The 144,179-nt window shown below is 37.1% G+C and overlaps 1 protein-coding gene across 1 annotated transcript; it reads right to left on the minus strand.

The window, feature by feature from the left end:
* Positions 1-103,676: 103,676 nt before the first annotated feature.
* LOC129881570 (uncharacterized protein At5g01610-like) lies at positions 103,677-105,596 on the minus strand. The gene is made up of 3 exons (XM_055955742.1): positions 105,338-105,596; positions 104,555-104,609; positions 103,677-104,236 (listed from the first exon to the last, which is right to left on the minus strand). The coding sequence occupies exons 1-3, from the start codon at positions 105,422-105,424 to the stop codon at positions 103,863-103,865; spliced, it is 516 nt and encodes a 171-aa protein (XP_055811717.1). The 5' UTR covers positions 105,425-105,596; the 3' UTR covers positions 103,677-103,862.
* Between the last annotated feature and the right edge of the window lie 38,583 nt (positions 105,597-144,179).

A 144,179-nucleotide genomic window follows, 5' to 3' on the forward strand; every position in this document is an offset into this window, starting at 1 on the left:
TACTAGGATTTCAATTCCGCCTTCGCAGTTAGCTCTAGGAAAGTTTGGTCAAGAATGACCTTTGATTTGGTTCCCGAGATTAGTTTGTGGCCTTTTGGCATTTTGTTAGCTTTTCTTTGAAATTGTTGACTTGGGTCAATATTTTGACAAGACGACCTCCATTGGTCGTTTTGTCAAATTTGTTGAGTTCGGAATTCCTTTTTTCTAGTAGAGTAGGATGGGTTATTTGTGTAGATGGGGTTCCAAATGAGTTTTGAGTCACTAATGGGGAATATTTCATCTTTGGGAAGTTGCTAATGTTCAGTTGCTAGTGTAGCTGACATTTTATGTCTATGCTCATGGGCCCTGGGCTTCATTTGCAGAGGTCAAATTCATTTCTCTCCACATTTGCATGTCTTTTGCCGTGTTACTAGAGAGTTGCCTAGTCCTTTTCCGCATTTGCGAGTAGAGCATTGAGTTCGCAGAGGTCACTGAACCAGTGATCCCTATTCGCAGACAAGCCTCCGCGTTCGCGAAGGCTAATTGGCCTAGCACCAATGAGATTTTATGCTCGATTTCAGCGTGCAATCCCTTTATTACAACTTATAAAATAATGATTTTGAGAGCATTTCAAGTTCAAATTCGGTGATTCTTATTCGAGATATAGGAAACTCTGGTGGGCATACTATGGGGTCGATAACTCTTCTATTTCTCTTGGTAATTCCCATTAATTTCCCTTAAAAATTAGCTTTTGATCACTTTTAGGCTCTTATGATGGTGGGGCAATTGTGGGTTGATCCTTTCTCGGATTGTGTCCATTTTCGGAGCACAAGTTCCTTGAGCTATTTTGGACCATCTTACAGAGTTGGTTTTTCAATTTCTTGCATGAGTCCTAATGTCAAATTTTTTGTCCATTTCTAATCTGAATTTGCAATTTTCATAATGGGTATCAATTGTCTTATTTTGATGTTTTCTCTGCTAATTCGATAGAGTGGCACCGTTTGGAGGCTTTACGGAAAGAAAAAGCTCCATAATAGATGTTCAGGTGTGGTTTCGGCTTTGAGGTAGGTTACGATTTCTCCTTAGAGTTGGCTTGGTTAGTTTATGTATATTTATAAGAGTAGTTGGATCGTTAGGAAGGACTATGGGTTATGATTTTAGGATTTTCATGTTCCTTAGTATTGGAATTATCATGTTTGGGTATTTTAGCTAGTTTTAACCATTTAGCTTTAGTTTAGGATGGTTTTTGCCTTACTTCTCAATTTGTCTCCCTAGTATGCTATTAGGGGATATGAAACTTAGGCCTTGTGTGTTTGAATTATTTGGTCGTCTTGACTTGGTTATTGTTGATTCTACCTTTGTACTTTATACTTGTTGGTCCCAAAGCGTTAAGCTTGGACTCAGGGGAGTCCCAGGTTAGTACTCTACCTTGTGACTGGCATTTCTCTTCTTGGTGTGATGTTTATCTATTGTGGAATGTGGAGTGGCTTATGGATTGCATTCATGTGATTTACCCATGTTAGTGACACTGACTTGACTTTTTGGTAATGGAAAGAGGGATAAGGAAGGTATTGTACTTTATTAAAGGAACTTGTTTTTGAAGGGAACCCATATATTAATGTGATATTTTCATGGTTTATGCCTAATATGGTACTTATATGGTGATTTTTCTTAAGATGAGATTAATTCGGTTAATTGGTTAAAATAGAGTTATTAGGTTAAAAAGGGGAAAACTATTAAAATGAACATCACTTGTGTAGTACTAAGAATATTTTTATACATGGTTTATATTGTTCTTGGCTAACCTTGATAAGTCCATGGTACCATTCCAGGTTGTTCGTTGACTTAGGTTCGAGCTACATCCTATCATCCTATTATTTTTAAGTCGGAGGTACTATTTTGGATGGTCGTGGACACATATTCGGGTTTTACAGCTACTATTGATGAGTCTGAGGTTTCATTTCAAATGGATCAGGGAATCCCTTCAAGTTTTACTTTCTGCATCTAGCCACTGCATTGCATGTTCTTGCTTGTCTATGTGATTTTCCTCAACTGTGTACTTGGGTTTCGTATTCGTATTATTTGCGTGAGTTGTATCTGTTTCATCTTACAATTGGTCATTACTGAACTGCTAGTTAGTAGTATATCTCAATCTCACTCCTTTATATTTATATATGATGAAACTGAGCTCAGCTGGCCTAGGATGCCTACTGGGTACCCAATATTTTGGTACTCATGCTGCACTTCTGTATCTTTTTTTAATGCAGCTCCCAGAATGAGCCACCCAGCGTGAGAATTGGATATTCCCTATCTAACCTAGACTTGGATCGTGGTGACATCCCGGCGTTAGAGACTTGCTTCATTTCCTTCTTTTTCTTGACTTGTATATTTTGTATTTTGATGAGTCAGGACTCTTGTATATGTATATAACTTTTAGTACTTAGTAGCTTCTGTACAGGTGACACCAAGTCCCGGGTTTGGTCAGTATCTGCTTGTCTTTTTGGTCACTTTTGGGCCTCTTTTAGTATATTTTGTATCGCATTACAGATTTATGGTATGGTCCATTCCTTGTATTTAATTTATTCTATCTTCTACCTCTTATTATTTATATGTTTTTAAAACTGTTGTCATCTGCAAATTTCTATCTATTGGAGTTTTAGGCTTGTCTACAGTTGGGGTATAGTAGACACTATCATGGCCCCGGGTTCAGGTCATGACAGAGTGATATTAGAGCTTTAGATCACAAGTTTCACTAGTACAAGAGCAAGTGTCTAGTAGAGTCTCACAATCTGTACAAAGACATTTGTATCGTACTTGGGAGAGGCTATAGGGTATTCTTTGGAAAACTACGACTATTTTGCTCTTAATTGTGCGGGCTTGAATTTAGAAAATTATGAGTGTTTGCTTTTTCATTCCTTTATAGATGCCTAGGACACAGTAATCTCGGGAGGTCAAGAGCCTCCTACACTAATATATGGGGCCCAGCTAAGGGTCGAGGCCGAGGTCGATAAGCCGCAGCACCAGCTAGAGATCAAGAGCAGGCACCACCACTTGATCTTGATATAGAGATTAATCAAGATCACCATCAGTCGAATGGTGTGTGGGCAGCCTAGTCTCCGCCACGTTTCATTGACATGCTAGTTCTGCAGAATACACTAGCCCATATCCTTAGCTTCATGCAGGGTATGTCCTAGGCAGGAACTTTTCTTAGCACTTTAGCTGGACCTTAGGTAAAGGACGAGGCTCAAACTCCAGCCTAGGCAGGGGCATAGGGTGTACAAATTCTAATGTTACAGCCCGCTGCTGAGGCTCCTCGCTTGGTACTTCAGTCGGTTCCTACTTTTGCTCCACTTCTGGCACCCAAGCCAGCCATATCTTCTATGAGCAGAAGATGCTAGGGTGGTTTATCTTATTAGGTCCTCCTAAATTTTCAAGCACAGCGAGTGAGGATGCCCATGAGTTTCTAATCAGTTTCCAGGAAAGGTTACAAAACCTTGGTTTAGTGGAGTCTTACAAAGTTGATTATAACCGCTTCTATCTTAATGGGTCAGTGAAGCAATGTTGGAGGTCTTATCTCCGGTGTAGGATGGCTAGTCACCTCTAATGAATAGGGCTCAATTATTTGAGGGTATCTTGGACATGTGCCTAGCAGCTTCTAGGAGAACTTCAGAGATGAGTTCACAGACCTGACCCAAGGGTTTTTATCAGTTGTTGACTATGAGACACGATTCCGTGAGTTGTCTCAATGGAGCATATGGTGGCATTAGGTTGTTCTTTTCTGTAGATAGTAGATCATGTTCGCACTATTAAAGGGATCCGTCGTGACACCTATGGAGGTAGAGACAAGAGCTCGTGCCATCAGAATGGTTTCAGCGGGTCTTAGTCTCCTGATAGGGTAACTTAGGGTAGAGGTTACCCATAATAATTATAGCCTACTAAGCTGGTTCAGGTAGCACTTTAGCATACAAAGGGTGCCACTTCTACAGGCATTAGTGGACAGTTGGTTCCAACTCCAGTTCAGTCTTCTCAGGGTGCATATTTTAGGTCCTCAAGCAGTGGTGGCTAGTTAGGTTAGAAGTGTGGTGTGATAGACCACTATGCTATGGAGTGCCCTACAACTAGTCGCAACAAGCGATAAAGCTAGAAGGTCAGTAGGTTTTGGCCCCCAGGTCTTCGGTTCAGTCTGCCAAAGGCTGGCTCTCAAGGCAGTAGAGGTAGTCCCTAGGATGCTCGAGGTGGACCTTAGTCGGGAAAGTCGAGTGGCCAAGGTAGATGCCATATGTATTCTTTCCCAAGAATACTAGAGACAGAGGTTTCATATGTCATTATCACAGGTATGATCTCTATCTCTCATCAGCTTAACTATGCTTTATTTGATCCGAGGTCTACCTACTCGTATGTGCCTTCCTATTATGCTATGTGAGACTTTGCCTGAGCCTATGTGTGTAGCTATCCCTATAGGTGATTCTTTAGTAGTGGATCGAATGTATCGATCCTTTGTGGTGACAATCTTGGGGTATGTTACTAAGGAAGGCTTCATTTTTCTCGATATGGTAGATTTCGACTTGATTCTAAGCATGGATTGGATATCCCCTCATCATGCGGTCTTGGATTATTTTTCCAAGACTATTACATTGTGTATACCTAGCACTCCTCTAATTCTGTGGATAGGTACTGCTAGCCATATGCCCTGGGGTGTGATATCTTTTCTAAGGGCTTGACGGCTAGTAGGAAAGGGGTGTCTTGCTTATATTACCTATGTTCATGATATTAGTTCCAACACTCCTTCCCTTGATTTAGTTCCACTTGTTAGCAAGTATCTTAATGTATTTCGTACTAATTTACCAGACGTTCCTTCCAATCATGATATTGATTCTGGCATTGACCTAGAGCTGGGAATGCAACTAATGTCTATTACACTCTATCAAATGGATACAATAGAGTTTAGATAGCTTAAGGAGCAGCTCCAAGACCTCCAGAGTAAAGGGTTCATTAGACCTAGTATGGCTCCTTGGGGTGCTCCTGTTTTGTTGGTGATCAAAAAGGATGGTACCTTGCATATGTGTATGACTATTGGCAGTTGAACAAGGTGACCACTAAGAACAGGTATCCTATACCATAGATTGATGGTTTGTTTGACCAGCTCAAGGGTGTAGCGGTATTCTCTAAGACAGACTTGAGATCAAGGCACAACCAATTGAGGATTAGGGTTGCGAATATCCCTAACACTGCCTTTAAGACTCGATACGACCATTACGAGTTCTTAGTCATGTCTTTTGGGTTGACTAATTCACTAGAAGCATTCATGGAATTAATGAAGCATGTATTTAGGCCTTTCCTAGACTCTTTTGTGATAGTCTTCATCGAATACATTCTAGTATATTCTCGTAGTAGGGATCAGCAAGAGCAGCACTTGAGGATCGTACTTCAGACTTTGTGGGATCAACAATTGTATGCAAAATTCACCATGTGTGATTTTTTGATTGCGTCAGTGGCAATCTTGGGGCATATGGTGTCCAAAGAGGGGATTAGGGTAGATCCAGGAAAGGTCGCCGTAGTTCATTATTGGTAAATGATGAAAATCAATCATGCTTGGCACACTCAAGAGGAACATGTGTCTTCGCTTCATGTTGGGTTGACTAAGGAGCAACTTAAAAAGAACCATGAATGGGATGAGAACACTGCGAAAATGATTGCTCAACTTGATTTTCTCTCCAAAAATGTTATGGGAGAAGGCTACAAAATTGTGAATGTAGTAGAGGAAAATGTTGGGTTGAAAACGGAAAATGCTAAGTTCGATTCCATGTACAATGTAGAAGTGCAATTTCTAGCAAATCAACTATAGGTTGCCGACTGACCTATCCAAGGCCGGATGGGAACTAAGGTTGGAAAAAGGATCAAGGAAGTATTTGGAGAGATAGGGATTTGTGAGATAGAGGTAATACATGAAGGGAAGGTCTTGGTGATCATGATAGATATGATCCTTCTCATCTAAAGACTAAGAAGGTGAATATCGATCTTGAAATATTTTGAATGGAAGATATGCTTGCTAGAATTCTAAACAAGGTTGAGGGGTCGAACAAGGTGTTGAAAGAGATAAAAACTTACTTTTCCTTCTTAAACCAAACAAATACTTTCAATTCGGTATGAATCAAGAAACGAGAATCTCAAATGGGTCAGATGTAAGATCATCTAAATTAGATGCCAAAACACGGTCTTCCATGTGATACCATCACAAATCCTAAGAATGATAAAAAATAATGTATGGCTATTTTGACAAGGAATGGAAAAGTTGTTGGTAACAAAGTACCAAATAATGATACTCCAAGTTCAAGTAAAGGGTAGACCATGGTATTTGAAAGTGATGAGCTACTCGAAGAGCTAAATAATGACCAATCCAATGAAGTGAATGATGCATCGAAGGAGATTTATTCTGGTATGTCTCAAAAGTCAAATGTGGTTTTTGTCCCACCGGTGGTTTCTACCAAGACACTTCCTAAAGTGTATCCTCCTTTCCCTCAATGTTTGAAAAAGAAAGATGATAATATCAAGTTCCAAAAGTTCCTCTCGGTTTACAAGACTCTTTCCATCAACTTACCATTGGTTGAAGCATTATTGGAGAATCCAGGGTATGCCAAGTTTATGAAGGAGCAAGTGACAAAAAATGTAGTATGGATTTTGAAACAATTGGAGTATCTCACAGTTGTAGCAAAATAATATCACGTAATGTTGTGGTGATGAAATATGACCCCAGAGCATTTACCATTCCATATATTATAGGGTTGTACCAATTCGCCAAAGCACTTTGTGATCTAGGTGCTAGTATAAATTTTATTCCATGTGCCATCTGCATCTAACTCAGTTTGGGTGAACCCAAGACAAATACTATGCGGTAGCTCATGGCCGATCGCTCTATAAAATGCCCCATTGACATTCTCTGTGACATCTTTGTAAAGGTTGAAAAATTCTTATTTCCAACGTATTTCGATATTCTTGATTGTGAAATTGATGCAGAGGTGCCCATTATTCTTGGGAGCCCTTTCCTAGCTACATGAAGAGCATTGGTTGATGCAGAGAGTGGCGAATTAAAATTTTGGTAAATAGTGAGGAAGTATCTAGTGTTGGAGAATCGTTAGCGGTGGTGTTATTGAACTATGATGCGAAGAAATTACAGAATATGATAAAGTGGTGGCTGCACTTATGGGTATTGGAACCTAGCCCAACAACCCCATGAGGTTGGATATTAATTTGAAAAATAGGTACACACCATCCGCTAAGCCGTCTATAGATGAACCGCCTAAGCTTGAACTCAAGGTACTTCCAACTCATCTTAAATATGTTTTCTTGGGGGCCAATGATACACTGCCCATCATTATAGCTACTGATTTAGTTGATGAGCAAGTAGAGTCTCTTGTGAGCATGTTAAGGAAATTTATCAAGGCCATCGGGTGGACAATTATCGATATTATAGGCATTCCCCCCGGTGTGTTCACACATAAAATATATCTAGCTATTAATAGTAAACCAAGCATTGAGCACCGACAAAGGTTATATCCTTATATGCAAGAGGTACTGAAGAATGAAATCATCAAGTGGCTTGATGTGAGTGTTGTTTACCCCATTACTGATAGGAAATGGGTGAGCCTAGTACTATGTATTCCAAAAACGGTGGCATGACAGTCGTACCAAATGAAAATAATAAACTTGTATTGATGGGCCTGGTGACCGGTTAGAGGGTATTCATGGATTATCGAAAATTGAATGCTTGCACAGAAAAAGAGCACTTCTCTATGCCTTTAATAAACCATATGTTAGATAATCCTTCGGGTTGTGTTTGGTACTACTTTTTGGATGGGTATTTCAGATATAATCAGATTTCTATTGCTTTAGAGGACCAAGAGAAAACAATATTTATGTGCCCATATGGAACTTTCTCTTTAGGAGGATGCCTTTCGGGGTATGTAATGCTCCTACGACTTTTTAACATGTATGCTTTCCATTTTTCCTTACATGGTAGAGGATACTATGGAGGTCTTTATGGATGATTTTGCGGTCATGGGGGATACACTTTGTTCATTTCTGGAGCATTTTAGTTAGGTTTTGAAAAGATGTGTAGAAACTAACCTTGTTCTTAATTGGGAGAAGTGAAACTTTATGGTGAAAGAGTGCATCATGTTGGGTAACAAAATTTCTGGATATGGTATTCAAGGGGATTAAGCAGAAGTTGAAGTGATTGCTTGGTTACCTCCTCCTATTTTGTTAAAGGGTGTTCGAAGTATTTTGGGACATGTCAAGTTTTATTGAAGGCTCATTAAATACTTCTCTAAGGTGGCCTATCCGTTATGCAAGTTAATCGAGAAAGAAAGTGTGTTTCAGTTTGATGAAGCTTGTGTTAATACATTCTTGTATCTTAAAGAGAAACCCATATCAACACCAATCATTATTGCTCTGGATTAAAGCATTCCTTTTGAACTTCTATGTGATGCAAGTGGTGTAGCTTTGGTGGCTGTTCTTGGCTAGAGAAAGGGAAACTTATTCCACCCCATCTACTATGCTAGTAAGACGTGGAACATAGCCAATAAGAACTACATAGTAATGGAACAAGATGTTGGCATTTCTTTATGCATTTGAAAAGTATCATGCCTATCTCAGGGGGTATAAAGGTAATAGTTCATACCGATCATGCCAAGATTGGTTATTTGATGGCAAAAAAAGATGTTAAACCTCAGTTGATCTGTTGGGTACTTTTATTGCAAGAATTTTTATTTGATGTCAAAGATCTTAAGGGATGCAAAATTAGGTAGTCGATCATTTATCAGGCCTTAAATCCTATGTGGTGGTATCCGAAGAAAACGAGATCGACGAAGCCTTTACAAATAAACTGGTGATGGAGATATCTCATTCTTCACTCCCATGATATGCCATTTCGCCAACTTTGTAGCATACGGGATTCTTCTGGATGTTTTGAATTTTCACCAATGCAAAAGGTTCCTTTTTTGATACAAATAAATACTTTTGGGATGAGCTCTATTTATTTAAATAATGTGCCGACCAGATGATCTGGAGACGTCTCTCGGAAGTGGAAGTGGAAGTAATCCTTACTACTTGTCATTTGTCGCTAGTAGGTGGTCACCATAGTGGATCCGAACTGCAGGTAAAGTTATTCCAAGTGGCTACTATTGGCCCTATTTTTATTAAGATGCCAACGTGTTTGTAATAAAGTGTGATCGGTTCCAAAAGCAAGGAGGTGTGTCTAGACAACATGAGTTGCTTCTCACTCTAATTTTGGAGGTTGAGTAGTTTGATACGTGGGGGATCGATTTTATGGGTACTTTTATGAGTTCTTCCACTAACAAGTATATTCTGGTTGTGGTTGATTATGTGTCAAAATAGGTAGAGGTGGTGTCCTTACCTAACAATGAGGGACGAAGCGTGGTTCAATTTCTCAAGAGGTATATTTTCACAAGATTTGAACCCAATGAGTTATCATAAGTGATGGTGGGTCTCACTTTTGTAATCATATGTTTGACTAACTATTGAGCAAGTACGGTGTCTCGCACAAAGTTTCCACTCCGTATCACCGGCAAAGTAGTTTGCAAGTTGAAGTGTCTAATTGAGAGATCAAAGAAATCTTGGCCAAAAAGGTGAATAGCAATAGGTATGATTAGTCTTGCAAGTTGGAAGATGCCTTATGGGCCTACCGAACTTCCTATAAGACACCAATTGGCATGTTTCCATATCAATAGGTGTTTGGTAAGGCTTTTCACTTGCCGGCTGAGATGGAACATAAAGCCTTGTGGGAATTAAAAGGCATGAACTTGACTTGGAAAGCGATATCAAAGGACCAAGTTGATCAACTTCACACCTTGTAGAAGTTCCAAATTCGAGCCTATGAAAGTTCAACTATCTACAAAGGCAAGAATAACGAAATGGCATAATGCTCATATTCTAAAATGGGATTTTAGAGTTGGTGATTTTCTGTTGCTTTACATTTCTCCCCTCTGACTTTTTCCCAAAAAATTAAGATCCAAGTGGTCGGGTCCTTTTAGACTGAATCATGCATTTGAGAATGGGGCTATAGAGGTGGAGCCTGAAGAGGGTCCAAAATTCAAAGTTAACGAGCAACACTTACAATTATTCTTTGGTGAAGACCCAAGTCTAGGGAAGATTGATGTGGTGTATTTGGATGATGCTTAAATGTGTGTCCACATAGTTCCATGACGTAAAGTAAGGCGCTTCTTGGGAGGCAACTCATGTTTTTAGTGGTTTTTGAATAATGTGTATTCATAGTGTAGGTTGGAGTTGGAATTCATTGAAGTAAAGGAATGGGCGAGCCAGAATCCAATTCGGCAACCCACCAAAAGCTAAGGGAGAGCCCATTCAGCCCTGCCTTCTAGTATTTACATGACCCAAAATTTCCTGGATGTTCTTGAAGTTTGGATGAGATGAAAGGCATATCGGTGATTCAATGATCTATTTTGTGGGGCCCTCACATCTTGCCATCTGGACTATCCATGAGGGTAAAAGATGCTTAAGGAGAAAGGCGAGCTGAGTCCACCTTAATGACTCACCGAAGTTGGTCGGCGGGCTCACCGATCCACCATTCCCTAACCTGGGTTTATCCATCCATGTTGCAATCTCTAGTATATTCGACAACACGCCAAATTGCCGGCGACGTTAATGCTTGCTCATGACCCAAATAGCAGTATGGAACTTAAAAGGTCTCACCTCATTTAAATTTCTAACTCTTCAAATTTTGCCCCTTTATCATCCTATACTATTTATCTCCCCTATTTCCCTTATTTTAGATAGATTTCTTTTCTTTTGATTTCATTCAATACGCATTTGTGTGGATTCTCCTTTGGTCTCACCTCGTTACCTTTTTTATCTAACCTCATTTCCACAAATTTGAATTCCATGTTTATCTTTCTTTGTCCATAATGCTTGGTGGATGTTTTGTATGATCAATATGTGTTTGTATCCATTTTTGAATATGGATGATTCCAATACTTTCTAGTGGTCTGATTACTGAGAGTTTATTTTGTTCTTGAATTCATTAGTTAAGTCATGTTCATTACTTGAGTTTATCCCTCTTTTTAGAACTAGGTGGATTGAAAATGTGTTTATTCGATTGCAAGTGAGTGTGTTGATGTGGGTTATTGTTAAAATTCATTTGGGACTGATAATATGTTTTGGTTGAATCCTCATTAACCCCGTACCCATAAATTCCTGATTTTGCCTGATGATAGATGGGTGACGTCATTATTAAGGGTAATTTTGCCAAATTATGGTGGTTTGGTTAGTCCTGTAGGGAAATCTGAGTAGCTATGTCATTGGATAGTATGTGGGTTTCATTCATTTTTGTGTAAATTGCATGTGTGAAGCTAAAATCATTGTGGGGATTAAATGTTTGACATATGATGTGTGCTTTTGATATTGAGCCTTTAGGCGAGCTTGAATGTGCTCGCCTACAGCTCCTATAAGTCGCCCTTGTCGATTTCTGTTGCCAGTCCTCTAAGGAAAAAATTGGCAAACTCCTGATAGTCGACTGAATCAACTCGGCGGCTCGCCATTCTTTATTTTTCCTCGCCTTTTAGCCCCTTGCCTTGCTATGATAATTCATCTCTGTTCTATGCCTTTCGATGAGCTCTTGTTAGTCACCAAAGGTTTTTGGTGTATCACCTACATGCTTGGAACCTCATCTAACTGCTTCACTATGGGACCTTCTACGATTGGCGAGCCCGCCTTTACCACTTTGACAAGCCACCGATCCTTTAGGCGAGCTTCAACCTTCTTTTGTTCCCTTGCAACCTCTACTTTAGTTTTTACATGATTTTTCCCTAACCTATCACTAAATTCTTTCTTGTGGTGTCTATTTAGTATGCAGGTATGGCTAAGGACCAACCTTTGGTGTTTCATCTTATAGATGAGGTTGTCTTTCGTACTGACAAAAAGGTGTGACTCATTTCTATCAACCAATGTTTTAAACCTCGTCAAGCCACTCAATGCCCACCACTACGTATGAGTACAAAAGAAACTAGAAAGGATAAAAACAAGCATCAACTGGTGATGTGCCCAGTTCTAGTAACTCATCCTTGGATGATGAAATGCACATACGAAGAGTCCACTCTAGGGCATGCACCCATTGTGGATTCTAATCCAACTCCTATTTCTGAAGAACATGTGTATGAGTGCACCCAAATTGAAATGTGTTCCAAAGATATACATGATATGGCTGCTAACAGGGTGCCCCAGATAGTCCCCATCATCGCACCCCGCTCTGTGAATCGCTTAAAGGCTATAACTCTTCGAACTATTTTGGAGGAGAAATGGATCTCTATTGATGAAGTAATTGATAGATACCCTGATAGTTGGCAAACCATTTAGTTTTATTAGTTTGAGCATTTTACCAAAGCTCAGATCCCATATATCACAGCTTGGTTCCGTGAGTTTTATAAGGCTTATGCGAATGCACTTCCAAAGGGAAAGAAGAAGTCCAGTATTAATGAGCCATTTGGGTGCACATATCGATACCATCATCCCTTGGCGGATAAGATCAAAATCAACACATTAGATGATTTGAAAGGTTTTTTGGCACCCTTGATTACTGATATTACCCCTCTGTGGATTGAGGAGGGTTCTTTGATTTAGAAGAAATATATCAATGTGGCTGCCCATTATTGGTTTGGCTTCATTAGTATCACTTTCATACCCAGACAGAATGAGTCAATTCTTCGTCACCCTAAGGCAGCTTTGTTGGGGAGTATCATTGCTAGGGAGGGATTGAAATTAGGTTCAATCATAATCCATGAGATCTTCTTGAGGGATTCGCAATAGAAGACTTTATTTTCATTTTTTGTTTTAATTACTGATATATGCTAGTGGGTCGAGGTCCTATTTATTGAGGCTTCTAATGTGTATGGGACTCCTGTGTCGTCTAGTAAAATCCACAAGATTGAAGTGAATTATTTGAGAGATGTTGAGTCTAGGAGAAGACCACCACCAGTTGATACAGCCCCGGTTGTTGACACGGAGTCTTTAGAGGAAGGTACTACACCTCCCACTCCCACTCTGTTGGGTTTATATTCTACCTCATCCACTTCCATAGTCCCTCTGGCTAGTACTATATCCCGACCTCCATTGACACAGGCCATGTTATATAAGATAGGAAATCTTACCCAGTCGGTGGATGTGTGAGCTTCGAGACTTGAGTGTTTTGTCCCCTCTATGATTTCTATTGTGATTGAGATACTCTAGCACCCTTACAGGTTAAGGTAGCAGGATAGCATACCAGATTAATAGAGATTACTAAGAAGCTAGATATTCTCACCGCTTGAGTTGAGAAGTGGGAAAAGGTTTGGAGCCCATCCGGACAGACATTACAGTTTTGAGGAATGTTTTGGATGAGTTTAGGTCCATAAATATCACTATGTTGTGGGGTAGTATTAATGCCCCCGAATGTCTGACTTCTGAGGTCCTTCTAATTTAGGAAGTTGTTGGTATTACGGTCCCCCTGACTTCTATGACCAGAATTGATTCGGTTGTTGGTGATGATGATGAGGAGCCTCCTGAGTTGGATGAGGAGGATTGGGTGTGTCTGAGCAGCAGGCCGAGGACACGTATAAAGACCTTGCTGATTTTGAGGATGTGCAGCTTTAGGTAGCTGTGGAGCATTTATTTGCCGATCCATACCCTGTGCCACGACCTCCTTTACCTGCTAGTGAGATACCACTTGATGATCCATCACCCGTAGCACCACCTCCTGCACCTTCTAATGAGACATCGGGCATTGATGCCCAGTTGAGACGCACATGTGGTCCAGATATCTCCTCAGCTTTAGCCTGACAGGGAGATCCTTATCTCTATCTCCTTTACTTTATGTTTTTATTTTCGTATTGAGGACACTACTTTCTTTTTTTGGTAGTGTGAGGGGATCTTAAGTACTTAAATCATTTACTTTTGGTTTTGGAAGCTTATCCATTTTGGGTTGTAAATAGTTTTTTGTTACTTTGATTGTTTGTGTATATTTAGTTTTGAAAATTTGTCATTTTCCACTCTACTTAAATTTTTATGGTTGTCTCCAACGTTTACTTTTACATTTGAGAATCTGCATTGCTCAATACTGATGAATTAAATAGTATTATTGATGAACGACATATTTTGTGCGATTCCAATGAGGCAAAAGTGGTTGCATAAGTCTTGTGTGAACTCTTGGCATCTCGTTATGACTAATCAAATGTTAAGTATGAGTCTTACAATGATTGTTACATGTGATTCTAATTTGTAAAGTTATGTTTGATATTCGTATTGGAATGCAATATTTGTTGAGGCCCACTTGAAATATATGCATGAGTACACCTACAACTTTCCATGTTGGTTCAATTGGATAGAGTTAGTGATTCAAACAAATAATCTTAGGCATGATTTTTATGAGTGAACCTAAAATTGCCTTAACCTCTTGTGATTCCCTTGTGAGAAAATGAACCTAATTTGGCTCCATTTTAGCCTAAACATTTCCTTGGATGAAACATGAACCCAAATTGTTGAACCAGCTCTTGAAATTCCATTATTTTACCTACCTATAAATCCCTTAGAGCACTGGACATTTGTATTTCCATCTTAGGCCAAAAGCCTAAGTTGGGGTATGGTAAAGTTGAAAGAGAATCTAGAGAAATGTTTTATGGGAAATCACCTTTCGATGTTTGATAGAACAAACTGGAAGAAAATTAGGCAATTTGCTATGATATTTTAGTTAGAAATAAAAGGGAGATCCAAATGAACAAGTTGAAAGTTGTAGAGTGCAATGAATGAAAAAGGGTGATCCATGAACTTGATAATTGAAACGGAAGGAAGATAATTGTAATTGACCCATTCTCCAAGGGAGAACAGTCACTTAGCCTAAATGATCATACCTTGCACGCATCCCTATTATAAGCCCCTAAAGACCATTTTGATCTTGCATGACCCGATTGATCTATTGGTTCGAAATTAAGGGCAAGTCTATAGGTGAAGTTATGCATGTTTTTGTCTTTGTGAGTGTGAGCGTTGTGCGAGATTCCTTTGTTACAATCCTAGAATGGCTTCTTGAGAGGGTACAGTCACTTCCTTAATGTGAGGTCATTCTAGTATGTGTGTTGGGCATAAATTTGTAGTTTGGAGCAAGCATATGTGAGCATGAACTTCCATTGAGATTGGCTAATCATTCTTTGAAGAATTGAGTGAATAATTGAACATTGCATGCTAATTTGAACCTTGTTCCCACGTATGTGTTGAGTCTAAATGAGAATTACTTGTAGCCATGGGTTTTAAACTTGTTAGTTTCCTCATTTACTTGAAAACAGGAAAAAAATTAAGGTGGGAGTGTTGATGAGTTAGAAATTTAGACTCATTTATAGCTCAAAACTCAATGAATTAGTGTGGTCATTCTCTATATTATGTCCAATATAGACTTTAAAGTGATTATTTGCAGATGTGAGGAGTCAAGGACAAGGCATGAGCATAATGTTAAAGAAAAGTGCTAAAATGGAAAAACAAATGGGAAAAATACACTCTGAAGCTCGCAAAAAGTCTTTGGCTAATCGCCAATAGGACTCTAGATCTCCCCTAAGAGGTTTGAAATCAAGACAAAATAACCAAAGTGACTCAGCGAGATAAAAGACACTCGGCAATTCATCGAGTGGAAAAGGATGAGACACGTGATGCCCACCTAAAAGTGGTTGAATGAGTGGTTCAACTGAAGACAAAAAATGCGAGCAAGAAATGTTAAAGCCGAGCTCGACTGAGCTCTTCCAAATGATCAGAACTCTAAGGAAAGAGAGAGACGGAAGATTGAATTAAAGGGCTAAAGCAGTGACTCGCCAAATTAGTAGGCGAGCCCGATCGTTATCGTTGAATTAAAATTACATGAAATGAAGAAGAAAGGTACTGGAAGGCAAAAAATGAGCACAACGGTGACTCATCGACCACTTCGACGAGCGCGACTAAAATCACTGAAGTGGATTGTGGATCGTGCAAAGACTTTTGGCCTTCGTTTTGCACACGTATAAATTGATTTTCAATGGCAAAATAGAGGACATTTTTCTACTGCTAAGAATCAGAGAAAAAAATCTTTTAGTTAGCTTGGAGTTTTAACTTTGTTTTGGGGGAATTTGGATTTTGGCATTGGAATTTAAAGTTGATATTTTTTTGAATTGAATGGAGGTTAATTAGTTTGGTGAAACACTCTTTAATTTTTCAATGTGTGGCTAAACCCTATACTTCTACAGTGCTTATGTAGTTAATTTGTTGTTTTAGGATTTAGGTTTTTTTATTAAGCTCAAGAATCATTAATTTGATATAGGTTTTGTTAATTTTACATGTATTCAGTTATGATTTATTGTCGTAATCATATTTCTATGTTAGATCTTTATATCAACTCAAGAGACTGATTTGAAGTGGTTAAATTAATAAATAGCCATTAATTTGAATTTATCAATTGTAATCTTGCTTGAGAGAGGAGGTTTTACTAAGGATCGGATTAGTTAAATTAGTATCCTTGTCTAGGCTAGAGAGAGCTAGCATGGATAGATGAATAGTTATCGAGATATACTTTTCATATGATTGATTAATCTCTACCTATCCATTTATCAGTAATGAAAATGAGTTGTGTATTTATCCTTATACATACAACTTGATTAACTATGCACCTTTCCAGTTTACCATTCTAAATTGATATCTTAAAACAGTACATTTAACTCATGTTACAATTCACTTGCTTTTATGTTACAAGTCTAGAACACAGTCTTATTTCTTGATCGAATTCTATTCTTAACCGTTCCTTGTAGGTTTCGACCATGACCTTATACGTTGCATTTATATTTCTAATGAACGCTTATACTTTGAATCGTAAGAAGTGTAGTTTGAGCATTTTCAACTGATTATCTCCCTATCATTCTATATTTGATTGTTATGCCAAGACTGAGACCTTAGCCTCACCCGGTTCACCTTGCTTAGTGTTGAAGGGTAATCTAATTTATATCCTACGGGAGTGATATCTTATATTTATGCTCGTCGTATACTGGATAAAGGTTGGATGTCTTATTTAGCTCATGTACGTGATCTTACCAAGGAGTCATCTCCTTTAGAGACCATGAGGGTGGTGAGAGAGTTTATAGATGTGTTTCCTACAGACTTGCCGGGTATTCCTCCTAACTTTGATATCAATTTTGTGATTGAGTTGGAGCCGGGAACCAAGCCAATCTCTATTTTTCCTTATCATATGGCTCCAACAAAATTGAAGGATTTGAAAGAACAATAGGAAGTTTTATTGAAGAAGGGGTTTATTCTACCTAGTGTATCATCGTGGGGTGCACCGATCTTATTTTTAAAGAAGAAGGATGGTACTATGAGGATGTGTATCGACTATTGACAGTTGAACAAATTCACCATCAAGAAAAAGTATCATGTTCCTCATATTGATGATTTATTTGATCGGCTTCTAGATGCATTGGTGTTCACTAAGATTGATTTGCAATCGAGCTACCATTAGTTGAGAGTTTGGGAATCTGATATCCCAAAACTGCTTTCAATACTTAATATGGGCATTATGCATTTGTGGTCATATGCTTTGGATTGACTAATTCCTTGGCTGCTTTTATGGAGTTGATGAATTGGGTATTTTGGCTTTATTTTGACTCCTTTGTGATTCTGTTTATCAATGATATTTTGGTTTATTCCAAAAAAGAGGCCAACTATGTTAGTCACTTAAGGATCGTACTTCCAAGATTGAGAGATAAGAAGTTGTATCAAAAAATCTCCAAATGTGAGTTTTGGCTCAAGTCTGTGGAATTCTTGGGTCATATGATATCCAAAGATGGTATTATGGTCAATCCGATGAAGGTTAAAGTAGGTTGTGATTGGGTTAGGCCTACCTCGATTATCGACATTTGGAGCTTTATTGGGTTGGTAGGCTATAATTAGTAGTTTATTTAGAGTTTCTCTTCTATTGCAACCTCTTTGACAAGGTTGACTCAAAAGACCATAGCATTTCAGTGGATTGATGAGTGTGAGGTGGGCTTTCAAAATCTCAAGGATTTATTGACTTCAATACCTATTCTAGCTTTACCAAGAAGGATGTGGCCTTTATTGTATTTTATGATGTTTCAGGTGTCGATTTGGGTGGTGTGTTGATGCAGAAAGGAAGAGTTATAGCCTATTCTTCTCAATAGCTAAATATACATGAAGGAAACTACCCTACTCATAACTTGGAGTTAGTAGAGGTGGTATTTTTTTGGAGTTTTGGAGACACTATCTCTATGGTGTGCATTGTGAGGTCTTTACCGATTATTATAGCCTTAAGTATATTTTTTGCTGCCAAATCTAAACATGAGGCATCGTAGGTAGTTGAAGTTATTGAAAGACTATGACATTACCATTATTTGTCATCCAGGCAAGGCTAATGTGGTAGTGGATGCCTTGAGTCAAAAAACACCTAGAATGGGTAGTTTGGCCTTTTATAAGGCGAATGAGAGGCCTTTGTCTTAGGAGGTTCAGTTATTGACAAGATAGTTTGTCTGACTTGATATTTCTATACCTCATAGTATTTTTGATTTGTGAAGGTTAGATGTACTTTGATGTATCATATTCATGCACACTAGCTTGAAATGACAAGTTAAGGACTATTCGAGACAAAGTGTTGAGAGGTGAAGCTAAATCAACCTCTCTTGATCTCGAGGGAGTTTTGAGGAATTTTGGTCATATTTGTTTGCCCAAGGTTGGTGACTGGATATATATGATATTAGAGAAAGATAATTTTTCCAAGTATTCTATTTACCTCATGAATTAAAACAACACTAGTGGTGGTATGGCATGAAGAGGGACATTGTTGATTTTATGTCTATGTGTCTAAATTGCCAACAAGTGAGGTATGAGCATCAGAAACTAGGTGGTCCTATACAAAGGATACCCATTCCCGAGTGGAAGTGGGAGAACATTGTCGTGGACTTCATGACGGAGTTACCCTTGACATTGGGTATGCATGATTCAATTTAGGTGATTGTAGATCGGTTGACCAAATTAGCTCATTTCATTCTAATGAAGACTAGCTACAATGCGGAGAAGTTGTCTAGGATCTACATCTGTGAGATAGTTTGGTTTCATGGAATGCCCATTTCTATTGTGTCAAATAAAGGAATGTAGTTTACCTCTCATTTATGGAGTTATACGCAGGAGTAGATAGGGACTAATCTTGGGTTGAGCATAAATTTTCTTCTCAGACTGATGGTTAGTCGAAGTGGACTATTTAGGTACTTGAGGACATGCTCTGAGCTTGCGTCATGGACTTTGGTGGTCATTGGTATCAGTCTATTTCTCTTACGGAGTTTGCATATTTCAACAATTACCATTCCAATATTCAAAAAGCATCATTTGAGGCCTTATATAGGAGGAGGTGTAGATGTCTTGTGAGATGGTTTGATTTCTTTGGGGTACCAATAGGGGTACCAATTTGTTGAGAGATACCATAGATAGGGTGAAGTTTATTCAACAGTGCCTTGTGACTGCCCAGAGTAGGCAAAAGAGTTATGCGAATAGGCATGTTCATAATGTGTCATTTACAATTGGGTAGGGAGTGTTTCTCAAGGTGTCACCCACTAAGAATGTTATGAGATTTCAAAGGAAAGGAAAGTTCAGTCCAAGGTTTATTAGCCCTTTTGAGGTATTAGAAAATTATGGGGAGGTGGCCTATAAATTAGCCTTTCCCTCAAACCTTTCAGTTGTTGATCCCGTATTTCATGTATCGATGCTTAAGCGGTACCGACTATTTTAGATTACTGTCATATGATTTAATGGGACTCAATGACTTTGGATCAGAATTTGTCATTTGAGGGGGAGCCTTTTGCTATCTTAGATAGGCAGACTAGACAGTTGAGGTCAAAGCATATTAATTCGGTGAAAGTGAAGTGGAGGCACCAACTTGTGTAGGAGGCTATATAGGATGTCGAGTCTGACATGTGTCGCAGATATCCACTACTTTTTCCCCTACAGGTACTTTACTTTACTTTTTATTCAAGGACGAATGTGTGTTTTTGTAGTGGATGATATAATTCCCAATTCTTAAGAAATTAATTTTTGGTGAGAAATGACTATTTTTTCCTTCCCCATACTGTTTTCAAACTTTGTTGGTGATATGGCAATGGTTGCCATGATTTCCGATGTGATCAAGTGGGATTTTGGTGATTTGAGGCCTTGAGTGGGAAGTTTCATTGATAGGGTTGACTTTGGTCAATATATTGAGATTCGAGCATCGGATGAGAATTTTGATCCATTGAGTCTGGAACGTCGAGTCTGGTCTAGTGGAGAATTACCTTCTAGAACTGGTACCTTAGTTTTCATTTTGAAAAAATAGGCTAAAAGTTAAGTTTTAGGCCTTAAAGGGCTTCGGGAGGGTAATTTCATCATAACAACCTTTTTAAAAAAATTAAAGATTCCATTCAATCCAGAATATTGAATTCAGTGTAGTAGCATATTCGATTTTTGAACTTGCCAAATCTGAAGTTTAGGGTTTTTTGGTGTAGGTCACTTTGTTTTTCGCGACCGCGAAGATAACCATGTGATTATGACCTGTCACTTTTTTGAGATTCAAGATTGCGACATTTTTCATGCAATCGCGAACGGTTCCTTTATAGTGCTTCACGATCACAACTGATGGGTCCACGATCAGGATGGGCTAGTCTCCAGTGCTTTGCAATTGTGAGAGTAAGTGACTCGCCATCACGATGCACAAATGGTTCCTAAACAATGTTCAATCTTGGGAATTCTTCCATTCTTCCTCATTCCACCATTTTCAAACAATTCGAACTTTGGGAAGATGATTTTTAAAGTTAAATTTTGAGGATTTTCGTGTAGTGGGTAATTATTTTGGAGTTGGTATAAGTGAGTTGAGTTTCGGTTAAAGTGTTCGTGCAAAGTTTCAGCATTTAAGGTAGGTTTGGCTATCCTTCTTTGAGACTGGGATTGGATAATTAGTCATTAATATCTTATAGATTTTGGAATGGGGTTGCAGCATAATTTGGGACTGTTATTTTCATTGTGATGCCATTGTGGGGGCTTATTTATATTCTAATGTCTGTGTGGGGGTGTATTTGTGCTATGTAACCCATTTGGAGGACTTATTGCTATCTTATTTACTTTGAGAGCATGTGATTCATGATTTTCTTGTGGGAGAGGTGTGAGGAGACTATTTGAAATATAATGCATGCCTGGAGGGTTGATTAGGGGTTTTGAGCATACTTGAGCACTAAAACATTTTTGAAAAAGGGTGAATACTTATTTGAATGTACTGTCTTCCTATTACTATCTATTGAGGGTGAATATCATATTTTTGTTAAGTTTTGATAACTTTGAACCTTGTATTACATGTTGAGTTGAATATTGCCTCCATGCCATATGTGTTGTGATGCATTCATCTTCATTCATTATGTCATTGATCTTGGAAAATTAAGAACTATGAAATTATTTTTGAGAAAGAAAGTGTGGCACATTTTTATATCCTTCACCATAAGCTAGGTGGCAAGTTTATGCGATATTGAGATTGTGATTTGGTATATGGACTGTGAGTCCCCCATGGGTCCTTGTCTAGAAGCCTTAGCTCGAAAAGGTGTATATTACAGGTTATGCGACAACCTTGATTCCACATACCACCACATAATTGCATCATCATATTGTAATGCATTGTCTTGCTATCTGTACTACTTGACTTCTCTGATTAATTGTGATGATAAATTGTCCTTATGTGTTTACTTTAATTGCGTCGTTCTATATAAATTGGTGGCATCGATGCCGAAATAGGACTTTTCTATATGCAGGTGGAAGCGGTCCTTCTTTTATTTTATATGTTTGACTAATTCTGTATACTCAGTTGGTCAAACCTACTTAGTACATGTAGATTGTACTCACCCCTACTTTTGTGTCCCTTTTTGATGCAGATACTAGGGTACATAACATGGCAACTGACCGTTCTTGCAGATTTTGCATGCTCAAATTAGTGGTGAGATCTCGAGATCCGTATCGCTATTAGTTTTATCCTTTATTTTTTAGTCTTTTGTAGTATTCGGAGACTTATGATGTATATTCAGATTAATACTTTGTATTAGATGCTCTATATACTTATGACACTAGGTTTTGAGATATCTTCGTTGTTGTCTTTTTTTTTTATGGCCTGACTTCCCCTTTTAGAGTTTCGTATGAGTTTAAGTATTGAAATGTGTGCCATCATGACCTAGGTTTTTGGATCATGGTAGTTGAGCATCCCTCTTGGGAAAGAATTTACCTCAAATTAGAAGTATTCAACATTTCCCAAATACTCCAACGCGTAGCCACGCAAAAACCCAAACCAACGCAACAAGAATTGTTGTTTTTGGACACCTACAACTCAAGAAATTTCCTTTGGAGGCTTTGGAGAAATGGTTGAAATAAGGCTGACTTCAGTGATTTATGTCAATACATTATCTGCTCTAGTGACCGTCATATCGCAGGTACGATGCCATAGGTGCAGAAAAAATTTCAGCACTGCAGAGGTCTATTAGTCAACAACTTTGCAGCAATGGCATGGACCCCGCAGGCTTGAAGCCGCATCGACGTCTAGGCCTCGGCCTCCTCGAGGTGAGCTGGTCAGCTCCATAGCAGCGGCCTTCTCCTTATAGGGGAGGCTCCATAGGAGCAAACCAGGGCTCTACAGGAGTGGCCGCACCAGTAGGTATTGCACACACACTTGGGATGAAATCACAAGTCTCTATCAGATTCTTCAAATTTGATCGGGGTTTCGCAAATGCACACCAAATATGAAACTCAATCTAAAATGACCTTCCAGATTCAATGGAGCTTCCAAAACTTCCAACCGAGGTCGTTCGACAAAAAGTGGATACAACATCCAAGCTTCTTTTTAAGCAAATTTCCGTAAGGGGGCTTTGAATTAGCCCGAAATCCTTGGGAACCACACAAAAGGTTCTTCTAGACCAAACTTGATGTTCCGAAGCTAGAAAAACTGTCAAAATTTCATTTTGAGGCCGTTTATAAAAAGTTTTCATCGAAGTCAACTATTCATGTTTTAAAATCTCCAAAATATAGAAACTTACATAAAAACCAAACAAATGACCAGGCAAGCGAACTATTAGTGACAACGTCATAAATAACTTATGGTCTCTATAGGAATGCTCTAAACGAAGACACAAATGCATTAAAGAGGAAATGACCTGGAGGGTCATTGCATGTACTCTTATAGTATCTTTGTAGTATCGTCCACCAAGTTGTGGGATTGGATAATGTGCGTTGTTTATGTATATATTATGTTGTTCCCATTTACGTTGTATTTTCTTTAAAATTGCTCTTATTTTACTCATTGATTGTTGATTCTACCCAATATGTCTGTTACTTATCATTCCAAGATATGAGTTGACTTACCTACTGGTGGCTTATGATAGGTGCCATCGAGAATCGAGTTGGATTTGAGGAATATTTTCTTGCCTTTTTATAGCTCCAAAGTGCAAAGTTGGATTATCATTTTACCCCTACACTAAATCAAATCATCATAGCATATATTATTAAAAGTGAAAGTTCCAAAGTGCAAAGTTGGATACCATTTTACCCATACACTAAATCAAAAAAATATAAATCACGAGAAAATTAAACTAGACCTTATATGTGAAAATTTGAAGAGTTGTAATGAATGTATATTTAGATCAGATTCATTCAAATAAATCACAGCAAAATCAGAAACGTCTTCTAAAATATTTGACTAGCTGATGTTAAAGACCATCCGTTTTCCATCCATTAATTCTCTTTATTGTCTTTAATAACAAAACCAATTGTGAGTTGTATGAAAATAAGGTTGATTACGTAGCAATGGAGATTTTGGTTGAGAATCTGGTAAAACAGTGTCGAAGGTGAAGGTGTCACGAAAAAACAAATGTTGTAGTTTTAGGCATTGCTGAGGAGAGAGGTCACACATGGCTGAAGTCAGTGGTAGAGTTGGGAGTTGGGGCTGATATGGAGGAAGGATTTTTCGTCTATGTCACACTTTTGAGGTGTGGTCTTTCTTTATTCTTTGCTTATGCACCGAATTGTCCTTTCAATAAAAAATAAAAAGAACATGTTATTTTTCTCATGTTTGTATTCATATTTAATAGGTATGCTTTAAATCACATTGGAAATGTTTCATAGGCATTGATCATAATTATAGCGTTAAAATGAAAACAAGCCAATTATTTAAGGGGTAGTACAATATTTGGTCGACATTGAACATAAGAATTGGAGATCAAATACAATTCCTTCTGCAGACGTGCTGTACAAGCACAAAAGCCAATTTTAATCTTTTCCATTTTTATCTCCTTCATTGACTATTCATCATATCATTCTTTTAAAACTTTACTGAAGAATCATAAATATTTGCTTTCATTTTATATAAAAGTTGAAAAATAAAAATGATTTTGTATCCAATTTTTTTTACAAGCCAACTTCTAATTCTTCTATCTTTTTTTCTTCTTGAAGCTTAAATTATGCAGAAGGCAAAAGAGACGGGATAAACATTAGTCTTATAAAGGAGTATTTTGATGAATATAATAACCAATTTATGGAGTTCTTTAATTTTGGAATAAAACATTGTCATTGGACATGTCATAAGGTATTTCCTCTTCATTTATATTGTACTAACTTAGTCAAGATCACTTTGTTCTATCTGTTACCATAATCTAATTTTACGATACACTTACTTTTGTCTACATCCTTCATATTATACCTTTAATTGTAGTGTTTTCATGTAGAAAGAGATTCCCCTATTATATTTCTATTGTAAGGAAAACAAATATAATTTCAGTGTGTATATGCACACACTTTTGAGGAAGTGGAGTCCAAATGGTGGATATGTGCACCTATTGCTTATAACAAATATGACAAAGCGGACCAATTCTACCCACCCATTAATTCCCAGGAAGAATATATTTAAAGATAGCCTTATTTAGAGTATACACCGTAAACATTAAAATTATATTGAATTTAAATCCGTAAATTAATTTGAAGTATATTAAATTCAAGAAAATAGCCCAAATAATGTGGCAATCCAAGTCAAATAAATGATCCACTAAAAACACACTATGTGTCAAAGTTATGTGGCAATCCAAGTCAAATTAACTGAGCCACTAAAATCACACCAGTGTCAAAGTTATATGACAATCCAAGTCAAATTAAATGAGCCATTAGAATCATGTCATGTGCCAAAATTATGTGGCAATCCAATTCAAATTAAATAAGTCACTAAAATCATGTCACTTGTCGAAGTTAGGTGGCAATCTACGTCAAATTAAATGAGTCACTAGAATAATGTCACGTGTATATGTGACATGTTCTGACCAATCAAATTAAAGCTCTTCACCAAAGAAATCTGATTGGTCAGTTCAAACCAACCAATCAAATCACACCCTCATACCACTCCCTATAACCATAAATAGGGGTCCTCATTATTCTCAGAGGGGGGAGTTTAAAAGAACAAGAATCAAGAAGAGAGCTTGTGGATCAAAGGCCACAAATTTTCTACAAAGCTACAAAGTTCAAGTAATTAAATTCAACCTCAAGTTCAAGATCAAGAACGAAGAAAAATATCAATAAGTTCAAGATCAATTTACTTGTTCATATTTATTATTCTTCATAACCATACAAGTGTTTGTGACGAATAATTCAAATCCAAATTTGAAGATGAAGATTCAAGATCAAGTTATTCAAGCCCTTGACTCTAAATCAAATTCAAGTTTAACATATTCTATATTATTTGAAGAATCAGAGGATTATCATAGAGATTGTAACACTCACTACCTTTTGAAATCAAATATTACTATTTGTTACTCTAATTTTTTGGTCTTGATTATTTATTTTTCTCGGCTCAAAAATTTGTTGTTTACAAATATTGGCATGCCCAGTGGGACAATCTCTACCTCTCATCTCTTTACATTGATCATCAAACCTCAAGAATACTTAAATGGCATCTAAGAAGTTTGACTCCAGGACTATTATTGCTAAGGCTACTGATTCCAAGTTTTCCTCTTAGGTGGAGAACATACTAGATGCTATTATGGGAAGTTTGGGACCCATCACTAGGAACAGAGCAAACTTGCTAGGACAACAAGCACTTCAAGTGCCGTCTGCATCTGTTTTTATTTTTGATCTTCCATCTGTAAAGGGGGCAAGATTCTTTTCGAATAAATTAGAAGAAGGAGAGAATATAGCTGATATTGTTGAAAAGACATTGGCTAGACTTAGTCCTTTTAATACAAGGAATTACACTATTCAAGCTGAAGATGATGTCTTGATCACTAGATCTGCCCCAGTCACTCCACGTAAATTATTTCAAACAAATTTCAATTTGAGGGAAAATCCGTACTTTATTCCATCATCCATAATGGTCATCCAAGCGATGATGACTAACACTTCAACTTTTGAAAAACAACTGGCGAGTTTGACAAAGGCAATAGAAGGTCTAACAAAATATATGTAAGATCAGGATAATCAATTTGTCAAATTGACAGACAGAGTTGTAAAATGTTATGGAGGGGGACTCAAGTCATGCACCTGGAAAATGTTCCATGATACAAAAAAAAGAGATTCAGTTACAAAGCAAAAAAATGTGAGTAATGAGCTGCAAGTATCCGCTTAAGGAGAAATTCCCATTAATCAACTGAAGGACTTCATTATGGGAACTATCAAAGATAAGTATGATATTTCTTCAAATTTATTATTTATGTATGCAAAACCATACACTTCAAGAATCGATGTTTTGAAGATACCTACATGTTATCAACTCCAAAATTTCAACAATTTGATGGAAAGGGATATCCAAAGCTACACATTGCCCATTTTATTGAAACTTGCAATAATGCTAAAACATATGGAGATTATATAGTCAAATAATTTTTGCTCTCCTTACAAGGAAATGTCTTTGACGGGTATATGGATCTCGAGGCTAGCTTTATTGATAGTTGGGAACAACTTGAGCATGAATTTCTCAATCATTTCTATAGAACAAGGCGTACTATGAGCGTGGTTGAACTTGCAAATACACGTCAATGGGAAGATGAACATATCATCGAGTTCATCAACCGATGGAGAAATGCAAGCCTCAATTGTAAGGATAGGCTTAGTAAAACTTTGAAATAGAAATATGTATTCAAGGAATGCGTTGGGGACTTCATTATATCCTACAGGGTATTAAACCAAAATTATTTGAGGAACTAGCCACATGTGCTCATGATATGGAGTTGAGCATGTCTGTAAGAGGGATTGAAGGACCACTTATTTATGAGCCTAGCAAGGGAAAAGACAAAATAGAGGTAAAGAAAGGAGGAAAATCGGCACCTAAGTTTGGAAATAAAGAGTCGATGAATGTTAATACCATGCCTTTGAAAGTGGCTACAAATCTAAGTAAGAATCAAAGGGTGAAGATCATGACTTTTCAGAATAACGTTGGTAGAACACTGACTTTTAAGGAAATGTAGGCAAAAGAGTATCCTTTCTTGGACTCAGATGTCCTAGAAATTTTTGAAGAGCTTCTGACATTAAAACTCTTTGAACTACCTGAAATGAAGCGTCCAGATGAGGCTTGGAAGACTAATCCAAATTACTGCAAATATCACCATTTGATGGGCCATCCTATTAAAAGGTGTTTTATCTTTAAGGAAAAGATCATGGACTTGGCCCGTGAAGGAAAGATATTGCTTAAAAACGAGAAGGAGAGTTCAAATAAGGTCTCTATCACTTTTGGTTCAATCGACCCTGTAGTTCTTTGCAACTTTGTTGAAATACATAATAGTGGTGATGTCCTACACACATCACCACCAAAAATGATTAAATTTGGTGACTTCAAACTGATAGATGTTAACGCATCATCGCTCATTTCTTTGATGAATAAAGTAATAGGAAAAGATAAACCACTAGAGGAAAACCAATCTTGCGATGCTTATACTCATGATGAAGAATGGATTTTAGTGACACGATGAAGACATTGTAAAATGAGCTTGCAAAGAGATCCAAGTAAGCAAGTGACAAGAGAAAAGATGAAGAAACTACCTAAAACTCAAAGGGTAAAGAATAATGTGAAGAAGTCAAGAGTTGGGGGAATTACTATAAAAAACAACGTTCTCTAGTGACATTAGAGGAGTTCTTGCCAAGTTGGTTCCGTGAAAAGATTTCTCATTGTGACACCAAGACCTCGTGTTGTAACATTGATACAGAAGAGACAATGGGAGAAAGCTCATCACCATCATTACTTCCATCACATGAAGGCCCTATAAAGTCTCACTTTGAAGAATTGGACACTTGTGATGCGAAGTTTACATTCACTAATGATGATCTTTTATTGGGTGAAGTTTTGCATAATTGTTCTTTATATATGGTAGGTTTTGTGCGTGGACATAAAGTAAATAGGATCATGGTGGATGATGGATTTGGGGTCAATATTCTCCTTATTCGTACTGTGAAAGAACTTGAAATCCCGATAAATAAACTGTCTGAAAGTCGTCTAATGATTCAAGGATTTAACCAAGGGGAGAAGAGAGCCATTGGTACAGTCAAATTAGATATAACGATGGGTGATGTGTTCGAGTGCATGGATGCATGTTATTGACTCAAAGAACTCGTATAATATCTTGTTACGAAGGCCGTGGATACATAAGAACAGAGTGGTACCGTCTACCTACAATCAATATTTCAAATACTTTAAAGATGAGGTTTAAAATAAGGTAGTTGCTGATGATGAACCTTTCACCGAGATAGAAGTGCACTTTGCTGATGCAAAATTCTACTTAAAGAATCATGTTTCAAAAAAAGTCAAAGTTGATAATGTGATACATGCTGATGTCACAAAAAGGGGTGATGTAGCACCTGTTAATACGAGGGTCATGATTGAAAAAAATAAAACGCTTTCAGATATGAGTAAAGTACCTAAGACAAGTAAGGCATCTTCAAGTAAGAGAATGATTCCTATTTATCACTATGTCCCAAAGACAAAAAAGGTCAAGATCCCATCCTCTGAGTTGCAGAGTAGCAAGTTAACATTTCCTATAAATCAAATTGATGCAATCAAATCACCTTCAAAAATGATACAAGGATTCATCAGACCATCGAATCATGATTCATATGAATCACTTCCTAAAAAGCGTACAAATGAGGGTTTTGACCCAAATGAATATAAGTTATTGGTGAAAGCATGATACAATCCCAATAAAGCTTTTAAAGTAGGGAATCTTCCAAATGAAGTTATTGAAAAGGCAAATCATGGTCTAAATCCAACTCAAAGGATGATGATAGAGAAAGAGTATGTTGTCAAGCAATCGCGCGAAGGCTTGGGTTACAAACAACCGTCGCCAGTTTGAATCTCTATAAAAAGAATGAGCATCAACTACATTACCCCTGTGGAAGAACCTATGATGTTCAACAAGAAGCCTTCTGTGTTTAATCGACTTAGTGGCATGACTCCTAATATTTCTGCATTTGATCGGCTAATCGAATCAACTCCAAAAACTTTACTGTTTGATCGGTTGGGACCAATGAAGAAGAAATACAAGCGCCAAGAAAATTATAAAACAATGGAAGAATGAGTACATGCTCGAGAGTATAATTCACCCAAGAATTGCCCTAGTTTGATTCTTTCTAGAATGAGGCGAGAAACAAAACTTATAGTTTCATGTGGAGATGTCCTGAGAGCAAGAAATCATACCATAGTTCACAATAGGGTGTGAGATGAAGATGAAGAAAGTGTGGGATCATCAAATCACATCACAATTTGTGACGAGGAAAGTACTTTACTATATACAAAAATTGAGGATGGGTTTGTTGATATTCATGCATGCCATCACATATCTTTTAATAATGGTGATCCTCAAGAAGATGAGGATGCTAAAGATGCGCCACCTGAACTCGAGGAAGGGATAAAGAATATTGTTGATGCATTGAAGGAAGTAAATCTTGGGGTTAATGATGATATAAGGCCTACATATGTAAGTACTTCACTGGATGACGATGAAGAGAAGAAATATATTGAGCTGCTTATGGGAGTTAGGGATGTATTTGCTTGGAGTTACAAAGAGATACCAGTATTAGACCCTAAAGTTGTAGTTCATCGTCTTGCTGTGAAATGAGGCACTCATCCTATTAAACAAGCTCAACGTCGCTTTAGACCTGAAATGGTTTCTTTGATCGAAACTGAAGTTAACAAGCTCACTGAAGTAGGTTTCAATCGTGAAGTCAAATATCCTACATGGATTTCAAGCATTGTACCTGTAAGAAAGAAGAATGGCTAAATACGAGTTTGTGTTGACTTTAGAGATATTAAACAAGCTCCCTTAGGATGAATTTCCTCTTCCAATCCCTAAGCTTATGATTGATGCCACAATTTGATACGAGATAATGTATTTCATGGATGGTTCATCTAGATATAATCAAATTCTCATAGCACTAAAGGATGAAGAACTTACTGCATTTTGCACTTCTAAAGGTAAATATTGCTACAAAGTAATGCCTTTTGGTTTAAAAAATACTGGAGCTACTTATCAATGAGCCATGCAGAATATTTTTGATGACATGCTTCATAAAACCATTGAGTTCTATGTTGATGACTTAGTGGTGAAATCAAGGAAGAGTGATGACCACTTGCAAGATTTGAGAATGGTGTTCGAACGACTTCGAAGATACAAACTTAAAATGAACCCTTTAAAATGTGCCTTTGGAGTTACTTTGACAAAGTTTTTCGGTTTTATTGTTCAATATAGAGGAATCGAGATTGACCAAGATAAGATATATGTTATTTTGAAGATGCCTGAGCCAAAAAATATTCATAAGTTAAAAAGCTTACAGGGAAAGTAGCATATCTTAGGAGCTTTATCTAAAATCTGGCTAGGAGATGTCAACCGTTCAGTCGCCTTATGAAGAAAGATTTTTCTTTTGAATGGGAACAACTTGTACCAATGCTTTCGAGAACATAAAGTCTTATTTGATGAAGCCTCCAGTACTTGTAGCTCCTATACTTGGAAAACCATTGATTTTATATATTGCAGCACAAGAAAGGTCAGTAGGAACACTTCTCACACAAGAAAATAATTAAGGGAAAGAAAATGCCCTGTAGTACTTGAGTAGGATGATGACACAAAAAGAGATCAAGTATTCACCTATTGAGAAGTTATACATGACACTCATATTCTCGATTCAGAAGATGAATCATTACTTCCAAGCTCATATTGTACAACTTGTCTCTAAAGCGAATCCTATTAAATTTGTCATGTCTAAGCCTATCTTAAGTGATCGACTAGCAAGGTGGTACCTCCAATTTTAACAATTTGAAATTGTGTATATATCTCAGAAGGCAGTAAAAGGACAAGTGCCAGAAGATTTCTTGGCCAATCATCCAATTCCGAATGATTGGGAGTTAGCTCATGAATTTCTAGATGATGACGCAATGCTAGTGGAAATTCAACCACCTTGGAAGATATATTTTGACGGTGCTGCACATCGTGAAGGATCCGGTGCTGGAGTAGTATTTATCACTTCCTATGGAGAAGTTTTGTTGTACTCCTTCACTCTAACACAACACTACTCCAATAATGTTGCTGAATATCAAGCAATCTTACTTGGGTTTGAAATGGTCGTTGATATGAAACAATTACAACTACAAGTTTTTGGGGATTTCAAGTTGGTGATAAATCAAGTTTTGGGTAATTATGAAGTAAAAAAGCCTGAGTTACTCCCATACTGCAATTATTCTCAAAAGATGATATGATGGCTTGGAGAGGTGACTATTCAACATGTACCTAGAAAGGAAAATAAGAAGGCTGATACGTTGGCAACTTTAGCTTCTACATTAATAGCGCCTGATGAAATGCAATTTGTGGTTTGCCAAAGATGGATAACTTTGCCTCCAGATGAGCATGAAGAAGAATTTTGTCAAGTTATCGCCACTTCGGAGGCTGAAATTGAAGATTGGTGACAACTAATAATAAATTACTTGTGTTATGGAATATTGCCAGAAAATGTTCAAAGAAGGACAGAAATCCAATGATGATCCCCTCATTTTCTTTACTATAAAAATACACTTTAAAGGCGGTTGTTCAATAGAGTTATTTTATAATGTTTGGGGGCAGATAAATCTACTAAAGCTATGCAAGAAGCACATTCTGAAGTATGTGGAGCGCGTCAATCTGGGCCAAAACTTTATTTTCACATAAAAAGGATGGGATATTACTGGCAAACCATGGTGAAAGATTATCTGGAATACGTCCAAAGATGTAAAGCTTTCCAATTCCATACTAATTTTATACATCAACCCCTAGAAGTATTGCACCCAACTATTGCCTCATGGCCATTTGAAGATTGGGGTTTGAATGTTGTTGGACCATTGACTAAGTCGTCTAGTGGAAATTTATACATCCTGGCTGCAACTGACTACTTCTCAAAATGGGCAGAAGCTATTTTTCTTAGAGAAGTGAAGAAAGAAAATGTCGCTAACTTTATTCGAGTCAATATTATATACCATTTTGGTATTACTCGATACATATTGATAGATAATGGCAAGCCATTTGATAACAAGTTAATGATGAAGATATGTAATCTTTTTGGCTTCAAGCAACGCAATTCCTCTATGTATTATGCGTCTGCTAATGGTCTCACTAAAGCATTTAACAAGACACTCTGCAACTGGTTGAAGAAAGTTGTTTCCAAGTCTAAAAGAAATTGGCATGAAAGAATGGAAGAGGCTCTTTGGGCATATAGGACTACGTATCGCACACCAACACAAACGACTTCCTATTCTCTTATTTATGGAGTTGAAGCAGTCCATCCACTTGAACGTCAAATCCCATTATTGCGCCTTTCCATTCAAGAAGGATTCACTAATGATGAAAATGCTTGGTTACTCCTTGAAGAATTGGAGGCTCTTGATAAAAAAGACTAAAGGCCCAACAATGTCTGGAACGTTATTAAGCTCATCTAGCTCGATTTTTTAATAAGAAAGTTCGTCTGAGATGCATCCAAATAGGTGATCAAGTTCTTGTTGTAAGAAGTCCTATTACTACTTTTTGTCGGTCTGGAAGCAAGTTCTCCGCTAAATGGGATGGACCATATGTGGTACAAGAAGTATACTCAAGTGGCTCTTACAAAATGATTGACTTAAAAGGATTACGCATTGGCCCCATTAATGGAAAGATCATAAAGAGATCCTATCCTTGAAGAAAAGAAACATGCTCCTTAAGGTACAGGCATAAACTATATGTTACTTCTGGCCCGCAAGAGTATAAACTGTGCATGACATTAAAAAAAATATCCGCTAGGTTGAAAATCTAGAAAGAGGTGGCCCAGGCAAAAGATAGAACGCAAAACAAAATACTCTTTCATAACTATGTTATGACTTGATCCTCTTCACTCAGGTACTTAGGTGCTTGGAACTATATTCTGAGTTCAGTCGCATGAGTATCCAAAAAACTCATTGTCTCTCTTGACCCTCTTCACCGTGGTCCATGGAGCTTAGAGTTACATCCTAAGTTTAGTCTCATAAGTGCAACAGAAATGGGTCACGCTATTATTTGAGCATCACGATGTTCTTGTAGATTGTCATATATAAAGTGTGAATTAGGAAAGGCCAATCAAGACAGAATTTGAATTGACTTCAAAGAAATATTTGTACAAATCCGTAAAGCAATTAGTTGTGATTATTGTACATATTGTAGTTCTATGAATCTTCTTTTTGGCTTCCCTACGCTGAGCTATGATTATTTTTTTAATAAGATCATGCGAATATAAATCTGTCAGTTTTTCTACATGTGAAATTCATTTTTGAAGTTTATTTAGAACGATCCTGGGGGATTAGAGCTATAAATTTTGGATATGTTTTAGATTAAGAAGTTTGTTTTTTGATAAATTGAGTCTCTTCTGACTTTGGTTCTCTCATACAATTATATATATCTCTCGTACTATCAAACTACACAAGGTAATAAACAACGATGTTTAGGGGAAAGTCTGTGCTTAATGCGATTATATCGATGCATCAGTACGAGTAAATAACTCTTGAAGCTGAAATGTAAAAGAAAGACTTAAAGAAATGCACAATATAATGCAATCGAAAGGATTTATAAAAGAGTAACAACTAATCAATCAAAATGCTAAAAAAAAGAAAAAAAAAGAGCAAAAAAAATAGTTCATAATAAGTTAGTCTAAACGTAACTTATAATTAGTTAAGTCTTGAAGAGAAATCTCTAAAACTCTCTTCCTCTCTTCCATATCATTTGAGGCATTCGCAGTAGCTAGAGAAACATCAGCACATTTGTTGTACTCTTGTTCAATTGCTGCGACTTTAGATTCGACATCTTCAACTTTTTTCTTGGCAGCATCTCGGAAGGATTTTAACTCCTTCACCTTCTTCCTTGCCTCCTTAAGAGATTGACAGATGTCAGATAATTCTTCAAATTTCTCATTCTTTTCATTCAAGACACAATCAAAGTATTTCTTGGCATTTAGATATGGCTCGGATTCTTCAATTTTTAGGGCTTTATCAGCAAGGGATGATTGTGCTTGGTCATAGGAGGTGGTAAGTTCAAAAAGAGACTCCAATAAGTTCTTCAAAGGAGAAATATCCACCACCATTTCATCTACATCCTTAAGAATTACTTGGACCTCATCCTTAATAGAAGAAACATGTTCTACAGTGAGATCAACAAGCTTAGAATGAATCTTATTCCAAGCTCCTTCGACAAAATTCATTCAAAGTTCTGAGATAACTTGCTTTCCATCAACAATGGACACGGACATTGCCTGTTTCTTATGGGGAGGATATTCTACATTTGATGTAGTCCTTTCATATGGGATAAAAGTAGCCTCTCGCTCTAATTTGGGTGACAGAATTGATTTTCTTGAAGTCGGTCCCTCTATAGATTCATTACTATCTTGTGGCTTGCTTTGGTAAGAAGTCTCCAACATGCTAACATTGTTTGCCTGTAAAATAAAATAAAATAAAATAAATAATAATAGTAAAAAATAATATATATATATATATATATATATAAATATAAATAAAAGTAGAAATATCATAGTTAGTAGAATCATGTGGTATCATGGAATGAAAAAAATCATTACCTCTTTAATAGCTATCAAAGTCTTTGAAGAACTAATACTGTTGTCGAAAATCTCTACTGGATGTAAACTAGCATCGTTTGGTGTGTCAGAAGGTAGTTTTAATTTCTTCCAACAACGATCACTATGGGTGCTACGATTTTCATTTTGAGATGGCCGCTTATGAGAGGTTCGTTGAATTTGAGCTGAATACTTTTCTTTTTGAACTTCCTCAAGGAAAGATCCCTTGATCTTGTATGGAACAACAACTTTAGACTTCAAAATAGTAGATTGACTCACAATTAAGACCTCCTCATCTTGATTTTGAAGAACATTACTATCCAGACCAACAACACTCACCAAGGACTGTATATAATTTTCAAGAAAATTTCCATGCCATTTTTCCCACCAAGACTTGTAATTTAGAGGAAAGAATTTCTTCAAGTTAGACCCACTAGGAGAAAATGTTGCTCTTCCTCTAGATTTTGTCATCACACAAATTCGTGCAACCCTTAAGCCCTCGGCTAATGAAGCTTCACGAAAATCTTGATCTAATCGACCAGGAGAATCTTGAAAAAAAACAAATTGACGACTGAATCTATGGGGACTATAAGGCTCCATAATAAAGATATCTTTATCCCTTAAAGTGAGATAGTTTGAGTGAAGGCTCATAAAGAAATTCGATTGAAAATCCTTTTCAATGCCGTCGTCACGTCAATGGTAAGCATTAGGCCTTTTGATCAATGTTGCATCCCAGGCAATGGTTCCCCCTCCATGTAGACGCTTCCTCGCATCCTCTTTTTTAAAAAACATGGCAGCACCTTTGTAAGAAAAATAAGCCATAAGAGGATCAGCCAGTCCACCTGCTAATGGGTAATGAGTTTTGAAGTAATAGGCCAACCAACCATACACGTAATGAATTGGAAAACAAATTTGAATGAGATCAAGTCGTTAGCATCTTGAAATCGTGTTTAGACCTTTGTAAATGCTGGCTAAGACTGGAACTGCAAGGCTAACTCTTCATCCATATGCTGAATAAAAGGCGATTCTGAAGACGCCTAGATAAATAAAGGCATCCTCCTTCATAGGAAGCACAAATATATACAACCAGCAAGATAAAAAGGCTGCCAAGTATGTTTCATTTTTCTTGTGACTCTTAACTTCCAACTTGTGAAATAAAGCTTCTTCAGTAGGAGACCAATTAATAAATTCACCAATTACGCCATTTGGGTTATGCGATGACTTAAGACGGGCAGACTTCTTTTCTCTTTTTGGTAGGGATTGTCTATATTTTGTATCTTTCTTACACCAAAACTCTACCCATCTTTCCACAAAAATATTCGGGTCATGATTATTCTCTACTCGAATCTGATGAAAGGCATCAAATAAATGCTCACAAAAGTGAGGGAGAAACCTTTTTCCCTTATCAAATATGCCTAAAAGTTCTGCAACATTTGACACGACTTCCTTGTAAAGCTTCCTGCTATGGGTAGACCACCAATCACGTATAAATCCCAAAGTGATATAGATAATTCTCTGACTGAAGTAAGCAGTGTATTTGTAATAGGACACCAAGCTTCGCAAAAGTCATGCAAGATGTTAGTGTTACAATCATAAGTCAAAAGTGAACCATACACAGCATCATATATTTTTGCATTCTTTAAAGTCTGGCGATTCCTGCTAAGGATATCTTTAGTCCACTCCCTATAGCCTGGAATATAGTGAAACTCTCCATCAAGTGTGAAAGTGTCATCCCATCGAGTCTCTCTATTAATGATTCATCGCCCCAAATATGGTAAAGAAGTTGCAATATTTTTAGTATGATGATTAGGAGTGCAAAGTACCCATGTCTTGGGAGGACAGCTGTAGTATTCAAGAGTCCAATCATCTAAACAAGAAAGTTTCCCCAAAGATGGCCATGGAGCAACATATTGGCTAGCTAAGGGCGTACTTACAAGCAGTTTGGTCTCCACCTCACTGTCTTTATGATCTGATATCACAAGGTATCGCAACTCTGAAGAAGAAAAATTCAAATCTCTAAAGTAAACCATGATTCAATCTGCAAAAAAATATATGTTTTGTTAGCTCTTAAATTAGTAATTCAATAATCATGGTCATGAGTCTTAATAATGAATAATTATATTCTTTGAGCAAGACCTATGCCTAATCTAGATGATGGAAAGTCTTTACAAATCATGTAAAGCCTTTGTCTTAGATGGTGTAAAGTCTTTGGCTTGGACTATGGGATGTCTTTGACTCAGACGGTGTAAAGTCTTTACCATAAACCATGTAAAGTCTTTGTCTTAGACAGTGTAAAGTCTTTAGCTTAGACTATGGAATGCCTTTGACTAAGGCGGTGTAAAGTCTTTGCCACAAATCACGTTAAGTCTTTGCCTTAGACGGTGTAAAGTCTTTAGATTGGACTATAAAATGTCTTTGACTCAGATGGTATAATGTCTTTTCTATAAATTATGTAAACTCTTTGCCTTAGACGGTGTAAAGTCTTTTTGCCACAAATTATGTAAAGTCTTTGCCTTAGACGGTGAAAGTATTTAGCTCGGACTATGGAATGTCTTTGATTCAGACGGTGTAAAGTCTTTACCATAAATTATGTAAAGTCTTTAACTTAGACGGTGTAAAGTCTTTAGCTCAGACTATGGAATGCCTTTCACTCAGATGGTGTAAAGTCTTTGCCATAAATTATGTAAAGTTTTTGCCTTAGACGGTGTAAAGTCTTTAGCTCGGACTATGAAATGCCTTTGACCCAGATAGTGTAAAGTCTTTGCCACAAATCATGTAAAGTCTTTTCCTCAGACAGTGTAAAGTCTTTAGGTTGGACTATGGGATATCTTTGACTCAGACGATGTAAATTCTTTCCACAAATTATGTATAGTATTTGCCTCTGATGGTGTAAAGTCTTTTCCACAAATCATATAAAGTATTTGCCTTAGACCGTGTAAATTCTTTGGTTTGGACTCTGTGATGCCTTTGATTCAAACGGTTTAAAGTCTTTGCCATAAATCATGTAAAGTTTTTGCCTTAGATGATGTAAATTATTTTGCTTGGACTATTTGATGTCTTTGACTCAAATAGTGTGAAGTCTTCATCATAAATCATGTAAAGTCTTTGCCTCAGATGGTGTAAAGTCTTTGACTTAGACTGTGATGCATTTGATTCAATCGATGTAAAGTCTTCATCAAAAATAATGTAAAATTATTGGCTCAAACAATGCAACACCTTTGACTCCAATAGAATAAAAGTTCATTGTATATGAAGTAATATTTTTACTTGCAAAATTTAAAAAAAAACGTACCTCGTATCTCGATGAACTCAAGAGTGTATGCAAAAAAAAGGAGAATCAAAATTGCCAATGCCAATGGTAAAAAATAAATAAAAGAAGAGAGTCTATTTATAGGTAAATAGTGATGGTGAGGGAATCATTCTCCCAAAGTAACTATAATTACTTTTTGGGTTAGAACTCTAGTGGAATGATACAAATTTATTCTCTCCAAATCCTAATTGGTTGTGAAATTGTGAAAATTTAGGCTATCTGTATTCTAAAAGGAGTGTGTCCTTTCTGAATTTTAATTGGACGATTATTATTATTAAAAAAAATGGCCAAGACAAAAAAAAATATCCTAGACAAAAAAAGGCCTAAACAAAATACCTCGTCTCTTGATAAACTCAAGAGTGTATGCAAAAAGGAGCACCAAAATTGTCAATGTCAATGATAAAAAATAAATAAAAGGAGAGAGTCTATTTATAGATAAATAGTGATGGTGAGGGAGTCCTTTTCTCAAAGTAACTATAATTACTTTTTGGGTTAGGACTCTAGTGGAATGGTACAAATTTATTCTCTCCAAATCCTAATTGGTTGTGAAATTGTGAAAAATTAGGCTATCCGTATTCTAAAAGGAGTGTGTCCCTTCTGAATTCTAATTGGATGGTTATTTTTTTTAAAAAAAAACACCTACGGCCCAAAAAAAATGGCCCAACACACACACAAAAAAAAAAGGAAGAAGAAGAAGAAGAAATTACTTTATATTGTGCTCCCTTGTTGTGGCTTGCAACACTGCAATTGATGTAAAATATGAAGAACATATCTCTATTTATAAAAATCCCTAAGGTTGTTGTGGAAATATTTGTTTCCATGTGAAACACTTAAAACAATTATACTCCAAAAAAGACTTGAATTATTGGACTACTAATTATAGTCATTGACCGACATTAACTATCCCTCTAAGTGGATTTTGATTTCAAGCTTAAAGAATATATTAATAATTATTATTATAACTCTGATCATCATACTTATATAAGGTCCTTCAATTTTTGGTCTTTATCCGATTATGGCGTGCGAGATTTACTTGTATAATTTAATATTGATCTCAATAAAAATACTTCAAGCCAAGTCTTCAAAAAAAAAATATTTTGATAAGACTTAAAGTAGGAGACATTTGTAAATATTAAAATTATATTGGATTTAAATTCATAAATTAATTTGGACTATATTAAATTCAAGAAAATAGTTCAAATAATGTGGCAATCCAAGTCAAATAAATGATCCACTAAAACCACACCATGTGTCAAAGTTATGTGGCAATCCAAGTCAAATTAACTGAGTCACTAAAATCATATCACGTGTCAAAGTTATATGGCAATCCAAATCAAATTAAATGAGTCATTAGAATCATGCCATGTGCCAAAATTATGTGGCAATTTAAGTCAAATTAAATAAGCCACTAAAATCATGCCACGTGTCGAAGTTATGTGGCAATCCAAGTCAAATTAAATGAGCCACTAGAATAATGCTACATGTATGTATATGTGACATGTTCTGACCAATCAAATTAGAGCTCTTCAACAAAGAAATCTGATTGGTCAGTTCAAACTAACAAATCAAATCACACCCTCATACCACTCCCTACAACTATAAATAGGGGTCCTCCTTATTCTCAGAGAGGGGAGTTCAAAAGAACAAGAATCAAGAAGAGAGCTCGTGGATCAAAGGACACAAATTTTCTACGAAGTTACAAAGTTCAAGTAATCAAATTCAACCTCAAGTTCAAGATCAAGAACGAAGGAAAATATCAATAAGTTTAAGATCATTTTACTTGTTCATATTTATTATTCATCATAACCATACAAGTATTCGTGACGAATAATTCAAATCCAAATTTGAAGACGAACATTCAAGATCAAGTTATCCAAGCCCTTGACTCTAAATCAAATTCAAGTTTAACATATTCTATATTATTTGAAGAATCAGAGGATTATCATAGAGATTGTAACACTCACTACATTTTGAAATCAAATATTACTATTTGTTACTCCAATTTTCGGTCTTGATTATTTATTTTTCTCGGCTCGAAAATTTGTTATTTACATAGACCTTTTCCGTATAAGTCTAATTCCTATCTAATGATCGTGTGTAAAAATATATATTATCAATGCACTTATAATTTTACAGGTAGAACGATTAGAGATGTAGAATACCACTATAAAAGCATCTAACAAATACGGTATTGTCAATGCTCCAACAAGCATATTTTTCTTCATTTTTGATTTACTCATTGCAAATGTGCAATATTGCATTTATGTGCTTACAAGTTACAACTATAAGCCGTAACTTTGTTGGATATTGTTTAATTGCCTAAATGGTAAATGATGATGTATGTCATATTTCATCAAATGTTACTGCTTTGCACTTATGGACCCTCTTTTTTTTTGTAGTTCATTTTTCTTTGTGGAATAAGGATTTTAATATGATGTGCTTTAAACTAACTTGAGCAATACACATTACAATATATTTAAACCTTAGTCAGTTTTGAGGACGTGCTTTTTAATTTATTGAGCTACCTAAATAAGATCAATATTCATCATTTTTAGTAACTTAAGCTTTTCTTGATTTCCATTTTTTATGTTATAACTCAAACACCTATTTACTTAAGTAGCTTTTAAAAATTTTATATTCAGGAATACAGAGTACAAATCCTTTGAACAAAAGGATTTTTTCAAAAACAAAGATCACCTAGGGATAGACTAGAGAAGTATACCAAGGCACTGTGTGATAAAAAGAACAGCATTGCAGGTGGATAGCCATGCCCAAAAGTTTTTCAAGCATCTCAAAGCCGTCAACAAAGTGAACAGAAGAGAAAGAGCAAGCATTCTCGATATAACTAGTGTGGATGCCGAAGCCACTGGAACTTCCCCAGTTCCAAATACCGAGGATATGATTGGTCCTGCTTGCAGAGGATCACAAACAGTGCCAAACACAAACAATGAGAGCATGTTAACTCGACAAAGCATAAATGTTAAGCAGGTGATAGGAGTTGGTTGAGGAGAGTCCTCAGTCCATGTGTTTTGTCATTGGAATGAAGAGTATGTATCCAGATGTAAATTGATGAGTTCATATTCGGCATTGACGACCTAATCATGAAGTAGGAGGATGTTGTTAGTGCTAATTATGATGATAATGTGCAAGCACTATTACAAAAGGAAAGAAAAATGAATAAAGCTCAAAAGAGAGAAGGAACAAATCAATCCAAGATTCAAGGAGTCATCAAAGAAGAAAGAAGAACTTGGAAAACAAGCTAATATCAATCCACGATTCAAGGAAGCTGCATAGACGGAAAGGATATCAATCTCACTGATATCATCCCTGAAGCGAGAAATCTACAAAACATATTAAGGAGAAATCAAACCGTTAATTTACGCATGGAAATCAATCAATAGGGAAGGAGATTCTTCAAACGCTAGAGATCACAAAGTCATCAAAGACTTTGTCCTTATTCTTGGGAAAAAGAATTCACCTTCCTTCCCCAAGAATCAAATTCTTTGGGTTGCATTAAGCCTCACCAACTATATAAAGACAGAAGAATGGCTAAAGAAAGACATACGACTGTCTAAACATTCACACAATCTCTATTCTACTTTAGCAAGCATTGTTAGTCTTTGTGAATTACTGTGTAATAAAAAGAGAAGAGAGAATATTCAAGTGGTGAGACATTATATCAAAAAGATTGAGAAAAAGAAGAGAGAACAAGAAAAGAATTAAGTGTAGATCTAGGATCAAATTTTGTACCCTTTTGTAACCCATTCACAAGCTAGAGTAGGACACCCTTGCAATCCAAGGGAACTGGACTAAGATCCACATTCGATCCCCAACCAGTATAAAAATATCCGTGTCACTTCCTTTTTATGCTCTTTATTATTCCTTTCTTATACTTGCGTAGAATAGTTAATTGCTTTATTTTTTAGTCGACTAGAGAAAATAAAAAGAATCAATTCACCCCACTTCTCTTTCACTTTCAGTAAGTATCAGAGCAAGGTCTCACTAGTTGTCTTCCTTACAACATGTGAGAAAAGATCATGGCTCAACAAGCTATTGGTGCACTATTTCAAGAAGGAACTTCTCAAACTAGACTTCTTTACTTTAATGGAAAGCATTTGTCTCACTGGAAGATAAAAATGGAAATCTTCATCAAATCCTATGACATGAATGTATGGAGAGTGATCAAACTTGGAAATATCCCTATTCCCATATCCAAGAGAGTAGATGAAGGACAAACTTCAGCAATCCCAACTCTAGAGAACTAAACTGTTGAACAAATGGAAGTCATTCAGATAAACTCCAAAGAAAAAGAATATTATGAATAATTCTATCAGTGGAGAAGAATATTAAAAGATTTTATGTTGTGAGACTGCAAAAGAAATGTGGATAAATTAGAAATTACTTATGAAGGAACTAACAAAGTCAAGAAAAAAATAGTAACTCCGCTAGTGTACAAGTATGAATTGTTTCACATAAAGAGGGGAGAAACTATTGAGAATATAATTGCACATCTGAGTAAGATTATTGGGGAACTAAAAGCTAATGGAAAGGTGTATCCTCCAATAGAACACATAAGAAGAATTCTCAGAAGCTTGCCACCACAGTGGCACACCAAAGTTGTTGCTCTTGAATGCATGAATCTAAGAAATCTCACTTATGATGAATTGAGGGGAGGTCTCATTGCTTTTAAGAAAACTCATCTAAACAAGAGAGGAAAGGAAGAGGAAAAAAAGAAAAAAGTTGCATTCAATGCCATAGAAGAAAACAATGGAGATGAAGAAGAAATTGGAGAAGATGAAATTCCTCTTATTACTAAGTCAGTAATGAAAACCTTCAGAAGATCTAGAAATCAAAGAGGAGGTAAGCAAAACTTCTTTAGAGGTAAAAATATTACTGACTATAACAGGAACAAAGGAAAGTGCTATAAATGTGGCAAGTACGGACATATTTCTAGGGAATGCCCTGGAGCAAGAAGAAGATATCCACAAGGACAACCCAAAGCTCTCAACAGTTGAACTGACGAAGAAAAATCAGAATTTGATCATTATGATTTTGGAAATGTCTACTTCATGGACATTGGATAAACAATCAAGGTGAGATTTGAAACTTGTCAAAATTGCTTTGAATTAAAAAATCTTTTAGATCAAGCCGTATCTGATCTAAATAGAAAATATTAGATCTATTCTAGATTTAAAAATAAAACTTAAAGTCTGTTATGTTGAAAGAGATACTCTTCAAGAAGAAAATTACGATTTAAAGTTGCAAATAAATGACCTAAAAAAATCTTTAAGTCGCAGTCCTGTTAGATCTAACCAGTCTCTATAAGTCCATTGAATCTCAAACTGAATATTATAGCTTTTATAACTCTGAAAAATAGTTTTCCAACTCATGTCACTATTGTGGTAAATCTGGGCATAAGCATTTCAAATGCATATTTTGTTACTCAAATTCCTCTAAATGGGTTTAGATACCTAAAGCTCCCTCTAACTAAATTTTTAAAGGACCAAGAAAACTTGGGTAAAAAAAGTAGTATACTTGTTTTACAGGAAAACTACTTGAAATAAAAAGGAAAATGATATTTGGGTAGTGCGTGTTCAAATCACATGGTAGGCAACAAAAACTTATTCAAATCAGTCGCAGATTTCAATGGTGGAAAGATCCAATTTGGAGACAATTCAACTGGAATTGTCATTAGTATAAGAACTATTTCTTTTTATGAATCTTGTGATTTTACTAATGTTTATCTTGTGAAAGTCTTGAAATACAACATGGTTGAGCATAAGTCAGCTATGCGACTCAGAACTGGAAGTTAAATTCAAAAAGACAGGATGCATAATTGAAAATAATATTGGAAAGCTATTCCTCCTGGAGAACACATCTATTTGAAATCTATTTTTGAAGATCCATGGATCTAGCACAAAAAACTTGGACATGCTAGAATGCGACAGATTGAAAAACTTGTTGGACATGAACATGTTTGTGGACTTCCAAAACTGGAACTGAAAAGATCACATCTATGATGCCTGTCAAATGAGTAAGCAAACTCAAAATTCTTTTATTTCTAAAGATGTTGTATCCACATCAAAGCGCCCCTAAAACTACTTCACATGAATTTATTTAAGCAAAATAGAATAACAAGTATTGGTGGAAAAAGGTATGCTTTTGTAATTATTGATGATTACTGTCATTTTACATGGGTTAGGTTTCTTTCTAACTAAGATGATACCTTATAAAATTTTGAGATTTTCTGTTAGAAGGTTCAAAGAGACAAAGATTACTATATCACTTCAGTTAGAAGTGATCATGGATGAGAATTTGAAAATAAATCATCCAAAAAATACTGCAATGAACAGGGGTACTCACATAATTTCTCATCTTCAAGATCCCCACAATAAAATAGAGGTGTCGAACAAAAAAATAGAATACTTCGAGATATGACAAGGACTACGATTTGTGAAAAATCTCTCCCTCATCAATTCTGGGCAGAAGTAGTAAGTACAGCTTGTCACATATTAAATATTTATTTGATCAGATCCATCTTGAAAAAGACTCCATATGAGCTCACGAATGGTAAGAGGCCTTATATTGGATACTTTCATCTATTTGGATGTAAATGTTTTATTCACTATAATGGGAAGGACAACTTTGTTAAGTTTAATCCACAAAGAGATGAAGGTATCTTCCCTGGTTACTCTAACTCTAGTAGATCCTATAGAATCTTTAATAAAAGAACCTACGTCATTGAAGAATCTATTCATATTACTTTTGATGACTCTAACTAAATTTCTGAGAAACGTATCAGTACATATGGTGATGATATTCAAAATACACAAAGTGTTTTTATGTCATTCGAAGAAGTCAACTTCTCAGATCAATAGACTGATAATTAGGGAAATTATTTTACAATCGAAGCAATTCCAAATGAATGGAAAAGTGAATCTCACTTTCGAAAAAAATTCATCATCACAGATCCAAATGAAGGTATGAAAATAAGAGCATCCAGCAAGAAAACTAATAATATAGCTCTTATATCTCAACTTGAACTAAAGAAAGTTGATGAATTTATGAAAGACAGTCATTGTAAAAAGCTATGCAACAAGAACTGGATCAGTTCAAGAAAAATAAAGTGTGGACACTATTTTCAAAGCCTGAAAAATCTTTGATTATTGGTACTAAGTGAATTTTCAGAAACAAATTGAATAAAGCAGGTGAGGTTGTGTGAAACAAACCCAAGTTAGTAGCACAAGATTATTCTCACCAAGAAAGAGTCGACTATGAGTAGATATTTGCTCTTGTAGCAATGTTCAAATCTACTCGTATATTTCTTGCATATGCCGCTTTCAAATGAATTTAAATTATTTCAAAGGGATGTTAAACAAGCCTTCTTAAATGGTTTCATTGTAGAAGAAGTGTTTGTCAAATAACCTCCAAGCTTTGAAAATTATGAGTTTTCTTACCATGTTTTAAAATTATCTAAAGCTTTGTATGGCCTAAATCAGTCCTTCATGCTTGGTATGATCGTTTAAGCCCTTTTTTAATTTCTCATGAGTTCTAAAGAGGCAAAATAAATACCATACTTTTTATCAAACGGTATCCTCTTGAAAATCTAATAATTCAAATTTATGTGGATGATATTATTTTTGGAAGTACTGTTTTGTGCATGGAATTTGCAAATTTATTGCAAAGAAAATTCAAAATAAGTATGATGGGTGAGTTAAATTTCTTTCTAGGATTGCAAATTCAACAATATAATAAGGGAATCTTCATTAGTCAAAGTAAATACACAAAAGAGCTCATTCACAAGTTTGAAATGAGTAATGCAAAAGACACTCGTATGAGCCCACCATGTTCTTGGGAAATGGACAATGATGGTGAGCCGGTGGATGAAACCAAATATCAAGGTATAATTGGATCTCTCTTATATTTAATTTCTAATCGACCAGATATTATGTTCAGTGTTTGTAAATGTGCAAGATTTCAGTCAGCTCCTAAAGAATCTCAATTAACTGTTGTAAAGCGAATTATTCGATATCTTGTAGGAACTACTTTTCTTGGACTTTGATATACACACTACTGATTTTAATCTTAAAAGTATATCAAATGCTGATTTTGCAAGTGACAAAAATGATAGAAAAAGTACTACTGGTACATGTCAGTTTCTTGGAAATTCATTAATTTCCTGGAATAGCAAAAAGCAAATTGCGTCTCTATTTCCATAAATGAGGAATAATATATTGTCATTGGTTTGTGTTGTGCTCAACTACTTTGGATGATTCATCAATTAGTAGACTATGATTTATCTAGTAAATCTGCTCAAATTTTATGTGATAATTTTAGTGCTATTTGTCTCTCTTATTATTCTAGAGCAAAGAATATTGATATCAAGCATAATTTTATTAGATATAATATTTTAAAGGGAGATGTTGAAATATCCTTTGTTAACATTTATTGTCAATTAGCTAATATTTTTACAAAACCCCTTCTTGAAGAAAGATTTTGTTTTCTGCAAAAATCTTTGGAAATTAATGAGAATCTTTTCTAAATATTTACCTTGATTTTATTTTCTTGTATATAGTTTGTCCTAATTTAAATTATAGTTGTTGTTTATTTTTTCTAGGTAATTATTACTTTTCCCTCTTCTTCTCTAAATCATGTCTCTTCACCCGTCTCTTTGCTTTTCTAATTTTTTTTCCTTTTCCTACATTCTTTCCCTTTCATCTCCCTTAAACATTTTCTTTTATCCCTCTTCATCTCTTTGTCAATTCAATTTTAAAAAATAAAAACTGAAAAATGCTTCCTAATGTTCTCCTCTTCCATCTCAAAAATATTCTAGAAACAAAGCGAAGGGAGTTGTTTCTTCTCCAGTCCCTATTGATTCTGATGGATCAGAATACCAATCCTTCTCAGACTCCTCTGAATCCTCTCATCCTTCTACACGCCCCATTGAAGATAAAGCAGGTGGTGAACTGAAGAAAAAGGTAAAATTCGATATTGATAGCTCTTTAGATGTTAAATGTGATATTTGGAGCTCTTCTCATGAATCTCAGTATCACTCTCTCAAATGTAATACTGTCATACATGGTCGAATTGTTAATCTCAATCTTCTATCATCTCTTATCTGTCCTATTAAGGAGCTTTTTGAATATCAAGGTTGGGAAACTATTTTCTCTTCTACGCCTAATAATATGTATGAACCTATTGTCTGTCCCTATTACTCGAATCTTAGGTTCTCTAAGTCGGTTGATTTAGCGACCCTTGTGCTTGGCAAAAAAAATTCATTGACTCTGATATTCTCAATTCCATTTTTGAAATAAGTTTTTCTGCTATCTCTACTTCCTTTAAGTACCCGTGGCCTTCTGATCTTGGTGTGTCTTTTAAAAAAGCAAAAAGGGCCACTGCCTTAGATTTTGTCATAATTCTTCCTTCTTAGTTAGGTCCAAAAGATGTCTTGTTTGAAACCAAAGTAGTTGCTCACATAACTGCAACAAATCTTCTTCCTCGAGTTGTCTCTCACTCAACTCTTATTACTCGAGATACTCTTGTCACCTACTATCTTTTGTTCAAGCATAGACTTAAGCTTTCTTCCTTCATCCTCAATTTTATATTGGACTCTCCCTCTGATACCTCGAGTCTTCCCTATGGGATGTTGATCACTCACATATTACAAGAAAATCACATTTTTTTTGATGACTTTCCTCATCTTCTTATCAAATAATGCTACAACTCTAAAGCATTCAGATGTATGGGGTATGTCAAATCAAATGATACCTAGCTTCTCAAGTCTGACTTTGGTGAAGGAAATTGTGCTCCTTCATCATCCAAAGCCAAACTTTCTCCACCTGATGTTCCCCCGTCTTCTCATCCCACTCCTCCTTCCCAATTAGATCCTAAGTTGTTTGAGGACATTCTTGCTAAACTTCACAAAATGAATGACAAATTTGAATCTATTCAAGATATTTATATTGCATCACACTTTCAGCTGGACAAACTCAAAGAAGTCACCAAGTAGACAGGTGCAAATGTAGCTAAGTTTTGTCTCAAGATGGATCATATAATCAAAGAAGCTGTCAACATTGTGAATCATTTTTATGCATGGACTAAAGGAGTGGGGGCCACTATTTTTATTTAGATTGAAGCTCTCAAGACTGCTACCATCAACACATTGACTTATTTCTTTGTAACCAATTCTAAACTTATTTTGCTTATTTAATGTTTGTTTGAACTGTAAATGGGCATAAGCCCACAAGACAATTCATATCTCTTTTGCTACTCCTGTATTTTGTTTGGATGCTTTCTCTAATGATTATAGAATGTTATATATTGATAGATAAGGCTATGTTGTATGCCTATAGACTTGTTGGTTCAAAATACTTGTTCTTTCCTTTTTGATGATATAAAAGGGGGAGAAGATGTCACAATGGAAACACAGGGCAATAAATCTACAATTCAATGGGAGTCGACTTAAGTCGAATCAACTCACAAATTCAAGAAGAGTAATACTCAAGAAAAAAGGGAAGTTAACTACTTATCTTATTGTCATCATTGTTATTGCTAATTTTGATGATAATGTGCAAGTACTATTACAAAAGAAAAGAAGAATGAATAAATCTCAAAAGATAAAAGGAACAAATCAATCCAAGATTCAAGGAGTCATCAATAAGGAAACAAGAACTTGGAAAACAAGCTAATATCAATCCATAATTCAAGGAAGTTGCATAGAAGGAAAGGATATCAATCTCACTGATATCATCCCTGAAGAGAGAAATATGTAGAATATATTATGGGAAAATCATACCCTTAATTTACATATGGAAATCAATCAATAGGAGAAGAAGATTCTTCAAACGGCTAGAGATCAAAAAGTCATCACAGACTTCGCACTAATTCTTGGGAAGAAGGATTCACCTTTCTTTTTCAAGGATCAAATCCTTTGGGTTGAATTCAGTCTCACCAATTATATAAGGACTGAAGAATGGCTAAAGAATGATATACAACTGTCTTACCATTCACGCAATCTCTATTCTTCATTAGAAAGCATTGTTATTCCTTGTGAATTACAATGTGATAAAAAGAGAAGAGAGAATATTTGTGTGTTGAGGCATTGTATCAAATATATCGAGAAAAAGAAGAGAGAACAAGAAAAGAATTGAGTTTAGATCTAGGATCTATGTTTGTACCCTTTTGTAGACCATTCACAAGCTAGAGTAGAACACCATTTCAATCCAAGATGACTGGACTAAGATCCACATTGTATCCCAACCAGTATAAAAATATCTAGCTTCACTTCCTCTTTTATGTTCTTTACTTATTCCTTTTTATACTTGCCTAGAATAGTTAACTATTTTATTTATTAGTCGACTAAAGAAAACAAAAAGAATCAATTCACCCCCTCCCCCTCTTGCACTTTCATATTCTACTGGAGCTAGCTTGATGATGTTGGAAGATCCCTATTAGTTGCTGGAAGACAGTTCTCAGGCCATAATGATGCATTTGTTAATGAAATGAACAGTTTGTTTCCTGGTGTGAATGATGTTTTTTATGCATTCAGACCTAATCAAAGACATATCTCGAAAAGAATATAATAGGATAGAATGGAATAAAATGTTTTGTTGGTTTTCACAATATCAAAACTGGTGTCTATAAACTATAAATCAAATCTATATAAAATAAGATTTAAACTAATAGAACTATTGGTGAAGTTTGGAATTTTTATGAACCAAAAATTATTTTATAAGCTCAGGGTCTTATTCTATCACATCATACTAGCATAATTTTTGTAGTTATTACGGTTTTGCGCTAAGAGGTCATGATGTCATGACCCAACCTATGGGGTCATGTGGGCACCTACTTTAATAACTAAATAGGAGAACCCTCAACCCCCAATTGGTTATAACATGTGAAAAGGAAATGAACCATAAAATAACACACTAAATGGTTATGAAAATACCATAGGATAATTTAAGGTTTTATAATGACCCTCCAGATCACTTTTGATTTAATGCATTTATTTCAACATTTAGAGCATTCATATAGTGACCCCAAGTCATTTTATGGCTTACTGATACTGACTATTTTGTTGTCGAATCGTTTATTTGGTTTGAAGCCCGTTTTTCAGGTTTAGAGCTTTTGAAACTTGAAAAGTTTATTTCGGTCATAATATCAGGTAAGCGATCTCAGAATGGAATCTAATAGTTCTATTAGCTACAGAATGACCCAATTAGGCTAGTAGCATAGTTAGCACATGTATCAAGAAATTCAGTGCGAGTTTGGGGCCTGTTTGGCCTTTTATCCTTTGAAAATTTGCTTAAGTTTGACTTTGGCCAATATTCTTGGAAAACATATATGAATGGAAATTCCATTAGCGTGGTTAGTTTTGGAATGTCGAGTTTGCTCCAGAACAACTTTGTTTTGCTTCTCAAGGCTTCTAGTTTAATCCCGAGGACCACTGTGGAATTTGGATAAAATCACATCTGGGTGTAGGACCCACTTTTCATTAAAATAACCTCGTAAGGAAATTTCAATTTGGCAGAGTAGCATATCCCATTTGTATGCACGGGATTTTAAATGATCTCAATCCCTTGTCAAAGACTTAGATAATGCCAAATTTCCATATTACAGTAGTTACTGGTGCAGAGCATTTTCCCTTTCGCATTTGCAGAGGCCAAGTGAATTGGTCTTCATGTTCACAGAGCCCCGATTGTGTTCGCGAAGCTTTGGGCAGTTGGCCTCCTCATTCCCAGAGATCCCTCCACATTCATGAAGGTTGTCTAAGTCCTTCTCTGTATTCGTGGGCAAGGGACTGTATTTGTGGAGGCCTCGATTCTTGTTCTTCATGTTCACAGGCTACTATAGCCGCGTTTGTGAAGAAGGAATCCATGGTCTTTTAATTAAAGAACAAGGACGAACTCAACTCCTTTGCAATATTTCAAAATATGATTTCTCCCTCGTTTCAAGTCCAAAATGAGTTATTCCAAGTCCTGGGTTTTTGGAATTATTGTGGCTACGTAAGCTAGTGATCGGGAAGTGTTGGGGAGGCTTAGTTAGAGGTAAATTCTTGATCATAGCTGCTTCCTAATCTCTTTAATGGTGATTAATTGTGAAATTTATTGCATGTGTAGTTTCCTACTGTTTTGAGCCCTGTATTGGGTTCCTATTGGAACACAAGTTTGGAGTGGTAAATGTGACCTTTTCACGGAGTCAGTTTTAGAATTACCAGAGTGGATCCTACATTCCCATTTTTTACTCCAAAATTAGTCTCTAATTTTAGTAAATTTACTATCAAAATAACTGTATTGACATTATGTACCTATTTTAGATAGCTTGGCAGCTTTTGGAGACCATTTGGGAAGTGAAAACTCCAATTTTATGAATTTGGAGCGCACTTGGTTGGCCTACAGGTTGGCTATGACTTTCCTCTTCCTAGACTAACTTGATAATGTGGTAGCTTGAGTATTTTGTAGAATTTGGGGTGTTTAGGTTATCAAGCATGCCTGTTAGTATAGAAATCATGTTTTAGTCTATTTCAGGTAGTATCAGGTACTTGTGAGCGTGCTGTTGTATTAAATACAATAATCCATATCTTGTGGCCCTGATAATTATTGTTTTCTATTGGTTCTGAGCATTATTGACCTTAGTCTAGTCTTAGACTAGTGTTTCCATAGACTTGGGTTTGAAGGAGCCTTTAGGCCTAGCTTTTGCTTCGATGTCAATTTGGATGGCTTCGCTTCCTGTAGACTAGAATAGCAGACTTGGGTTTGGTAGTTTGAGCTTTAGAGTAGGTGTTGCCTTAGCTTGACAATCTTCTACCTTATTTCCTTCCTCTTTCTACTTGTTTGTTGATTATTTGAGCATTTTTGCCTTGTTTAACAATTTAAGATCGAGTATGGGTCAAGATTGGAGTGATGAAGTAATTATTTGAGAGTGGACATCGATCTACGATGATTTCATGATGAAGAGATGACATGGAATTATTCTGTTGCAGCTAATGTCGCAGATTCAAGGTCTGCTTATTCTGCCTGCTTATCCTCTATGGACATTACTTATTTGATAACAGACTCTTTTTCCTTTGAGACACATCCCCATTTTGAGATTCGAGCATTGGACTTCTTAGTTTGGCTGTCCATATTAACTATTTAGAGATTTCTACTAATTTTCCCCTTTGAGACTCATCCACGATTAGAGGTCTGAGCGCTAGACTTCTTAACTGGGCTATAATGATTGGATATTGTTCGTTACTTAGAGTCTAACTGTGGTTCATGGTCCGAGCTATGCTTTTCCTGCTCTACACTTACTGTTTCTCACTCTTAGTAGTTTTAGCAATTATGTGTACCTATTGATCTTATAGAGGTCCACTCAGATTTTATTTAAACTTGTGCACGAGTATACCTTCTGGGCTTATATGGGCCTAGTTAGGTTTACATAGCTGTACTTAGTAATTTTAATTCCTTAACACTGGTGTGCATCTCCTTGTTTTCTATATTATTCGGTTATTTATCTTAGATTTTATCTTTTCTTATTGCTTTACTTGTCAAGATCTGTCAGCCTATGATGCCTACTAGATAGTTGTTGCTTTGGTACTTATACTACAATCTGCATCTGATTTTGTGATGCATGTCCGACCACTAATAACCAGTGTTGATTCGGACAGTTGCAGTTTGTACCAGAGATGAGGGTGAGCACTTGACATTTTGGAGTCTTCTGGTCTCCATCTATAAATATTTGACTTAGTCCTTTTTGAGAAAGTCTTTATTTCTATTGTCAACTTTTGGGACTTTTATCAGTAGTTTGTAGTAGATTTGTACTTGGGACTTTCATATTCAAAGAGGATGTTATATTTTATTGTATATTGTTATTTGTTGTGCTTCTGCTAATTCATGTTCCTCTTATTATTGTTTAATATTAGTTAGTTTCTACCCTTAACCCCATTACTAACTATTCCAGAATATAGGTTGGCTTACCTACTGATGGGTTATAGTTGGTGTCATCATAACTTGAGAGGTCGGGTAATGACAAGTTGGTATCAGAGCCAACCTAGCCACCACCCATATTGGTTATGGCTCTCAAGCTTCAGACGACCATTACCAGCTTTTGATAGTACAAGGGTATTTGCAATGGCAGGCCCCAACAGCCACCGCAGCCATACTAGTTTAGTAGGGTCAGCTTGGCTCAGCGGCACTAGAGGTTAAGCAGCCACTAGCCCCTGCCACCAATCAGCCAACTATAGTTAATAGGTCCATGTCTCTGCATGAGCTGAAGAAGCTTGGGTGTTCTAGAGATTTTCCATACCTAAATTCTCTAAGGGTATAGGAGAGGACCCTATGAGTTTTTGATTACATGCTAGGAGTAGCTGCAGTTGTTGGGGCTTGTGGAATCGAGAGAAGCCAACTTCACTTCTCACCAGTTCTGTGGGCTCGTTAGATAGTGGTTTCCTTTGTATCTATGGACCAGGCCAGCTTGGTCACCACCTGTTTCATGGAAAGAGTTTTTAGAGGCCTTTTTGGCCAGGTACATACCATGGAGTGTCAAAGATAGACTTCGTGATCGCGTCTTCGGGTTGGAGTAAGGATCCATGAGCTATCTCTCCATGCCATTATGATCATACCTAACGAGAAGGAGATAGTTTATTATTTTTTATATGGACTCAGACTTCGATGAGGATTGAGATAAAGTGTATGGCTTCAGCAGGGGATCATTTTTGGATGTTGTAGACCAAGCCTGCACTATCGAGCACATTTTTCATGAGGTCCATAGGGAAGAAACAAGAGGGCTAGCCACTAGGAAAGCTACAATGGGTCTTGATCTGGGCCCAGGAACTTCTATGATAGATCTTGACCACAATTTCAGAAGGATCATTCCATCCAACCTATTCAGGTAGCATTAACTGCTTTAGAGGGTAGTTAGTAGCGTATGGGAGGTCCTAACACAGCCCAGAGTTTGAGGGGTTTAGATCCAGGTTCTATAGGTTGTGGTAGTAGATTACATGTGGGCTATTCCTCTCAGGGTTCTTATGATATTTGGAAGAAAAACAATTGGTATCGAGATTGCCCATGTTGTGGGATAGTAGCTCCAGCTCCTACTGCAACTAGTCCAGTTTCAGTAGTACCCTCTCCATGTATAGGTGGTGGTCAGGATCAGGATCCTTTAGAAAGCTAATGAGGTGCTAGAAGTGCTCAGGGCAATTTTTATGCAGCCATTGTATGGGTAAAGGCTAAGGCATCTGACGATGTCATTACTGGTATGCTTTTATTATGCCATCAGCCTGCCATAGTTTTATTTGATTCGAGATCCAGTTTTTCATATGTTTTTATTTATTATGCTCCCCGATTAAGTATGAGTTCAGAGTCCTTGTTAGAGTTCGTGTTTCAACCTCGGTAGGTAAGTCCTTAGTAGTGGATGAGGTATTGTGATCTTTCTTAGTGACTATCCAGGGTTATGATACTAGATTTGTTTTAATTTTGCTAGGTATGATTGATTTCAATGTGATTCTAAGCATGGACTAGTTATCCTCCTACTACGCGATTTTATATTTCTATGCTAAGACTGTTACCTTATCTGCACCTGGTATTCCTTTGGTATTTTGGCAGGGTACTTATAGTTATACAGCGACCGAGATTATCTCTTTTATGCAAGCTCAATAGTTGATTTCTTCTGGGTGCTTAGCTTATTTCGCCTATGTGTGGGATGTCAGTTGGGAGGGCCCTTTAGTTAATTTGGTTCCAATAGTCTGGGAGTTTGCAGACATGTTTACTATAAACCTACCTGGCCTACTCCCAAAACGTGATATCGATTTTGCTATAGATTTGGAGCAAAGAACCCTTCCTCTTTCTATTTCTCATTATCGGATAGCCCCTATAGAGCTGAAGGAGCACAATATTCAGCTTAAGAACCTCTTAGGGAAGGGTTTATTCGGCTTAATATCCGCCTTGGGTTGCCCAGTTTTGTTTGTGAAATGAAAGGACGATACTAGGAAGATGTGTGTTAATTACAGGTAGTTGAACATGATGATGGTGAAGAACTGTTACCCCATGGCTCATATTGATTACCACTTTGATCAGATTCAGGGTGTCACAGTATTTTTTAATATAGACTTGATATTCGGTTATCATAAGCTAAGAATTAGGGCAGTGGACATCCCTGAGACATCATTTAGGACTCTATACATCCACTATGAGTTCCTAGTGAAGTCTTTTGGGTGGACTAATTCCCCTGCCGCCTTCATGGACTTGATGACCTGTGTATTTAAGCCATACCTTAACTTTTTTTTATAGTCTACATAGATGAAATATTGGTATACTCGGGGAGCCAGAGTGTGTATGAGTAGCATTTAAGATTAGTGCTCCAGACTTTGAGAGATCAACGGCTTTATGCCAAGTTCTCAAAGTGTGAGTTTTGGCTTGATTCTATAGCATTATTGGGGCACGTGGTGCCCAAGGAGGGAATAATGGTAGATCTTGCAAGGATTGAGGCTATTCATGATTAGGCAAGGCCCACCTCTATTACTGAAATTCAAAGCATTATCCAACTAGTGGGCTACTATCGTCAATTTGTTGAGGGTTTCTCTACCATTGTAGTTCCATTTACTCAGTTGACTCGCCAAGATGTCCCATTTAAGTGGTCAGAGGACTATGATTTGAGCTTTCAAAATCTCTAATAGTTACTTACCACCACTCCTATATTGACTCTTCTAGTTGAGGGCAAAGGCTTCACTTTGTATTATGACGCATCTGATGTCAGTTTGGGTTGTATATTAATGCAGTATAGTCGAGTTATAACATATGTGTCGAGGAAGCTTAAGCTACATGAGCATAGATACCCCACTCATTATTAGAGTTGGCGGTAGTAGTTTTCGCCCTTAAAGTTTAGAGGAACCACCTATATGGAGGTTGATGTGCTATCTACACTGATCATAGTAGCCTTCAGTGCATTATGAGACAAAGGGACCTTAATTCGAGGCATCTTCATTGTACTGAGCTTCTAAAGGACTACGACCTCTTATTCTCTGCCATTCTAGCAAGGTAAATATGGTAGTGGAAGCCTTTAGTCGGAAGGCAGTGAGTATGAATAGTCTAGCCTTCCTTTCTACTATGGAGTGACCTTTGGCTTTAGATATCCATTCCTTAGCCAACCGAATGATTCAACTTGATATTTTAGATTACAGGTGTGTGGTTGACCATTTGGGAGTTGTTTCCTCTCTATTAGATCGAATTCATGGTCGATATATTAAGGATAAGGAGTTGGCAGATCTTCAAGATTGATTTTTGGAAGGTGACGCCGATCACGCTACCTTAGATTCAGATGGGGTTTTGAGATTTGATGGTCGGTTATGTGTTTCAAGAGCTGGGGTTTGATTTAGCTGATCCTTAGCTAGGCCCATAATTCCAAATACTCTATTCATCCGGCCATAGCTAAGATATATCTAGACTTGCGGCAATACCACTGATAGAGTAGTATGAGAAGAGAAATTATAGACTATGTGCCATATTGCTTGAGTAATTAGTATGTAAAGGTAAAGAATTTGAGGCCTGGTGGTGAGTTTCATAGATTACCTATTCCTGAGTGGAAATGTGATGGTATAACCTTGAACTTCGATATGGGGTTGCCTCGCACTTCCAGAGGTATTGATAGCATTTGGGTTATCGTGGATCGATTGACTAAGTCTTCACACTCTCTTCTAGTTTATACTTCCTTCAGTGTTGAAAGGTTAGCCCGTATCTACATTCAAGAGGTGGTTCGACTAAATAGTGTACCTATTTCTATCATATCAGATGAGGGATAACAGTTCACATCTAGCTTTTCGAGTACGTTTCAAGCGGAGTTGGGTTACATATATTTATCTTAGAACAACTTTTCGCCTGCAGACTGATGGTCAATCAGAGCGCACTATTTAGGTTCTTCAGGATATGTTATGAGCCTGTGTTTTGGATTTTGGAGGCCAGTATGACCAGTTCTTGCTCTTGGAGGAGTTTGAGTACAATATTTACTACCAACCTAGTATTCAGATGGCCCCATTCGAGGCCTTATATGGTAGGCATTCTCACTCTCAAATTGGTTGGTTTGAGTCTACAAAGCCGACATTTTCTGGTACATATTTGATTTATAAGGCCTTAGATCATGTGAGGGTGATTTAGGATAGGCTTAGGACAACTCAGTGTATACATTAGAGTTATGTGTATCGTAGGTTTCGACCATTGATATTTGTTGTTAGTGATTGAGTATTCCTCCAAGTATTGCCCATGTAGGGCGTGATAAGATTTTGGAGGCGGTGCAATCTTAGCCCTAAGTATATTGGGCCTTTTGAAATTTTGAGGATATTTGGTGATGTGCCCCATGAGTTAACTTTGGCTCCATCCTTCTCAACTATTCATCAAGTCCTCTATGTTATGATGCGGCACTGATATGTTCACAATGAGTAGCATCTGCTTTAGTATGATTCGGTTAAATTAGATGACCCTCCGACCTTTTTTGAAGAGCCAGCTGTCATATTAGCTAAAGATATAGGGTGGTTGCAATCCAGATTCATTCGTATGGTTACATTCCATTGGAGACAATATCCAATCGAGGAGGCTACCTAGGAGATCGAGCTGGAGATGTAGGAGCAATTCCCCAATTTATTTGAGCCTTTAGGTACTTCTTGACTTTTACTTTTGCAGATGAAAGTTGTTTTAGTAGTAGATATTGTAAATGACCCTCTATGTTATTTTTGAACTAATACATTCAGTTCAACATTTAGACTATTCCTATAGAAACCTCAAGTCATTTATGACTTCCTGATTGTTCATTTGTTTGGTTGTTCATTTGGGTCTTAGGCCCATTTCTCTATGTTAGAGCATTTTGTTCATAAGATCAGGTAAATGACCTAAAAATAGAATTCTAACAATTTCATCAGCTCCGAAATGGCCAAATAAGGATAGTACCATGGACGGCATAAGTACCAAGGCATTGAGTGTGAATTTGGGGCAATTTGATGTTTTAACCTTTCAAATTTGGCCTAAGTTTGACTATGGTCAATATTCTTGAAAAATGTACTAAGATGGAAATTATTTCAATGCGATTAGGTCCAAAATGTCATGTTTGGTCTAGAATGACCTTTTTTCAGTTCCTGAGGCTTCCAGTCTAATCCCGAGGACTATTGTGAAATATTTCTAAAAATGACATTTGGATGTAGGACCCAATTTTTATTAAAATATCTTTATATGGAAATTTTGAATGCATCATTAAGTCTGAAATATCAAATTTTGTAGGGTAGAATATCTGTTTTCCATGCACGGGGTTCCAAATGAATTCTGAACACCCCATTGGAGACTTTGACAATGCAAAATTTCCATGTTGCAGCAGATGTTGGCACAAACATTTATTCCCTTTATGTTCGCGGAGGCAAAGTGAATTTTTCTTCACATTTGCAGTTCCCCATCCATGTTCATGGAGTTTTGGGTAGTTGACCACCGTGTTCGCGGAGAGCCCTTTGTATTCACAGAAGCTGGCCAAGTCCTTCTCCGTGTTCGCAGGCCAGAGGCTGCATTCGCGAAGGCTTAGCTTCTTCTTCTCCATGTTCATGGGATACTATAGCCACATCCGCGAAGAAGTAGTTTTTGGTCTTTTAATTAATACCAAGGACAAACTCATCTTATTGGCAATATTTCAAAGCTTGACTTCTCCCTCGTCGCAAGTCCAAATTGAGGGATTTTAAGTCCCAGGCGAGAAAAAATGTTTTGGCTACGTGGGTTAGTGATTAGGAAGTGTTGGGGAGGCATCGTTGGAGGTAAATTCTCAATCATAGTTGCTTCCAAGTCTCTTTAATGGTGAATAATTGTGAAATTTATTGCATGTATGGTTTTCTACTATTTTGAGCTCCGAATTGTATTCGATTTTGGAATACAAGATTGGGGTGATAAATGGGACCTTTTCAGGGAGTCAATTCCATAATTATCGGAGTGGATCCCAGATTCCCATTTTTGACTCCAAAATTGCCCCATCTCTATCTTTACTAAGTTTAGTATCAAAATGACTGTATTGACGTTATGTAACTATTCTTGATAGTGTGGCAGTATTCACAGGCTGTTCAAAAAGGAAAAGGTCTAGTTTTGTGAAGTTAGAGCAAACGTGATCGACCTACAAGTAGGCTATAGCTTCCCTCTTTCTAGATGACTTGATTGTGTGATAGCTTGAGGATTTTGTAGAATTTGGGGTTGTTAAGTGAACAAGCATGCTTGTTATTGTAGAAATCATGTTTTATGTTGTATTGAGTAGTCTGGCGTACTTGTGAGCATATTGTTGTTTTAAATATGATCATCTTTATCTTTTGGTCTTGATAATTACTGTTTTCTATTGATTATAAGCATGTTGGCATTAGTCTAGGCTTAAACTAGTGCCTTCAAAGAATTTTGTTAAAAGGGGCCTTTAGGCCTCACTTTTACTCAGAAGTCGATTCGAATGACTTAGATCCCTATAGATTGGAATAGCAGACTTGGGTCTAGTAATTTGTGCCTTAAATTAAGTATTACCTCAGCTTTCGACTTGTTTGTGGATGATTTGAGTGTTTGGGCCTTGTTTAGGAATTTAGAATCGAGTATGGGTCAAGCTTGGAGTACTAAAGTGATTATCTAAGAGTGGACGTCGATACACGGTGGTATCATGATGATGAGATGGCATGGTATTATTTGGTTTCTGCTAACATTGTAGATTCAATGTCTAGTCATGCTTCCCGCTTATCCTTTACGGAGATGGCTTATCTGATCACGGACACTTTCCCCTTTAAGACACATCTGCGGTCGTGGTCTCAGTGCTGGACTTCTTAGATGAGGGTCCATATTAGATAGTTGGAGATTTCTACTAATTTTTTCATTAGTGACTCATCCACTAGTTAAGGTCCCAGTGTTGGACTTCTTAGTTGGGTTGTTACTATTAGATATAATTGGTTACTTGGAAGCTAACAGTGGTTCGAGTTCTAGGCTACATTTTTCCAACTATGGGCTCACCGTTTCTTATTCTTAGTAGTTTTAGCAATTTTGTGTACCCGTTAGGCTTATGGGGGTCTGCTCTGTTTTATTTAACCTTTCGTATGAGGGTACCTTCTAGGCTAATGGGGCAAGCTAGGTTTAGATAGTTGTACTTAGTTCTTTTCATCCCTTTACACTCATCTGCATCTCCCTATTTTCTATCTCATTTATTTCATTCTCTCAGATACTATTGTTTCTTATTTTTTTACTTATCAAGATCAATCGGCCTATGATTCCTACTTGGTACCTTTTGTTTTGGTACTTATACTACACGTTGCATCTATTTTCTTGAAGCAGGTCCGAGCACCAGTTACAAGTGCTAATTCAGGTTAGATGCAGTCTGCACTGGAGAAGAGGGTGAGAACTTGGAATTTTGGGATCTTCCTATCTCCATCTGTACATATTTGACTTGTCTTTTGCCTTTTTGAGATAGTCTTTGTTTCCATGGTCCACTTTTGGGACTTGTATCAGTATATTGTAGTAGCTCTGTATTTGTGACTTTCAGATTTTAGGAGAGATCTTATATTTTGTTGTATATAGTTATTCGTTGTGCTTCCACTTATTCCTGTTGTTCCTATTATTGTTTAGTATTTGTTAGTTTCTAACCTTTACCCCATTACTCACCATTCTGGGATACAGGTTGGCTTACCTAGTGGTGGTTATAGTAAGTGCTATCATGACTTGAGAGGTCGGGTCGTGATAGGTTCCAAGTTAATTTATAAAAAAAATACTTATCACCCCCAAGGAACTAGTCTAAAAAGGCACAAGAGCTTCTAAGAGTATAGTTTATACAAGAAGTAATACACAACAACCACCATAAGGAAGGACGAGTAAAGGTTGTCGAAGATCATCATTGTCTTCACCTATAAAACATAACTGATGCTGCAATCAGAGTATGTCTAGTTGCAAAGCAAAAGTAGTATTAATAACACATAATAGTAGGCATCATTGGTCGACGTGAAGCCCACCACATAATATAAAGTAAATATTCATAAGAATGCATGTGATAAGAAAATACACCACCCAAATCTTTATCAACATAATCTTACCATCCTAATTACCTGAACCATAACTAGTACACTTGATTCCATCCTCCTACTCTATTCCTCTACCAACTCTACCATTAATCAAACCCTAACCCTTCTATTATGTATAGTAGTTCCAGCATACATACAACCACTAAATTTGTTTATCCAATCTACCGCTCTTACTCAAGCTCTCACGCTAACACCCTGACCCTGGACAATTTATATTCCACTTACAACACTGGTGAACTGGAATAATTTGGCTTCTCTATATTAAATCCATTACTAGTCTTCTATGGAGGAACCTCACCCACTATAGCACCTCCACCACAGTGGGATTTGCCCCATCATAGCGCCTTGCGTGAAGTTAAAGGCTCTGACATTATCCCTCAAACCCTCATTATCACTTCCAACTATAGGACCACAACATAATCAGACTCTAAGTCACAAAATCAGAATTTAACAACACAACAACTACTCTCCACTTGATCACATGTAATATCATACCTGATTATATAAAGTAAAATAGACAACCACAATATAGTCAAACAGATGATACACAAATACATCACGAATATAGTAGCACTCGAACTTCCAGTCCTTAGCTTGAATCAATTTACATAACGGACATGATTAATCACAGTTAAAATAATCAATTGGTTCTCTTAAGGAACGCACACCCAAATTGGTAGTGTGTCAGCGTGACACCCATTCCAATATGTAGTGTATCGGTGTGGTACCCATTCCAATAAGTATTAGAGTGGTATCCATTCCAATATACACATGCGTGATACCCGATCCAAATGTTAGTCTCCGTACCTGACACATGTTACATTAGTTAGTGTATATATATGGTAGCAATTCTAATATATACCGATGTAGTACTCGATCCACAAGAAATAACATATCACAATCACAAACAAAAATTCAACCACCACACTTGAAGCCAAAATTGATGCCAAAACTAAATCAATAGGTTGATTGTATGAGATTATCAACATGAAGTCATTTTATATTGACCTTTTTTTTATTAACCAGACCTAACCTAAGGATTTTATCCCTTGTGGAAGTCACGGGTTGACCCACACACCCCGAAGCCTTAACATAGATAAAATACAAAAGTACAAGAAGGAGGACATAAACCTTACGTCCGGTCCTATGTTGGTTTAGAAGTTAGTTAACCTACTAAATTCGGCCAACTCATCCACGATATTAATAAAGAGCAACCTCAAAACCATGCACCTATGAAAGGACTCATCTCGATACATAAAATCTAGGAAAGCAGTAAACGAGGGAGACTCTCCCCTTTACAAAATAATCCTAACACTGAATTCTTCAAAAAATTAACTATGATACAGCCAGTTTGAAGAAAATAAGTTACAATTATAAAAGCAAAAGAAAAAGTACAAACTGGGTGATTACTTGACCCTTTAGAGATGTCTTCTACTTAAATTTTCCAACCCAACATTCCTAATCCAGTGACACCAAAACCAGGAGATCTTAAGGAGGTTTTTGATTTATTTGAGCCTTCTTCTTTTGAAACTTGCCATTTGTCAAGTTAAAAAAGATCTTTTGCCTCTTTAGGTAGTTGTTGTATAGTGAAGTATAGGATAGGAGTAGTGCATTTATGGATGTACTTGGAGAGGGAATTAGCTGTAATATTAGCCTCTCTAAAGCTATGATTACATATGAAAATTGCAAACTGATATATGATGTCCCTGAGTTTGACCAAAAGGTGAGTAACTGACCATTGAGGGTCTGCAAGTTGTCTTATCCACTTGATCACAAATTCTAAGTCCACTTCTAGAGTAACTCTAGTGTATCCTAGGTGGAGACACCAAGTTAAACCATAAATTTCAGCAAGAATTTCAACTTGATTGTTAGTACCCTCACCTATAGGACTAGCAAAGGCAAAGATAAGGTCACCTTTGTCGTCTCTAAGGAGCCCTCCTGTTCCAATCTTACCGAGGTTATCAAGAGCACTGCCATCAGTGTTCTATTTGACCATTTGAGCTGTAGGTCTAATCCACTGGACAATAGTGATCCTCATCTCATACACACACTTGTCCAATAGAAGAACCACGTCCTTCCAGTTGGAGGGCCATTTAATATAAGGGTAAACACTAGTGAGAAAGTTCATAGTATCCATGAGAACTAAGTATTTAACTCTAGAGGAATTAGATTGCTTTCCTCCATATTTTCAAGCACACCTATTCTTCCAAAGATTCCAACAAATGAAAATAGGGATAGAATGTAGGATGACCTTATGAGCATCATTCTTATATTTTTTTCTCCACCACTTCAGTAGTAGGTTCCTAAGAGGTGTATAATCTCTGTCAATACTAAGAGAGACAATAAATGTTCTCCATATATGCTTAGCAAAGTGGCCAGCCATAAAAATATGGTCTATGGTGTTTTGACCAGACCTGTAGCAAGAGTAGCAATTAGAAGGATCTTGACCAAATGTGCTGAGCTTTTCATTGGTGGGAAGCTTTCCTCTAAGTGTTCTCCAAATCAAGAAAGAACTCTTGAAGGGGATGTACTTATGCCAAGTGAACATGTTAATAATGGTTTTGTTCCTTTTTTCTGTACTTAGATCCTAGGCAGAAGAGCAACTGAAAATACCATTAGTATTTGGTTTCTAAAAAGGTTGATCAAGAGAGAGAGGTTGGTATTGCAACTGAATATCCAAGATGTTGGACACCACATGAGGAGGGGCTACTTGCATTATTTTTTCTACATTCTATTGACCTCTATCAGGAAGTATGAAACCTTGATCTTATTGGGTCTGCTACCATTAGTTATGAAATTAGCCAAGGTACCAATTCCCAGCCAGTTGTCCCACAAGAAAGAGTAGAATCCTGATAAAAGTTTCCATTAAATATGAGGCTCAATCTTGTGCTTATTCTTCATTAGGTGCTTCCAAATAAAAGATTGGCTAGTGTGCCACTTTTTTATCACATGATTAGCCCTTTGACAATACTTGGCTCTTAGGAAATCACCCCACAGAGTATTCTTGGTTCTAAAGATCCACTATTATTTGTATTGGAAAGATAAGGCAACTTCCGAAATTAGTCTAACACCTATGCCCCCTCATCATAAGGATGGCTTATGTTCTTCTAAGAAGACCAATGGTATTTCTTTTTCTCATCTCTCCAACCCCAAAAGAAGTCAGCAGTGATAGAATAAATCTATTTGATGGTAAAGGAGGGAGGTGAAGTAGAAGATAGAAAATGAATTGGAAGATCTTGAATGACATAAATAAGGTAGCTCTTCCCCCATAACTTAATATTTTAGCCTGCCAACCTAAGATCCTAGCCACCACCTTTGTAATCAGATCAGAATAATAGATAAATCTTTGTCTACCAATGTAAATAGGACATCCAAGATAGGTAATAGGACTGCTCTTTTGAGAGAAACCAGTCAGTCTCTTGATCCTATCCACACGAGACCTGAAAGATTTAAAAGGTACCATGAAGTGGATTTTATCTCTGTTAATAAGCTGACCAGAAACTTTCTCATAAGTAGTAAGGGTCTAGATAATGATCTTTAAGGTAACTTACCTAGACCTTAAGCCACCTTGGAGCATTCACAGATATGTTACAAAGTTACAATCCCTGGTCCAACAATTGGAATTCTTTCAGTGTAAACATATATTCAGAGAAGCAAACCATCCTGCAGATACCTTATCAAAATGCAGCCACAGGTTCAATGATACACAACACTTCTACAACATCCAGCAGCTACCACAGGAAACAAAAGGTTACATCAAGATGGACAAGCTAGGAATGGCATGTTTCAGAAGGAAAACTCTGAAAAGAATCAAACTACCCTCTTGACTGATCTCATTCCCAATGTATAATAGACTACTTACCTATAATTTGTTTTACTTCTTCTTATTCCACCTAGTTATTTCCTATTGTAAGGGGAGAGTCTCCCTTGTTTATTGCTTCAGTAGAAATAAAAACACAATGCTAGAAGTAAAGCAGGGAATTCAGCAGATACAAACATCATCCACAAGAGGAGTTGCAATCACTCACAGCATCTTGGAGTTCAGAAGATACAGCAATAACACTACAACTACAACATCTATATCTAAGCTTCAGCAGGGCAACATGTGCAGGGTGAGTTGCACCATGTGGACCTGTCCAAAGCCTGGAAGCGTTAGGCGAGCGACATTGAAAAATTCAGCTGCCTTAAGCCTAAAGAGAATGCATTTTGCCTTTTGGAACTTCCAACTTGGGCAAAAAGCCTTCAAAATTTGCAGGGATAAAGAAAAGGCCATATATGCAAACATCATGAAGTTTCAGGTCAAAAGGATAATTGGAGACGTTAGTCGAGCGACTTGGAAAAAGATAATAGTCTCCAAAGCTCTTATTGAGGTCCCTTCCTTTTTGCTAGTTTGTGCAAGCCTTGTTTTGTTTGTTTTTGGTTGTTGTATTATTTCAGGTCCCTGGAGTGATGTATCAACATTCTTTAACAACAAATACATAGAGAAAAGCACAAATACAACTTCCAACCACCCTGCAACATCTAAGCTTCAGCAGGGCAGCATGTGCAGGGTGAGATGCAGCATGCGGACCTGTCCAAATGGCTCCAATCTTTGCAGGGTTTTACAAAATAATATATTGACAAGGCCCAAGAAGTGTCAGCCCAAACGGACAATTGGAGGCGTTAGGCGAGCGACATCGAAAATTTCAGCTGCCTTAAGCATAAAGGGAGGGCCTTTTTTCCAACTTGAAAAAAAACCTCCAAACCTTGCAGAACTAAAGAAAGGGCTGTTTGGATATATCTCAAGAAGTTTCAACTCAATCGGATAATTGGAGACGTTAGTCGAGCGTCGTTGAAAATTCTGACAGACTCCAAAGCACTCCTAGAAGAACTTTCTTTTTTGCTAGCTGGTGCAAATTCTTTTTTGCTTTTGGTTGTTTGTTGTATTATTGCAGGTTGATGGATTGATTCATCAACATATAATCCCACCAACTTATTCCCCATTTCATATTCTGAACTGAGGAGACAACAACCTGGCAGCTTAGGAATTCACCAACACACAAACACTACTCTCATGCCAAATTCCTTGATGCATCACCTGCAACAGCTCTCTTACACCTCAAGATTCCTGGAGCTCCTTGCTATGTCCACTTGTTATGTGCAGGAACAGAAACATGCAACAATAAGCTGTCGAACATATCAGCTAAGAAGGAAAGAAGAAGCTGTATACAAGCACATCAAACAGCAACACTGGATCCTTCCAAAGTGCAAGCCACCTTCAGTCAAACTTTTAAGCCAGGGATGCATCACCAGCATTGTGATTCAGTCCTTTTTCTTCCACAACAACAGCCCCAGCAACAGCATTAAACAACTTCAACAACTTCACCCTGCAACTCAGAAGGACCATCTACAATTCTTGTTAGCATGTTGTCTTGTTTTTGTGGACATGTGCAGGTACTTTAATGAGCTGAACACTTCAAAGGAGCTGATCACTCTCTCTTTGGAGGCAACAAGAAGCTGTGTACAGTTCCACAAAGAGTCAAACAGAGGGAGACAACCTTGTACTCAAAGCCCATCCTGGTTGGCACATAAGGTACACAAAGTCTCAGAAAATGGGAGACAACAGCCACACATGCAAGGGCCTCACCTACTCCAATCACCTCTCCATGCATACCAGATGCATTCCATCAACATCTGCAACAGCTCCACCAACTTACAGCAGACAAGGAACAAATACAAGCTAATAGTACTGGTTACAGCAACTTGCACACTTCTTTGGTTGTATGTTTTGTTGGTTTTGTTTGGCTGTGCAGGTACTCCAAGAAGCTGAACCTGATCACAACAAAGAACCTCCCTTCTTGTGTAACTGACACCAACAAGCAACCTAATCACAAAGGAAGCAACAAGGAGATGCACATTTGCTTGTTTGTGTATTTTTCTGTTGTTGGTTGTCTATGCAGGTATCCCAAATCCAAAAGAGGGATCTACAACAAGCATATTACCAATTCAGCTACAGAGGCAACAACAAACTGGTTACAGGACTGCATCAAGCTTCACTGCTTGCTTCCTTGGCTATCTGTATGTGCAGATCCACATACCAGGAGCTCTCCAGCACCCTCCAACATCCTCCACTACCTGCAGCAACCATACCAAATTATTTGGATCCCCTTGCAGGTGCTTGATTGTGAATATAGGCACAAAAGAAGATCATCTACTAGCTGGGCTGAACAACCACAGCATCAATGGCCTAGGTACAAGGCAGCAGCAGTTCTACTCCATAACAATAGGCACAAGCAAAGCTACTACAGCTTCAATTTGCAGCAAGCAATAAGCTTTTTCAAGGCCTTCCTCAACAACTCCAAGGATGCTGGTTGCTACAACTCAATATACTTACGCTACCTTCATCCTCCTTAGCTGATATATGCTCAATCCTGAAGTGGATGCAACCTTCCATTGGGACTTACCTGTTATGACAAGACTAAAAAGGGCAAAGATGAAAAGAATTTTCCCACCCCATGCGAGATAGAAGGTTCATATACTTGTTCTTCTTTCAATTTAGCTATGTATGGTACGTAGCATAGTTGAATAGGACTAGTGTAGATTACTTTCTTGTTTTCTCATGGAAGGGGAGAGTCTCCCTCATTTATGCTTTATTAGTCGAATTGTACCGGGAGAAGTCCTCTCATAGGTTTACTGCTTTCTAGTTATAGTTAGCCCTTTTTTGTTTCGGGGATGAGTTAGCCGACCTTAACAGGTTAGCTGACTTATGAACCACCATAGGATCGGAGGTAAGGTTTATGTCCCCTCCTTGTATTTTTACTTTTGTTATTTATGTTAAGGCTTGGGGGTTGTTGCTCAACCCCTGACTGTGCAAGAGAGGTGGGAGCCTCGTGTAGGGTCTGTTCCCAAAAAAAAAAAAAAAAAAAAAAAAAAGGTAACTTACCTTCCTGAAGAGAAAATAATCACATCATCTACAAAGTTGAGGTGATTGATTTGAGGACCATTTTTTTGCATGTAGAATCGATGGTATTGAGGATTGGTTTGAAGTTCATTCATTAGTCTAGATATGACTTCAGCACCAATTATGAGCAAAGTAGGGAACAAAGGATACCCTTGCTTAAGTCCTATAGTAGAGTGGAAGAAACTATGTCTAGATCCATTAAAAATAATAGAGTACCAATTATTAGACATTATGCTCCAAACCATATCAATGAAAGATTCAGCAAAACCCATTTTTCTCAGCATAAGACAAATGTAAGACCAGGAGACCCTTTCATAAGTTTTTTCCATGTCCAGCTTAATCACTACATTGCCCCATACATATGGTTTTTATGATTTCGTGGATAATCTCCTGATCCAACATAATATTTTTAGAAATGCTCCTATTCTTGACAAAACTAGACTAATTGAGAGACATAAGATTAGGAAGTATGGGACCTAGTTTGAGACATAGAAGTTTAGAAATGATTTTATTTGTAAAATTGCTAAGACTGATGGTCCTGAACTGAGACATCTTATAAAGTTGGATCACTTTTGGGAGTAGAATCAAACAAACATGAGAAAAATATTTAGGTGCAATTTGACCACAAAAGAAGGAAAGGACAACTTGTAGTAGATCAGAATTAATAATATCCCAGCATGTTTAGAAAATATTTCTATTCATGCAATTTGGCCCTACATTTGAGTTTGGGTCATACAGTAAACAATTATTTTAAGCTCCTTCATAGAGGGCAAAGATTCAAGAGCATCATTCTGAATATCTGTGATCATTCTGGGAATACATGGAGAGCTTGCTCATGAATATATTTTTCCTCGCCAATGAAGATTTGCTAAAAGTGATCACAAGAAGCTTTAGCAATTACCTTATCCCCTTGCAACCAATTCCCCTCCTCATTTTGAATTTTGTGTATGTGAAGTTTTCTCCTCCTACCCCTGATTAAGGCATGGAAATACCTATATTTAGTGACTCCTTTCTTAAACCATTGTAGTTGAGTCTTTTTCTTGAGAATAAAGTCTTCCAACTTCAAGTATCTTATATATTCAGCATCGATGGCATGGAGGTTAGCTCTATTGTCATTAAACTGCATGTTAATAAGATCTTTGTTACACCCCCACCCTCTCGAGCTCGTAATGTCTCTTAAGTTCCTTAGACATTATCATGTAAGCCAGATAAGAAACGACACTATCAAATGACTCTAAGGAAAGGAGAATGTGATACCACATAGTAGAGAAGGTTGGAAATAGAGTCATAAGAATCCGAAAGGAATTAGAGGCCAAGTAATGAGTCGTAGGACCCGATTTACCTACGTAATCTCCTAACTTAGAAGTCTTGCATACCTAAGCTACTTGAGGATATGCCAAGCTTACGTAGTATGGATTACATAGACTCTTAAAATAAGATGAGATTACGAACCCATGAGGTAGAGAAAAAGAAGACGTGTGGCAGCCAACGAGGGAGTGACACATGGAAGCAGCTCAAGCAAGCAGGTGACCCACCTGCTTGGGGGAGGTGGGCTCCACTGCCACGTGATAGCCCCTCCTTTAATTCATGGATACGGTGGCCCAATAGGGGCTGGACACATGTCCCCCTTAGGGGATGACATGTGTCACCTCTTAGGAACACATATATGTATGTATACCATGACTTTAACTTCATCTTATATCAAAAATTAGTAGAAACAAAGTCAAGAACAAACCCTAGTTAAGAGAGAAAAAGAGGGCGGCCAAAGGGAGAAAATAAGGTAAGTCCCGATTTTGCTCCGTAAATTAATTATCTAATGTATACCACAATCATATGGAGGTATTAGAAGTATGAAACCATGGCTTGGTGAAGCCAAAATGGACAGCAAACAGTCCACACAGTTTCAGCGCAACTAAAGGTTTCCGAGGCGCAATTTTGACTAGTTTTGGCCAATTTTGGGAAAGGTAAGGTCTTCCCTTATAATTTAAAGTTTATGGGGTGTTATTTAGTGTATTATATACCTTTTATACTTATTTAAGTATAGATAAGGTCATGGAAATGCTCAACGATAGAAACAATCAAAATTGAAGTTGTCGTAGTTAAATTATAGTCGAAATGAGGCATTGTGTGTGTGGAGGTTGCTTCTGGTTGTGTGGTGTGTGTTTCAGGGACTAAATGTGTACTAAAATAGGCGGGGTAGCTTCTGGTTGTATCCACATGACCCCCCATGCTTCGTACGGTTAAAGGTTTTGCAAAATAGAAAGTAGAAACCCTATTTTGGATATTGTAATTTTGAGCGAGTCGTTCGGAGGTTGTAATGTATAATGTTGCCATGTTTTCTATATATATGAGCTTCTGGTTATGTTTTTGGTTGTCTATAGGTATTAGGGACGTGATTGGGAATTCAGATAGGTCACATTATAAGGGAGGTGTTGTCCGATTTTCGTTAACGCCTTAATTAATTAAAGAACAAGTCGAGAAGACGAGTGAGGAAATGGGGTTTATAAATACTCGTAAGTAATGTAAGACGATGAAAGATCTAAAGATGTTGATGTTTGTATTGATTTCATGTTACCTAGGTTCACGGGATGACAAGGCGACCGGGATAAAGACTAACCCATAACAGTATGTAGAGCTATCTTTCTTTTCTTTTGGCATGTCTTAGATGTAAGTTATGAATGATAGGTTTATGATATTTGGGATTCAATCCATTCATAAATACTTGAATATAAGTTGAAACTCTCGTTTACTTCTTGATGTTAGAAATCCTGCAATAGCTGAGTTGTTGTCTTTAAGTCTTCTATGTGATGAAAAGTAATACATGTAAAGCCTCTCTTTTCTTTCCTTTGGAATGGCTTAATTTTAAGTGAAATGATATATGATATGGGTTTAGAGGTAATTCTAATTATGAACTCTGAGTGTCACTCGTAACTTGTGTGCACTTTTGAATATTAAGAGTCTTAAAGCGGTTCACCCAATACTCTTGAGCCATCTACATATTGAATGGTAAGTGGAGATACAAGCTCCTCTTCCTAAAGGCTCTGAAATGATAAATGTCTCTGATTGCATAAGTTGAGTCTCTAACTACATAAGTTGTGTTTCTTATTGCATAAAATATACTTTTGATTGTATAAATTGTGTGGTATTATCTTGATGCATGTCTGTGATCCTTGAGGCCCCAGCTGATGTAAGCCCTAATGACATCTAAAGGGGTACCTTCGATAATTACTCCCTTGGTCTTTAGGTGATGATTCACTTGACTGTTTCATCGAGTCTTAGATAATGATGTAGTTGCATATGATTTCTCACTACTCTACTTATGCATACTGTAACCCATCCTTACTCGAGTCCCACGATGGGCCGGGAACGTTATCGTGCACAGTTTTACTACTTCTTTCACAGCATCCCGGGTCATATTTGTACAGTTACACACATGAGGAGACGATTCTGTATGTGAGGTGTGATATATGTTATATGTTATGATGATACGATTATTCATCGAGTCTCGGGCCGGCTGTAATATGATAGTATATGTGCCATTATAAGGAAGGAACATCAAGTTCCTCTCTAGAGGGCCGGGTACGGTATGTATATTATGATGGTATGCTATAGACGTACACCACTCCATTTACCGAGTCCCTCACTAAATGGCCGGATACTTTATGTAAGCATGCATATGAGATTAGAGTGATACATTTATGACCCCAAGCCCCGTAATGATACCGTATATGATGATATGATGAAATAAAATACATGATGATACCATGACATGTGAATGTGATGAAATGATTATGACATCGAGTTCACTAGAGGGCCGGGCATAGTATATGATGATGTATATGATTACGTGTCCTAAGGTGCAGGTACAGTAATTCATTAAATTATTATACATTTCCCCTGTATCCCTATTTCCGTTATGGTCTCAGTTATGATGTGTTATGCTTTACATACTCAGTACATATATCGTACTGACCCCTCTTTTGTCGGGGGGCTGCATTTTATGCCCGCAAGTACAGATGTTCCTTTTTGAGATCCGTCAACTTAGGAGTTCCTCTCAACTATGTTGGAAGTGCTTCACTGTTCTGGAGCCTAATCTTTGATACTAGTCATATAATATGTATATATTTGTATATTCAGAGGTACGGTGGGGGCCCTGTCCTGCCATATATTATTGTTACTATTCCTAGAGGTCTGTAGACATATGAAGGTGGATTGTTTATGAGTTTGTTTTGACTATGCCTATACAGCATGGTGTAAATTTTTTTAATGTTATGGCAGCCTCTTCGGCTCGCGTGCCCTTTCATGATATAATACGAATGAAAGAGGCTACATGTACATGAACAAGGTTTAAACTATTAAGGTTTTTGTGTATAGTATCACATCACACACGGTTCAACTTAAGTGTAGCTGATAGATACGCATAAGGGGGTCCAGGTCGGACCCCAGTCGCGGCATACGGGGTTGGGTCATTACAATTTTCTTAAGCTTTTCTAGCCTTTACAACATATTCTTTCACCTTAGCATAGATATCTACATACTCAGCATTGGATCAGTTGTTAAGAGTAGTTGCAAGTCCCTTCATTTTTTGATGGAAAATCCACATTGGATTACCTTCCAAGTCATTTTTCCAGCAGTTAGAGATACGTTTCTTGAATGAAGGTTGGTCAGCCTAACAATTGAGAAACTTAAAGTATCTGATAGGATTGTGTTGAGTCTCTACCATTTCCATAAGAAGATGATAATGGACTAACCCCACAGAAGAAAGATGAATGATGAATGTGTGTGGCATGATATCTAACCACTTATCATTGACCATTTCCCTATCAAATCTCTTCCAGATTTTAAAATTAATACCCCTCATATTGGACCAAGTATATTTCTGACCACTAAAACCAAGATCCATGAGACCACTTGCCTCAATAACACTAATAAACTCAAGACTCTTTCTTATATTATAGACGACAACTTCAAACTTCTCTAAAGGATCGATTATAATATTAAATCCTCCTACAGTGCACCAAGGTAAAGAGGTGTTGGACTATTGGAGTAAACTGTCCCAAAGAGGTCTTCTGAGTTGATCTTTGCATTTGTCATAGAATAAAGTGATGATATAAGGATGGGGGACAAAGCATGGTTAATTTCATAAGTAATATGTTGGTCATCATTACCATAAACCATAAAATCCATATCCTTGGTCCAAAACAACCATATTTTCCCATTAGGATTATGTAAAGAATGATCCATGTGGAGATAGTTTCTGAAGTTATGGCGGGGAGAATTGTCAGAAAAAGGTTCTAGAACTGCAGTAAGGGAAAACTGATGGATATTTTTGGGGGTTTTGATTCTTTCCATGACACCTTGCGTATTAACACCCCCGACATTCCATATGATACTGCTAATCATTGGGATATTTTGGATTTAAAAAACCTTATCACTAGTCTACCATTAGGGGCAGAATTAGTAGGACTAGCCTCTTTGAAAGTGAACTCAGGTCTATAAAATCCTCTAGGAAATAGCCCTTGATTGTTAGTAACTTGTTGGATCTCTTCCTCCATTAAGTAACACTAGACGAACTGAAGGCCTTGATCACATTTTCACTTACCTCTTCACCCTTATCATGTTCATCCCCTGACTGGTTATATCTTTACCAACTTTATTTTCAGAATCTAAAACTCCATATTCATCAAAATAAGAAGGAGGGTATGATTGGTATTAAAGGTATATTTGGTAGTAGAGATATTAGGAGTTTGATCTAAAGGTTTATTCAAGTTAGGGGTATCTATTTCAATCTGATCATCCTCCATGACAAACCTTTGACACATATTTTATCCATAGATTCCTGTTGTTGTGACTGAGTTTGACTATGTATTTGAGCTTTCACTATGCTGAAATTTTGTTCCTCTCTTTTCTTTTTCATAGAATCTCATCTTTTTTTGCTCAGTTTGTTCTTCTTAGCAGTAGAACCCAACTTACTAGTGCTGGCTAGGGAACCTGTGTCTTTAGCCATAACTTCTTTGTTCTGAGCTTGATTATCAGTAGTGGTGACATGAGTATTTGGTTAGAACTCATTTTGGTGAAGACGTAGTAGAGGTAGACCTCAAGTTCTTAACTCCATTATTCTGAGTGACTGCAAGTTCCATGATCCCACCTGAAACAACAACCTGAATACCTTTTGTGTTTTGAAACTCACCAGAATTAGTGCTCTGGCTTGGCCTTGAATAGGATGATTGGTAGTGGTAGCAAGGGCTCTAAAGTCCATCCTAGGGTCAATCAAAGGATTCCCATGTACAACATGGGACAAATCCCCACCTCCTCTAATTACCTCATCCTCCAAATTAGTGGTCTTCTCCTGATTCCCTTTCACCATACCTCTAACAACTTCATAATCAGCCAAGATATGTAAGACATTATTATGGGGGTTCTGGTATAAGGGAAGCATCGAGTCAATACCTAAGGTCCTTTTGTCCATATCTCCATGTTTTTTCTGTCTGTTTTTGTTAACGGTACTAGTGTTAGACAACATTGTCCTTGGAATTGGGGGATGGGAGGGATAAGTCAATACATGTCATTTGTTCATGTTGCTGTTGAAGATTGTTATTGTAACACCCCTAAAACCGTTGTATATGGTGTTCTAATTCTTGATAAAAATGATACTGCTTCTGTATTTTTGATATAACTTTTGATTGGATGGTCTAACTTAGGTGATTCAAAATTTTGAATAACCCCAACATCATTACCTATAATTTTTTCGAAGGCCATATATTATGAATCGTAGGGTAAATAGGTCAAATAAATTAATATTTGCAAGACCTGGTACTGTGATAAAATGGAATATTTGTAGAAGAAAAATCGTATCTCACTGTAGGATGATCCCATTCTGTTTATTATTGAACAACATGAAAGGAGACTTCTAGAGCTACAATTTATATGAGACACCAAATCCTAATTAGGAAGTTATCTTGTTCAAACATAGCTCTAAAAAAGGTATTCTGTAAAGAAATAAGTTTTATCTCACCAACCATGGAAGATCTAGATCCATTTGATATCACCCATGACATCAATAGTCCTCCATTTGACATCATCCATAACATCACAATCCTCCATTAATTTTTTAGATTTTTCTTTATAATTATTTTAATTATTGTCAGGGCCCTCCTTCACACCTATAAATCCCACCTTATTTCATCATTTTGTTCATCAAGCAACTCTTCTTTCTATACACTTCTTCACTCATTCTCAAAATATAGTTTTAGTTCTTAGTAGTATAGAAATACTATACGGGTGATTCATATACTCCAGGTAGTACACAAAATGCTCCGGTGATGAGAAAAAAGCTAGGATTCAAGAGTGTTCATTAAGTCCTTCGATTCTGAGTAAATCTTTGGATTATAGGTAAGTAAGGCTTAAATGAGAATATTCCTTCCACTCTCATGCCTAAAGTATTTTTATTATATGATAAATCATATTTATTTATCCAATTCTTTTCAAGCTTTACTCTAAGGTATGTGGGTGTTTATCCATGGATTTTTTTCACCCATGTAGTTCAAAACTCTTTCAACTAAATCTCTTTATTTCAAGTAAGATTTTCTTATGGATAATTCTTATTTCTACTTAATAGCATGAATCATGGTTAAACTAATAATTATTGATCTATTTTGATGCAAAATGATTTCATATGTATGAATTGATGGTTTCCAAGTTATTTCTCTATTTATCTCTGTAAAGGTTCTTGAAATTCATAGTGGGTTGTTTAAAGCATGATTTTTAATTAATGGATTTCAAAGTATTTATGCATAAATCATGTTTTAAAGTTGAAGTGATTTAAACCCACCTAGTTTTACTATATTTTCAATGAAGTTTGACTTGAAAGCTTTGACTCCAAATAAATGTTTATGAAAGAAATGTCTATTATAAAAAGGGAGTCTTATAAAATAAAAGAATGATGAAATTCTATGAATGATAAATTCTTTATGCTATAGGGATAATTCTTGTATATTTTTGTCACTACGGGTTTTAATGAGCTATTCTATCGAATATGATATTTTGAATTCTCAAGCTATATGCTATGATTATTTTGAAGTATTAAACTATTCTATGGGATTGACTTAGCACCGAATGGGTCATTGAGGCGGGATTCGATAAGGAAATCCTAGCAGCAACCCCTTGTCTTATTAAATATGTGCCAACATAGGATCCCTTGTAGTCTTAGGCTAATGGATCCATGAAATCCCTTAAAGTTAAAGTTAAAGAATGAATGTAAAGTTTACGGAGTTCTACTTGGGCAAGTAGACTCTCCGGCCAACATAAGGGGTTAAGTTGGATTCCATGTAATTAGTCACATGGTCTTAATATCAGTTATAGTCAACTTCCCACAAATGAACTTTTCAAATGCTATTTACATGATTTATCATGCATGTATAGCCATATATGTATTATTTAAATGATATCTACTTGATTACTCATGCATACACTCATTTATAGACTTTATTTTATAAATGTCCTAAATGTTTTACTTTGTAATGCATGCCTACATACTTAGTACATTCAAAGTACTAACACATACTCTTTTGCTTACATGATATCACCATGTAGGCACCGGTGCTCCTCCTCATTCTCCCCCACGTGGCTAATTGAGATTTCGTTAGAAGGCTACTTTTGGTGAGTTCCCATGTTATGGGAATAATAATCCTTTATCTTTCTAGTTTATCATATGTTAGATCTTTAGACACTTACTATGACATTTCTTTGTATTATGATTGAGGGTGAGCTAGGGACTTGTGTTAGCCCCATTAAATCTAAAAGTTAGGAGTATTGTTGGACATATATAAGTTGAAGATTTACTATTATTTTCCACTTGTTTATTTATTGTCATTACCCATCAAAGGCTAAAGAATTCAATGAGGCTTGTTTGAGGTACTTTTGGGTTCCTCATTCGCCATGTCACATCTAGGCCCTAGGCTTGGGCTGTGACAGTTATCATGTTGCATGATATCATTCTTAGGTTCATGAGCTTTATTCTGATGTCCATGAACCTTTTGATCCTTGTTATTTCTTCTCTTCTACACCTTTCAGTCCTCTTAATGTTGATTATCCTTCTCATTTTATATTTGTTGTTTTGAAGTGTGATCATATTGAGCACCTGAAATATTAGAAGACAAGTTAGTAGTAACTTGTTGAGGAGAGGGATTAGTGTTTACCTGAGTTGTGGCATCTACATCAGAAGACCTTTTTCCCTTAGCTTTGTTAGCAGTTTCAGCCTCCATCCTTTTCTTATATTCTTCATCTCTTTTCCTTACATTGCAGACATGATTTGTATGCCCTTGGTGCTTGCAATAAGAGCAATATTCAGGTAGAGCCTCATATTCAATGTCTTGCCTTCCTCCAATGGAATGATCCTCTTATCAAATCTCATTCAAACATAAGGAGGTCTCTCCTTGGTAATGTCAACTTGTATTCTCGTTTTAGCAACACTGCCTCTAGTTTTTTTAGAGAGAAGCAACATCAAGATAATGAGTTTTACCAATGGAGGAGAGAAGAGCAGTCAGGAATTCTTTGTTGCAACAATGCCAAAGTAGTTCAGGAAGAGTTACCCATATAGGGACTATGGGGGTCTCTTTTTCTAGAGTAAAAGTAAGGGTCCAAACATAAAGTCTCATAAGTTGTCGATCAATATACATTCTCTATTTGTTCTAAATAAAGATATGGTCCTCTTTATTATCCAAATCAATGTTAATGTGCCTAGCATTGAAGTGAGCTATCTTAACTCCACCAGTGAGCTGAGTTTGATGGATGAAACTCTTCCTAATGAGTTCAATCCTAGGTATAGTGTTGGTAAACTTTCCCAGAAGCGTGTATTTACACCTAGAAGCTAACTTAACTAAAAAATCCTTTTTCTTGAATATGATAGCAAGCAGTCCCTATCTAGTGGTGATAGTAGATTGAAGATCTCAATAGGGTCATCATTTTTGGCTTGGTTGGCCCATAATCTTGTAGCATATGTTTGAATCACAGTGACGGGACCTGGATTAGGGACCAAAGCTTTTTTAGCAGGATTATTGGGAGTATTTTCATTTAGACCTTTGGAGGATTTTCTTTGCCATTGAGATCTTTGTTATGGTTTTGTGGGGAGGTGTGTTTGACAAAGTTGGAGGTGAGTTTGGTAGGATCATGAGGGATAGTTGAAGAGGATTTTTGAGGTGGTTGTGCTCCACCTTTTAGCTCACCCTCCAACCTATCTATAGAAGTATTGCTATTGGAAGGATAATTCTCAATAGGGATAACATTATTAGGAGAGGACCCTGCCATAGTCTTATTATTTTTCTCATCATGCTACATATAAAGAGTTAGTTCATATATATTTTGGTCATAAGAATTACTAGAAACATGTTCATTATCTTTGTTCATAGACATAGAAGTAATACATGAGAAATTATCATTAATAGGATTAACACATTTACCTGGCTCAGTTTGAGAATCAACTGAGCATTGCTTGACATGATCATTTCCTGCATCAGTGAACTTAAAAATTTGAATGTCATTTGTCTGTTGATCTTGGCCCTTATTAACCACCAAAAGAACAGTGTTGATCATCCTAAAGGAAAAATTCAACGAGCTTAATTCATAATTATTTGAAGTAGGAGTAGATGAATTATAAATTCTATAAGGAACCAAATTAGATTGGGAGCTTTGAATTTATTTTGACTGATCGCCTTTAGAAATATTTTTGAGATTTTATTTGACTCCAGGCCTAAATTCCAAATTCGAAGCTTTTATCCTTCATTCGAGAGGAGCTACCATGGTAGGAGGTTGTAGTTCATCCCTCTAAAAATTTTGGCATTGGTCTTGGTCCTTCTTTTTCGCTGGAGCTCTGGCGAGTTCATCCACAGTGTCGCTAGAAACCTTTCCACTATTAGCATTGGCCAAATTTTGGCCAAGATGTAGCTTAAAATTAGGGGAATATACCCCAGTGGTCAAATCCTCTTGAATCTCCTCAGAACTAGATTCAATCTGATGTTGATCTTTAGGCTATTATCCTGCTATTCTCATAGGAATCGCCTAAGGAGATCTCCAAATTTGGATAGCAGTTTGGTCTGAAATTTGGACCATAGATAGATCTTGTAATGGAAAATCATCTCCACCAATCGTATTGACCTGAATCAAGCCTACTCTTTGTAGGGAAATAATTTTAAGTGAATAGTGATCACCTGAGTAATTTGAAGATTTGAGGATATGTGGGTGGAATTTGGACATGATTCTTATTGTTGAAGATGCTCTCTTTCCATGAGCATATTTTGGCATTAGTCTGGTGGCAGCTGACCTTCGCTTGCGGCTTAGTGTCCATTCCGGCCAGGAATAGTATTGAGACAACTAGAGAGAAAGAAGAGCAATTTTTAGAGAGAGAAAATTCAAGAAAGGAGGCAATACATGAATGACTGTATGTTACATTCACCCTTTGTATTTCATGAACATGCATTATAAAAGTATTCCACATGGAACAGTCAATACTCACACACACATACTCACATATACAAAAATATATTAATAGCCTAATATTGGACCCCCTTTATGAGTTCCATTCATTCCCAGGAATTACATCACTAATCCCTTGAATTAAATACTCTTTCTTGTTTATTCTATTTCCCCTAAATAACCACAAGTCTTAGGATCTCTCTATAACCCAATAGTTTCCTTACACATAAACCTCACAAAAACTATCAATCATATCAATAAGAAGTAGTAAGGTTAACAATCAAGAACTATACTATCAACGTTAGTCATAGAATAATCATAACTCACATAGTACATTCATACACTAAACAACAAATAACAACATATTATCCATCTAGACTCCTTGCCCAAAGGCCTAGACATGAATTCTCCCATCAATCTACAATATATTAGGAAGTGAGGACAGGTCTATAACTAATCGGTTAAGAAAACCTAGTCTACCTAGGTGCCAAGCTGCTACAACAAGTAAATTGTGTCGCTGATGATCTTCCTTCTTCTTCACATTTCCGAAGGCTAAATCATATAATAATAATTATTATTATAAAATTACTCTTCAAACTAATATTTTGAAATTCAAACTCATTAATTCTACAATCCAATATACTCAAAACTCTATATTTTTTAATGATTAGATCAATTTCAAGCCCCAAGGACATAATCTATCAATACTAATTTAATTTCAATAGATATTCAACCTATTGATTTCCTTTTACACCAAAAAAAATTCCATCTAGGTTAACTTTCTATCCCCACCATGATCAATCTAATGTTATTCTAAGGATTAAAGAATTAAAAGGGGGTTAGATTTATAGAACGACTTACCTTAAAGGAGGAAATCAATGGAAAACTGAAGAAATCACCCCTCCCTTGTCCAATCCTAACCTTAGATGAGCTTTGATAGAAAATTAATATTTTAGGTCTGAAAATAAAATTTAACTATGAGTAGCCCGCTGTAGCAGTCCCGCTATAGTGGCCTGAATCCTACCATGAAGGCCTTAGCTCGGATAGTGTTCTGTAAAATGGTCATAATATTTACTCCAAACTCTAAATGAGGCAAACTTGGAGGCATTGTAAATAAGACTCATAGACCTTTAATTTGATAGGTCATATGCCACCTAATAATTTATAGTCTAAGAAATATGATTATTTGAAGTTTACCTTAGTTTAACCTTACAACAACAACAACAACAACAACCCAGTAAAATCCCACAACGTGGGGTTTGAGAGGGTAAAGAGTACGCAGACCTTACTCCTACTAAGGTAGGACGGCTGTTTCTGAGAGACCTTCGGCTCAAACCTTAGTTTAACCTTCAGCATGAAAATAAATCGAAAAGACACTTTCAACTTAACTATGTGATAGGGACATTGTACGACCTTAATTCACTACTAATGCACTCGCATACAAAGGAATTGATCATAACATTATGAAGAAAGGGATTCATATATATTTACCATAGACATTTTTAGTAACGACGGAATAGGTCATTAAAATAGATATTAATGTTACCCATCATTCGTCCCCAAAAAACACACGGAGGAGAGGGTACAAGCCGGTCTAAGAGTTTTTCGAAATCAATGAAGAGATACCATAGAATCATAGGAAAAAATCACATACCCCCAAGAGCTTGAACATATAAGGGCTTCTTCTAGGAGGATTAATTGGAACCACGAAAAACATTTCTGCCCTACTAAGTCGTACTTTACTTTGTCAGGAAAGTTACCTTTCTTTGAGTCGCATGGAACTACATAGAGAAACCCTTTCACCAAGCACTTAAGTGATTTGGGACTTCATAAATATACAAGGATGAATGGATCTTAAACATAATAGACATAAAATAGATTTTTCTACTACAAAAAGTTAGGTCCCGGTGTGGTGCCTCTTTCCCACTATAGAGGTTCCTCCATAGCGGTATCCCCTTGCTCTGGTGGCATAGACAAGGAAGTAACCTTGATCAGTCCTAATATTGGCCAAACATACAACAAAAAACTCAGATTTTGACATCTCAGACTAGCCATTTACATCAAACGCTATAGCTGGAGTTCTACTAACTTGAACTCTATTTCAAAAGTTTCTATAAGGTACTATGTACTTCACATATCACGATACCACCTTAATTTTCCTCAAACACTACACCTTGAGACACCAAATATATCTAAACCACACTACAGATAAATTTCATTAGAATCTATCCTAGACTAAATTTTTGTCAACTCTCATACTTAGGAGAACTTTACCCGGGCACTTACACCCTAACCAATGCAATAATGAGCACATCACCCCACTCAATAAGCAATAACCAAAAGGCATTATCATGACCAGCAAGAGGGATATGACTGATCAAGAAACTATTTACTAACCCCACTTCTCAATCGATCTTATTACTAAGTATCATCAATCATGAACAATCCGACCTATGTCAGATTCTTAATTATTTTGCTATATTATTTTTGAGACTACTATCAGCAAATGATCATTCTCAAAAAATAATCCAATGAGAAATGCCACACTACTCAGCTAATTTTTAATTATTTTGCTAAATATTGCATGAGTGACTATTCCTATTGGTGGACAATCATAATTTCACCAATAGCCGAATACTTGGTCCCATTACAAACTTATGGTTTCTTATTAACTACATATAATGACTACAACATAAGTTATTACTTAATCAAGGATATAATCACTTAGCCAAATAATGTCTGATGCTCGAATATATATAGGTTACCTCAACTAGACAACATTACCCATATTAAACCTATAGCACCATGATAAATAGAAACAAAGCTTAGAAACAACTAAAGCATTGGGTCCCCATAAACTCAATCTAGTAGTTAAAATAATTTTAATCGTAAGTATAATATAGTACGGACTCTCAGTATCAAGTATTGACTTAAGCACATGAAATAACATTATGACATTTGACATAATTCCAAGACCTAACCAAGCAATGCATAGACAAGAACTCAATATCACATAATCATAAACCAGTTATGAAGCACGTGAAGAAAACCTTTCATAACAACAAATCCTGCTATTAAACTACAATAACCCTTTTTCTCACATAATTCTCAACCAATCCGACTGTCCTTAAATTAGAGTTTTCCTACAGTCACAACTCATTCTTTTTCCTTGCCATCTTTACCAATAGTAGGTCCAATCATAATTAAGAGTTGCATTCCCTCACATAAGTATATCACTTAACACATCAGAAATTCATTCATTAATCGCATCATAGTTTACCACTTGATCATTGTGCATAACCAATTTATGACTCTCTTTCTGATCACAAGTTTATAGAAACTCAAGCAGTCATATCTCACATAATTTCAAGCATTCAAGCAAGTACATTTCACATACTGGAAAGTACTTCAGGCAAAACTATGCACATAATCACATCATATCATTCAGGCAGGTCACCATACACTAGCAGTTATTCAGGCAACACTATGCATATATTCACAATTTTAAGCTATAATCCATAAGCAAGTAAAAATTACTAACTTAATTCACTTCATGGATGACTATTAGATGATCATCCATGCATTTACATTACCTCTAAGTCTAGTTACCAATTGGAACCTTATCGGTTCCAATTTTCTTTGTTTGTGTCCTATCAGCCACGACTACAATATCTAGTTCACTTTGTTGAGATACCAATTAGAATCTGAAGACACCAATTAGACTCAATCTATATCACAAGAGACAAACCATCGAAAGAAGAGAAGAAATGGAATGACTTTCTTGAATATTTCATAGCTTCCCGATGATTAGATGTGGATGTCAATACACCAATCTGTAGGAGTCTATTCCACATTTGCTCTTATACTGAGAAAGCATAACCTTGGTTCTAATACTAATTTATCATGCCCCAACCCACTAGACCGTGCAGAAAACTACTCTAATACCTAGATAGGAGAATCCTTAACCCCCAATTGGTTATAACATGCAAGAAGGAAATTAATAGTAAGATAACACCATAAATAGTTATCAAATTACCATAGCATAATTTAAGGTTCCAAGTTAATTAAAAAAACATACTCACACCCCCAAGGAACTAGTATAAATAGGTACAAAAGTTTCTAAGAGTACAGTTTATACATGAAAAAAGACAACTCCACCTATAAGCATGGAAGACTAGAAGCTGTCGGAAATCATCATTATCTTCACATATGAAATATTACTGACCTTGCAACCAGACTATGCCAAGTGGCATAGCAAGAGTAGTATCAATACAAACAACACGTACTGGTAGGCTTCATTGGCCGATCCGAATCCCACCGCATAATATAAAGTAAATAAGAAAATGCACCACCGAAATCTTTATCCACATACTCTTACTATCCCAATTACCTAAAGCATAATTAATATACTTGATTCTAGCCTCCTACCTAATTTCACTACCAACTCTACAATTGATCAAAGACTAACCCTTTTATCACATAGAGGAGTTATTGAATACATACACCCACTACGTCTATTTATCCAATCTACCGCTCTTACTCAAGGTCTCACACCAATACCCTAGTCATTCACTATTTAGTAACCCACTTGCAAGACTGTTGAACTAGAATGGTTTGGCTTCTCTATACTAAATTCATTATTGGCCCTCTATGGCGGCACCTAACCCGCTATAACGGCACAACCATAGCAACTTGAATGGAGTCAGAAGCTTGGAAATTATCCCTCAGACCCTCATTATTATTTACAATGATAGGACCAAAACATAATCAGACTCTAAGTCACCAAATCCCTACTTAACAATATAACAACTACTCTTCACTTGATCATACGTAATATCATACCTGATTATATGGAATAAAATAGAAAACCATAATATAGTCAAATAATTGATACATAATTATATCACGAATATAGCATCACTCGGACTTTAAGTCCATAACTTGAATCTTTTTACATAATGGCCATGATTAATCACAGTTACAACAATTATTTGGTTATCTCAAGGAACCTATACCCAAAATGTTAGTGTGTCGGCGTGACACCTATTCCAATATTTAATGTACTTGCATAGTACATATTCCAATATGTACTGCATGGTACCGTGCTAATATGTACCGATGTGGTATTTGATCCAAATGTTTATGTTTTGGGGTGACACCCATTCTAATAGTTAGTGTACCGGCATGGTATCTGATTTATAGAAAATTATATATCATAATCACAAACCATAATGCAACCACCACACTTGACACCACAAATAAATGAACAGATTTATTGAATGAGACTATCAACATGAAGTCATTTCACATTCACCCTTTGTATTTCATGAATATGCATAACAAAAGTAGTATTTCACATAGAACAGTCAACACATACACAAGTGTTCGCGTGCGCACTATAATGACCTCCAAGGTCATTTTCGTACTTTTACATATTTTTATAATTTTACCCTTTTTTCATAGTTTATTTATAACTCTTATATGGTATTGGAATGGATGGCACACTCCCCAAGGTGTTCTTATGAGTTTTGAGGTAGTTTGGCCATTATTGAGACTCAAGATTTGAAAAGGTTGACTTTAGTCAACATCCAGAGATTCGGGTGTCGTATCAGAATTTTGATGGCTCCATTAGCTTTGGAAGATCTATTTTGCTTTAAAAGAAAGTTGGTTGGGGTTTTGGAGTCTTCGTTTTGAGTTTCGGTAGTTTTGTCATTTTAACTTTAAATTTTTCTCAAAGGTTGACTTCAGTCAATATTTTGAGTAAACATTCTCGGATGAAAATTTTGTTAGCGCGGTTAGCTCTGGAATGTTATTTTTTGTGTAGAATAACCTTTGTTTCATCTCCCGAGGTGATCGTAAAGAGATTTTGTCTATTTTGGCATTTTAAGTATTTGTTTTGTAAAATCTTTGACTTTGGTCAACTTTTCATCAAAACGACCTCCGTTGAAAAATATGTCGATTTCATTAAGTCTGTAATGCCATTTCTAGTTGGGTAGCATAGTCCATTTCTATTCGCAGGGTTCCGAATAGATTTCGTACCTCTATTTGGGAAAACGCAATCTCCAAAGTTTAGCACCAGCTGAACTGCTGGTGCAAGAGATTTTGCTCTTTGTGTTTATGACCCAGGGGTCCGTGATCGCAAAGACTCAAGTTTAAGGATTCGGGTGCGGTTTCATCTTTGAGGTAGGTTATGGCTTACTCTAGTTGGACTTGGCTTGGTTAGAATTGGTGTATTTTGAGTAGTAACGCATGATTAGGATGATGATTTAAGTGTTGACATTCTATTGAGAAATTTGGAGTCAATCATTGTTAGTGACTAGTTGGGGTTTTAGTTATTGAATCTTTAGTCTAAGTCATATCTTGACTTGATTAAATCATTTCAAATCCTTGGAACTTGATCCTAGTTTATTTGAACCTAGGATGACACTTGGTTGACTTGTATGGTTTCAGTTGGTCCCTTGATATGATTTTTGGCTTATGTTTTTGCATAGGTTGCTTGATATTGAAATGTTGGACCCAAGGTTGTGCTTTCGGCACACCCGTGCCTCAGGTGAGTGTCATATAATTTTTAACATACTTTTTACCTTATTTACCTCACCGGTGTTAGCAACCCTATTTAAAAAGAAAGAGTAAAAGATGATAATAGGACTTTTGGTTGATGAATAAATAGGAGGGATTTAACAAAAAAACTGTGAAATCTTATTTATGGAAATTCATAGTTGATGAGCTTGAGGTATGATTTTGGGCGGTCCTTTTATTGACTTTGGGCTACACTTTATTTCACTTGATAAGCTCGAAGTTTGAATTTTGGACGGCCTGTTGATACATATTCTAGGTTATTATTTCTTTGTTGATGAGCTCGAGGTATGATTTCGGGCATCCCATTATTTGATGAGTTCAAGGGTTATTCCAAGTGCTTCACGATGCTTTTAGAGGATATTGAGCCTTAATTATGAATCACAATAGTGTAATTTCTCGATATTTTATCAGTTGAGATTATTGATGTGATTACATGATTGGTTGGACTCACTTGATTATCATATGATTATTCCCATACCCTCTTTTCCCATATTTGTAGTTTATGTTCCTCTCTTATTGTTATTAATATTATTATTCTGCTTCTTATATATTTATTCTTTCTGAGCTCGATCAGCCTATGATCCCTATTGAGTACCCCATGTTTTGGTACCCATACTACACTTTTGCATCTTTTTGATGCATCTCTCAGTTTGAGTCACCCCCAGCGTGTAACACCCCTCAAAATTCTCCCTAAGATTTGGACCCTTCTTGTATACGGGTAGGGTCAAACTCGAGTATTATGGAGCATTTGCATGAGTTAAGATAAGTCTTTGAGAAATTGAGCAGCGTTAGAGGTGATGTGGGGTCATGAAGGACCCCTAGGACCAAGCTAAATCCAAAATATTCGTTGTGGCTAAGTTTGAGGAGGAGTTCGGATAAGGGGTTGACTTCTAACGACTCTATCTTTCGAGATATGACGATCTGGGTGGCCCACAACCTATTAAATTAAAGTTCGTCAAGTCTTCTTTCCAACGTCACCAAGAATGTGCATTTTGGAGTTTGGAGTCAAAAGATATGGCGATCCTAAGACAAACTAGCACGGCAGGGATTTTAGGCCTGGGCTGCGACTGCTGGGGATCTGGGCTTGGCGCCGCAATGGCGCGATGCGCCACTATCGCACCAGGAACATGCCTCAGTAGTTTGGTCCCTGGCACAGCGCGCCACTACGAGGTGTGTAGGGTTTTTCAGGCCAAATTTCCAGAACCTAGAAAATATAGCCTTAGCGCTGTAAGGGCGCAATGCGCCACTATCGCGCCAAGAATGTGCCTCAGTAGTTTGGTCCTTGGTACGGTGCGCCACTAACAGATGTGCAGGTTTTAGGTGTAATCAGCCTGGCAGTGCAATGGCGCGACGCGCCACTATCGCACTAGGAGCATTTTAGCCTATTTTCAGAACTTTTGAGAAGGGGCAATTTGGGAATTCATCCCAAATTATATATGTATCATCCTTCAACATTTTGGGAATATATTTTCAGGCCTCTCTCTCTCTCTAAAAGCCCTAGAAGTCTCTCTCTCTCTCTTCTTCTTCACCATTTCTAGAAAAGAGTTATTCCAAGAGCTTCAAGATTCAAATAGCCATTGAAGACCCAAAAATAAGGTTTCTTCAAAAATCTATTCGAAGGTATGTAAGGCTATCTAAAACATGGGTTGAGTCCACCCATGTGCCTTACTCTTGCTTTGAGGTTAGAGGCCCATGAGAATGGAGTTTCTTGGTATGGTTTATGTTTGAATGAGTTTTATCTCTTATTAATTTGAGTTTATTGGTGTTGATGTTGTTGACCTAAGAAGTTCCTAAAACCTTCATGTTAGTATGAGTTGATGGAGATGACTGGTTATTATGTTTTGTTGATCTCTTTAACCATGTGAGTATGTTGTATCAGTCAATTTTCTTGAATGTGCTATTCTACTTGAATTGTTGGGTTAAAGCTTTAGAGTTGTGATGAGTCCTAAGGAGAGGTTATAAATGCTTATCTAAATGAGGCTGAATTGAATTGATTGGAGGATAGAATTGACAAGTGGACGAGGTCCTAAATAGGGCTTGCCATTATGACTTAATTAAGTTTAAATGAGAATAGAGTTGATGAGTTGGCAATGTCCCACATGAAACTAGCTGTGAGGGCTTGTTTGAGATAATTGGAGGGAGTCTTATGAGAATAGAGTCATGGAAGGAGTATCGATCACCAAAGCGGGTAAGAGTATAGTCCATACTCGAACCCTAGAAACTATGCCGCCAACTTAGGTAGGGATAAAACTGTTAAAGTTGGATGCTTCCAGTGGGATCGAACCATTAAAGTCGGATGTTTCCCATCGTATTGTCTTGAAATGATATGACTTGACTAATCGATGGTATCCATGATTAGGGAGGCATTCATGCCCTGGCAAGGTATGGACGGACGTGGAAACAACGTCTGATTGTTGTACTATCACTGGCTCATAAGTGATGGTTGTCGGATAAGATAAACTCCCATTTAGGTCTTGATAGTACTCCGAGTCAGTTTAGTTGAGTGGCTTGTGATTGGTCCCATCTAAACCAATTCTTGTTAGACTTAGGACACTTGAGTGAGTTATTATATATATATATATATGAGTTGAGATCCTGAGTTGATATTGATGTTTTCTTGATGTTTGTTTCTTCCGGCCATTTTACATAATCGTACATTTCATGTACTGACGCCATTTGGCCTGCATCGTTTTATGATGTAGAGACAGGTACTAGAGATCATCAATCGGCGCTCCGTTGAAGATCCACATACACTCCCAGCTAGTTGGTGAGTCCTCCTAGATTCTAGAGGATGTTGAACTTTCTTGTATAGTTTTGTCGTCGTTTCCTTTATTTTGATTTTTGGTAGCCATGGGCTTGTCATCGGCACCTTCTAGACTTTGATAGAAGCTTCATAGACTAGAGTGTGGGAAGGTTGGACTGCTACTTTTGAGAAGTCTTATTATATTTGCTTTGATGAGTTATTAGTGATTGGCCCTCGGCCCTTATATTATGAATAGTATGTTATGATTGAACCCTCCTTTGAGTGAATGTGATTAAATGATAGTGTGACTGAATTAGGTAGTTCGCTTGAAGGTCAGAAATGCCTTTCGAGTGCCGATCACATCTAGGATACCCTCCTAGGGCATGACAAACATGGTATCAGAGCACAGAGTTCAAGATTTCAAGAGCCATCTGCTGCCACTAGAATTAGAGACTTTCTGAGGATGAATCCGCCAACATTCACGGGTTCTAAGGTTGATGAATACCCTTAAAACTTTATTGATGAGATATGGAAAATTCTCAAAGATATGCATGCTACGGAAATTGAGGGGGTTGAGTTGGTGTCTTATCAACTCAAGGATGTGGCAAACATCTGGTATAACCAATGGGAACAAGGTAGAGGTGAGGATGCTGAACCTGCTAGGTGGGATGAATTTGAGGGAGCCTTTTTTTACCACTTCTTTCCCCGAGAATTGAGGGAAGCAAAAGTGGAGGAATTTGTGAATCTGAAATAGGAGGGTATGATAGTTAAGGAGTATGGCCTGGAGTTCATCCAGCTGTCCAGGTATACTCCAGAAATGATCCCAGATGTGAGGTCAAAGATGAGGAAGTTTGTCTCCGGATTAGAGAGGCACGTGAAGAGGGAATGCAAAGCAGCATTATTGATCTCGGATATGGATATTTCTAGATTAATGGTGTATGCTCAATAGGTTGAGGATGAGAAGAGAAAAGACAGAGAGGATCATCTGAGCAAGAAGGTAAAATCAGCGGGCCATGAGAATGAACAGAGGCAAAACAAGGGCAATAGGTCCTTCTTCCAGAAGAGGCCTTCCAACTATGCCTCATCCACCGCCAGTGCACCTATGCCGCAGAACAGGTATGATTGGCAGGGACAGAGTCGCCAAAATCTCATACCCTAGGGTTCTCAATCCCAGGCCAGCATAAGTCAAGGCTCGAGAGGAAATCCACCATGCGGCAAGTGTGGTAGGCTCCACATGGGAGAATACAGAGCGGGAAGGGTTGGTTGTTATAAATGCGGCCAAATGGACCATTTCCAGAGTAAGTGTCCAATAGAGGGAAATAGAGTCCAGCATTCTACCACCGCACTGCCAGCTAGAGGTAATTAGAGGGACACTACTTTAGGTACGAGTTGAGGTACAAACCACCTATATGCCATGGGTAGTCGTCAAGATGAGGAGAACTCTCCAAACGTCGTGACGGGTATAATTTGAGTCTTTTCTCTTGATTGTTATGTGTTGATAGATCCGGGTGCCACCTTATCTTTTGTGACTCCTTACGTGGCTAGTAAATTCAATAAAATTCCTGAATATCTTCGTGAGCCTTTTTGCGTAGCTACCCTTCTCGGTGATCCTGTCTTAACTGAGAGAGTCTATAGAGATTGCACTGTGTCAATTCATCACAAAGATACCTTGGCCGACTTATTTGAGTTGGATATAGTCGACTTTGATGTGATCCTTGGCATGGACTTGCTTTATGTCTGTTATGCCTCTATTGACTATAGGACTCGAATTGTTAACTTCAAATTCCCGAACGAGGCTGTCATAAAGTGGAAGAGGAGTCCTGTTGTGCCTAACGGTAAGTTTATTTCTTACCTCAGGGCCAGGAAGCTAATCTCAATGGGGTGTGTCTATCATATTGTCCAAGTGAAAGATGACAACATTGAGCCCCTATCTATTGAGTCGGTCCCGATTGTTAATGAGTTTCCTGACGTCTTTCTCGAAGATCTGCCTGGAGTCCCTCCTAATAGGGAGATCAAATTTGGGATTGATGTTCTTCTTAATACCCAGCCTATCTCAATTCCTCCCTATAGAATGGCTCCAGCTGAGTTGAAGGAGTTGAAGGAGCAGTTGAAGGACTTGTTAGATAAGGGATTCATTAGGCCGAGTATCTCACCATGGGGTGCTCCTATCCTATTTGTGCAGAAGAAAGATGGGTCCCTTAGAATGTGCATCGATTATAGGTAGCTAAACAAGGTTACCACAAAGAATAAGTACCCTCTCCCCAGAATAGATGACTTATTTGACCAACTTCAGGGTGCCACTTGTTTTTCAAAGATAGACCTGAGATTTGGCTACCATCAGTTGAAGGTGAGGGAGTGTGATATTCCGAAGACCGCTTTTTGGACTCGTTATGGCCACTTTGAGCTCTTGGTAATATCCTTTGGGTTGACAAATGCCCCTGCAGCTTTTATAGATCTCATGAACCGAGTGTTTAAACCATATCTTGATATATTTGTGATAGTATTCATAGATAATATTTTGGTCTACTCCAAGAATGAGGAGGAGCACGCCCTTCATCTTAGAGTCGTCTTACAAACTTTGAGAGAGCAGGTATTGTATGCAAAGTTCTCCAAATGTGAATTTTGGCTTGCATCAGTGGCTTTCTTAGGCCACATCATATTTGGACATGGTATTCAGGTTGATGCTCAGAAGATTGAAGCCGTGAAGAATTGGCCCAGACCCACATCCCCGACAGAGATAAGGAGCTTCTTGGGTTTGGCCGGCTATTATTGAAGGTTTATAGAGGGATTCTCATCTATATCATCACCATTGACTAAGCTGACCCAAAAGAAGGCTAAGTTCTAATGGTCCGATGCTTGTGAGGAAAGTTTCCAGAAATTGAAGACCAAGCTAACCACTGCTCCTGTTCTAACTTTGCCTGATGAAACAGAGGGTTTTGCGATCTATTGTGATGCATCTAGAGTTGGTTTGGACTGTGTGCTGATGCAGAGGGGAAATGTGATAGCCTATGCTTCAAGACAGCTTAAGGTTCATAAGAAGAATTACCCAACTCATGACCTTGAGCTGGTAGCTGTGGTATTTGCCCTTAAAATTTGGAGCCACTACTTGTATGGAGTGCATGTTGATGTATTCATCAATCACAAGAGCTTACAATATGTTTTCAGCCAAAAGGAACTCAACCTGAGACAAAGGAGATGGCTCGAGCTGCTTAAGGACTACGACATGAGCATCCTCTACCATCCAGGTAAAGCTAATGTTGTTGCCGATGCTCTTAGCAGGTTGTCTATGGGTAGCACTACCCATGTAGAAGAGGGAATGAGGGAATTGGCGAAGGAGGTACATAGATTAGCCCGATTGGGAGTTCATCTAGAAGAGAACAATGAATGTGGAGTTACTGTTTAGGATGGGTCTACATCCTCACTTGTGGCAGAGGTAAAGGAGAAACAAGACCGAGATCCCATCTTTCTCCAATTGAAGGGAGTTGTTCACAAACAAGAGGTAATGGTTTTTACCAAAGGGGGAGATGGTGTGTTGAGGTACCAAAATAGATTGTGTGTGCCTGATGTCGATGATGTTCGAGAGAGGATTATGGCCGAAGCGCATAGTTCTAGATACTTTATTCATCCGGGCTCTACAAAAATATACCAGGACTTGAGGGAAATCTATTGGTGGAGTGGGATGAAGAGAGACATTGCAGAATTTATTTCCAAGTGCCCGAATTGTCAACAGGTGAAGTTTGAGCATCAAAGGCTATGCGGTTTAGCCCAAAACATAGAAATTTTGGAATGGATGTGGGAGATGATCAACATGGACTTTATTACAGGCTTGCCGAGGTCCTAAAAGCAACACGATTCCATTTGGGTGACTATGGATAGAATGCCGAAATTAGCTTACTTCTTGGCAGTTAAGACTACTGACACCACAGAAGATTATGCGAAGTTATACATTCAAGAGATCTTCAGATTGCATGGAGTCCCCTTGTCCATCATCTCGGATAGAAGAGCTCAATTCACTTCCAAATTCTGGAGATCTTTTCATAGGGGACTAGGTTCAAAGGTGAACCTTAGTACGGCCTTTTATCCCCAGACGGATGGCCAAGCAAAGCGCACTATTCAGACATTGGAGGATATGTTGAGAGCTTGTGTGCTTGACTTCAAAGGAAATTGGGATGATCACTTACCTCTCATAGAGTTTGCATATAATAATAGATATCATGCAAGCATTCAAATGGATCCTTATGAAGCTTTGTATGGGAGGAGGTATAGATCACCTATTGGGTGGTTTGAGGCTGGTGAAGTCGAGTTGATTGGGCCTGATTTTGTTCACCAAGCCATGGAGAAGGTGAGACTTATTCAAGATAGGCTAAAGACAGCCTAAAGCCGCCAAAAATCTTACACTGATGTGAGGAGGAGAGACTTAGAGTTTGAGGTGGGTGATTGGGTATACTTGAAAGTGTCACCCATGAAAGGCGTCATGAGGTTTGGAAAGAAGGGGAAGCTTAGTCCATGATATATTGGTCCTTACCGGATCTTGAGGCGGATTGGGAGTATTGCTTATGAGTTGGAGTTACCTTCAAAGCTAGCCTATATTCATCCAGTATTCCACATTTTGATGTTGAAGAAGTTCTTAGGCGATCCCTCGTTGGTAGTCCCCATTGAATGTATTGGAGTTAAGGATAGCTTATCCTATGAGGAGGTTCCGGTCCAAATTCTTAATCACCAAATTCACAAGTTGAGGAACAAAGAGATCGCCTCAGTTAAAGTCCTATGGAGAAACCAATTTGTTGAGAAAGCCATATGGGAAGCGGAGGAAGCCATAAAATCTAAATATCCACATCTATTCGTGCCTACCGACGAGAATGTTGAAGGTAATGTCCATTTCCTTGACTTAAATTCATTTGTGTATTTTGAGTTTGATTGGTAATTGTTTAAGAAATTAATTGGCTGATTGACTGAATTCTGATGGTGATTTGTACCCCGAGTCCATTCTTGGTCACTCGTCATTTGAGGACGAATGATCCCAAGGGGGAGATAATGTAACACCCCTCAAAATTCTCCCTAATATTCGGACCCTTCTTGTATACGGGTAGAGTTGAACTCGAGTATTGTAGAGCATTTACATGAGTTAAGATAAGTCTTTGAGAAATTGAGCAGCGTTAGAGGTGATATGGGGTCATGAAGGACCCCTAGGACCAAGCTAAATCCAAAAGATTCGTCGTGGCTAAGTTTGAGGAGGAGTTCGCATAAGGGGTTGACTTCTAACGACTCTATCTTTTGAGATATGACGATCTGGGTGGCCTACAAACTATTAAATTAAAGGTCATCGAGTCTTTTTTCCAACGCCACCAAGAATATGCATTTTGGAGTTTGAAGTCAAAAGATATGGCGATCCTAAGACAAACTAGCACGGCAGGGATTTTAGGCCTGAGCTGCGACTGCTGGGGATCTGGGCTTGGCACCGTGGTGGTGCGACGCGCCACTATCGCGCTAAGAATATGCCTCAGTAGTTTGGTCCCTAGCGCGGTGCGCCACAACGAGGTGTGCAGGGTTTTTCAGGCCAAATTTCTAGAACCTAAAAAATATGGCCTTGGCGCTGTAAGGGTGCGACGCGCCACTATCGCACCAAGAATGTGCCTCAGTAGTTTAGTCCTTAGTGCGGTGCGCCACTAACCGATGTGCAGGTTTTAGGCGTAATCGGCCTGGCGCTGCAATGGCGCGACGCGCCACTATCTCGCTAGGAGCGTTTTAGCCTATTTTTTAGAACTTTTGAGAAGGGGCAATTTGGGAATTCATCCCAAATTATATATGTATCATCCTTGAACATTTTAGGAATATATTTTCAGCCCTTTCTCTTTCTCTCTCTAAAAGCCCTAGAAGTCTCTCTCTCTCTTCTTCTCTATTTCTAGCAAAGAGTTGTTCCAAGAGCTTCAAGATTCAAGTTGCCATTGAAGACCCAACAACAAGGTTTCTTCAAGAATCTATTCAAAGGTATGTAAGTCTATCCAAAATATGGGTTGAGTCCACCCATGTGCCCTACTCTTGGTTTGAGGTTAGAGGCCCATGAGAATGGAGTTTCTTGGTATGGTTTATGTTTGAATGAGTTTTGTCTCCTATTAATTTGACTTTATTGGTGTTGATGTTGTTGACCTAAGAAGTTCCTAAAACCTTCATGTTAGTATGAGTTGATGGAGATGACTGTTATTATGTTTTTTTGATCTCTTTAACCATGTGAGTATGTTGCATAAGTCAATTTTCTTGAATGTGCTATTCTACTTGAATTGTTGGGTTAAAGCTTTAGAGTTGTGATGAGTCCTAATGAGAGGTTATAAATGCTTGTCTAAATGAGGCTGGATTGAATTGATTGGAGGATAGAATTGACGAGTGGATGAGGTCCTAAGTGGGGCTTGCCATTATGACTTAATTGAGTTGAAATGAGAATAGAGTTGATGAGTTGGCAATGTCCCACATGAAACTAGCCGTGAGGGGCTTGTTTGAGATGATTGGAGGGAGTCTTATGAGCATAGAGTCATGGGAGGAGTATCGAGCACCGAAGCGGGTAAGAGTATAGTCCATACTCGAACCCCAGAAACTACACCGCCAACGTAGGTAGGGATGGAACCGTTAAAGTCGGATGCTTCCGGTGGGATCGAACTGTTAAAGTCGGATGTTTCCCATCGTATTGTCCTGAAATGATAGGACTTGACTAATCGATGGTATCCATGATTAGGGAGGCGTTCATGTCCTGGCAAGGTATGGACGGACGTGGCAACAATGTCTAATTGTTGTACTATCACTGGCTCATAGGTGATGGTTGTCGGATAAGAAAAACTCCCATTTAGGTCTTGATAGTACTCCGAGTCAGTTGAGTTGAGTGGCTTTTGATTGGTCCCGTCTAAACCAATTCTTGTTAGACTTAGGACACTTAAGTGAGTTGTTATATATATATATATGTTGAGATCCTGAGTTTATATTGATGTTTTCTTTATGTTTGTTTCATCCGGCCATTTTACATACTCATACATTCCATGTACTGACGTCATTTGTCCTACATCGTTTCATGATATAGAGACAGGTACTAGAGATCATCAACCGGCGCTCCGTTGAAGATCCACATACACTCCTACCTAGTTGGTGAGTCCTCCTAGTTTATGGAGGATGTTGAGCTTTCTTGTATAGTTTTTTTGTCGTTTCCTTTATTTTGATTTTTGATAGCCATGGGCTTATCATCGGCACCTTTTATACTTTGACAGAGGCTTCATAGACTAGAGTGTGGGAAGGTTGGACTGCTACTTTTGAAAAGTCTTATTATATTTACTTTGATGAGTTGGTAGTGATTGACCCTCGGCCCTTATATTATGAATAGTATATTATGATTGAACCCTCATTTGAGTGAATGTGATCGAATGATAGTGTGACTGAATGAGGTGATTCGCTTGAAGGTCAAAAATGGCTTTCGAGTGCCGGTCATGTCTAGGGTACCCTCCTGGGGCGTGACACAATGCGCGCCTAATCATCCATCACGATGCCAGATTCGAATTGAGGTGAGCTTCCAGAGTTCAGAGACTTGTTATTTTCCCTTTTGTATACTGACTTACACTTGTACTTTTGCATAGTCAGATTTGTATTGTGTTTATACATTGACAGATTTTATACATAGTAGCTCCTGTATAGGTGATACCAGATTCAGAATTGGTCTAGTGTCAGTTCGTTATTTTTTGTCAATATCAGGCCTTTTGTATATTGTGTTTCATATTTACATATCTATACCCTGGCCCGACTTTTTTATTGTTATATTCTTCTTGCTTCCGCTTTTTTATTATTATTAATTATTTATTTAAAATGAGATTTGACTTTTCCATTAGTTTGGTTTTGCTTGCTTACTCAGAGATTATAGAAGGTGCCATCATGGCCAAAATTTGAATTGTGATAAAATGGTATCAGAGTTTAAGTTCACCGGTCTGACCATTATAAGAGAAAGTCTCTAGTAGAGTCCCGCGAATCGGTACGATGACATCTGTATCCAATCTCCGGGATGCTATAAGACATTGCTAGGAATTAATTCACTATTTTTATTTTTGTTCGTGCGCTAATGATGATGAACACCTCTAAATCCTATTTGTTTCACTCCTTCTTTGATGGGGAGGACGAGATCCACCCGGGGAAGACGAAGACCCCATGCGCCTACAAATAGAGCCCCAACTTGAGGTAGGAATCGAGGTCGGCACAGAGGCTGGGAAAGAGCTCAGTCCACAATACTTATGTTGGAGTCGGATATAGAGGTTGAACGGTTTGAGCCACAGCCAGCGGAGAAGTATCTAGCTCAGCCTCCACCTAGATTCGTGGCCACGCCAGTGTTACAGGATACTATGGACCAGATCCTTAGTTTCACGGAGGGTATGTCCTGAACAGGGACCTTACCTAGTACATCAGCTGGACCTTAGGTCCAAGAGCAGGTACATTCCTACCCTAAATAAGAATAACAACACATTATCCATCCAGACTTCATCTCTGAATGCCTAGATATGAATTCTCCCATCAATATACAATATATTATGCAATACAGACATGTCTATAATTATTCTATTAACAAAACCTAGACTACTTGGGCATCAAACTGCTGCAACAAGTAAGTTGTGTCACTGATGATCTTCCTTCTTCTTCAGGTTTTCAAAGGATAACTCATCTAATAATAATAATTATAAGAGTAATCTTCAAACAAATACTTTGGAATTCAAATCCATTAGTTATACCCTTTAATCTACTCAAAAATCTATATTTTAGAATGGTTAGATCAATTTCTAGCCCCAAGGACATAATCTATCAATACTAATTCAATTTCAAGAGATGTTCAATCTCCTGCTACTTTTGAGAAATCTTATTATATTTGCTTTGATAAGTTGTTAGTGATTGTCCCTCGGCCCTTATATTAGAACAGTATGTTATGATTGAACCCTCATTTGAGTGAATGTGATCGAATGATAGTGTGACTGAATCAGGTGGTTCGCTTGAAGGTCAGAAATGGCTTTTGAGTGCTGGTCATATCTAGGGTACCCTCCCGGGGCGTGAAACAACGTGCGCCTAATCATCCATCGCGGTGCCAGATTCGAATTGTGGTGAGATTCTAGAATTCAGAGACTTGCTATTTTCCCTTTTGTATACTGACTTACACTTGTACTTTTGCATAGTCAGATTTGTATTGTGTTTATACATTGACAGATTTTGTACATAGTAGCTCTTGTATAGGTGATACCAGATCCGGAATTGGTCTAGTGTCAGTTCGTTATTTTTGGTCAATATCAAACCTTTTGTATATTGTGTATTGTATTTACATATCTATACCCTGGCCCGACTTTTTTATTGTTATATTCCTCTTGCTTCCGCTTTTTTATTATTATTAATTATTTATTTAAAATGAGATTTGACTTTTGCATTACTTGGGTTTTGCTTGCTTACTCAGAGGTTATAGAAGGTGCCATCATGGCCGGAATTTGGATTGTGATAAAATGGTATCAGAGTTTAAGTTCATCGATCTGACCATTATAAGAGAGAGTCTCTAGTAGAGTCTCGTGGATCGGTACGATGACATCTGTATCCAATCTTCGGGAGGCTATAAGACATTGCTAGGAATTAATTCACTATTCTTATTTTTGTTCGTGCGCTAATGATGATGAACACCTCTAAATCCTATTTGTTTCACTCCTTCTCAGATGGGGAGGACGAGATCCACCCGGGGAAGATGAGGACCACATGCTTCTACAAATAGAGCCCCAGCTTGAGGTAGGAATCGAGGTTGGCTCAGAGGCCGGGAAAGAGCTCAATCCACAGTACTTGTGTTGGAGTCGGATATAGAGGTTGAACGGTTCGAGCCTCAGCCAACGGAGAAGCATCCAGCTCAGCCTCCACCTAGATTCGTGGCCACGCCAGTGTTACAGGATACTATGGACCAGATCCTTAGTTTCACGGAGGGTATGTCCTGAACAGGGACCTTGCCTAGTACATCAGCTGGACCTTAGGTCCGAGAGCAGGTACATTCCTACCCTAAACAAGAATAACAACACATTATCCATCCAGACTCCGTCTCTGAATGCCTAGATATGAATTCTCCCATTAATATACAATATATTATGCAATACGGACATGTCTATAATTATTCTATTAACAAAACATAGACTACTTGGGCGTGAAACTGCTGCAACAAGTAAGTTGTGTCACTGATGATCTTCCTTCTTCTTCAGGTTTTCAAAGTATAACTCATCTAATAATAATAATTATAAGAGTAATCTTCAAACAAATACTTTGGAATTCAAATCCATTAGTTATACCCTTTAATCTACTCAAAAATCTATATTTTAGAATGGTTAGATCAATTTCTAGCCCCAAGGACATAATCTATCAATACTAATTCAATTTCAAGAGATGTTCAATCTCCTGCTACTTTTGAGAAATCTTATTATATTTGCTTTGATAAGTTGTTAGTGATTGTCCCTCGACCCTTATATTATGAACAGTATGTTATGATTGAACCCTCATTTGAGTGAATGTGATAGAATGATAGTGTGACTGAATCAGGTGGTTCGCTTGAAGGTCAGAAATGGCTTTTGTGTGCTGGTCATGTCTAGGGTACCCTCCCGGGGCGTGAAACAACGCGCGCCTAATCATCCATCGCGGTGCCAGATTCGAATTGTGGTGAGCTTCTAGAATTCAGAGACTTGTTATTTTCCCTTTTGTATACTAACTTACACTTGTACTTTTGCATAGTCAGATTTGTATTGTGTATATACATTGATAGATTTTGTATATAGTAGCTCCTGTATAGGTGATACCAGATCCAGAATTGGTCTAGTGTCAGTTCGTTATTTTTGGTCAATATCAAGCCTTTTGTATATTGTGTATCGTATTTACATATCTATACTCTGACCTTACTTTTTTATTGTTATATTCCTCTTGCTTCCGCTTTTTTATTATTATTAATTATTTATTTAAAATGAGATTTGACTTTTGCATTAGTTGGGTTTCGCTTGCTTACTCAGAGGTTATAGAAGGTGCCATCATGACCGGAATTTGGATTGTGATAAAATGGTATCAGAGTTTAAGTTCATCGGTCTGACCATTATAAGAGAAAGTCTCTAGTAGAGTCTCGCGGATCGATACGATGACATCTGTATCCAATCTTTGGGAGGCTATAAGACATTGCTAGGAATTAATTCACTATTTTTGTTTTTGTTCGTGCGCTAATGATGATGAACACCTCTAAATCCTATTTGTTTCACTCCTTCTCAAATGGGGAGGACGAGATCCACCCGGGGAAGACGAGCACCCCATGCGCCTACAAATAGAGCCCCAACTTGAGGTAGGAATCGAGGTCGGCACAGAGGCTGGGAAAGAGCTCAATCCACAGTACTTGTGTTGGAGTCGGATATAGAGGTTGAACGGTTTGAGCCTCAGCCAGCGGAGAAGCATCTAGCTCAGCCTCCACCTAGATTCGTGGCCACGCCAGTGTTACAGGATACTATGGACCAGATCCTTAGTTTCACGGAGGGTATGTCCTGAACAGGGACCTTTCCTAGTACATCAGCTGGACCTTAGGTCCGAGAGCAGGTACATTCCTACCCTAAACAAGAATAACAACACATTATCCATCCAGACTCCGTCTCTGAATGCCTAGATATGAATTCTCCCATTAATATACAATATATTATGCAATACGGACATGTCTATAATTATTCTATTAACAAAACCTAGCCTACTTGGGCGTCAAGCTGCTGCAACAAGTAAGTTGTGTCACTGATGATCTTCCTTCTTCTTCAGGTTTTCAAAGGATAACTCATCTAATAATAATAATTATAAGAGTACTCTTCAAGCAAATACTTTGGAATTCAAATCCATTAGTTATACCCTCTAATCTACTCAAAAATCTATGTTTTAGAATGGTTAGATCATCTTCTAGCCCCAATGACATAATCTATCAATACTAATTCAATTTCAAGAGATCTTCAATCTATTATTTCCCTTTACACAAGAAAGTTCCATCTAGGTTAACTTTCTACCCACACCATGATCAATCTGAAGTTATTCTAAGGATTAAAGAATTAAATGAGGGTTAGGTTGATGGAATGACTTACCTTGAAGGAGAAAAGCAATGGAAAATGAAGGAAATTACCCCTCCCTTGCCCTACTCTGACCTTGGACTATTTTTCGAAGTAAATAACGTTTTAGATCTTAAAGTAGCATTTAACTGTGAGTAGCCCACTATGGCAGTCCCGCTATGGCGGTCTAAATCCCGTCATAGTGGCCTTAGCTTTGACAATGTTCAGTAAAATGGTCATAAATACTTACTCTAAATGAGGAAAACTTGGTGGCATTGGAAAGAAGGCTGATAAACCTTTATTTGGATAGGTCATAAGCCATCTAATTTTTTATAGGTTAAGAAATATGATTGTGTGAAGTTAACCTTAGTTTAAACTTAAGCACGAAGCTAAATTGGAAAAATACTTTCAACTTAACTTTGTGATATGAGCATTGTACGACCTTAATTCACAACTAATGCATTTGCATACCAAGAAATTGATTTTAACCTTATTATGAATGAGATTTATATACCTTTACCGCATATATTTTTAGGAACAACAGAATATGTCGCTACATATGCTTTAGTCATGGTATACATGAGTGCCCTAGAAATTTTCACAATTTCATAGAAGCTTCACCACTCCACATTCATATAGGTCCAATCATCAAGTGTATTTTGTAGAGCAATACACCACCTATAAAGGAAATGATTTGGATTAAGAGGATAACTCAACCTCACATGACCTCCAATCATTTATGTTGGGTACCATCATTGTTGATCTTCTCAAATTAAAAAAAGTCTCACTCCCCTCGACATTTCTTTAGTATGTAAATTAATTAGATTCGGCTATGACTACACATAGTTTACGTAAATAATTTCATCCATAGAAACTGCTTGATAAAATTAAATGTGTCTATATTTTCCATTGAGAAATTATAATCTTCTCTTGAAAAATTGTATCATCAATATTCTATAAAACGAAAAATGAATTTTATTAACTAACTCATTATTTCACTAACATATATTAGTGGCGCACATACACTATTAAAGAGGTATCTCAAGATAGAGGAAGAATTCTGAAAAGAGAAATAAAGCATGATATGGTTTCAGAATTAAGATAGGAATACTGAGTTCTTCCATTCTTATGTCGAACGGAGATGAAAAAGACTTAGAGGTCGTTTGGATTGACTTATAAGCTGCTTATAAGTTGTTTTCAAATTATTTTGAGTGTTTGACTGGCCAATTTAAAGTCATTTTGTGCTTAAAATAAGCCCCAATAAATAGTTGAGTTTATTTAGATGAGCTTATTTTAAGCAGTTTACAAGTTGAAAACAGTTTATAAGTCAAAAAAAAGAAATTGGTCTGCACCTACTTTTTTTTTAACTTATAAGCAATTTTCAACTTATAAGCTGCTTAAAAATAAGTCAATTCAAACAGGCTATTAGTATCCAAGGGATACGGAACAATGAGGGGAAATGGGGCATTAATAGACAGGAAATTGAGAGGAAGCAATACACTTTTCCAAGATTAATTTAGAGCAATAGAATAATCATACAAAAATTGAGACAATGAAAAAATAGATCGAGTTCGAATAAACATCCAAAAGGTTATAATTTCCTTCAAAGCTTCTCATATAAACGTGTATTTAACATCAATTAGAGAGATACCATACCAATGGTAGTTCTCAGCGCAATAGGAAAATGGTAGTTGTCTCATTTTTATACCAATCAAACCCAAGTGCAGATTGATAGATTGATTCCACCTTCCATGATATTAAAGTTGTCAGTAGGTTCAATAATATCTAAATTTTACTGAAATGTTTGTGTTCAAAACTTTACCATTTATTATTAAATACAGAATATTTCGTTAATCATAATAAAATAGACTTGATCTAAAATTCTAAATTGATCCTGTCGTGAAATAGCAGAACAATACGACATGTAAGACGTCATGTTATCGATTAACGAATTTTTGGTTTTGCCCCTTAACCTTAAGTAGAAGGACGGTCGAGTGGATCAACTGCTTTAGCAGCTGGGCACTTCACTCTTCACTGCAGAGCTACTTCCGCTCTAATAGATTGATTTTTTGTCCAGTACCAATTCGCTTTGGAGGTTCAGTGTGCCTTCATTCCTGTCATTCAAAACTTCTCGCGCCCTTCTCGTAGTTTTGACCCATTCCCGCCGTCGAGAGACTTTAATAACTATAGCATGCCAACTCTGCCCCAACCAAGTGAAACTAAAATTCTAAATTGATCCTGTCGTGAAATAGCAGAACAATACGACATGTAAGACGTCATGTTATCGATTAACGAATTTTTGGTTGAATGGACTAGGATCGAACTATTGAATCAAACATCTTACTTTCGAGTTCTTTAAGAATAATAGGCTCTGTACGTAGTATCTGAAGAGAAAAAATACTAGTTGAAATCTGAACTCAGACTATCAATACAAACTTTTAGTTACAACCACTACATGGACAACAAGATAGTCTAAAACATGTGTAAAAAAAGAAGATCTCTTATAAAATTAAAATAAAATAAAATTATAAGTGACCTATAAAAATCAATTCTCCCCAAAATTTCAACAATAGGTTCAGAGTTAGTTGGTCTCACTAAAATTTGTCCATCCCAATTCCATCTCTTATGGCTTCATATGCAGATCTTGGACGTGTTCGCCTCAACCCAGCAGTGAAATGAATCTCTGTTTGTTCAAACAAGATAACACTAACTGTTATAAAAAGGAACATTACTTTTGTTTTCATTCCTTCTATCTCATGTAGCTTTCCCTTCTCTAAATGTGCACTAACTGTACTATTGAACCGTACTATCGATGCATCTCTGTACGTAATTTCACATATCTCCGGAATATGGACAGTAAGCTTCTTTGTCTCTTCGTTAAACTCGTAGTTGGTTGCTTCGCGAGGGAAAATCCCCGCTGGAATTTCATACTCCTTTAGCAGCTCTGTCAATGGCCTTTGTGTTTTTCCTACAAAACCAACATTAATAGTAGGGATGATATAATTATGTAATTAAAAACTCTCTAACTGCTTTAACTTTTTGATGAGATAGCGTCACAAACTTCAAGATTGTATTGGAGCAATAAAATGATAGCGATGGGGTTTCACGGGGAGCTAAAGAAATAATTAAGTAAAAAAAATGTGCATTATCTAATAATTTAACTTTTAGATTAGATGCTCACTCAATTCAATTTAATACAGTGAATTAAAAATTCTAGTTAAAATAGCCGAGGTATAAGTCTTTAAGGACCAAAATTTGGAAGAAAAAAAGGAGCATGAAGACTAACCTTTCATTTTGTTCACGAGCTTTTTGGTTCCTCCAGTAATACTGTTTTGCAAGTTCTGATTTTGAAGGGGAAAAAGGTCAGTATGAAGAAAATAAACAAGAGAAGAATTTCATGTAGTCCCAAATATACAGCAGCATTATTGTTTAAGATGACCAGCCATTAGGTTACTCTAACAGTTTTATGTAAACTAATATATTGAAAAAATAATTACCTACGACTAGGAAACTTGTGTCTTGAAATCACAATCAATCAAGGTACATTCCTTCTAATTATTGCCAATGCCAACAAAGACATTTGTATTTGAATCTAGGTAGGCAGATGAATGAATTTCTGATACCAAATAATTATAAATAAAAAATCCAACATAGACCCATATTTCCCATTTCTCACATCCCCATCTTGCTTCTCGTCTATTCTGTCATTCTCATTTATAAGTAAAGAAAAATATTTCCTCCAAAATAAGATCGCAAGAAAGAAATTAAACTAGATCACAAACAACGTTAGAACAAACATGTATGCTATTAAAGAAAAAAACAAAATATCATATGGCCTCAATATGAATGTACATATTTATAGAACCTCTAAAAGATAATAAACGTCCAATCTTCAGTACCAAATCATAAATTAAATGCAGAATTTAATGATTTCACAAACACAAGTACATAACTATAGAATTTCAATGTCAAATCCGCAAAATCTGAATAATCAAATAAACAGAAAAATCTAAAAGTAAATATTAGATTGGAATAAAATGAAGAAAGGTTCAAAAAGAAAACTGCGTACGTTAAGATCATTGGTGACGGAACTGAACTCCTTGCTGGCTTTCTGACCAATCAAATATGAACCTGCCTTGTTCATCACCGAATCCATTACTATTGTTTAAGTTTTTTTTTCTTGTCTTATCTAATCTCTTTGTTTTCTTCAGATGGGATCTACACAATTTTGGAAAATGATAAATACCAATGGATTAAAAAACAGTAATGATATCTGTATAATACAGAAGTTATAGATTTTTTTCCTCCTATCTCTAAGCACAATAGAGAAAGAAAAAGAAGGAGGGCGAGGGGGGGTGTACTAGCAAGAATTTTCGGTAGCTAAAAGGATATCACCAATCCTTTTCTGGCGGATTGAACTATGAGGATCATTCATTACATTTTTATGCATTTAAATATTTTTTTTCTCCATTATTTTGAATATATTCTACTATTACAAAATTAAGTATAAATATTTAGAAAACAATACGAGTATAATTGATATACTAAAAATAATCTTTATTAGATCAATGCCTAATTCTTGTCTTAGTCCGATTAAGAGTACTCTTTATGGTGTTAGCGTGGAACTAGAACTCAATTCTATTGTATATCACAACACCATTGTAACCTTATGTCACGATCCTGACTCATCATGAGTGATATCCACACTAATTTTTCGATGGGAGAACCATTTACTAACCCAATTAAACCCAACAACACCATTTTTAAGAACCAAGTCATGCAATAAGACAAATTTAAAAGAAGTTTCAATTAAATAAAGTTTAACCAAACATTAGAGAATTAAACTCCCTAGAACCTCAAAGTCATGTACCAAAACTCTAAAATAATACTCTATGTCTAAAATGTCTGTGTTCGAAGAGATGGACAAAGAATTTAAGAGGAATCCACAACATCTTGAACGAGATAGCTCACCCTTAGATTCTGTATTGACCCTTTAGGTCATTTCTGAGTTAATGCATTTATTTCATCGTTTGGAGCATTCCTGTAGCGATTTCAAGTTATTTATGACTTGCTGGCATTGACTGTTCGGTTGTCTGGTCGTTTGGGGTTTTAGGCCCGTTTCCCTATTTCGGACCTTTTGAAACTTGAAAAGTTGATTTCGATCATAACATCAGGTAAACGACCTCAGAATAAAATTTTGACGGTCCCATTAGCTTTGATATGGCCAAATTAGGCTAGTAGTATAATCGGCATGAGTATTGAGGTATTCAGTGCTAGTTTGCGGCCATTTGGCGTTTTAGCCTTTGAAATTTGGCCTAAGTTTGATTTTGATCAACATTCTTGAAAAGCACACTCGAATGAAAATTCCTTCAGTGCGATTAGTTTCAAAATATCGAGTTTGGTCTAGAACGACCTTTCATTCACTTTTTGAGGCTTTCGGTCAAATATCGAGGCCTATTGTGGAATTTGACTAAAAATGGTGTTTGGGTGTGGGACCCACTTTTTTTCAAGATGACGTTGTGTAAAAATTTTGACTACACCATTGAGTACAGAACAATGATTTTGGTGGGGTAGCATATCTTGTTTGTGCGCACGGAGTTATGAATGAATTTCGAGACCTGTCGGAGACTTGGGCACTTTCAAAACTCCTTTGCACCAGCTGAACCTAGTGCTATCGCTAAATCCACCCTTGGTGTCTTCAGGGTGTTGCTAAAATGACCATATCCCCTAGGCTGGTGTCACTAAAGCGATAGGGTCCTCGCTTTAGCGAGGCCCATCTCTTTGAGGTGGTCGTTTAAGAGACTTTCGGGGTTGCTTTCGCAAACACCAATGGGTTTATTTCTATTCTGAATTTCCGTTATTTCCCCAACTTTAAACTCTCTTAACTCTCTCATTTCTTTGTGGAATTGGGAAATTCAAAGGTCAACTTGTGGGTATTTTCTAGGAGAATTCAGTGGAGTGATCGGAAGGTGTTATAAAACCGTTGATTGAGGTAATTTCGAGCTAGAACTTGTTGCCCTGTTATGTTTTGAGCTTAATTTGAGAATTTAATGTATGTCCTTGTTTCCGCTGATCTAAGCTCCGAATTGTGTTTCATTTTGGAACACAAGTTTGAGGAAGTATCTAGAACCCTTTCACAGAGTCAATTCTGGAGTTACCAGAGCGGGTCCCATATTCCCATTTTTTACTCCAAAATTGATCCGTGTTTATTTTTAGTAAATTTAGTGTCAAAATAGCTGTATTAATTGGTTTGTCTTTGTTTTTAGTAAATTTAGTGTCAAAACGACCGTATTAACATTGTGTACCTATTTTTAATAGCTTGTCAGCGTTCAAAGGTTGTTCAAAAAGGAAAAGCTCTGATTCTTTAATTTTGGAGCGTGCGTGATCGACCTACAAGTAGGCTACAACTTTCCTCTTCTTAGACTGAATTTCATTATGTGATAGCATGAGGATTATGTAGAATTTGGGTTGGTTAGTGTATTGAGTATGCCTATTAGTATAGAAATCATGTTCTAGGCTATTTCGAGTAGTAACAGGTACTTATGGGCATGCTGTTTCTTTGACCGCGAACATCCATACCTTGTGGCCTTGACAATACTGTCTTCTATTGATTATGAGTATGTTGGCCTTAGTCTAGGCTTAGACTAGTGTTGCCATAGACTATTAGTAGTTAGAGCCTTAAGGACTTGCTTTTACTATGACGTCTATTTGGACGGCTTACTCCTTGTAGACGGTAATAGCTGACTTGGATCTAGTAGTTTGAGCCTTAGATTAAGCATTGCCTTATATTGACGACCTTCTACCCTCTTTCCCTCCTCTTTTGGCTCATTTATGGATGATTTGAACTTTTAGGCCTCGTTTGACTATTCAGGATCGGGTATGGGTCAAGCTTGGAGTGCTGAAATGATTATCTGAGAGTGAACATTGATCTATGATGGTTTCATGATGATAAGATGGCATGGTATTATTCGGTAGCCGCTATCATAGCAGATTCAAGATCTGGTTATGTTGCCTGCTTATCCTTTCCTCGGATGACTTATCTGATCACAAACTCTTGCCCCTTTGAGACATATCCGCGATTCGAACTCCGGGCGCTGGACTTCATAGCCGAGCTATCCACATTGACTATTTAGAGACTTCTACTAAATTTCCCCTATGAGACACATCCGCAATTTGAGGTCCGGGCACTGGACTTCTTAGTTGGGCTGTCCACATTGACTATTTGGAGACTAGTACTGATTTTCCCCTTAAGAATCATCAGTGCTTCAAGGTCTAAGCACTGGACTTCTTAGCTTGGCTGCTACTGTTAGATACTATTGGTTACCTAGGGCTAACCGCAATTCGAGATCTGGGCTATGCTTTTCCAGCTCTGGATTCCTTATTTATCATTCTTAGTAGTTTAGCAATTTTGTCTACCCGTCGGGTTTGTGGGGATCTGCTCCGGCATTTATTTAAACTTTCTCACGAATGTACCTTTTGGTCTTATGGTTAGCTAAACTTAGTTCCATACATTCTGCATCTATTTTCATGATGCAGGTATGAGCACAGTTATCAGTGCTGATTCGAGCCAGCTGTAGTCTGTACTAGAGACGAGGGTGAGTACTTGGCATTTTGGGATCTTCTTGTCTCCATCTATACATATTTGACTTGTCTTTTGCATTTTGTGATAGTTTTTATTTGTGTGGTCCACTTTTGGGGCTTGCATCAATATTTTGTAATAGCTCTGTACTTCTGACTTTGAGGTTCTGGGAGAGATCTTATATTTGGTTGTATACAGTTATTCATTGTGCTTCCGCTTATTCCCGTTATACCTATTATTACTTTAGTATTTGTTATTATTGTTTTGTTTCTACCCTCAATCCCATTGCTAGAAGTTTGGGATATGGGTTGGCTTACTATCACTCCTTAGGAAGGTACCCTAGACATGGCTGGCGCTCAAAGACCATGGCTGGTCCCCAACTGAACCACTTGATCCAGTCACACATTCAAACTCTCAGTGGAAGGTTCATCATAACTAAAAAGACAGATAACTCAAGTTGGCACTCACAACATCAAGAATAATGAATAATATACTGAAAAATACTCAAGAATGAAGTGACTCAATGTCGGGTGCTCAATAATAAGAATTAAGTTTTTGCGACAAATTCTGAAAAAACTCATCTAACTCAACTATGACCCTATCTATGAATCCTCTAACTCAATACTAGAAAGGTTCCAAGACAAGTCCAAGGCTACCTCAAATGACTATCAAAAGGAATGGATGATAGAAACATAAATGAAGTCCTCTGGATGTGAGGAGGCCTCAGCAAAAGCTGGACGAGTCTGGTTCTTCAACCATGCACCTTTTGAGGACCTCTATCACCTGTATCTACATCATAAAACGATGCAGATCAAATGGCTTTAGTACATGGAGTGTACGAGTATGTAATATAGTTGAAAGGAAACTTAAGGACGCTCAAATCAACTCAACTCGACTCTACTCAACTCATGAGACTCACTCTGAAATGACTCAACTCAATAAAGCGTGAAGTAAAATAATATGCAGTAAGAGATGCAACTCAATATATATAAAGATATAATATTTTACTCTTAGGGAGTTTCTCTAAACGACAACCATCACTTATGAGCTAGTGATGATACAACGCTTAAATCTCACGTTGTTGTAGCCGTCCAATACCTTTCTAGGGAAAAGGACGCTCAAACTCATGGATCCAATATAAAATCCCTCTTTTGGAATAAGAGAGGCTTGGCCTTTATCCGACGCTAGCTACGTAGTTTATGTGCTCACCCCGTATCGATGCTCAATACTACTCCAAAAATACTCTATTATGCTCATATACATTAAGTGAGTAAAATACTCATTTAGTCTCTTTTGGACTTATCTCAAAACTCAACTCATCTCAACTCAAAGGATGCATTTAAATTAAAGATATAATGCAACTTGTCAACTCAATATCTAAATAGATGTTTAATGAAATATTGCTCAACTCGTTTATACTCAAAATACTCATACTCCAGATTCTACTCAGGAGATTTCTCAACTCATGCTCAAACTCTTTCTCAATCAAAGATGACACTTGTTATTCTTTAACTCAAAACAAATGCATAAAATATTTAATGCAAGACGTTCAACACTTGTTCCTTAAAACTCCGTCAATGCATAATGTACAATGAAATCACAATTGGGGTTCATATGGATACATACACGAACCCACACACTCAACATGACTCAATTCAAGAAAGTCATCAAAGAATATCATAATACATGTATAATAACACAAGGAAATTTATATACGAACTCAATAGGAGTGATAGATAATTCAAGAACTCGATTCATGAAACTTTGAAACTAATCTCAACTAAGAAAAACTGAATATGTAGGGTACGTGGATAAACTCAATCCATGTTATGGGTAGCCTTACATACCTGGAATGAAGACAGGACAATCAATCTTGACTCTTTTGAACCCTAGCCTCTTCTCCACTCGTAGCCCTAGCTCTTAAGTTAAATTAGCATAAAAGACTTAGGAATGAGTTTAGGAACTCCTTTAACGTCGAAAATGACCTATTTTAGTCATGGTCTAAGTATAGGAGGGGTGGAGAAAAGACCAGAATGCCCCTCCTTAATATTAAAAATTGGCAGAAAATTGGTTTGTAGGGGACTAGGTCCGCGATGCGGACTAGTTTCCTCAATGTGCAATTTTTTCCAAAATATTTTCGATTGAATTCTAACCCCATAGAAAATAACCAAGATGATATTAAGTGTAAGTCTGTGTCAGGTCCGCGATGCGGACCTGTCACACACTCCTCTACTTTCCGTCATTTTACTCCAAAAATTTATCTTTCGATCAGGTTGGCCTAAAATTCAACCAAGACCATTTTCCCATAAAATATTTCGCTTGATCGATATTTCGGCCTTATATTGACCAAAAAAGTTAAGAAAGATGCATTATGCGAGCGTTCTTTAGTTTAGGGGTATTTTGGTAATTTTATTAGGTGTAACATTATCTCTCCCTTGGAATCATTTGTCCTTGAATGTAGAGCCATTAGAAATGGAATAAAGGAATGAATAACAATCGAGACTCAATTAAATCAACCAATCAAACAATCTAGACAATAAATTATTTAGACTTAAGAATAGACAAATTAGTTCAAGTTAAGAGTAAAGATATTACCTTCATTATTCTCATCATTAGGAAAGAATAGATACGGGTATGTAGCTTTCATATCATCCTCAACTTCCCATGTGGCTTTCTCAACAAATTGATTTTTTCACAGGACTTTGACTGAGGCAATCTCTTTGGTCCTCAATTTGTGAACCTGATGATCAAGAATTTGAATCGTAATCTCTTTGTAGGATAGGCTATCTCTAACTCCAATATTATCAATGGGAACTACCAATGAAGTGTCTCCCAAACACTTTTTTAGCATCGAGATATGAAATACCGGATGAATATCGTCTAACTTAATAGGTAACTCCAACTTATAAGTGACCCTCCCAATCCTCCGCACACTCTGGTAAGGGATAATGTATCGGGGACTAATATTTTCCTTCTTCCCAAACCTCAGGACACCCTTCATGGTGACACTTTCAGGTAAACCCGATCATTCATCTCAAACTCTAAGTATCTCCTTCTCACATCAGTATAAGACTTCGGCGACTTTGGCCTATCTTCAATCTTTCTCGAATAACCTTCACCTTCTCCATAGCTTGATGAACAATATTAGGCCCAATCAACTCACTTTCACCAACTTCAAACCACCCAATAGTGATCTACATATCCTCCCGTACAAAGCTTCATAGGGAGCCATCTAATTACTTGCATGATAGCTATTGTTGTATGCAAACTCAATGAGAGATCAGTGATCATCCCAATTACCTTTGAAGTCAAGTACATATGCACTCAACATATTCTCCAATGTATGAATGGTGCGCTCTGCCTGACTATCTGTCTGGGGATAAAAAGTTGTACTAAGACTCACCTTTGAACCCAGTCCTTTTAGAAAAGACCTCCAAAATTGAGAGGTATATTGGGCTCCTCTATCTGAGACAATAAACAAGTGAGCTCTATGCAATCTAACGATCCCCCGAAAGTACAATCTTATGTAGTCCTCTATAGTGTCAGTAGTCTTATTTGCCAAGAAGTGGGCTAATTTAGTCATCCTATCCACAACCACCCAAATTGAATCATGCTACTTTTGAGACCTCGAAAAACCTATAATGAAGTTCATATTAATCATCTCCCACTTCCACTCTGTAATATCTATATTCCGAGCTAACCCACATAGCCTTTGATGCTTAACTTTAACCTATTGGCAATTCAAACACTTGGAAAAAAATATAACTTTCTCTCAAGTCATGATATATCATTGTAGAACTCGGATGAATAGAGTATCAGAAACTATGAGGTTCCTCCATAATCCTTTCTCGGACATCATCAACATTCAGTACACACAATCTATTTTGGTACCTCTACACACCATCTCTCCCTTTGTAGAAAACCATCACCTTTTCTAGCCATCTCCTCTGCCTCAGGTTGAGTTCTTTCTGACTGAAGATATACTGCAAACTCTTATGATCAGTTAACACATCAATATGCACTCTATACAAATAGTGGTTCAAAAGTTTGAGAGCAAATACCACAACAGCCAGCTCAAGGTCATGAATCTGGTAATTTTTCTTATGATTCTTAAGCTGTCTAGAAGAATAATTTATTACTTTACCCCTATGCAACAACACGCAACCCAAACCAACTCTAGACACATCACAATAGATTACAAAATCCTTTGTTCCATCTGACAAGTTCAAAAACAGAAGCGGTGATTAGTTTTTTCTTCAATTTATGGAAACTCTCCTCACAAGAATCAGACCATTGGAACTTAGCCTTTTTTAAGTAAGCTTAGTCAAGGGTGATGATATAGAGGAGAATCCCTCTACAAACCTTCGAAAATAGCTAGCCAAACCAAAGAAGCTTCATATATCAATTGGGGAGGTGGGTCTTGGCCAATTCTTCACTGCCTCAATTTTCTAGGTTTTGACCCGAATACTATCTCCAGATTTAATGTGGCCTAGGAATGTCACTGATGCAAGCCAAAATTCACATTTGAAGAACTTTGCATTCAACTTCTTGTCTTTCAGAGTCTGGAGGACAACTCTAAGGTAAGAGGCATGCTCTTCCTCATTCTTGGAGTAGAACACAATATCATCAATAAAGACAATCACGAACATATCAAGATATGGCTTGAACACCCAATTCATGAGATCCATAAAGGTTGCAAGTGCATTAGTCAACCCAAAGGACATGACCAAGAACTTAAAATGTCCATAACGGGTCCATAAGGTTATTTTTGAAACATAGGAGGCACACAAAAATTGGTCAAACAAATCATCCTAGGGAGAGGATACTTATTCTTTACTGTGACCTTATTTAGTTTCCTATAATCAATGCAAATTCTAAGAGATCCATCTTTCTTTAGCACAAATAGGATAGGAGCGCCCCATTGTGAGACACTTGGCCTAATAAATCCCTTATTTAGGAGATCTTTCAGCTACTCTTTCAACCCTGTAGGAGCCATCCTATATGGCAGAATAGAGATAGGATGCGTATCAAGAAGGACATAAATCCCAAAGTCTATCTCTTTATTAGGAGGGACTCCGATCAGATCCTCAGGAAATACTTCAGGAAACTCATTTACAATCGGGACTTACTCAAGAGTGGGGACTCAACACTATCATATTTGACTTTAATGATGTGATAAATACACCCTTTAGAGATCAACATTATGTCTCTAAGGTAGGAGATAAATTTACTCTTTGGCATAAAAAGATTACCTTTCCATTCTAAAATAGGCTCATTCGAAAAACTGAACTGAACGACCTGAGTCTTATAATCAACAGAGGCATAACAAGCATAAAGCCAGTCCATGCCAAGGATTAAGTCAAAATCAACCATGTCTAACTCAACTAAATCAACCATAGTATCCTTATGGTAGATTGACATGATACAATCTCTATAGACCCTCTTAGTTAAGACAGACTCACAAATAAGAGTAGATACACTGAAAGGTTCAAGAAGACACTCAGGATTTCTATCAAATTTAGTTGCCACATAAGGGATCATAAATGAAAAGGTGTCCCCCCGATCAAGTAAAATATAGCAATCAAAAAAGAATATTCAGATCATATCGGTGACAATATCGGGTGAGTTTTCCTGGTCTTGGCAATTTTCCATATCATATAAATAGGTTGCACCTCCTCTTGTACTTGCAGTTGTGACTCTCTGGTTACCTCAACTTGGTGGTGCCGCCGATGAAGATTGAGCCATATCACCTAACATTGGGCACTCCCTCTGAATATGACCCAATTTACCATAGTTATAGCAGCCCTTGATGCCTCCTCGACACTCTCCCAAATGCAGTCTACCACATTTACTGCAGGGAGGCTTCTCCTTAGAGCCTTGTGCCACACTTTCATGGGATTAGGAAACCTGACCCCTAAAATTCTTATGACTCTGGGATTTTTGATCGTACCTATGGCTGGGTGCAGGAGCACTTGTTAATGATGGGGCATAACCAGATAACTTCTTCTGAAAGAAAGATCTGTTACCATTACCTTGATTATGCTAACTAGGCACATATCCTATGGATTTTGCCTTCTTACTCTAATATTCTTCTCTATCCTTTTTCTTGTTATCCTCAACTTTTTGAGAATACACCATGAGCCTGGAGGTGTCCATATCTGAAATCAACATGTCTTTCTGGCACTCTTTCTTCATATGCCTTCCCAAACCTGACACAAATTTCTGCATCTTGGCTCTCATATCGGGAATCATCTCTGAAGCATACCTGGACAATTGTATGAATTTGAGACCATAATCCTTCACGATCATCGCTTCTTGCTTCAGGTTCAAGAACTCTTCCGTTTTTCCCTCCCTTAACTCCCTGGGAAAGAAGTGGTCAAGGAAAGCGTACTCAAATTCATTCCAAACAGCAGGCTCAACCTCCTCACCCCTTCCTTTTTCTCACTGGTTATACCAAAGGTTAGAGACATTCTTGAGCTGATAGGAAACCAACTCAACCACCACAATCTCAATAGCATGCATAGCTCTTAGTATTTTCCATATCTCATCAATGGAATTTTGAGGGTCCGACTCAACCTTAGAACCTGTGAAGACTGGTGGATTTATCATCAAGAAGTCTCAGATTTTCACTAAAGCTGGCGGTTCTTGTCATAAGAGATGGTAGCCACTAAACTCTAGTTACCTCTCTCGCCAGCTATCAATTGGGTAAGCATAGCAATAGCACCTCTGAACTCATCTTCTGAAGTAGGAGCTAGATAAGTAACATACTCTTAAGGTGCCTTGGTAGACCTTGTAGGTTGGCCCCTAGTCCTCACTCTAGATATTGGGGGCATTTAAGTATGTGGAACCTTAAGGTTGTTGGTATTTCTCTGACTGACGGTGTATTTAGGAGGCATTATCTACAAAAATAAAACGCACAAATCAGGAAGGAACTTTTAGAGTCAAACTCTTCAGTATGAATGCAGAGTACGAAAAAAGTAAAACAATTCCTAATGTCCTATAGCCTCCTGATTATAAGTATGGTGCAAGACACACCCATAATCAAGACTCTACTAGACACAACATCATAGACTCCCTAGGACTCTTGAACTCTATGCTCTGATATAAAGCTTGTCACACCTAGTGAAGGTACCCTAGACATGGCCGGCACTGGAAGACCATTGCTGATCCCCAAGCAAACCACTTGATCCAGTCACACATCCAAACTCTCAGTGGAAGGTTCATCATAACTATAAAGATAGATAATTCATGTGGTCACTCACAACATCAAGAATACTAAAATAATATGCTGAAAAATACTCAAGGATGAAGTGACTCAATGTCGGGTACTCAATAATAAGAATTAAGTTTTTGCGAGAAACTTTGAAACAAACCCATCTAACTCAACTCTGACCCTGTCTATGAAGACTCTAACTCATTACTAGAAAGGTTCCAATACCAGTCAAAGTCTACCTCAAATTACTATCAAAAGGAATGGATGACAGAAACATAAATAAAGTCCTCCGGATGCGAGGAGGCCTTACCAAAAGCTGGACGAGTGTTAGTCTTCAATGATATGCCTGTTGAGGACCTCTATCACCTGTATCTGTATCATAGAATGATGTAGGCAAAATAGCGTCAGTACATGAAATTTATGCATATGTGATATAAATGAAAGGAAACTTACTCAAGGATGCTTAAATCAACTCAACTAGACTCAACATAACACAACTAAATTCAACTCAACTCATGAGACTCGCTCTAAAATGACTCAACTAAATAAAGAAGGAAGTAAATAATACAAGTGGTTTAAATAATATGCAGTAAGAGATGCAACTCAATATATATAAGGATATATATATATATATATATATTTTACTCTTAGTGAGTTTGTCTAACAAAAAACCATCACTTATGAGCTAGTGATCATACAACACTTAAAACTCACATTGCTGCAGTCGTCCAATACCTTGACAGGGCAAAGGACGTTCAAACTCATAGATCCAATATAAAAGTCCTCCTTTGGGACAAGAAAGGCTTGGTCTCTATCCGAGGCCGGCTACGTAGTTTATGGACTCACCGCATATCGGTGCTCAATACTACTCCCAAAATACTCTATTATTCTCATATGCATTAAGTGAGTAAAATATTCAAAATACTCATTTAGTCTCTTTTGGAATTAGCTCAAAACTAAACTCATCTCAACTCAAAGGATGCATTTAAAATAAAGATATAATGTGACTTCTCAACTCAATATCAAAATTGATGTTTAATAAAATATTTCTCAACTCGTTTATACTCAAAATACTCATTCTCAAGATGCTACTCAGGAGACTTCTCAACTCAGGCTCAAACCCTTTATCAATCAAAGATGACACTTGTTATTCTTTAACTCAAAATAAATGCATAAAATTTTTAATGAAAGATGTTCAACACTCGTTCTTTAAAACTCCGTCAATGCATAATATACAATGAAATCTCAATTGGGTTCATATGGATACAAACATGAACCCACACTCTCAACAAGACTCAATTCAAGAAACTCATCAAAGAATATCATAATACATGTATAATAACACAAGGAAATTTATATACGAACTCAATAGGAGTGAAAGATAATTCAAGTACTCGATTCATGGAACTTTGAAACTAATCTCAACTAAGAAAAACTGAAGATATAGGGCACGTGGATGAAATCAATCCACGTTATGGGTAGTCTTACATACCTGGGATGAGGACAGGACAATCAATCTTGAATCTTTTGAACCCTAGCCTCTTCTCCACTCCTTAGCCCAAAGCTGTTAAGTTAAATTAGCATAAAAGATTTAGGATTGCGTTTAGGAACTCCTTTAAGGTCGTAAATGACGTATTTTAGTCATTGACAAAGTATAGGAGGGGTGGAAAAAAAATATCAAAATGCCCCTCCTTAAAATTAAAAATGGGCAGAAAATTGGCCTGTGGTTCCCTCATGGTGCAATTTTTTTTCAAAATTTTTCTGATCAAATTCTAACCTCGTAGAAAATAAACAAGATGAGATCAAGTGTAAGTCCATGTCAGGTCCGCGATGCGGACCTATCGCACACTCCTCTACTTTCCATCATTTCACTCCTAAAATTTATCTCCCGATCCGGTTGGCCTAAAATTTAACCAAGACCATTTTTGAACATAATTTTTCCCCTTGATAGATATTTCGGCCTCAGATTGACCTAAAAATTGAAGGAAGTTATGTTATGCGAGCGTTCTTTAGTTTAGGAATATTTTGGTAATTTTATCAGGTGTAAACTTACCTAAAGGTTATAGTATGTACCATCATAAATCGTGACATCGGATCATAACATATTCGAATAGTGGAAGTCTCACAACTGAGGTCTTTCAGCAGTCACCAAAATATGTCTTGTACTTAAAAAAATATAGATAGGTGCAGAATCAATACATAAAACACAGTGTACTGGTAGGATCACACGTCTAGTTTTAGTAAATGAAATATAAACAAGAAACCACAAATTAGTAAAACAGATAATACATAATTATTTCAAAATTATAGAAACACCCAGATTCCAATCCTTGCATTTGATTTATTATAGACAATGAGCATGATCAATCACAACATAATAGCCAATTTGATTCTCACATGGATCCCACACACAAACTGTTAATATAATAGAGTGGTACCCAATCCCAATCATAGTTAGTGTGTTATACTCCAAAACTAGGGGAGGGTACGATTGGCTTTGATATTGACTGAATCGAGAAGACAGCTATATAACATCTAAAACTATAATAATTAGGCTAACTAGGCCACCTGTCATAACCACCTAGACCAAAAAGGTCACAGCTAAATAATTTTTTTTGAAGAACATAAAGTCAAGTAGTCCATAATACAACTGAACAAAGAAACGAAGGCCGACAAAACCATAAAACCAAACTAAACTAAATTGTACATATACATCCAAAAATACCTCTAAAGAGTAACAAACATAGTGCACAAGACAGGGCCCTGGCCTACCCATATAAAACATCATAACTCAATACTGCCAAACTAGAACACGACTCCTAAAAGAAAGGAGCATACCAACTCTCAGTTAAAGTTAGACTCCTACTATAACTGACGATTATAGCCTTTACATGCGCCTACAGCATGAATGTAGTGCCCCCGGGAAAAGGGGCATTAGTACGAATAACATGTACCAAGTATGTAAGGTTGAAATCATTAAATATAAGTATACCAAATATCCCAAAAGTTAGGGATAGAAACAACCTGCGACTATAAGAGCTAAAATTTGATAACACTATAACCTTTCTGTGTGAATACAACCAAATAAACACATATAAAAATCATACTTCCCTAATGGTGAACTATATGATAATTCTTTCATAATGATGACCCTACCCAGTCGAGTGTCCATCTCGGTGGTGTAGTAACTGAATAAATATTTACCCAGCAGACATGCTACCATGGTGGTGTAATAACTGGGTAAAAAGTTTCCCACCAGACATGCCTGCCACGGTGGTGTGGTGAACTAGAGTTGTAGTTATTATTTTATGTTCCTACCGACATTAATCGATCAGTACTATAACATAAAGTCATAACCTTTATCATATACTGAGCCGACCGGGCTAATATCGAATATATCTAATAAACATAACACATATGCAAGTTAACTCTAAGATTTCGGCCTCAATAAGCCTCTTCAAGACTCATGAATTTCAACTATGTACATGTAACATATAAATCTTTCAAATAGCATGTAAGTATGCTTACTCAATACTTAAACAACTTTTAAAAAGTTTAGATGTCACAAGGAATCTAGTGGGCTTATGAACTATGTACTAAAGATATTTTTGTTGCCTTAGCGTATATCTTGAATGATAGCACATATATTCCTATTTCTATATAATCCACTAACATTTAGGATCTGCATATATACATATATATCCTGCCCGTAAGGTACTTCCTTTACTCATGCTGACAATTTTATAATTAGACTTTCATTATTAACTTATTGTGTCGACAGTCACAAATAGTTCTTAATTATTTGGACTTACTCACATGGAAACATGGAACTCATATACATAATTACTTCTCAATGAAAACACATATAAGACCATCTCCCAGTTCCTATGATAAGGGTTCTCCAAACTCAATTTACAATAACGACAACAATTGTGTATATATCATCATTTGCATAAACAACTACATACCATCACCACATCTTTCCAATTGTTTCACAAAACCATACTATACAGTTTTAAACATAGAGGTTTCTTAGTCACCCCCAAGCATGCTAGATTGCCCATGTTAATTTTCTTCCGGCTTGATGCATTTGTCAACACATTGTCCTTATCGGAGGGTACTGAATGGTGATGCCATAATCCTAGAGAAAATCCATCCATCTTCTCTGCCTTAGATTTAAATCTTTCTAAGTGAACATATGTTGAAGTTTGTGATAATCTATGAACACCTCACACTTGACACCATAGAGATAGTAATGCCTCCATATTTTGAGAGCAAACACTACTGCTGCAAACATCAAATTATGCATTGGCTAGTTCCTCTCATGAATCTTCGACTGCCTTGAAGCATAGGTTATGGCATTCCTATCTTGCATTAACACAATACCTAAGCTCAAATGTGAAGCATCACAATAAAGAATACAGTCCTTACCTTCCACTGGCAATGTTAGGATAGGCACCATGGTCAAGAGAGTCTTAAAATTTTGAAAGCTCTCCTCGCACTTGTCTGATCATTCAAATTGTACCTCATTTTGAGTCAACCTTGTCAGATGTGTAGCAATAAAAACAAAATTCTTTAAAAACCAATGATAGTAGCTACCAAGCCGTATAAAACTACTAACCTCAGTCACAAAACTAGGTCAGACCCAGTTATTAATTGCCTCAATCTTTTGGGGATCTACAATCACCCCTTCCTTTGAACCACATGCCCAAAGAAGGCAACTGAATATACCTAGAATTCATACTTAGAAAATTTTGCATATAATTTCTGCTTCCCCAAGATAACCAAAACAACATGAAGATGATCTCCATGTTCCTCCTTGCTCTTAGAGTAGATCAGGATGTCATTAATGAACATAATTACACAGGAATCTAAGAATGGTTTGAACACCACATTAATTCAAAAATGTTGTTATTGCATTTGTCAACCTAAATGATATTTCTAAAAACTCATATTGCCCATACCAAGGTTTGGAAGTCATTTTAGGTACATCCTCGGGCCTAATGATTAATTGATGGTAGACTGACCTTAAATCAATCTTAGAGAAAATTGAGGCACCCTGGAATCGATCAAATAGATCATTTATACAAGGCAAGGGGTACTTATACACATTATCATGCTACCATTCTTTTTCTTCACAAACAAAACAGGAGCACCCCAAGAAGAAGCACTAGGACGAATAAAATCTTTTTCAAAAAGTTCTTGAATCTGATTCTTAAGTTTCCTGAGTTTTGTCGAAGCTATGCAATAGGGACGAATAGATATTAGGTGAGTGTCCGGCTCCAAATCAATGCAAAAGTCAATTTCCCTATACAGATGCATGTTAGGAAAATCTGTAGAAATGACTTCCTAAAATTCTGAAACTACTAGAATTAACACAATGGAAGGCAATTCGGTACTAACATCCTGAAGATGAGCCAAATAAGCTAAACAACCTTTTCCTACTTGCATTCTATCCCTAATGAAGGATATGAAATTGGCTGGCTTAGGCTTGTACACCCTTTTCCATTATATTCTTTCCCTACTCGGGATCTCTAGAGTCACAGTCTTAGCATTACAATTAAGCATAACATAATATGGGGACAACGAAGTCATACCTAAGATCACATCAAAATCTATCATATCTAATATAACAAAAACCTCAATAAGCATGGTAAATATGGATGACTATGATAGACTCTCCAAATAGGGTAGATACATGGGTGGGGGCATTAAAGATATCACAAAATAAGTCAAATTTCAAAGAAATTTTAATTAAAATAAATGTATAAGGAGAGCCCGAATCAAACAAAATAATAGCCTTTTGGTCACAAATAAGAATAGTACTTGTGATCACTACATCTAATGCCTTATCCTCTGTCCTTCCTACAAAGGCGTAGCACTGCGCTCTATCATCATTATGGGAAACCCCTCTACTTAGTTGCACCACTCCTATACCTGTATTATAATTCCCTTGGTCACTACGGTCTCTCTAATTACCTCCTCACCCACCTTATGGATGTCTTCTATAATTAATACCTTTGCAAATTGGTATCACTGCCTTTGCCTACTGCTACATCAGATCAATTACCCAAGGCTGAGGGAATCTCCTTCTAAAATATCCCTACTCTCTACAATTATAACATGTTCAGTCAAAGGATGGTCTATTGGCTGATGAGTAAGAGTCTATTTGACCGCCCTCAGTCAAACTCTGTTGTGGAACCCCTGAATAACCATATGTAGAAGTGGGTAGGGCTGACTGGATCAGAAAGGCTGAATATACCTACTGACCTAAACATATGGAGTAACAACCACTATAGTTGCCCATATTTTTGGGCTTCTTATCCAAAGCCTTGTCCTACCCAATCTTTTAAATTCCTTCAATCCTCTTAACATAATCCAACACCTTATTAAATCTATTTCATATAGAAGTCAGATGAACAAATAATATCGGCAAGTCAATGTTAAATCCTTTCATATACAAACAAATTCTATTCTCCTCAGTGTTCACAAGTTGAGTAAAAAAATGGGACAAAGCATGGAACTTAGCCTCATAAGCTGCAACTGTCATGCTACCCTAATCAAGGAAAAAAAACTCATCCTTTTTTTAGTCTTTCAAGTATGAGGAACTTAATTCTCAAGGAACAAAATGTGAAAATAATTCCAAGTTAAAGAATACAGAACTGATGAACAACACTCCACATGCGCTCTCCACCACTGTTGGGACTCACCGTGCTATTGAAATATCACAAAGTTAATCCCATGTTACTGCATGTTGCCTAACTTGTGCAATATTTCATAATAATCCACGATAAACCAAAAAGCAGCCTTATTCTCTAACCTATGAAACTCTGGAGGCTTTACTTTAAAACTTGGTCAACATCTCATGCTTCGTGCTAGTAATCATAGGGCCTATCAAAGGACGGAACAAGTGTTAGTGCCTAAAACTACCCCTATTTTAGGGATTGTAGTAGCAAATGTCTAAGTATCCTGAGCTAGAGTAGTTGAAATAGTGGGTTTGGATCTAATGCTAGTCAAATCACTCAAGAATTCGAAGACCTAATGAATTACTTCAGTAGACCTGGAGGGAATACCTGCACCCCCACCTTGTGTTGCTACCTCTATCCCAGCCTCCTCCTCGATCTCAACCTCAACCTCTTTCTCAACTTGGTCCTATGGTAGGGGTGGGGTAACTTGCCTTGGTGTTGTTCCTTCCTGGGGAGTTCCTATGCCTCTACCTCTCAGCCTACCTTGACCTCAGCCTCTACCTATGCCGCATCCTAATGATGATGGCTCTGCTACTGGCTCCACCACTTCAGCTAATGTCCTTATACCATTATGTCTCGTGTCAACCATATGCTGACATAATAGTAAAGGAGGTTAGATATCAATTTGAATTTCCAAATACCAATTGAAATAAAGTTATAGCATGAAAAAGGAAACAAGAGAGAGTTTTCCTAAAGTCCTGTAGCCTCTCAAAGAAAAGTACAGACGTCTCTGTACCATTCTGCAAGACTATCCTAGACTTATTTTGGCATGATGAGATCAACAAACTTAGGGTTTTGATACCAAATTTTTCACAATTTCGACCCATTGTGAGTGGTACCACATTAACCTCCTATGGGAGAACCATTTACTAACCCAATTAAACCTAACAACACCATTTTTAAGAACCAAGTCCTATAATAAGATAAATTTTAAAGTAGTTTCAATTAAATAAAGGATTGAGTCCCTATAAACTCAATCAATTTTAACCAAAATATTACGGAATTAAACTCCCTAGAACTTGAATGTCATGTACCAAAACTCTAACCAAGTATAGCAATAAGGGGATATAACCCCTAAGTAGAAATAATATGTTATGCATAAAATGGTTTTGTCTGAATAGATGGACAGACAATTTATGTGGAATTCACGACAGCCTGAACAAGATAGCTCATCCTTAGATTTGAAAAGTGGAATTCTCACAATTGTGGTCTTTTAGCAGTCACCTGAATATGCCATGTACTAAATAAAAATAGAGATAAGTGTAGAATCAATACACAAAATACAATGTATTGGTCGGATCACATGGCTAGTTTCAATAAATAAAATATGAATAAGAAACCACAACTTAATAAAGTAAATAATACACAATTATATCACAATCATAGCAACACACATACTTCAGTCCTTACATTTGATTTATTATACACAATGAGTATAATCAATCACAACATAACAACCAATCTGGTTCTCTCATAGAACCCACACATAAATTGTTAATGTAGCGGCATGGTACCTGATCCTAATCATAGTTAGTGTACTAGCATGGTACTTGATCAAAATGTATCGATGTGGTACCCACATGGTACCTAATCCAAATGTACTGATGTGGTACCTAATCCAACAAGAAATCACATATTACAATCACAACTACAATGAACAGCAATAACACTTGTACAACCAAGTAACACATTTATTGTATGCAATATGATCATAATTACCATTTTAATTCTTGTTCTTTCCTTTTCCCTAATAATATATTATGCATGAGATATTAATGAAGTAGTTAACAAATAGCAATAATATTAACGAGAAAAACACAACCATTACCTATCTCAAAACAAGATCAAATGCTCTAAAGGACCTGAGCTTTCCCTTATTAAATTGCCTTGACTTGTTAAAGTGAGTAAACGAATGGCTTCTTACAATGACGGATTGATGGACCAAAAATGAAATTAAAGATATTAGTGCTTCCTTTGGAAAGTTCTAAGGAACAAAATAGAGATTTGTGTACTTATGTATAGTTATTATCATTATGCATTTTACCAATTAGAGAGTAGATAGAAGAATAGTAGAGAGAGATAGAACATTCATAGTGATAGTTAAGAACTCTTAACTTGTAGACAAAGAAACCTACAATTTTGTATCATCAAAAGCTTGGATTCAAATTTTGGTTATTATTTTAGCTTGGAATGAAGCTTTTCTTTATGAGTATTTTTTTATTCCTTATTTCATGATTAGCTGAACCCTTAGCTAGGGGTGTGTGCGCTATATGTGGGTGCAAAAACCAAAATGAATTTTAATTTATCTTCTATAAAATTAATTGTATGACATGGATCTATAGTGATAGTGATGAACTCTTAGCTTGTAGACAAAAAACCCTACAATTTTATATCATCTAAAGCTTGGATTTAGATTTTATTTATCATTTTAGCTTGGAATGAAGCTTTCTTTTATGGGTATTATTTTTATTCCTTTTTTCATCAGTAGCTAAATTCTTAGCTAGGGGTGTGCGTGCTAGATGGGGGTGTAAAACCCTAAATGAGTTTTGATTAATCTTCTCTAAAATTGATTGTATGATTTAGGTCTATTATAATTTTGATGGGGGTGTAAAACCCTAAATCAATTTTGATTAATTTTCTCTAAAATTCATTGTAAGATATAGATATATTGTAGTCTCGAAGTGTTAATCCAAAAAATAGTTGTTGGGAACATTGATTAAGATCTCTAACCCATATAGACTTGGGAAAGCAAATGGAGTTGGGTATGACTCAATAGTGAGGACTTGTTAAATTACTCTATGAGTTTGAGCTAGGAATGGGATAATTTGAGTAATTTCTCATTTAATGATATGATTTAGGAATAGTCTATCTACTCAAGCAATGTTAGTGTTTTGTTTGAAAGGTCTTAATATTCGAAAGAAACTGAGGAACATACATTTGATAGTTTGGGAGAATATCAAGACATAGTATAGATAAACTCTATCCATGTAATATCTTTTGTTATGATTAATTGTATACTATTTGAGTTGAAACCCCAATTGTTATGCACACACTCCTAGTCCTTTCCAACCTTGTTAGACAAATTTATGATAATTCTCTGTTTTTTGACCTAATATTGATAAATCATAGTTGTTAGCTAAAATCCCACTTTATTATATACATGCTTATTGAGAACTATAATTGCTAATTTATTTAAATTGTCGAATCAATTAAAGAAGAGTCTCATATACCAGTCCTTGTGGTTCGACTCCGACCTCATATGTTGGGTATTATTTTACAAAAGACCATCTACCTTTCTAAAATGGGAGCGTAGTTGAGAATTCATCGGACTTTTATTTAGAGTTTTGGCCTATGACTTTCAGATTCTAGGGTGTAATTTTCTCAAATGAATTTATTTAATTATTGAGTTTATGGGGACTCAGTCTTTGGTTGTCTTAAACTCGTTTTACTAGTTTATTTTGCATGTTTACTTCATTAAAATGGTGCTCTGGTTAAGTCTTGGTTAGTAACTGATTTTCCCACTGGAGGGTTAGTGTAGGTTTCACTCACGGTAGATCAGGATAGTGTCAAAAGATCATTTCGAAAACATAATTCATACGAACATCATACGTTAGGTCCATTTGATTTTGAAACCATATTTCATACCAATATCATACAATTAAGAGGTATATAAATTCGAACAAAACAAACCACATAGTTTATATTATTATTCATACCGCAATTAAAAATCTAATTTTGTTTATTATTAACATCAAATAAAATTTTTGAATATACCCATTTAAAACCACAGTTCATACAAATATAACAAAATAGTATATAACCATTCTTTTGCAATCATAATTCATAAAAATATATCATACACAAGATCACATTATGAACTATTTTTTATATAGAATAAATTGTAAAATGTATTAGTACGAATCAATTTACAAGATCATTTTGAAAAAGGCCACAATTCCTATGAATATCATACAATTATGAAATATTATAAACTTAAAAATTAAAAAGTAAAATTAATAACTAAAATACTTTTATATATATATATATATATATATATTAACGACTTATTCCATCGTTACTGAAAATATCTAGGTATACAACCTCATTTGCCATAGAGTTAGGATCAATTCCTTAAAATATGAGTGGATTATTTATGAATTAAGGTTATACAATACCTCTATCACAAAGTAAGTTGAAAGTGCCCTTGCCGATTTAGTTTCGGACTTAAGTTTAAACTAAGGTCAATTTAAAATGACTACGCTTCCTAGAATATAAAGAATAATGTGGCCGAATAGCCGCCTAATTAAAGATCTCTGTGTCTTCTTTCCAATGTCACTGACCGTTCGTTAATCCTCTTACGGAGTAAGAAGTTATAACCATTTTACTGAAGATTGTCAGTGCTGAAAAATTGAGACTGCTTTAGCAGGAATTAGGCCACTATAGAAGGTATGCTACAACGAGCTATATGTAGTTAAATGCAATTTTCATACCTAAAATATTATTTTATTCCCAAAACTCGTTCAAGGTTAGGCTAGAGCAAGAAAGGGAAATTTCTTTAGTTTTCCATTAATTTCCTTCTTCAAGGTAAATTCTTCTATTAATCTAACACATGTTTGATTCTTTAATCCTTAGAATATCATTAGATTGATCATGGTAGGGCTAGAAAGTTAACCCAGATAAAATTTTCTGGTGTAAAAATAAATTATAGGTTGAAAATCCTTTGAATTTGAGTTAGTATAGATTGATTATGTTCTTGGGACTTGAAATTGATCTATCTATTCCAAAATATAGAATTTTTGAGTAGATTGGAGAGTAGAATTAGTGGGTTTGAATTCCAAAGTATTTGTTGGAAGAGTAACTTATTAATTACTCTTATAATAGTTATTATTAGATGATTTAGCGTACAAAAACATGAAGACGGAATATCATCCGCGGCCCAACTTCCTTGTTGCAGTTGCTTGGTGCCCAGGTAGGTAAGCTAGGTTTTCTTAACTGAATAGTTATAAAAATGCTCTCATTGTATAATATATTGTTAATTGATGGGAGACATCATACCTGGCCTTTGGGCATAGAGTTTGGATGGCTAAATGTGTTGTTATTATTGTTTAGGGCTTGAATGTACTATGTGGATTATGATTATTTTGTTACTAGCGGTGATTGTCTAGTTCTTAATTTTTAAACTTGATAATTTTTTTTGATATGGTTCATAGTTCATGTAATTTTTATGTCTAAGAAACTTGTTGGTTATAGTAAGATTCTGAGACTTGTGGTAGTTGAGAGGGAATAAAATTAACAGGAAGAATATTTAATTCATGGGATTTGGGAGGTAATTCTTGAGAAAGAATGGGTACTCATAAGGGGTCCAATATTGGGTTATTGATATATAAGTTTATATCTATATGTGTGTATTCATGTTGACTATTCCATATAAAATACTTATGTAATGTGTATTGCATACTCAAGTAATAAACGGTGAATGTGAAATGACTTCATGTTGAAAATCTCATGCAATAAACCTATTGATTTACTTGTGGCTTCAAGTGTGGTTGTTGCATTATGGTTGTGATTGTGTTGGGTGTTAACAATTGGATCAGATACCAAATTAGTACATTTGGATCGGATACCATGCTGGTAAATTTGGATCAGGTATCATGTTGGTAGATTTGAATTAGGTACCACGATGATACATTTGGATTGGTTACTACACTGTATACTAACAATTGGAATAGGTACTATGCCGACACACTAACAGTTTGTGTGTGGATTTCATGAGAAAATTAAATTTATTGTTGTTTACTTATTTATGTTATATATGCTTATCAAGTGCTTTGTTAGTATTGTATATATTATATCTGATTAGGAAAAAAGAAAGAACATGATTTGACACAATAAATGTTGTCACTCGCATGAAATCAACATATTTACTTGGGTGTACAAATGTGATTGTTATTCATGGTGTTTGTGATTGTGATACATGATATCATCGATTGGCTCGAATATCATGCCTCGTACAAGTTATTATTTGTTGGCTCGGGTACTACACGGGTACAAATTTGATTGTGTATTGATTTCTTGAGTTGATCAAATAGTTTGTGATCATATGATACATATTTCATGTGTATATTAAGTGAAGACATGAGACTGGGAATCTATTTATGTTTTTGACTTACTGTAATATATGTTATCTTGTTGGTCTATGAGTGTCCAGGTTGTTGTGTGTAAATATTAGGATAGTTCTTGTGTAGATCAGGGTTGCATGTTAAACATCGCAGGCTATGTCTTAAGAATCATTGAGTGGTTCGGGTTACTTAAAAGGTGAGTGGGACTCAGGTGTAGGTAAGTGTAATGTTCTATTCATGTCTCATGTGATGATTAGGTTAGGTTGATGGCTGGAAAGCCTTAGTGTGTATAAGTATTAGTCTTGGAATGACTTATTGTACTTTATAAGGGGTACGCTTAGTAAAACCTTAGCATGATGAGAAAGTGGAATGATAAATGGTAGAGTTCGCAGCGGAAAAAGGTAGGAAGTTTGGATCAAAGTGTACTAGTTATGTATAGTATATCTAGAATAGTAGAGGCATGGTGACCAAGATTGGATTGGATCATTTTCATATTGCATGTTTTCCTCTGAATATTTATTTTATATTATGTGGTAGGTTTGGATCGACCGATGATGCCAATTAGTACGTGTTGTTGCTATACCATTTGGTATAGTCTGGTTACAATACCAGTGATGTTTCTTAGGTAAAGACGATGGTTCTCTCCAACAACTTCTAGTCCTATTTTTCCTATGGTAGGAGTTGTGTCATATTTATTATAAACCTCTTGTTCTTTTAGAAGTTCTTGTACCTATTTCGACAAGTTTCTTGGGAGAATATGTTTTTTTGGTATTTCCAAAAGGCATTCAGCGCATTTTCATAACTCTTTTAATTATTAAAGAGATTTGCTATGTTTTCTTAATTTCTACATTGACCTGTTTTTAAAATAGGCAGAAGGATTCTCCTATTTAGGCATTAGAGTATGTATCTGCATAGCCCAAAAGATTGAATCGATAAATATGTAACACCTCATAGTATTCTAACTTACATCAATTCAGAATATCTAGGAGAAAGTGAGGAATTTGATCTAACCAATGAGTTACGAGTGGAACCTACTACTCGTAGAAGATTCTACGAATCGTAGATGGGGCTCATAGATTCCATCCACACTTAGTACAAATTTGAGTTCTGAGATTCATTCTATGAGTGATTTTCCATGACTCATTAAATTTAATACAACCCGTAGGGTCACCCATTGACTCAGGTGTCACATTCCAGGAGCTATTAGAATGTACCCAGGATCTTACGAGCTGGGTCTACAACCCATAGAAGGGTCTATAACCCATAGAAGAGTTTGTTGACCCTATCCCTCTTTAGACCCTAGTGATTCCACAAGCACCCTTCACGATCTGTCATAGGGTCTACGACTTGTAGAAAAGGTCTGTAGACCTAATATGACCCAACCCAGTGAATTCCAATTTTGGACCTTGGTCCTACGATTGGTCTTCTATGGTCTATAGTCCTAGTGACAGTTGTAAGTGAGGGATGAATTATCTTTTTCCACCTTTTCCAAACCAAAACCCTAATGTTTTGGGAATAAAATATGTCCCTTATCAGTACTTAAGGATGATTTTCCTTCATTAACACAAAATATTTTGAGCGAAAGGATTGAAGAGGACAAAATCTAGGATTCAAGCATTCTTACCAAGTTCTTTGAGTTTCTCTTAAATCATTGATCTTCCAAGTATGTAAGACTAATCATAACATTAGACTGAGTTTGTCTTCATTCCCTACATCTTTTTTCAGTTAGTATGAGTTTGAATTGGAGCATCAATCCAGCAAAATTGAGTTTCAAGTTAATTATGTAATCTTTTATCGAATTCTATGTATATTAATTCTATTTTGATGATTCCCATGATTTAAATTGTTGAATTTTCATTCATGTTTACATTCACATGAACCCTGGTTGAGTATTTTCATTGCTTAATTCTATGCATTATTTTGAGATAAAAAATGATATATTTCATGTCTTAAATTGAGTAAGGAGTTGAGTGTATGCATGAATTAAGAAGTCTTTCATTCACTTATTTTGAGCTTGATCATTATTAAATCTAATGTGTTTGAGTATTATGCATCGATTTTGAGACTAATATTGAGAAACTAAAATTTATGTCTTATGCATTTACTAAGCTTGAGAAATATAAGTATTGTAAAGAGAAGACTTGAGTTGACAAGAGTTGAGCTAGCTGAGTAAAGTCCAATGAGACTAAATGAGTTTTATTTTGAGTACTTACACTCACTTGAGAATATAAGCACAATAAATATATTTTTGTGTGAAGTATTGTGTACCGATTTGGATAAGAGTTTAAAACGTCTCAAACTCCATACACTATGTAGCAGCGTAGGAGAGGATCATACCATTGGTTTGGGTGACTCCTCACTTAAGTACCTGATATGGACTTTTATTGGATACATGAGATGAGTTTACATCCCTTATGTAATTATCCGTTAGGTGATTTTGAGAACTAGTCCTCTTTTCTTCATAAAAGACCCTTTTCGTCAATTTAAATTGAGAAGTTTGGACTTTTCGGTAACTATGATTAATTAGTTAATGGGTGAGTTTAGATAAATAATTTAATTGGTGGGCTAAATTTGTTGATTTATTTAAATACTATATACCACTTAGTCTATATATTAAAATAATTTAGGTCAATAGAGTTGACACTTTTGGATTAATTTAGAAAAGAAAAGAGTAGTAGTTACTAACATGTACAACAATGAGAGCAGCCGTCGGGGATTGAAGACCTGAGAGTCTCGAAGGGAAATTGAGTTTCAGGTACCAAAAATATATATACCTCTTTCCATTAATCTTTGTGCAATTAAATGGTGATGACATTAGTGGGTAGAAATTAATGGTTAGTTAATAGTTACTAGTAATGATTGAGAATCATTAGGATGACATGTTTGGTTGGAAATTGTGAGTTTGACGTGTGAGAAGTGATTTTTCCTTTGAAATCTCCTTCTTGTGTTCATAGTATCTGTAACCATCTTTTTCACTCTTAGAATATATTATGGCATTTTCTCCCGCTTATAGTTGCCGTCTTTATGACCAGGTAATGGGAGTATTATTTTTATTATTGTTGTACAAATGTTCTTAGGTTTTATTACATTGTTTCATAGTTAAAGATTAATGGTTATGGCTTGGATTTTGGTTTCGAGGTATTCTTATAGTTATTATTTTATAATTCAAATTTTGATATATTGAGATAGATAATTAAATATTAGATGTATTATATTATATGAATAACATTGGATTTATGATGTTTGAAGGAATTCAAACCTAACTCTAGTCTTGAAAATTTGAATAATATGGGAATTAACATGTTAAGTGGTATCACGATTAGGAATTTGATTATAGAATTGTGTGAATTTTTGGGTCTAGGCTAGACATATAGTAATATGGGTATTGATAGATTTGAAATTTTATTGTAATTATTTATTTAATTAGATTGTGGTATTTCAGATACTATTCAAAAAGGGAAGGCTCCAGTCGTGATTTAGCTAAGGCAAGTGAACTTCTAAGCCTCAGTTTATGCTTGTAGTTGCTAGTATATCCTTGTTATGTACAATAGGGGCGGGGGTAATAAAAATTGGACTGGGTTATTGACTGTATGATTGATCTTTAAAATAAAGATAAGGGGTATAAAATGGCAATCTAACGAAGTGTATTGGTGTGATTAATGTGATGAGATTATTGACTTATTTTGGACATGTGAAATGACTATATTGATATGAGATATAAAAATTATTATTTATATCATGCTATTATTGTGAAATATATGAACCTTAATTGATTGCATTGGTTCTGATATATTGTGCTAAGAGTAGAAAATGATATAAAATAAAGGGGTAAGTCCACACGCTCCATGGCAGGTATTATGAAACAAAAGAGTCGGGCCACATGCTCCATGGCAAGATATATATATTGAGGGGTTGGGCCACACACTCTGTGATAAGATATGTATATTGAGAGGACAGGCCACATTCTTCGTGGCAGGTTTCATGGATTGAATTGTCCCCCATGAGTTATGGACTGTGATTCAACGGATGTGTACCGATATGACATACATGCATCATTTCATTGCATTACACCATTCTGAACTTGACTTGATTTGATTCATTTGATAAGACTTTTGATAAGTATTCATGAACTGTATTACTATTATTGTACAAAGTGTAGAGTTGGACTGGTTTTATGCAGGTTGTAGTTAAGGAGGTTCGGTTGGGATGAAAAGAGTACTTATAATCTATTGAGCTTGGCTTAGTTTTAGTTGTCCTTTTCTATAGTACTGTTTGGTACTCACCCCTTTCTTCTAAACTTATGTAGGTTGTGAGCCCATACCTGCTTGATCTTCTAGTGTTTCCTACCACATCTGAGGCTATCATTTCGAGTGTTGAGGTAGATGTTACATCCATCTAGTGGATACCTCTTACTTTTTTATTATGTTTTAGTCCTATTCTAGAGACAAAGACACTGTAACTGTATTTCCTTTCCTATTTTGATAATATATTAGTGGTTTATATGCGTGACAACCAGTCTTGGGCGATTTTGAGATTATTTACTTATTTTTTATTAAGTTAAACCTTACTTTAGCTCATTTACTTTCCATTGGATTTTAGACTGATTTGTCTTGGTGGGTGAGATGAGTGCTATCAATCCTGGATTCAGGTCATAAAAAATTGGTATCAAAGCCCCAGGTTCATAAGTCTCACAAGTATACAAGCCTAGTCTAAGTAGAGTCTTAAGAATCGATACGGAGACGTCTGTACTTATCTTAGAGATGTTATTAGGACTTTTAGGAAATTTCCCCTTTTGTTCTTTCACTTTGTATCGTGCATGGTTGCTTGCATTGGTATTGAATTGTCACATGTCCTTTTTGATAGATGACTAGGACTAGAGCTACATATAGTGGTAGAGGAGGGAAGGCACTCTTCGAGGTAATTGTTGGGACCCCAACTAGGGGTAGAGCTAGGCTGAGCTAGATGTCGTGGTCGTGGAGTGGTGACAGGTAGAGGTTGTACCCAAGGAGTGGCACCAGCTAGAGGTCGTGCTAGAGAGGCTTCTTATGAGCCACTGATTGATGCTAGGGAGGAACAAGTCCTTTCAGAGCTTGCTATTGCACCATTTCTTCAGGCTACTTTGATGCGAGTATTGGATGCTCTTGAAGGATTTAATCAGAGTATGGGGTGATAAGTACACCCGAGGGATCTCAAACTAGAGCAGGAGCTCAAATCTTAGGGTAGCATCAGATTCCAATTATTTAGGGTCTAGTGGGCCAGCTACCTACAGACCCAAGAGCTGATGAGGGTGGAGTACAAGTAGGGGGAGCTTAGGGTTCGCCTGTAGTCATGTTGACTGATGACGAGCAATGCCGATATGAGAGATTCCAAAAAATGGACCCACTGCAGTTTCAAGGTGGGAAGACTGAGGATGCACATGAGTTCCTGACTATGTGCCGAGAGTTATTGGAGACAGTGGGGTTAGCTGAGACTTATGGAGTTTGTTATACTACACTCCAAATACGTGGGCCAGCCAGAAGTGGTGGAGAGTGTATTTTGATTCCAGGCCAGTTGAGTCACACTAGATGACTAGGGATGAGTTTGCTAGGGCCTTTTATGAGTGTTTCGTCCCTTGGAGTGTGAGGGAAGAGAGCCGATTATAGTTCGAGAGTTTGAGGCAGAAGAGCCTTACAGTTGCTGAGTATGAGACTAGTTTCTACCAGTTGTCCAGACATGCCATGGTTGTGCTTCCTTATAAGATAGAGTGGATTGGCAGATTTGTAAGAGGACTAAACTATTCCATTCGTACAGGAGTGTTTCTGTTATACCCAGTACCGTTGTACCTTGGAAGACTATCGTACCTTGAAAGGTTTCTAAGCTTCTTGAAAGGCGGTTAAGCCTCTTAGAAAGTGCTGTGTGAACTGGATGATCTATAATGCTATCAAATAACTCTAAGGAAGGAAGAATGCGATACCCCATGAGAGAGAAGGTTGGAAATAGGGCTAGGAGAGTCCGGAAGGAGTTGGATGTCAAATAACGAGTTGTAGGACTCGACTTACCTATATAAGCTACCAACTTAGAAGTTTTACATACTTGAGCTACTAGAGTACATACCAAGCTTGCGTAGCAAGGTGTACATGGGTTCTTAAAGTAAGATGGGACTACGAACCCACGAAGAGGGAGAAGAGAGACGTATGGAAGCAAGAGGAGGCTCCACATGGTAGCATGGGGAAATGACACATGGAAGTAGGTAACCCACCTTATTGGGGTCAAGTAGGTGACACACCTTCTTGGGGGGGTGGACCCCGACCTTCCATGTGGCAGCCCCTCATTGGGCGCATGGATGGGTTGGCCCAATATGGGCTGCACACGTGTCACCCTTAGGGTATGACATATTTCACCTCCTAAGGCTGCATATATATGTATGTTAATGACTCTTAAGTCATTTTCCAGCCAAAAATTCAAGAGAAAAGAAAAGAAAAGAAACCCTAAGCTAAGAGAGAGTAGCGTCGGCCAATAGAGAGAAAAAGGTAAGTTTTCCGATATCTTTCCATGAATTAATTATCTTGGGTATAACACGATGATATGAAGGTGTTAATAATGTAAATTTATGGTTTTTAGCAGCAACAAATGGATAGCAAATAGCCACGACGTTTCAACCACAACTAGAGAACTTCCAAGGTAAATTTTGGCAAGCTTTGGCCAATTTCAGGTAAGATAAGGGTTTTCCTTCCAATTTGGAGTTTATGGTGTGGTTATGGAGTGTATTAAATGTCTTATATGTGTCTTGAAGTATAAAAATTGGACAAGTATGCTCGACGTTAGAAACAAACTAAACTAAGGCTGTCATAGTTAAATCGAAATCGAGTAGGGTGTTGTGGTTGTTGTGCTACACTTGCAGGTGCTTTTATTGTGTGTTGAAGGGATGTAACACGTTACAAAATGTGTGTGGGAGCTTCTGGTATCAGCCACATAACTCTCCATTACGTATGGTTAAAGGTTTTACGAACGAGAGATTAAAACCCCTATTTTGGTATCGTAGTTTTAAGCGAGTTGTTTGGAGTTTGTGTTATGTAATGTGAAAGTGGTTTACTTGTATATATGCTGCTTATTGTTTTTGTTGGTTTTCTTCTAAGGTTTGGGGGTTAAATTGAAAGTTCGGATGGGGCAAGTTATAAAGGAGATGCTGCCCAATTTCCGTTAACTCCTTAACTAACTAATAGACTAGTCGAGAAGTGTGAACAAGAAAGTAATTCCTATGGATAATGGATGGTAGGTTTAGGAGCTGTAAAGTACAAAGTCACTAACCCTAGTATTAATTTCATGTTAAATAGGTTAAAGAAGTAACGAAGCGAGCTGGGATGCGATTAACCTATAACAGGTATGTAGAGCTATTCTTCTTTTCTTTTGGCATGTCTTAGGTATAAGTTATAAATGGTTTTCTTTGAAATGTGGGGATAATTACATTCATGAAAATCCAAGTGTAATTCATAGACTTTATTCAATTTGTGATGTTAAGAGTCCTGTAATAGTTGAGTTATTGTCTTTTTAGGCTCTTAGATCATGAACAGTAGTATATGTAGAGCTTGTCTCTTCCTCTTTTTGGAATGTCTTAAATATAAATGAAATGGTATATGATATGAGGTGGAATTAGGTCCATTTATAAGCTCTGAGTATAACTCGTGACTTTTATTCACTACTTGATGTTAGAATTCCTAAAGTAGTTGAACTACTACCCTCGAGTCTCCTATCTGATGAATAATAATTGAATGCATAAATCCCTATTCCTAAGATCTCTACGACGACAAATATCTCTACTTCCATAAGTTGTTTAACCTTGTCGCGATACAAGTCTACGATTCCTAAAACTCCAGTTGATATGATCATTAACGATGTTTAGAAGGTACTTAAGATGATTACTATTCTAGTCTTCAGGTGACGGTTCACTTGACTATTTCATTGAGTCTCAAATAATGACTTAGTTGCATATGGTTTCTCACTACTCTACTCGTGCACACTGTAACCCATCCTTCTCCGAGTCCCATAAGGGGGTCGGGAATATGGTCGTGCCTAGATTTACTATTCATTCACTAAGTCCCAGGCCATCTATATATATGTATAAAGTATACGAGGATGAAATGCCATATATGATGAAGTGAAGCATACGATGATGCCGTATTTGATGATGCTCATCACCGCGTCCCGGGCCGGATATATATATGATGATATGATGGAAAATATAGATTGGGTCGTACGTTCCTCGGCATTGTTTTAAAATATGGATCGGGACGTACGTTCCTTGGCATTGTTTTAAAATATGGATCGGGCCATACGTTCCTTGGCGTTATTTTAAATTATGGATTAGGCTGAATGTTCCTCGGTATATTTACTATGTGATAATGGTACTGAGTCCCATAGTGGGTCGATTGCGCTATGACATGTACACCACTCTTTAACCAAGACCCTCATTAAAGGGCTGGATATGATAAATAGGCATACACATGAAAACATAGTGATGTACTTATAATGTATGAAATAATATCATATACGATGATATGATACCATATACGATAATATGGTAACACCGAGTCCCACAGTGGGCTGGGAGTGATATGTGAGGATGATATACATGCCCTCTTTTCAGAAGATGCAGGTATAGTAAATTATTAACGGTCATACTGGTTTCCTGCCTTCCCATTTCAGTTGTTATTTCAGTTGTGATATGTTATGATTTATATACTCAATACCTATATCGTACTGACCCCCCATTCTCCGGGGGGCTACATTTCATGCCCGCGGGTACATATGTTCATTTTGGATATCCACCAACTTAGGATTTCTGCTCAACTATATTGGAAGTGCTCCACTATTTCGGAGCCTAGATTTTTGGGTACTGGTCCTCTTAGGTATATATTTATTTGTTCAAGGATATAGTGGGGGGGCCCTATGCCTCCATATATTGCTGTTACTATTTGTAGAGGTCTGTGGACATGTGTATGTGTGTTGCTTGTAAGTTGTTTCAGTTATGCTTATACGACGTATTGCAAATATTTTATATTATGGTAGCTTTGTCGGCTTGCATGACCTTTCATGGTATGGTATGAATGAAAGAGGCTACATGTACATGAAAAGGTTTTGACCCATTAGGGTTTTCGTGTTTAGTATCACCTTACCCACGGTTCAACTTAACTATAGCTGATAGATACGTATACAAGGGTCCAGGTCAGACCCTAGTCGAGGCCTACGGGGTTGGGTCGTGATAAAAGTGGTATCAGAGCAGTTCGTACTTGGAATGTCTACAGATCATGTATAGTAGATTCTTGTCTGTCGGTGTATTGTGCACTACATCTATAAAAAAAGGCTACAGGAAATTTAGGATGTTACTTTCTTTTAGATCTAAGATTGTGCAATAGAGCCTAGTCATAGGGGATGAAATTCCTTATACTAACTTGTGCTTTCAACAGAAGGGAAACATCAATAGAAGAAAGTAACTGACGATATTTGAAGTTACAAAGCACGTAGGTAAGCAAAGGCATGAAAGACATATGTCAGGTAAGGTGTTGAAATATGATTGACGTGTAAGGTTGAAAAGTAAAAGGAAAAGCAAATAGAAAAGTACAACAGGTGCAGTTCGAGTGGACATACAAGGTAAGTCCATTTTCATACTGTTAATTATGGGCGCCCTGTATGGCTACGATATTATATGGTATGAATATATATTTTGGCATTATTGGCATTTTTTACGTGCAGGTGTTGAGAGAGTAAGTAATACAAAGGAAACTCTACCCACATTTTCTTAGAAATAAAAGGATAAGGAGATACAAGGTTCTAGTACACCTTGCCCATAATAAGGATGAGATTTGACTAAACTACGAGTATGACTGACCCCGAGAAATAAGCTAATTGCTGAATTAATGGTACTAGTAGTTAGGATGATCTCTCAGTAACATACCATTATGGTTACAGTGATGTTTCCAAGAAAAGCAACAACTACCCAGAAGGAAGAGTCAGTAGCAGAAGAAATTGGTCAGACCCTGAAGGTTACTAGGGTTCGTGCCTAGTCTATGCTGGGGTGGTGTTCCAGTCGGCAAGTTCTACTATGCCGCCACCTCTAGATGAGCCTAGGATGGCAACATTCACAGATCCTGAGGCCCCAATACTTGAACCTTCAGCCCCACAGCCAGGGTAAGAGGATAGGGCAATGAGAGATGCGGTTTTGTTGCTAACTAGATTAGTGGCAAGGTAAGCTCGAAGGCATAGGCTAGGGAGAAAGGGTCAACACAAAGAGAGATAGCCCGATAGAGATTATGATAGAGGCCAACATAAGAAAACTAGGTCAGCGGGTGATTTAGGGGAATTTTAACGTAGACAAGCTCAGCATTATGGTGAATACCCCACCCAACCAGCCTGGAGTGCTTTCATTTCCCAGGTTGGAGATTCGATAGCATGGGATGTCCAGGAGTTGGACAGAACTCCAGGGTGCCAGATCGATAGATGGGCAAGGGTTCGCATCGGTTGAGGCCACTCTTGCCTTAATGTTCTCATTGTGATAGGGCTCATTTTGGGAAATGCCATTTTGGGATGGGTGCTTGTTTTACATGTGGCCGTCAAGGCCATCTCATGAGAACGTGTCGATTTGGAGGTAGGCTAAGTGGTGCAGCTCTGCCTACAGGGACAGTTGTGGGTTCTTCTTTAGTGGCTACGTGCCCTGTAGGGCAGGGTACTTATATATCAGAAGGTCGTGGTAGGGGCTGTGGTGGACCTTCTAGTTCTAGTGGTCTTTCAAGTCGCATTTATGCTTTCGCTAGCGGAAAGGACCAAGAGGCGCCACCAAATATGGATATAGGTATGTTACAAATCTTCTTCCAGGATACATATGTATTGATAGACCCAGGCTCCAGTTTATCATATATGTATCCCCTTTTGTTGCTAGTCGGGTCAGGATAAAACCCGAATTAATGGACCTATTTGAGGTAGCTACACCAATAGGAGACTTTATTATGGTAAAGCACGGTGAGTGTACAAAGTTGTCATACCTTGGATAACTTATGGGATAAATGATAAGGAAGATATTGATAATAGAGTTACTGGCTACTGATATTGTGATGTATAAGTAGCAAAAGAGGAAGGATAAGAAATCTCTTCTATGATAGAATATGATAGAACTCTAAGGGTACGCAAAGGTAGCAAAACAAGTGTGACCTAAAAGAGACTGCAAGTAAGTGTTAGTACAAGGACATATGTAGAGCAGAATAAGCCAAGAGCAGGGAAGACCTGTAAGTCAAGAGCAGGGAAGACCTGTAAGCCAAGAGCAGAGGAGACTATAAGCGGAATTGAATGCACTTTCTACAAATTGTACAAGAATAGTTATGTAACCTATGAATATTGGTATGCTAAGAATGAGACCAAGTGGTTACTCGATAAAAATAAGATGGTAATAGCAATTCGATTTCCATATGATGGCTGGTAGGACAACTAGAAAGAAGATCTAAGTAAAAACACAGTAGAACCTACCTAGAGTGTTATGAGTTGGGCTAAGAGAATTATGAAATGGGTTAAGTAAGATGATCAGAATTAGGTGGTTGCTAAAAGCTGGTGAACTTGTATGCCCAATCTTTTTCAGAATTATACCAGTGGATGATAGACAGCGCATAAAGTAGCTAAATCCCAGCGTTATTTGATAGCCAACCCTAAGTATTGAGCTTAGGAGCTACAGAGCAGAATGACAATTAAAGCCTTTTAACAGAAAGCGAGAGATAATACATGGGGCTGATGATTCCAGAATATGAACTTCATTACATACTTACTTCATGCTGTACGGAAGAACGATTCCATATGGGCTATTATGGATAGGCTATCAGGAATTAACCCACCTTTTTCCAGTTAGGACCATGTATTCAGCCAAGGACTATGCAAGACTATATAATAAGGAGATAGTACAACTCCGCAGGATCCCCACATCTATGATCTCAGACAGAGAAGCCCAATCTACAACTAACTTTTAGGGATCATTCCAAAAAACGAAATGGGGAACTTAAGTGAATCTTAACACAACCTTTCCCCCTCATACTAATGGACAGGCCGAGCACACTATGCAAATGCTAGAAAATATGTTATGGGCCTATATTATTAACTTCAGAGGTAGTTGGAGTGATCTCCTATCACTTATTATAGTGCTTCTAATAACATCCATATGGCACCATAGAAAGCTTCGTATACCAGAAGGCGCAGAGCACCTACTAGCGGGTTTGAGTTTGATGAAGATCCATTGATGGGCCCAGACACGAGCCAACATGCTATTGATAATGTGAAACCCATATAGGAGGAACTAGTAGCAGATAAGAGTCGACAAAAGTCATACTCAGATAATCGGCGTAGACCTTTCGAGTTTGAAGTTGGGGTTTGGGTATTCATTGAAGCGTCACCAGTGAAAGGTGTAACAGGACTCTCAAAGAAAGAGAAGACGAGATATAGATGTCCGCACCTATTCCTTATATCTACCGGTAATCCCAACTTTTGGAACTCTTATAATGATAGCTAGATAAAAGTATATGTTAGTGCAATAAAAAGAATTCTCCCTACATCCTATATAATATTTTGAGGAATATTCTTGTGTAACATTCGAGTGCGAATGTTCTAAAAGGGGGAAGGATGTTATAACCCATACCGTTGTACCTCGGAAGACTTTCGTACCTTGAAAGGTTTCTAAGATTCTTCAATGGAACTTAAGCCTCTTAGAAAGTGCCATGTGAACTGGATGATCTATAATGCTATCAAACAACTCTAAGGAAGGAAGAATGTGATACCCCATGAGAGGAAAGGTTGGAAATAGGGCTAAGAGAGTCCGAAAGGAGTTGGAGGCCAAGTAACGAGTTATAGGACTCGACTTACCTACATAAGCTACCAACTTAGAAGTTTTACATACTTGAGATACTATAGTACATACCAAGCTTGCGTAGCAAGGTGTACATGGGTTCTTAAAGTAAGATGAGACTACGAACCCACGAAGAGGGAGAAGAGAGACGTATGGAAGTAAGAGGAGTCTCCACATGGTAGCATGGGGAAATGACACATGGAAGTAGGTAACCCACCTTATTGGGGTCAAGTAGGTGACACACCTTCTTGGGGGGGTGGACCCCGACCTTCCATGTGGCAGCCCCTCATTAGGCGCATGGATGGGTTGGCCCAATATGGGCTGCACACGTGTCACCCTTAGGGTATGACACATTTCACCTCCTAAGGCTGCATATATATGTATTTTAATGAATCTTAAGTCATTTTCCAGCCAAAAATTCAAGAGAAAAGAAAAGAAAAGAAACCCTAAGCTAAGAGAGAGTAGCATCGGCCAATAGGGAGAAAAAGGTAAGTTTTCCAATATCTTTCCATGAATTAATTATCTTGGGTATAACACGATGATATGAAGGTGTTAATAATGTAAATTTATGGTTTTTAGCAGCAACAAACGGATAGCAAATAGCCACGACGTTTCAGCCACAACTAGAGAACTTCCAAGGTAAATTTTGGCAAGCTTTGGCCAATTTCAGGTAAGATAAGGGTTTTTCTTCCAATTTGGAGTTTATGGTGTGGTTATGGAGTGTATTAAATGTCTTATATGTGGCTTGAAGTATAAAAATTGCACAAGGATGCTCGACGTTAGAAACAAACTAAACTGTTACACCCCACATCTTTGAACTCAGAAGGTTCCTTAAGTTACTTAGAAGCTAGTATGTGAGCTACTTAAGTTATGACCCTATTGAACAACAATAAGAAGGGAGAATGTGACACCCCATGGTAGGGAAGGTTGGAAAGAGGGTCAAGAGAAGTCGGAAGGAGTTGGAGGCCAAGTAACGGGTCGTAGGACTCGACTTATCTATGTAAACTACTAAGTTAGAAGTCTTACATACGTGAGTTACTTGATTATATACCAAGCTTACGTAGTGCGGATTACATAGGCTCTTAAAGTGAGACGATATTACGAACCCGCGAGGAAGGGAAAAAGACGACGCGTGGCAGCCAATGGTGGAGCGACACGTGGCATCACCTCAAGTAAGTAGGTGATGCACCTACTTAGGGTCAAGTAGGTGATGCAGCTGCTTGGGGGAGGTGGACCCCGCTGCCACGTGGCAGCCCCTAATTGGCAGCATGACACGATGGCCAATCATGGCTTGACACGTGTCATCCTAAGGGGATGACACGTGTAACCACCTAGGTCCACCTAAATATATGTATATATGACTAATTTCTTCAGTTCTGATCCAAAAAAATCAGCAGAAAAAAGAGAAAACAAACCCTAAGCTAAGAGAGAAAAGGGTGACGGCTTTGGGAGAAAAATAAGGTAAGTCCCAATTTCATTCCGTAAATTAATTATATAGCGTATACCACAATGATATGGAAGTATTAGTAGTATAAAATTAGATTTTGGTGCAGCTGAAAACGGACAGCAAGCTGCCACAAGGATTCAGCACGTGAAAACAATTCCGAGGCGCGATGTCGGCGAGTTCTAGCCAATTTCGGGAAAGGTAAGTTCTTCCCCTATAATTTGAAGTTTATGATGTTAAATTATGGTGTATTACACACCTTAGGATCTTCTGGAAGTTGGGGAAAAGGTTTGAAAAGTTCGGCGTTCGAAATAAACGAATTTCGAATCGCTATAGTTAAGTTGTTGTCGAAATAACGTTTTGTACGCGTAGGGGATGCTGCTGGTTATGTTGTGGCGTGTTGCAGGGTATAAAAGTTCTCTAAATGATCTTGGGGATATGCTGGTTGTAGCTACATGACCCTCCTCTTTTGCAATTAAAGAATTCGCGAAAGAAAAATTAAAAAACTCTAGTTTTGGTTTCTTAGTTTAGAGTGAATTGTTGGGGGTTCATATTGAGTAATTTTGTCGTAATATGTATATGTATGGGATTCTGGTTGCATTTTTGGTTGGCTGAAGGTGCTAAGGACATGGTTGGGAATTCGGATAGGGCACATTATAGGGGAGGTGCTGCCCGATTTTCGTTAACGCCTTAACTAGTTAAGGAACTAGTCGAGAAGGCGAGCGAAGGGATGAATGTTATGAATACTCATGGGTAGTCAAAGTTGCTGAAAAGTCTAAGGTTGTTAATACTTGCATTACTTCCATGTTAAATAGGTTTCGAGGACAACGACGTGGACGTGATTAAGAGAAGTCCATACGAGGTATGTGAAGCGTTCTTTTGGCATGTTTTGGTATAAGTATGTCGAGGTATTCTTCTTTCCTTTTGGCATGTCTTAGATATAAGTTATGAATGATA

This window comes from Solanum dulcamara, chromosome 3 (assembly GCF_947179165.1).
Source record: "Solanum dulcamara chromosome 3, daSolDulc1.2, whole genome shotgun sequence".
Lineage (NCBI taxonomy): Eukaryota > Viridiplantae > Streptophyta > Magnoliopsida > Solanales > Solanaceae > Solanum > Solanum dulcamara.

Coding starts and splice junctions, on each gene's coding strand:
- LOC129881570 (XM_055955742.1), bottom strand. CDS start 105,424: ATGGATTCGGTGATGAACAAGGCAGGTTCATATTTGATTGGTCAGAAA. Junction 104,610..105,337: donor CCGTCACCAATGATCTTAAC/GTACGCAGTTTT, acceptor CTTCAAAATCAG/AACTTGCAAAACAGTATTAC. Junction 104,237..104,554: donor GCTCGTGAACAAAATGAAAG/GTTAGTCTTCAT, acceptor TTGGTTTTGTAG/GAAAAACACAAAGGCCATTG.